This window comes from Siniperca chuatsi, linkage group LG18 (assembly GCF_020085105.1).
Source record: "Siniperca chuatsi isolate FFG_IHB_CAS linkage group LG18, ASM2008510v1, whole genome shotgun sequence".
In the NCBI taxonomy this organism is placed as follows: Eukaryota; Metazoa; Chordata; class Actinopteri; order Centrarchiformes; family Sinipercidae; genus Siniperca; species Siniperca chuatsi.
Window position 1 is genome coordinate 17134549 of NC_058059.1, and position 104173 is coordinate 17238721.

General features: G+C 39.1%; 2 protein-coding genes and 1 long non-coding RNA gene across 12 annotated transcripts; 1 reads left to right on the forward strand and 2 right to left on the reverse strand.

Annotated features, from left to right (window-relative positions):
• Positions 1-201: 201 nt before the first annotated feature.
• On the reverse strand, positions 202-24598 carry LOC122865736 (beta-amyrin 28-monooxygenase-like). 5 transcript variants are annotated; one of them, XM_044174564.1, is made up of 11 exons: positions 24004-24596; positions 22391-22468; positions 22160-22244; positions 21606-21641; positions 21081-21220; positions 20626-20749; positions 19619-19763; positions 19174-19278; positions 15228-15355; positions 6216-6303; positions 202-1510 (listed from the first exon to the last, which is right to left on the reverse strand). In XM_044174564.1, exons 1-11 carry the CDS (start codon positions 24191-24193, stop codon positions 1406-1408), a joined length of 1224 nt encoding a protein of 407 aa, XP_044030499.1. In that variant the 5' UTR covers positions 24194-24596; the 3' UTR covers positions 202-1405. The 5 variants fall into 5 exon arrangements, with proteins under 5 accessions (XP_044030499.1, XP_044030497.1, XP_044030498.1 ...); XM_044174562.1 differs by having other exon boundaries at positions 202-1567; positions 24004-24572; XM_044174566.1 differs by having other exon boundaries at positions 1425-2272.
• On the forward strand, positions 24011-79783 carry si:dkey-247m21.3 (5-hydroxytryptamine receptor 4). Of its 5 annotated transcripts, none has more exons than XM_044174557.1 (8): positions 24011-24130; positions 32711-32783; positions 49746-49827; positions 50108-50278; positions 50696-50896; positions 51319-51472; positions 53188-53846; positions 65497-75202. In XM_044174557.1, the coding sequence occupies exons 3-8, from the start codon at positions 49805-49807 to the stop codon at positions 65669-65671; spliced, it is 1383 nt and encodes a 460-aa protein (XP_044030492.1). In that variant the 5' UTR covers positions 24011-24130; positions 32711-32783; positions 49746-49804; the 3' UTR covers positions 65672-75202. The 5 variants fall into 5 exon arrangements, with proteins under 5 accessions (XP_044030492.1, XP_044030494.1, XP_044030493.1 ...); XM_044174558.1 differs by having other exon boundaries at positions 24058-24180; XM_044174559.1 differs by lacking the exon at positions 32711-32783 and having other exon boundaries at positions 24025-24130; positions 65497-75203.
• An 11002-nt stretch (positions 79784-90785) lies between these two features.
• On the reverse strand, positions 90786-100579 carry LOC122865273. 2 transcript variants are annotated; one of them, XR_006375441.1, is made up of 10 exons: positions 100513-100579; positions 99661-99834; positions 97133-97296; positions 96559-96921; positions 96350-96437; positions 96046-96254; positions 94383-95909; positions 94088-94276; positions 93358-93782; positions 90786-93256 (listed from the first exon to the last, which is right to left on the reverse strand). It is a non-coding gene; the product is annotated as an uncharacterized LOC122865273 (long non-coding RNA). The 2 variants fall into 2 exon arrangements; XR_006375442.1 differs by lacking the exons at positions 99661-99834; positions 100513-100579 and adding an exon at positions 99251-99326.
• Positions 100580-104173: the final 3594 nt, after the last annotated feature.

The following is a 104173-nucleotide window of genomic DNA, read 5'->3' on the forward strand; positions in this document are numbered from 1 at the left end:
CCTTCAGATCATTAATTAATTATTTTGGGAACCCCCAACTCCCAAGTTGGGAACCACTGCACTGTGGCACCAAAATAACAAACCCCAAACTGAAATCGAGGCCGGAACACCTTCAGAAAAGGAATCAGTAGCATTCAAAATGACAGAATATTTGATCTGTAAATTTGACAGGATACAGCAACAGAAGCAACTACAGTGAAATACTTGAAATATAAATTTTTTTTTACTAAAAATATAGCACACAGGCTCACAACATAACAATGTAGCGTGACAGTTGAGATGTCATACAGCCTCAAAAAATGTACATTTGACTTTACATTACATGAAGTTAGACACTGTCCCATAACAACATAAAAAAGACATTTAACAATCACAGCACTTAAATGAAAGACAAATGCAAACATACACAATATGTAATATAATACAAATAATTTGTACTACACTTGAATATTAATAAATAAGAAGTTAAAACTAATTTTTATCAATGTAGCAGACAGAATAAGTCTAGTTTGGTTTATGATTCAGGTGCTACGATTATTTAAAATTTAGGCGTGAGCTCTGAAACGCCTTCAGGCATCATTTACATGAGATGGTGTGCATATCACTGCCAACTGCTTTCAAAAATAAGGTTAGTGTGTGTGTGTGTGTTTGTGAGACTTGCATACTAAAAGGAAGAAAGTCAGTGTCGGTATGACGAACTGTTGCTAAGCAGTGGTGGTTGCTAGGTGGTGGAGGGGGGAGGGGAGACAGGTTTGCAGTCAGTGATGGAATCTGAGGGTTTACCTCCGCGTGTGTGTACGTGTGTGTTTCCTTGGATTTATCTGGTTTAAATATTGATACTGCAGTGTGTGTGTGTGTGTGTGTGTGTGTGTACTATTTCTACCTTATCAAAGCTGCAGTTTTGAAGGTAATTTCAATTTCACAACAAACACCAGCATAAAAAAAGGAAAAAAGAAGGTGTATCTCAATTCAACCTAGAAGCAATGTCTGATGTATAAGACAGGTTCAGTGAGCCAAGGAGTTTCATAGTGAATCTCTTTAAACTGTAATAAATGACTCAATAAATGACTCACCAAAAAATGTCTGTCTAGCAGCATCAGATTCAACAATGGAAGAATAATTATGAGTCATTTATTTTGTCTTCCGTTGCAGATTCATCAAGCAAAGCTGCAGAATAGAGGAAGACAGAGTGAAACCAGCACACTCCTCGGCTTTCCCCAGGATGATTACTGTATTATACGCAGCGGGGGAAAGCCTCACAGTTTGCTGGCTTCCCTCTGTGTGTGTTCACATATTTTCCAGATTTTTCTTCACATTCTAGACAGGCCTCTAGCTAAAGTTTTTAGTGCGCAATATGTTTTTTTTCTCCAACTTATCAGCAGGTACATCAACATACTGTGCATCCCTAGCCGGTGTCACTCCTTTCAGATCCGGTCTGATCCAGTCGGGTGAAGGAGATGGTGGGGGGGTTGGTGGGACGAGACACAGGCAGCCATTTGTACTCAAGGTCCTGCGATATAGGGTCCAAACACCAGTCGTAGTGCTTTAACAGGTACATACACGCTTTCTGGCAGCAAAACACAAGAAAAACTGTTTTCTGAATGTATTGGAACTTCGGTATCTTTGCTACATCGACATAAATGGGAACTTACTTTCTGTCTGACGGATGATATTTAGAGTTAAAAGCAGTACAATTTTATAACTTTTTACAGCAGTGCAAAAACAAAATGTTAAACTAGAAGGCACTTGGCAGAGCGAGAGCCTCCGCCAACGCTGAATAAGTCTCCAACTTGTAAAGCTACAGCCTCCATACCAATTTATGTCTGTTTGTATGTTGTTTTCCAGTTTGAAAATAGCAATGCAACGCAACACCTTCTAGCAGCCAAGCTGAAACGGAACATTAGGTCCATAGAACTTCTGTTGGTGGCAGAAATGACTCAAATCATAAACACATTCTTCATATCTGTGCTCATTTGACCATCTAGCAGAGCTCAATAAGAGCTCATTTTTCACCAAAATGTCACCAAATTACACTCCTTCCATCTCCAGTCTGTTTTGTGTAAAAGCTGAACTATGGTCCCACAAGACAGGAAAAACCTAAATATTCTGTTCTATTTTATTCTACATACTAAGTGCACTCAGAGCTCCACAGCTGGTGATGTCATAGCCAGCATTCCCCACTGGCTGATAGTCAGCCACAAAGCCGACCAATCGCATCCACCAGTAACAGCCAGTTGCCCCGCCTCCCTCCACTTTATGAATGAAGATTTTCCTGATAGAGGGGGAGGAGCAGGATGAATGAACGGGGATGGAAGAAGGGAGGAAAGAAGTGAAGCAATGGAGAAGGGATGATAAGGGTGGGGGTGGTGAATAAGGAGGAAAGAGGAAAGATGAAGCAAGGAGGCGATGAGTCACATCTCTGACCTAGATCCCTGAGGTCTTCTTTTTACTCTGGTCACGCCCTCCTGTGTGTGTGTGTGTGTGTGTGTGTGTGTGTGTGTGTGTGTGTGTGTGTGGTCAGTCTGCTGAGAGCCAATCAGACACACTTTCAACAGCCAAATGGTCTGGTGTTTTAGCCATGACAGAGCAGGTTACAGTGAGAGATGAGGTTCAGCGTGTGCATCATTACTGCAAAATGAACCATAACAAGGTGATGGATAGTGTGTATACTTCTTGTACATTATCACACAGCAGTGTTGGGTCAGTCATTGTATATGCTGCTCAGTGAAACCTAAGGTAAACCGTAGTTCTCCTTTAAGATTAGCCGTCAATACAATTCCCCTTGACATACAGTTTTAAAACATTTGCAGGTTTTTTTTTTAAATCATGTATTTATTTACCAATAAACTTAGCAGTGTTAGCACAGATTATTTGGTACTCTATGAAGCTCTGCTATTTATCTCATGTTGCTTTGGAAAGCCACATATCACAGAGCTTACCAGCTGACAAATGCTATTAAATGGCATTTAACCTAAATAGCACAGACATTTATAGCAGTGTTTTTGCAATTCATTTATAATGAGAATTTAAATCCTTCTCCATGAGGTATTTACATTATTTTACCTACCAGCCTCTGGTTGTTATGACTTATGAGGCAGTATACAATACATATTAAAATTGTTTTAAATACTAAGAGTTTGGTGGATGCTGTTGACCTGAGAATAAAATCCACCAGCTCTTTCTCGCTTATCAACAGAATAACCTGCTGGGTGTTGTCAAAATAATACTTAATATGTGTCAACTATTGAATAAAGTGTGCACATGACTTGCTATCACAGTGGTACAAAAGAAACCCTCAATTACAGCTTTCATATATATATATATATATATATATATATATATATATATATATATATATATATATATATATATATATGAGAGCATGAGTAAGACAGCAATGTTCTGCCGACATTATCCCATTCATGCACACTTGCTTAAGCAATAAAAAAAAGCAGCCTCTAAGTAATCCAATTCTAAATAGAGAGAGCTGAATGAGGAGAGAGCAGATTATTAAACCGCTTTGGACATTTTCACCTGAGCTCCATTCAATCAGGTCCAACATTTACAATGACTCATGAGTCTGTGTGTGTGTGTGTGTGTGTGTGTGTGTGTGTGTGTGTGTGTGTGTGTGTGTATAGAGACTGCTTTTTGAGGGTTAAGACATGGTTTTAGGGTATAGGTTACAATTAGGTTAAGGTTAGGGTAAGGGGCTAGGGAAAGCATTATGTCAATGACTGTCACCCACGGGGATAGTAAAACAAACGTGTGTGTGTGCGTGTGTGTGTGTAGGACTGAGTCATCCCCCACTGTTGCATTTTGGATAGCTTGCAGTAACACCCCCATCCATACTGTGCTGTTATGCATGTGTTGCTGTTTTTGCTCTTTAATAATCTGAGAAGAAAACATAAAGATGCTGTCCTAGTGACTGTAATTTACCAGTGTAGGTTAAATAATGTACTTTAAGTGTGTTAATTAACAGTCTGACTTAACGGATGCGAACTGCTGAGATAAGCCTCTCATTGGTTGACTGGTGCAATCTGCTTCCCTCCCTCTGCTCTCTCGTCTGGTCTTTCTTGCCATGCTCACTGAGAAACAGCAACGATAAGCAGTTGACCTGGCAATGAAAGACGTCATGAAAACAAGACTGTTTAGCGCATTGCCTCGGCGCTACTATATAAGAGTGCCAGAATTAGCAGCTTTGTCCTGCTCTTTTTTGGATTTGGGAAAGTTCCAGCGACCACAGCCAAACTCTTTATCCCCCCAAAAGCTAAGCATATTCGAATGACGGTCAGATCTTACATGTTTCCTTATCATACTTATAACACTAGGACTTACTACCTCTACACTGCAGTACAATGATTAATCTTATTTCCATGTCATCCAAATGGATTATCATCTTGTGAGGATGCTGACTTTTGGCCTTGGACATCCAGCTTTAGCCTTAGTCTTTTAGCATGATATCGTCTATATAGCCATCAAGAACATATTCAAGACCCCTTTCTAGTTTCAAAAGGAGTCACCTGGAAACAGTCAGCCAGACACAACGTTTTCAACCAACTCATGGAGTTAGCTTAATCGACAGCCACTGCCATCGACAAGTCTGCTTTTGTCTACCTCTGTCTGAAATTAGGGTCATATTGTTTCAAAAATTACTAAAAGTTTTGATGGTAAATCTACTCCCGTTCTCACTGTAAACTGCATATGTGCTTGCGAGAACAGAAAGTTTGCAAAACTTACTGAGGACGGTGGGGCGTAGGAGAGAGTCTATTAAGTTTCACTTTGTTGCTTGTGACAAAAAAATTATATATTCAATCCTTTTGTCAGAACTGTTTAACCTACACAAGGTTTGGCTGTGATTACCGAAAATCAGAGGGGATCCTTACAACGTAAGTTGAAACCTTGGAATCCACTGACTCACAGTGGTTGTTTTCAAGTTGGTGTCACCCCCCGACTCCCCACTGAAAAGGCTCACAACACACACTCACAGCTGTTTCCAGAGGGAATATCCTCAGATGGGAAATAAATCTCTCTGTTTCCTGTTGTCACACCTGTGACACACCTGACTTGTTCTGGTGCCTTCCATAGGCTGTGTATGCATGTATGTGTGTGTGTGTGTGTGTCTCCAGAGTAAATAGGCAATGGTGGCTTTGGTGAGTGCTGCCATGGGGACTGGCAGGTGGTTTAAACAGCACAGTCTGTACCTGGGCTCTCTGGTTCTCCATCTGATATCTCTAATAAACACACAGACACACACACACACACACACACACACACACATACACAGCCAAGTATTTCATCATTCCCATGAGCAGTGCTCTTTTTACAAAATGGTTGGGGGATGGTTCACCTCTCTCTCTCGCTCTGTCACTGTTGGTTTCTTACTTATTTCATTAAGTGGGTGTTAAGCTTCAAAACTCTGAACTAATCATACTGACCTTATTCTTTGTTTATATGCCATATTATGTCAGTTACAGTACATCGATAGTTACAGTAGCATTGGCCTTCGTCCAGTAGCAGGTCCTCTACAAATTTCCCAGAAGCTTCCCAATTTTCACTTCCCTATGCTGGTGTCCTCTTGGATTCCCATTTTTCTCCCATTAGTGAACACATTCCCAATTAATTAATCATTAAAAATAGAATATATACAGTGTATATTCTTTCCCATAATAATAATCTCATCCTTAAATCACACAATTTTTAGTTTCCACATACACAGCTAGAGTAAGCAGTCTCAGGAGAGTTTAATCAATCTAACTGGGTCCCTCTATCTCACACCAGTGATATTGTTAGTGCTACAGTACTTCTTCTACAAATTTAGACCGTATTTTACGTCAGCTCTGTTGCATCCTCTCCTCCATCCCTGAAGAGGATAAACACATTGGAAGTAAATTTTCCATCGACCTTTCACTCAGTCCTGTAGACTTCCCCCCAAATGTGACCCAGAAGCTCAAAATGAAAAATGCTATCTCAACATCTCAGCATTTTAACTACTTCTTTGTGTCTTTGTGTTTAAAGAACATTCATTAAATGCAGCAGAAAGTCAGAAAGGTGAAAAAGACAACTTTTGGTCAATTTTTTACCTCCCTCGCTCAAAAAGAAGACAATTTTACAGACTGAATGAGAAATGACACTAATGAGAGAGTGTGTGCATATATGTATTGTGTGTGTATGTGTGTTTGTGCATGGCATTGTTTTGAGCAAAGAAATGGAGTCACCTTAAGGAAGATATCGGTAAGTTTAGCTCCAATGCAGCCTCTGGGCCCGCTGCCGAAGGAGCACAGGAAGTTCTCCTGGACTGTATTCCTGCACATACAAAAATATAATTACATGGTTACACACTAATGCCAAATGTGTGCAAAGAAATCAGAGATGCAGAAATCAATATTCTGACAAAGCTTCAAGTGTTAGAGGAACACAAAACTTTTTTTAAATGATTTTCTACCGATCAGAGTGCTTCAAGCTGGTATTGTTCAACAGGACTGGATTTGAATTCCATTCATAGTCGATTGTTTCTTGCTAATTAGCAACTGTTAGCATGCTAACATGCTAAACTAAGATAGTGAACATGGTATAAACATTATACCTGCTTAACAACAGCATGTTAGCTTTGTCATTGTGAGGATGTTAACATGCTGACGTTAGGATTTAGCTCGAAGCACAGCATTACAGAGCCGCTGGCATGGCTTTACATGTTTATATTTTATACTTGTACTTTTTTTGTGTGTTTTTTACATTTTGTATTTCCTCAAAAATGACTAATCTTCTAAATTTGTTTTTAAAAAGGTTTTATAAACTACTTTTTAAAATTGGTTTTGTGTTTTATGCTGACCTTTAGTAACAGCCCATCAAATTTGTGGCACATGTGAATGTACCTGTCCAACAGAACTCAATCTGATTCTGGTGCAGCCAGAGAATTTAAAGGTGCCCTGTGGAGTCTTTTGTAAACAAACAAAAATTAGGTTTACATTTAGTGTCTCTCACCAAAACCACTGAAGTTATCGAACATGCTGAATGCAATGCCTTCGTCATAAAACATTTGCAAAGTCAATTTTAAAAATATGTTAAACCCTGCATTGTTTACATCCATGTTTTCTAGCTTGCAGTCCTCTTTCATTGCCTTTGCTGGCACATTGCTACTCTTCTTACCTCCGCTAACTGTCGATCAGCAGAATAGCATTAAAACCGACGGAATATGTACCATGCATGATACAAAAAAAACGGGGATCAACATTGCTCCATAGTGCTACTAGTGGTCAAAAGCTCCATAGGGTACCTTTAAGGATCAAAGTTCAAGGACTCAAAATAGTACCCATCTGAAATGGAAATGTGTCCAGACTCCTTGCTTGTTCCAGCTGATCTCTCTGTGACATGAGAGCCATTTAAGTGATAACTTCTCTTTCTGGGATCAAGACAAAATCACCTGGACTCTAGATAGAATGAATGAACAAGTCTGATGGTGCACAGCAACACAACATGGGCCTGAATCATTGTCACAACTTGACACATGCTGTCTGTCTGACTTTCTCTGCCATACCTGCTGTAACTTTCCAATGTAACTTCTCTAAAAATATACTTAAAATAAGAGATGCTGGTTGTTTCCAGCTGACAGGTTTGTCAACAGCCTGCTAATGCAGGCCACCTCTTCCCTCTCACCACTAATGCATCCTGTCTTCCTGAAACCTGAGCTCTGATTAAAGGCAAACAGGAAGCATTAGTGGTGTGTATAGTCTGGGTCCAGTGTGTGTGAGAGGCTTTGTGTGTGAGAGAGTTAGAGACAGAGAGAGAAGGGAGAATATTAGTGTTCTCTGCAGCATCTGTCTAATGATTTAATGTAGTATTAGGCCCATCCTGAAACAGTAAGACGTGTGGCGTACAATGAAGACCTGTAATGCTGAGACACAGAGAGAGAGGAAGTCTTACCAGTCCAGCATAAGACTATATCAAATATGCTGAATGGATGGGAAGTAAATCAGAGAAATATAATCTATTGTACGGTATAATTCATTTTTCTACTATGAAGTGTAATGAGAGAGCAGCCTGAAACGCCATGACACCGCTCTGAGGCCAAGAAGACATTTAATTCATCCAATTAAGTATTAGTTTGAAAAGAAGGGCTTCTGAAATAAGAAAAATAGCACTAAAGATATAATATTTCTGGGTGCACGCTGTTGTTTAGAGGTGTATTTCCTTATATCTTCATATTCCAATGAATAACTTGCTGAACGTGGATGCATCACATTGATATTTATCAAATTTTTACCAGTTCGATAACAGTTTATGTTTCAGTGATCTAAAACATCAATGGTAAATGGAAGTTTGGTGTCACTCAGCAGCACAGCTTCAACTAGTTTCAAACTTACCAATGTTTGAAACCAGGTCTGATGTTGTGCCCATTGATGGCTTTTGCCCCCAGTTAGCGAAACAGTTGAAAAATCAGAGCTTAGTAGGCAGGAGTAAGAATGGGGACATCATATTCCTACATAGCTAGCTAGCTACCTAGCTACATTCATGAAAAATAGCAAAAGAAAAATGCCGACAAGTGTGGATGAAATCAACACAGCTGTTTAAATTGTAAGTCGACTTACAGAAGTAAGAACTCGTAGATCAAAGATATTTCCATATTGCTCTGATCAATGTGAAAAACGTTAACTGCTCGTAGCAACCACAGCTTAGGATGTAAACTGAAAACGACTTGGTGTGATGGACACATCACTTGACAATCACTCCTGATTGGTTAGAGCAAAACAAATCAAAATAGCCTCGTAAATGAATAAAGACAAATGAAATGGCGATTCAGTCGGAATATAAGGAAGGTTTTGAGCAAGTACATGCAGATTATATAAAATACTGTAAGTAAGCGGATTTGAGGGACGATTCTTCTACAGAATGTTTGGAGTAGTATATTTCTAGATATCTTCAAGAATCCACTTCTGAGTAGCTGCCTGCCCAAGCCTTTTTGTGTTACTTTTGTGTCTTAGTGCCTGTATTTGTGCACAAATTTTATTGTATTTGTTCACTTTACCACGAAAATTTTAACTTTTTACCTTTCAGTAATGCTTTATTTTACCGGTCCGTAAATTCCAAATTTTCAAAATAATTTTCGAGGAAGTTTAGGGAGAACCATGTAAAGGCAAAATAGAGCGCAATCAGCAGGTATACTTCCAATTAGATCCAAATGCTAAGCTAGCGTCACCTTGAAAGTTTTACTCAGTGCACAGCAGGTCAGATGAACATGCAAAAATGTGAATTTTTCTACAGCCAAACATACAATTGAGCATATATAAGGAATACAGTTTCTAATTATAAATGAATGACGAACAAATATTTAAATGGAGCAGCTCTTTCAGGTAAATTCATCTGGAAATCAATCAAAAACTTAACAAACTAACTGAACTACCTAAAATAACTGAAGAATGCTATTTATTTATTAGCACTGTACAAAATGGCATCTACTGTAATCTAGCAACTACACTCTAATCTGCAATCTAATACTTCAAATTTGCTGGTAACTTCCACTTCAAATGAAAACAACAGTATTTTTTATAGACAAGAAGGAAACTCCCTGTTCTCAGATTTATCTAAAACTAGCAACACCACACGCTGCAGTAGCTCGGTTTATTATCTGTGTTTGGTAGTGTTTCCGATTCATTTATCTACCGCCGGAGCCTGTGTGGGTGTTTGGCTGATAGGATGTTAACTTGCCAGTTCTGCTATTTGCTTCCAACTGGAAAAGCACATACACAGACACACACACAGGCTGATGATACAGTATGTACTTGGACACACACACAGCGGACATTATACGCAACTATTGCACAGAAACACACACACACACAAACAGACGACGTGGTTAAACTGTCGTTATTGTAGGTAGGCTTGTTATGTAAAAGGACTGCAGTCATTAAATTAAACAGCCAGGTGGCAAGAAAAGGCACCAGGCAACTATCAAGGCGGACAGGAAAATAGTCTCCAGGAAGACTGACAGATGGAGAAGCAGAGAAAGAAGCAGGTAGGAGGAAAGAGAAACAGACTGGAAGATAAATGGAGGGGTGGAAGAGAAGACACAGCAATAGCAATAGACAGGCAGAAGGACAGTTACAGAAAGAAAAACAGCCAATTTATTCATCCTGGGGGAAAATCACTAGTTTGAGCAGCAGTTAACATCACATAACTAGTACACGCATACGTAAATCAAAACATTGAATCTCCTACAGTTACAATTACCTCTCAGCCGAAAGCCAATTGGTTCCTGCGGGTTACAAACACAGTGTATAGTTTCATTTTTAAAAAAGGCTAAATTATTTCCTAAAACAGCCGGACACTGTAGTTTTCAGTACGATAGAACGACACTAGTAAACAGAAGTAAATAGAGCATTTTTTGTGACAAATTTTTAGCTGGTGAATTAGGTGCTAGTGATTATTTATGGCAGCAGAACGGTGTATGTGGGATCAACTCAAAATAAACTACAGTCACTATGATGGATCATGTCATCCTTTGCAAAGGTGTGGCTCATTTTTAAGAGTTTTTGACAATGAAGATCTACTGCATGGCACAGATGAATACAATATATCAGGGTCAACTACACAGACAATATTTATCAGTATTTATCATGGTTGGTTTTAGTCTTTAATGGGTTAGGGTTAGGGTTAGGGTCATATACTTAATGTCTGGATGTCTCAAACCTGATTTTAGGCACGTACATTTCACACATTTTATTGTCTTTTTTTGGTATATTTTTATAATACGTTTGCTAGATTTTACATCATATTGTCTCAAGGAAAATCTCCTCTGACTCATTCCTTAACCCCATCCCATCCTGCAGAGGAGGATGGACACACACACACACACACACACACACACACACAGACACACACACACACACCCACCCACACACACAGGGAATCCCCATTGGTAAAAACGGGGTGTGAGGTGGCCAGTTACCATGGCAGCAGCTACCTGTCTAATTATTCATATATGTCTTTGTAGTGTTCTGTTGTTTTTATGCACTCTTCAGTCAATTTGAAATGGCATCCATTACTTAGTTGACATTGTGTTATGTATAAGCAATTCATCAAAAAACATCTTTAATAACTAATATCTAATCTAATAACTCAATTTTATTTAACTAGAATTTTATTTAACTATAAGAATCTTGTTTGAAAAGAGCAAAAAAAAAGGACAGAAAAAGAGGTCCTTCCTGTGAAACTGCTGTTAAACATGTGTGCTTGCGTGTCTGTGTAATTTATTTATCTTCACTGATTAAAACTGTCTGTTCCACTAAAAGGGGTTTTTATAATGGCAGTTATATTTAACTGATAGAGGAAAGCCCCAAACTAAAACAGGACATTTCATTTTAGAGGAATCACCCTCTTTTTGTTGTGAGACACACGCACACACACACACACACACACACACACACACACACACACACACACACACACAAAAGAGAAGTAGGATAGGATCTTCTCTGACTCATTTTTCTGTATCCCATCCCACTCCACAGGGCATTTTTCTCCCCCACCCTGCACACACACACACACACACACACACACACACACACACACACACACACACACACACACACACACACCCACAAAGGGAATCCCTATTGGTAAAGACGGTAAAGGTGTCACGTGACCGGTTTCCATGGCAGCAGCTACCTACATACATTCATAGATTTTTTTTTCTCCCCCTCTGCTCTGTCCCCTGAATGAACAAACATGAATGAGAATAAACAGGTGAATGGAGGAAGTGAATGAATAGAAAAACAGTTGACAGAGAGAGTGAACTGGTGAAAGAGCCAGATCAGGTTTCATTTTACCAGAGCAGGTAGCAGACAGAGAGCGAGGGATGTGAGTGAGGGATGCCGACCCACAGCTTGTCTTCAACTGTCTCTTTGTGTGTCTCTATTGTGTTCAGAAGCCAAACAAGTCTGTTTTTGTTTGTATTTTTCTGTCTGTCTGTGCTGAACTGTATACGTGAAAGTGATCAGGACAGATGTGTGTACTCAGGCATTGTTAATCTATCTGCATCGGTTGCTATGGTAACAATGTAGGCATATGTATGTGCGGCGCTAACCAGCGTGATTTTCCAAAACAGTATCATAAAGCAAGCTGCAGTCTAGACCCCCAGACAAAGCTGATTACTAGTCTGGTGTGTATGGAAGGATTAATATGACAAAATTAATCTATCTTATTTATTTATTTATTTAGAGAAAACACAACTCTGCTTGGCACAAGGATGTGCATAATGTAAGAGATCATACCCGATTTGGCAGAGGACTTCTTTGCCTGAGCCTTGTCCATTGTTTTTGTAGATCAGAACATCTTAACATGCATTGTCACACTTATACCATGGTCGCTGAACACAGGCAGAAAGAAAAGCTGCGTTCATCATCGTCATCCATTCAAGTCTGTTAATTAGTCAGTAAATCTCATGGTTAGGTCTGTTTCACCACAGCGTGTGAAGTACTTCCTTAGTTCTTAATAACTACTATCTAGCTTTCAAACTATTGATTTACTTATTTGGGTTGCACCATTACAACTTAAGAAATGTCTTAGCTAGCAAAGACTTTAGTAATGTGTAAATTAAGAAACATCTGCAGCACCGTCCAATCAACAGTGTAAACAGGAAGTCACTGCATCACAAGCTTTAACATAACTTCATAAAATAACAGTTTAATGGGGCCAAACAATATATTAAACCTAACTGAGAAATGTAGGTATGACTTTGTTATATTTAAAGGTGCACACATGGACAAATGTTACTGACGTTACTTGGTCATTGGTCCGTAGTTAGTGGCATACTGTTTTGTAAGTTAAGATGTATTGTGTTTTTTTGTGAAATGTAATTAAACTAATTCCTAGTTCCTTGTGTTATGATTACATTAGACTAAGTTTGAAGCTCTTGGTAGCTTAGCACAAAGCAGAAGTACTGTTGCTATGGTTACCTGCAATAAAATACTTTTGACACATGCAAGTCAATTTAGAAACAAGTAGCCTATTTTCTGTGGCTATGGTATAACTGCCGTTTATACCACTCTTAGCTGCAGAGCTACTTTTTTCAGCTGTTACTAGATTAAGGTTTCTCCTTGGTGGAATATTATTAATGTTTATTCAAGTTTCAATTTAAGTAGCGTACTGCACCAAAGGATGAATACAGTAAACAATACTTACATTTTGTAGTTATTCTTTGTGTCTAATTTTGGATAATACTGTACATGTATATTTATTTATTTACATATTTACTAACGTATTTGTTTTGTTTTATCCATCAGATTGACTGATTAATGAGGTCTACACTCTGTTCCCTTTCAATGACCACTTGTTAAATACTTTATTTAAATTGCTAAATTTAAAACAAATGAAAAAAAGAAAGAAAGATTATCCGTGGAAAATATTAAAACCTGCATTCTTTGGCAAGGTTTGGCAATTTCCTTCCTTCTTCATTTCTTCACTACTAACTCCTACACAAATCATCCATCTCACAGAAATCTTCCCATTACCCGAATAGTCATACATCCCTATCTGCATCAACATAAATTCATCTACCATCCATTTGTTCATCCTTCTCTCTGTTTTCTCTTCTCTCAAGTTTAATTTCTTTTCTTTTGAAATATTATCCAGTCCTTTAAAAAAACAAACCTGTAATGGACATTAGTAAAAATGCTTTGTCTTCTTTTTTCTTTCTGTTTTTTATGAAGCAGAAAGGCTTTTCGTGACGCATTTCCTCAACCCTTAATGTGTCATGGCACTGAAAGCTTCCTCCCTCTTACTTCTTCTAATGGTCATTGTTTGTGTGTGTGTGTGTGTCAGTGTGTGATGCCACAGTGGCAGGTAGGGTGTGTAGGTGAAGACAGCAGCATCAATAGTAAGAAAGCAAAACTTTTTCCAGTTTTCAGAAGAACGACTTACTCAAAAATCATAATTTCTTGAATTTCATTCTGGTCCCTTTTCTGCTCCTGTAGTTGCAGAAATGTGTCTCTCTGCCTCCTCTCTGATATTTTTTTCTCATTTTGTGATTGTTGATTATCTATGCAAAAGGCGGCTCTGGGCAGAAGCAATTGCTCATTCTAAAAGGACTGAAACCAAAACCTGAAGTTACCAGTGATGAGTTGAGATTGCTGCAAAGTTTTTGACTTCTTGTGACTCCATGAATGACCAAAAAATAATAGAGTAACTAGTAATATAGTCATTTTCCGATTTACTTGCAGCTGAGGTCAACTGTTAAAGGTCTGGTGACACCAGAAAGTGCATCTACACGTCTTTGTGAAACAGGCGATGCTTGAGGCTTGGTTATATAGGGACTGCTCACAGGGCTAGCTGCTGAACTAGCATGGGTGGCAAGCTAACAACTAACAAGTTAGCAAGCCAGGAAAATGCTAGTGCTAGTCAGTCACAATAGCTCTCAGGGCTTCTTTCTTTTATTCTCAGTACTTGGCCGTTTACTCCCCCCTTGCATTTTGATTTCAGGATTGTACAGCTACGATTTAGGACTCTCCGTTCCCTAAAAGGTCAATGCTGTCAAGATGGCTTGCTACTGGCAACGATGCGAATTTGCGTGCCAAAGTTCTCCGAAGTTGGATTTCGAACAAAGAAAATTGCAAATTTTTACTTTGTCTCTGAAAGCGAATCCACTGAAAGTGGAGATTACATTGAAATTAATTGATTTCACCATGAAATTTCTACGTTTTAAATGCCTTTTTGACCATCATGCACTGAACTTTGACGGCTATGGTTAGCTAACGTTAATCTGGCAGTCATACAGCAAAAATCAATGTCAACAATTTCAGATTGCTATAAAAAGGAGAAGAAAATGATACCTAGATAGCAGTTAATTGATTATGATAAAATAATTTGAGATGACTATGTCTGGACTAGGCGTGGGTCAGAGGGTTCAAAATGGTTAGAAATGGAGCTCATATGTTAAGCCTCATAAAAACCTACTAACATATTAACAAAAACACACATACAAACCCACAAACTACTGTACACATACACATAATACACCTAGTTTTCGTCATTCCTTTTGAATTTCGTCCTTTTCACGTTTTGCTCTTCTTGTCTTTGTAGTAAAACTCACTTTGAGATTACAACTTGTGTATGATCTGCTTCATAATCATTTTCTTCTTCAATAAACTAACTCTGAACATCTTTACTGTAAGGAGGAAGCACATAGGACACTTAAGTCTATTTCTGCAACACGGTCTAAATTTAAAGATCCTTACGTTCCGCTCCATCTCTCCGGCAGGAAGCTGTCCGGCTGCTGGAACATCTCTGGGTCGCGGTGGACAGAGTGGCTGATATAGATCACACCATAACCCTTTGGGACAAGAAACCCTGCGAGGGTGGAGTCCTACACACACACACACACACACACACAGAGGGAGACATTACATTATTATATCTTATTTAAATTAATTGACATTCACTTTTCTTTATCTGTATCTACTCAACAGTTCTGGATTGTAAAGCTAAAGAAAGTGCTACTCATCATAATTTTTGTGATGATCTCCATCAATTTTCCTGCAACTTTCTGGCAACTCCGTTTTTTCATGGATTTAGGACTGTCCTAAATATGTTTTTTGGGGCTTTGAAGCATCAATTTAAATGACTAAAAGCTTAAAGCTTGCAAAATATTATGAAATTAAGTTAAAATTGAAATATGTAACTGTTTGCACTGAGAGCTGAATAAACATCCAAGTGTTGGAAGTTGGTTTTCACCTCTAATTTTCAAACTGGAAAATCATGCAAATCTATTTTAAAAACTGTTGATCAGGAGGTTCCGGATTTTAAAGCAGATTTGTAAGCAGTGTCATAGCACGCAACTGGGAACACTGAAATGACGCAACTTTAATAACATGCATACATACCCTTTTGAACCAACATGAATGGCAGACTTTTTTAACCCTGATGTTTGGCTGCAATGAAAATTGCAATTTCATTTTGAGCTAAATTTCCTGAGTTGGTTTTTCACAAAGCTCTGGTGAAAGGAGCCACCTTGGGGCAAAAAGACCACTTTCCCAATTGTTGCCCTTTTAATTCATCTTTTCACTACATCCATTAGTAGCTGCACTAATGGACTGCCAGAGAACATGATCACTATTTCTCTTTCCCCTACCCTCTTTCTCATTTTTCTCTTTGCCTCGCTCTGCTGGAGTGGAAAATCTTTTACAAATCTCTTTCTTTCTCCCAGTTCTCAATGAGAGATGTCTCTGCCCTTGCCGAGTTCATTCTCTCTCCCTTTTGCGCTCTCTCTCTCTCTCTCTCTCACACACACACACACACACGTTGCTAAAACTATTGCATATCTTAGTTCCACCTGGATGGAGCTTCTACTTTTTCCACCTGATTGTGAATACTAATAATCTCTCTCTTTCTTACACACCCACCTGCACACAAACATCTCATCAACTCTTTTCACTCCAGGTGCAGCACTTCCCTCTTGATTTTCTTTTCATTAGCGGTGTGTTGGAGGTTTTACAAAGATACTGCCAACTGTCACTCTTTCTGGTTGTGTTCCTCGTTAGTTATTCAATATTAAAACATCACTGTGGTGTCATAATTTTTTTTTTCAATAAACCAAAGAAAGGACTGCATAAGAATGTGCCATATGTTTCTACATTGAATTCATTATAACATTCAATTTATAGTATATGAGACTTCAGTATAAAACATAGGAGTTCTGTACTCATTTTGATGTGGTTACAGTCAGGATGCCAGTTGCAATATGTCACTAATTAACCATAAGTACTTAAGTACCTTTCAACACATAATCTGGTCTACTTGACTCAGCTTAGATATTTTATTCTCTTTCCTCCCCCAATAATAACAAATCCATCTTGCATTTTTCTATTTTTTTTGTTAATTTTTGTTTCTTTGTTTTATATCATGACCTTTGTGGACTTTATGGCTTTAAAAAACACACACAATAAATACACTTATTCTTTGAGTTCTTCTTCTCTAAAATTCTCCCACACGGCATGAACCCGTGTCCCACTGAGGCCAACACTAATCGAAATGTGTTGGTGCGTTTCCTAGAAGTGACAAACTGACTTTCCACTCGGCTTCACAGTGTCACCAGCACACATCATTCCCACTGCCAACCCCAGCCCACTCCCTTCCTTCTGGGGGAGCGGAGCCGATCAATCACGAAGAAAGATCAATGCCTCTGATTGGGCAGTTGCATAAGGCTGTTTGATGAGGTCACAATGATCAAAAACAATGTGGGAGGAGGCGGAGACGGGACTTTGATTAAAGGCGGGATTCTATTGACAGTGCTGATGTCAAACCAGAAAGCAATCATTTTGATGAATGAAAATCAATGTTGTGACAAATACAGTTGGCCTACAGGATATAAGATGATTATGTGTATTGCACTGTAACAAGCACACAGGTTAACACAACAATATAGGTTATAGACGAGAATATTTAACAAACCTTCATAGATAGTAAGTCAGTAAAAACAATGTGGAAATGATGGCTGCATGGAACAACTTATAATAAACAAGGGGTGTACAAAATAACATATAATAAAACAGTGCTACGGTAAATGAATGAAAACACATATGCTGCTCAAATATTGATAGTCAGACCTCTGTTGACGCTAACACACAATGCTAGTAGTAATCAGCGTAACAGGACTCACTAGCTGTCTTTGTTTTACTGTAGTTTCAGTCTCACCTGCAACATTGCAAATGTCTTTAATGCTGCAAGAGGAAAAGTCTCAAAAATAAAGAGGTTGGTACAGGACGCCCACCAACAGTAGCTGAAACACTTGATGCAAAATGCTGAGCCTCAAACTGACCATCAACACAAACTGAACATTACAGGATTGACCAAACTGGTATTTAGTGCAGGGCTAGTATAATGCACTGTATGGTGTTGTCTGGTAGTGTACAGTACACACAAGAGAGAGGACCTGACAGTGGAAGAGACTTTCATCTACAGTAATATGACGCCATCTAGAGGAGAGGAGTGCAACACAGAAAACGGCAAATTCAATCGTGGCCTGTGTCACTTTGAAGACTACAGAATATACAGTAAATACCTAACAGTACAGCATCATAAATCCTTCAAAGTGTACATGAATGGGAACCAATTGATACAACTGTGTATATTAGCACAGGAGGGAATGAAGTTACCCTACAATAGTTAAAATTTTTAATTCTTAGTTGTAACAGTTTGTCAATTTAACAGCCATGTTAAAACACCCAAATGAAAAGATTTGCATAAACTAAATAATTCTCAGCTAAAGAAAATTATTATAAAATATAAACAGCTAACAAACTATATTAGATAGGTTGTACTTATGTTATATTTTGTCAGTAACCAGTTCATATGAAGTGCTATATATATATATATATATATATATATATATATATATATATATATAGTTATAATGGCTTCAGAAAACATCCCAAAAGGGACAATGGATCTCTCAATTCAGAACACAGGATGCGAAATACTGAATATTCATTCAGTACTACATGAAACTGTTATAGTTTGAGGTTTTGTTATTTCCTGTTTTATTTTGTAGTGCGTTCCTCTCCTTGTGTGTCTTGTGGTTTTACTTCCTGTCTTTGTTTGCTTTCCCTCCAGTTTTGATTGTTGGTCCCTCCTTGATTGTTTGCACCTGTGTCTCGTTGTCTCACCTCCCTTAGGGTATTTAGTCCAGGTCTTTTCCTTTGTTCAGTGTTGGATCATTGTTGTTCCTGTCTTGTGTGTGTTGCTGTTGGTGCACTTTTCGTTGTACCTTGTTCCCGTGCCCAGTTCCCTGGCATTCTTACTGTGAGTTCTGTTTGGATTCTTTGTCTTCTTTGGACTGTGTCTGGATTCTGGACTTTGAACTTTGCCTGCTCCTTATTGGATTTGTATACCCTCATTGGACTCTCTTCCTTGTTTCCACCACTGCCAGCCGGTAACCCATATTCTTGTACCTGGACCTGTATCTGCCTATTTACCGGTTACCTGTTTGTTGCCTGTCTGCTTACCGGTCTGTCTGCCTGTACCTGTCTGTAAGCCACCTCCTGTTGTTCATCTCAGCTCTGATCTCCATCCGGCTACTCCATCCTCAAACCGCTTCCTGGTTGTCTGCATTTGGGTCCACATACTACACCACATACGACAGAAACTCAATAGGATGCAAACCAGTCCCCAGGTGAACAGTCCTACCTGAACAGCTATTCTGCGTCCACCAATGAAAGGAGGCCACAGTCTCTGCACCTCCAGCAGTACTCTATGCAGGTAATCGGGGTCTTCCATCGCTCGTCGCCGTGTCTTCTCATGAACATGGAGAAAGATTTTTGTTTAATTCTATTTAAAGCAGAAAGAACTGGGCAAGAGAAGTTAAGGTACATGGTTCTTAAAGAGGCCTCATTGTTGCTCAGGAAGAAAAGAAATCCTGGTAATAACTTTCATTTTACATGTAGCACTGTTTTCATCACATGGTTTTTTTTTTTTTTATCAGGATAAGTGTTTGCTCTAAGAATGAGAACTGAAGGATAATGATGGATTGGAGTGGCATGTTTTAATTACATTCAAGGGCATGCCTTCATTTTCTTTTTTAGGTACTTCATCTTATCAAATTTTTACAACAAAAAAAGCCGTGTGTGCGTACCTGTTCATTTCCACTGAGTGCCAGTGTGAAGGAGGTGAGCAGCGACGCCAGAGCTTTGGGGATCAGAGCTGAGATGAACAACAGGAGGTGCTGGGAGGCAGCGCTGGAGTCAGGCAGCGGCAAAGAACCAAGAGAGCCGACAAAACTAAAGAGCCGGCGAGGCAAAGGACAGCGCAACATTCAGATTAAGATGCCAAGTTCAACAAATCATTACTTATTAACAGCATGGTTACTATGCACAAAATAGTGCATGACCACAGATCAACAGCCTCTGATTTACAGCACAGAGGGAGAGAGCTTTATGCATAAGTGTCACTGCAGTGAGCATCATGATTTTCAGTAGGTAATGTTGCTATTTTGTAAAGGGATTTCAAAACCTCTGACATGACCAATAAGATTTGAGAGTAGCAGAAGAAAGGCAAAAGGTCAGTCGTATGTTTCCATGTACCTATATTTAGCGCATTTTCAATTTGCATACAAATAAGAGCAGAAATACACAAAATGCAATGCTTGGCTGAGGTGGAAAAGTTGGCATATTGGAAAAAGATGATGCAACAGAAGCCAGTGGAAACACATTTTAGCACATTGTGATGTTGTAACCATTTCTGCTTCTAGTGGAGACAAAGGGTTTATGACTTGCTCCCACTTATTGTTCCATGCCTCCACTAAATACATATCTGCATAAAGGTAAGTGATGGAGACACGCACTGCTTCACATTTTATTTTGCAGAACTTCCAGAAACGTACTTAAAACTTGTGCAACAATTTAATGGAAACATAACTACTGGCAATCTTCAGCAAGCAGAAACAAGAGAAGCTGAAGAACCAGATGTGTTCCCACTTCTACTGTACTTCCACCAGCAATATCTTTGAGAACTCCTGTAAGCAAGAGGAAGATTATAAAGAAAGGAGGATGCAAGAGAATGAGGGGGAAGAAGAGAAGCAGTGGGGCGTATCCTTCTGTCTCTACTAGGAAGTGTGTGTGTGTGACACACATGCAGCCTCACCCCTGTTTGTCATTCTCCAGTTTGTCTTTGATGATGTCCATCAGTTTGTCTCTGGCGTCCAGAGCGGTGGAGAAACCCGATGACCACAGAGGAACCTTCACGTTCACCGGAGCAGATATCAGACCTGCGGGGGCAGAAGACGAGGTGTTCAGCAAACAGGCAAAGATGGTCAAAACCACACAAAAAGCCATATTTATTAACTTGAAATAAAAGGGGGGAAGTGAGAGATTTTGCAATACCGTATTGCAGAACAACTTAACAGAACAGACTTGCTAAATATGTCTGCAAGAGAGAGACAGATTTTGAGAGTGAGTGTCTTACAATGCCAGTGCTGCATTTCAATGAAAGACACATTTACATGAACCCTTTTTTGGAGCAGTTTCTTGAACTGATAGCTGCAGAAAGAAAGGGCGGCTTCTTAGGAGTGTGTGTGTACAGCATATCTGTGTTCCTACCATGCCAGTGCTGGGTGCAGAGATGCGCGATTTCCTGGAAAAGTTCAGGCTGCTCCTCCGCTCGTACGTTCAGAAAAAGGCCCAACACCAACTCTGTCCCCAGACGCTTACAGGCAGAGTACACACACTCTGGCTGGCCACTACACACACACACACACACACAGATCACACATCGATTAGTTGCATACATTACCTTTACTGTCCCAAAACAACTAGTCTGTACTGTAAATATGAAGTGACTTGAATGCTGCTAACAATCCCATAATGGACTGAAAATAAAAAAAAAACGCGTCATAAAACTGTATGTACATATAACGGTTGTGTGGCTTTTCTTCACACACACAGTGAAACTACCTGTCCAACCTTGTTTTTATGTTACTGCTGTTATTGTTTTTGCAAATGTTTTTTATATTTTAGTTTTACAGCTTGTGAAACAACTTGTAATCCTGCTTTGTACGTTGCTTTGGACGAAAGCGTCGGCCAAGAGAATAAATGAAAATGCTGGAGGTTTATGTTAAGTGTTACCTGAGAGAGAGGTCCTTCAGACAGCGCTCACATACACTGTGGACAGAAAGAGGTAGAGAAACACAAACGGACGCACGCGCACACTTTAGTCTCAAGATGAAGTCATTCAAAAACAGGTCCTGGCAGTGCTTTTTGCTACATTCTGTACATTATAACAACAACATAATCTACGTTCACTTGCTATTCCAGCATTTGAATCACCATATTACACACAGTATAGTTATTGTAGGGATTCGTGGCTCCATAGAACAGACAGGGGGTCAGCGTTTTCTCAAGAAACCTTGGACATGGATGGACGCGTTACAACTGTTGCAGCAATAAAGGCTTTGCAGTTGTGTCACAAATGTCCTTGCCACCATTTTTGGTGTCATCATGGACATCCATTGAACAAGAGGCTTCAAATACACAAGTAAAAAATGAGAATGAGCACCAAACTCAAGTCTGTCTGTGAAGAACCACGTGACTCAACAAACGTCAGTCAAAGGCATCCACAACAACAAAATATAATAGGAATTCATGCTGAAAAACTATTCTAATAACATTACTTTCCCCACCTGGTGATATAATCACTTGATGATTCCAGACAACTTCCTGTGAACAGGCTGGTGAGAGACAGACGGAGGAGACATGCCTCCTCACCTGAAACACACAAATACAAGTTACTCATGTTTATATTTGCAGAACTGTATTTAAACACATTTTTACAATTACGATCTTGTGTTACATAAGTGTAGGGTATATATTGCTGTGAGTGTGTTACTATTGTTTTTTGTGTGTGTGTTTACCATTAGTGGTGACAACGGTGTCACCATACATGTTGGTCATCAGGTCAGTTGGATCCTTCAGAAACAAGTTGGACTTCTCTGAAACACGCAATGTGAACTTTGTTACAAACACACACGCATATATACATACTGTTCACACACACTCAGTACACAATCAAACACACATTGTCCATGTCGGGGTTTGATTCTGCCTGCAAGTGTGTGTGTGTGTGTGTGAGTGCTAAAAACAAAGCAGGCTAGCAGGAGGGAAAGAGATACTGAGGATGTGTAACAGTTATCCAGTCACATGTAACAAGATACCAGGATTCAATAATGCAAATAAATCCTCTTATGAAATCCACAGCATCAACAACACTTCAAAATGGCCGAGGGAAACAAACAATTAAATCAAGGTTGGAAATATGTATGATATGTCTAAATGGACTGCAGTGTATGTTCACACATTTAGAGAAGTAACTTTCCCCATGCCTTACATCTGCTTAAAAAATAAAAATCATAATCTAGTCTAGTTAATGTCTGTTTTGTAATAATGTTCTCTTATATCTCAATTCAGTGTGCTACTATTTCTTTTATTTGGGTATTTCATCAAGTTATATGTGCAGATATTCAATTCTTAAATGAGATTTTCTTGTTCACAAATGTTATATAATAAAATTAAATATATAATGCACTGAGGAGTTTGGCCTATTTTGTGAAAAAGGGGATACAACATGTTTATATTCCTCAGACTATGGTACAGGAACTGAAAAACATTTTTTTTTTTGAATTAGTACTGAAAGTCAGGTATAGTATTGGCACCGATATCTAAAATTTTCAAATAAGCAACATCCTTTAAAGGCTGAGTCCAATGAAAAATCAGTATAATACTCCTATGACCTATAATAAGTTAAACTGTACTTTAAGGTGAGTTTATAGCAACTTTATTTTATTTATTTTTATTTTGCCCCCTTATGTTCCTAGATGCATTTCTATAGTTCTTCTGTAGCCTTTAATATTTATAACTTATGTTGACATCACAATTAGGGAAATAATTAATATGTCATATAGTTATCACATTTCCCAAGTGTTAATAGTGCAACCGTTACCTTGTTTTAAAGGGTAGCAGACTATAATAAGACTACAATAAAACTTAATCAAAGTAACATCTTCCCTTCCCCGTCTCCAGCAACATCACGAGTCTCTCCCATGACAGATCAGACTAATCCCTGATTAGGGGGTGAATTGTCACTCCACACAGAGGACATTTTTCTTTTGTTCCTTTGCCTGACATCAAAATCTGACTCATTATCCTGAGGCAGAGGAGACAAAGTCACTATGAGCTCACTAGAAACTACAGATACACTAGTTTCCCTGTAAGAATAAATGTGTGTAGTGACATATGATTAAAACAAAATGGTATCACATCTAATAAAGTCACCAATAATTCCCTCAAGTATTACTTAACTATACTATGACTATAAAATCTATAAATCACCATAAGAATATTAATGACCTTGTGGAAACAAAACATGTACTTCACGTGTTCACGTGTGGCGTGCGCGTACACACACACACACACACACACACACACACACACACACTCATATATACATGCGCACACGTGCACAACATACCACACAGCAGCTCTCTCGCTCCCTGCACGGAGCAGATGAAGGCGGTCGGTCTGTTCAGCAGGCGGCACTGAAACACTCTGCTCTGGTGTTTCTCGATCCTCTGCCGGCAGAAGCTCACCGGGTCCCGGTAAAACTCCAGCGACTTGTCCCCGAGCACCGACACACCTGCATTTCCTGGTAGTTTGGACATGGCAGACGCAATTTTGCCCAGTTTTTTTTTTTAAGTTGGAAGGTGAATTCAATCAGGATGTTAAAGACTCTGCTCACAAAACAGTGACTCTAAACTTTATTAAGACGGTCCAGGTTCAGAGTAAATCCTGCTGTCACCGACTGTTAATTAATTTAATCCGCGTGGCTCTGCAGGAACGACCTGTGTGTCAAATTACTGCTATCTCACTGTTGGTACTGTTTTCTCTGAGGTAACCGAAAGTATCCAGCTGCAGAGTGACGCGTTCAGGTGCTGTCCGTAATTTAGGTCTACCTATTACTGATGCGTTACTGTGTCTGTTCGTTTTCATTACTACTAATTGCTTCTGCTGCTACTTCTGGTACCGTAGCTACAACAGCTATATGCTACTATCACTATCATGGTTGGATCGCATCTTTAATGTGTCCCTAGGTATTTTGGCTAATCTTAAAGTGCCCGGACAGTTTGGTTGTTGGGTGTCTGACCGCTTTTTTCTGAACATTGAGTTGTGTTTCCTCAGCCCATAAAGCCTCAATGCGCCAGTAAGCAATTGATCAAGTATGACAAATTTTATTCAGAGATTTTGTTTTTAAATTAAATTAATGATGAATTAATTAATTTTTCATTGGAAACTATTCTCTATACAGTTGAATTGTATGCTTGCCGGTAGCCAAATTGCACATATTTGCATGTTCAGCTGACTAAAAAACTATAGCAATTAATTGGAATGAATTAATTGAACGTGTATCACTTTAACACTCTGTATTTTCCCTACAATTAGAAACACATTACATGATTTTTTCCAAGTACCTTCCTAAGAATTTACAACTACATACAGTATAAGTTCCCTTCTAGGAAATTATAGAAAATATATATAAATGGGACCAAAAAACCCCCCCAAAACTAGATAACACGACACAAAGATGCACCATGATTCTAACTTTGATCTATACATTTTATTACTTAAGATGCTTCAAATGCTAAACAATGAAGAATTGAGAATTACATTTGTTTGTTAATTACATGTAAAGAGTAGCTTCCCCAACACTTGTACCTGTTGCTACAACAACTTCGACTACATTACTACTGCTGCTTTTACTGCAACTATTACTTCTACTGTGCTGTTAATGCTGCTGCTAACACTGCTCCTATTGTAACTATACTGCTGCCAAGGCTACTAGCACTGCTATGACTAACTGTACTGCTGCTGCTGCCTCTATTACTCCTGCTGGTCCATGTTTTTGTCCTTTGGCTGAGTTCCATTTAAACTTTTCATCTCATTCCAATGGCTCAGTGTCAGAAGGAAAGTCTCTGAATTAGGACAGTATATTGTGCCCTTGTTCTGTGCCCTGTGGATGCTGTTCTGAACTGCCCACACTGACTACAAGTGCTTGCCTCCGCCTTTGTTTTATCAAACCTGGCCTTGGAGGGATGCTATTGTGGCACAGGTATGGTTGATGGGGCAGTTGGAGCAGAGGATGTAGTCGGGGTCTGGGAGGGAGCGAGCACCACCTAAATGGAGAGAGTTGCAGTGCTGGGAACTGTTGAACAGCTGTTGAGACAGAGGAAGGGGCTTGGGGGAGAAATGAATGATGGATCTGTTGGGATGAGATTTGACGGATGAGGGCGGACAAAGTCCTGCAGCTTGAGTCTTTGGGTCCAGGTGTCTCTGGTGAGGCAACTTCTGAAGCACAGCTGATGGGGTACTAGAAACCTCAGTGATTGCTCTCTTTTTTGTCTTTGCCAGTGCCTTGCCTACTGTGCTCTGTGGCAGGAGATAAACATGCTGAATGCCACAGGCAAGACCAATGCAAGATCCTGCTTATTGACCTGCTTCCTGTACCACTGCATAAGTGTAATTTAGTTCTTGGGATGCTTATGAATCCTACAGGGCCCGACAAAACTAGCCTCTATCAAACGACAGCAGTCTGACCATTAGGCAGGGCAGGCAGAGGAACCTAGGACACAGTGCTTCAGGCTCTCCATACCAGGGAGCAACTCTTTTTTTCTTTTAATATTAAAATGCTTAAAAAGTAAAGACTAATCATTTGCAAATTTCAAATATTTAATATATATTAATATAATATTTACAGTAAATAGAAGCCCATGTCAATAATAAACAGCAATCTAATAAGTCGTGGCTAATGGGTATTCAAACAGCAATTAAAAACTACAAGAAAGTTCAAATGAAACAATGCCATTACAAAGGTAAAAATTTATTTGACAATTTTGATATTGAACGAACATTTAGGCTTTAAACATTTAAACATAATTGAATAAATAACAATAAAATAAATACTACTAATAAATTTACATTAACAAATTGAACAAGGTGGATTGGTGTAATTTCACATTTTATACCGATACTCAAGAACTCTTAAACTTTAGTATAACAACACATTTATTTCCACACCGCCGTCCCGTTGGCCAAAAATTGACTTACCTCGACCACCTCCGCATCCATCATAAGGCTTTGGGCATCCCTGCAGCTTCTGAGGGGGTCAGCGGAGGGCCCGGGTTTGAGGAGGGCCTCTGCCTCCTCTCTTAGCCCCTCTGAAATTGCCAGAGGAGCACTTCTAAAAAACATTGTGTCCTTAACAACATTAAGAGTACAAGGGGTAGACTGCCCCCTCAACATGTGGCCCTCGCTTTAACCTCCGTCTTTCTGTCGAAAATGGTGGCAACTTTATTATTATTTGTGGTGGCTGGCCTTGCACCATTATTTATAAACTCCCAGGACACCACCCTGGGCTGCTCCACCACAGCCACCACACATAATGTGGAGTGGTGGGGGCTTGAAATAGGGAGTTTCAGGCTTCGTCCAGATCTCCTTAGGGCCATTCTGAAAAGATAAAATAAACACAAAATTCTACAGATAAGCTACTATTAGACATGTATTTATTTTTGTAACATTTATTATTCAATATGTATTTACTGATATTATACTATATTTTTTCTATTAAAGTGTGCTTTCAGTTAAACTAAGACGGGAGAGTGATGACTGCTGCACCCCGCCGCTCTTTGCCTTCTCACCCTCAAAGTGCCTGTGGTGTCCCAAACTCCTCTCTGTGTGTATTAGTTCTAATACAATTTAGTGTTGTGCCAAAAACTTAAAGCTGTTATAGTCTATGACAAATACACATAACTCTATGTCCATGGTAAAGGCACGTCTTTGTGAAACTTTAACGTTTCTTGTAACCGAATAATCACAATTGTGGCCAAAGAAGTGTTTGCAGTTTATAGCTATGCAGGCATGACATTTATGTAATTATAGGCAATAGACCAACTATAATATTGTTTCCGATGTTGCATTGAAATACGTTAGGTGAAAAACATTTGTACAGTCTAAGAAGCTGTGGAATTTAAATGATAATACGTCATGGCCTGAATAATGCTTTGCTGGCATTCTTGATATAATAACTTGTCTTCTGTCTGCCTCTTCTTGTGTAGTCTTGAGTAAAACTTTTCCATAAAACTAAGCGCCAAATATTACAGAAGCAACAGTAAATACAACTAATTTTATGTCAGAGGTGTATAAATAATGGAATATTTACTCAAGAAACAATGAATAAAGGTGCGAAAAATTAGAAATGTATTTCAAACATTTAAATGGTAGGCTAAATATAAACAATTCAACAAGTAAAAAGTTTTAGAAAGTCAAAAAACAAAACTATGCAAACCTTGACAAAAGGCAGTTTTTTAAATGCTTTTTCAATTGGAAGCTAAAGGGCCTCCTCAATTTCGAAGACCTTGTCACACTCCACCAGCAGTTTGAGGATTCTCCATTGCTCCCAGAGCACCAGCAATGTCAGCTGTGACTGTGTCCTGTAGGGAGAAAATCAACATTAGTTCTAACACAAGGGCCCCAGCATCTTTTAAGCCTGAGGCATTAAACAGTTTGTGGTCCAGCATTTATAGATTTTTTTAATCACACATTTTTATTGGCACAATCTTAAAAATACAAACCCACCCTAAGACTCCCTCTTATTATTTTCTTTATTAATTTCTTTATACCTTTGCCTGAAAATTAATCTAAAAAGGTTAACTCGTATTACAAATATAGTCCACAAGAAAGCGAATTAATTCCTACCCTGCTTTGTTAAATCAACATTACAAAGCCAGATGAATTAAGCACAAGCTTCAATCAAATCATGGATTATTTGCCTTTTTTATGAAATAAATTAGGTGCTGATTTCCCCAGCCCCATTTTTCTGCTTCTTCTTTTTCATTTCTTTTTTCATTTATTTCATTTAATATATTCGTTTATTTGGTTTTATTTATTTAAATCTAAATAAACCTTTTATTTAAAAATTTCCCCCAAAAATTTTGACTTTTCGATTTTTTCTTGGTCTTGGTTGGTCTTTCACGGCGACCACACGCAGGGAGTGGTGGGGGCCAAGAGTAGGGTGTCTCCGGTTTACTTCCTAGTATTTTTCGTAGAGCCATTCTAAAATACATAAACTATCTGCAAACTAAATTAAGTAAAAATATAAAACCAAAAGAAATGTATTGCATGGATTAGCGCTTTACTGAATTGGTTAATTCTTAAATTATTTAATTATAATTATTTTAGTTGTATATTTTTATTTGAATTCATTTGAATTTGTAGAGAATGTCTTAGATATTTTAGGTGTATATTCTTCTTAGATTTTTTTGTTAAGAAGATGTTAAGAAGACAAAATAAAATAAAAAACCTACCTCCTGCGCTGTGAAATTGGTGGACTGAAGGCTGTACCCGTAGGTGGAAGTGCCGCCTTTTAAGTGTGTCTTGGGCTCCTATTTGGAAGGAAAACTGCCTCCCCCCAAAGGTTTAAAGAAACCCGTGTTTTGTCCTTTAAAAAAATGAGAAAACTATATTATATTTATGCTCCCATACCCCATATTTCCTTCAAATGAAAACCTACCAAACTAGTGCATTTAAACATTGCATTATATACAGCATTGGCCGCCCGATAACTGAGTGGTTAGGACGCATACCACATGGCCTGAAATGCCCTGAGCAGTGAGTCCTCGGTTTGATTCAGCTGGACCGTTTGCTGCATGTCATTCCCCTACTCTCTTACATACACACAGCATATTTAATGCTTGCCTAAGAAATAACTTCACTTGAGTGTGTAATTATTGTATTTCGATTTTGTGCTAGATTAGATCTGTGATCCTCAATGATTGTGCTGCAACCGGGTATCTCACCCATATGAAATAGATTGTTTAACACTCTCCTGTCATAGATCTCCATCATTCCAGCTTTGACAGATTAGTTACTCTTTCTTTTAATGCTATTTGGCAGTGGTGGAATGTAACTAAGTACATTTTCTCAGTATTGTACTTAGGTACACTTTTGAGGTACTTTACTGGAGTATTTTCATTTTCAGCTACTGTATATTTCTACTTTTTCACAGGGAAAACACTGATATTTCACAGGAAAATGTTGTTGAAAATTGTACTTTTTACTGCATCACATGTATCTGACAGCTGTAGTTAATAATAACTTCTCAGATTAAGATTTTACAAACAAAACATGTGATGATCTTATAAAATATGATGCAGTGCTTTACCATTAAACAAACCAGTAGTGTATAAAGTACCTAAAATTGGCAACCCATTGACAAATTACAAAAAGTAATAATATTCAAAAATACAATGGATTATTAATAAAATAACACACACTGAAAGAAGTGTATTTGGTTAATGAAAAATTTTACTTGTAATACTTTTAGTACATTTTGCTGATAATACTTGTACTGTGCTTGTACTTTTACTCAAGTAACATTTTGAATGCAGGACTTTTACTTATAATGGAGTATGGTATTTCTACTTTTACTTAAGTAAATGATCTGAATACTTCTTCCACCACTGACATTTAGTAGCATTATTAGTATTAGTAATCAAGTCTATCTTTCTCTCTCTCTTCCCTCCTGAAGCTGTCCATGGTTCTGAAACACTCAAAATACACTGATGTGCCCAAGGCACAAGCTGACTTTAATCTTAATGCAATTTATCGCCTACCTGCTGTAATGTCACAGCTTTCAGGGGCACCGCCTCTTTCCCCCCTTGGACTTTTTTTTTATGGTGAAGAGCTCAACAACAAGGATAAGGTATTGGTGTTATTTACACATTTTATACTCACATACAAGACCACAATATGAACATTATCTTTTTGAAATGAATTAAAAGGACTTGATTGGTCTTTCACGGTGACCACACACAGAGAGTGGTGGGGGCCACGGTTTACTCCCGTGTATTTTTCATAGAGCCATTAAATAAACAAACACAGAAAAAGTTATGTCAATACAGATAGGCTACTTTTTCTACTGCAACTAGTTTGACAGCTCAGCTTCATATTTGAAAGAAAGAACATCATTGAGTGCGTTTACATGCGCACAAGTATCCTGGTTATGATGGGTTTTCAGAGTATCCCCATTATGTCTTAAGCATGTAAACATCATATATATGGCTCTGTTGTTGTACCAAATGTTTTCTGTAGCGCCATTCAGAAAACACAGACAGAAAAAATACAGTTTTAAGATACAAGGTAACATTTATTTAGTAAAATAATAAACACACCATAACATGTTCCGGATCCGGTATAACTACATAAGGAGAGGTAGGCGGCATGATACAGCTGTGTGCAAGTACCAAAGATGTTGAAGTTATAAACAAACATGAGGGTGCAGGTAAGATGTTCAAGTGATGTTACACTTTCTACAGTTAACTGTCGATTACTGTTGGAGTAGGATAAGGTGCATTGATGTTTACATAGCTGTTTAGTGTAGTTAGCCTCAATGATAAGACTGCTCTAAATGTATAAAAGTCAATTTACTGACATTTCTGTGAAACTACTGCCACATGTATCTCACAGCAGCTTTAAGACAGACCGACAGAGGTGTTAGTGGTAACAGTAACACACAGATAGCTACATGGTCATAAACACACACAAACATTTCGGCTCACTGCAGTGCTTATAGTTCAGTTCTTAGACCTCAGCTGATGTTTTATCTTAAACTCCTTTTCAGTACACTTAAGCTCATTTAAGTCTTTATTGTAAAACTTCCATTTAAACTCCTTTCACTATATTTTGCAGCTGCCTCTTCATACAATCAGCTTTTCAACATCCAGCATTTATACCACAACTTCTTCAGAAATTGCCTTCTCTAGTTTAGTGTGCTTGATGTGCACATTTTTGCTAATTTAGCTAGTTTTACTCTGAGTACTTCCTCCACCACTGCATGTGCCTGTACATGCAAGAGAGGCTGTCAGAATATAGAAACAAGAAGCACAGAGAGCCATACTTCAACAATGTTAAACATCTGCAAGCCATCGGCCTACATTAGACATCAGTGGTGAAAAGTAACTAAGTATATTTAGTCAAGTACTGTTCTTCAGTACAAGTTTGAGGTACTTGTACTTTACAGTAAGTCTATCCATTTTTACTCCACTACATTTATTTGACAGCTATAGTTACTGGTTACTTTTCTGATTAAGATTTTACGTTTAAAAAAAAGTAAAAACATTTGTGATATATAAATGCATTTTAAAGATTAACACACAACAACCGTCTTGGCTTGTGTCTCCTTACAAGAAAGTAGTGTTGCGTTGGGGGCTTTTATCATGTTTCAGATGCCTATGAGTTGTTAGCAGTTCCGATATGAAGCTTCCCCTCTAAACTTCTCACTTGTTTTCATGGTTTCAACAAAAAAGAAAACAATTATCTCACAACCCCTCAGATTTATCTTGTGACCCATTGGAGAGGGCCGACCCTAGGTTGGGAACCACTGGACTAAAGTAGCTAACAATAAAGTAGATAAAACTAGCTGTCCCGGCTTCAAAGCTTCAGTGAAAATTACCCGCGAATATTAGAAGCTAATTTCTGAACCGACAGAGGAGGCGTTGAATAAAAAGGCTTTAAACCACTTAGGTTTTGCAGCATCAAGTTACTTTTGTCTTCTTTTTTATTTGTTGGCAATTATACTAATTTACACTAAAATCTTACACTAAATCTTAACACTAAATTCATGAATTTGAACTTCCGCCTCCCAACAGCTAGCGCTAATGTTAGCTAATTTCTGGATTAGCTCATTTCTGAACCGATTTTCATTTCGTTAACTCACATTTTTATTTGAATATAAAAAAAAACCGTTTTGCAATAATGCTTCACTATTAGGCCTATTAAATACTTAACATACTTTATTGTGCGTACATACTCTATTTTCCTGCTTTTTGTCTCCATAATTTAGTTAAATTAGTTATATTTTAGTTTAACGATTTAGTTTTGATTTTATTTATTGTCTACAACTTTCTGGGCAGCCGTCAAACTGTGACTATCTCCTCTGTCTCATTGCATTATATGGCCACACGATGGCAGCATCGATCACCTCTCTCTACCTCTACCTCTCTTTCTCTCTGTCTTCCTCCATCTCAATGGCACGAGGCGGACTGTCGCCCAGTGTCATTCATCTGCGGCTCGTGCAGATCGGACTCTCTGTGCACGCGGCTTTTTTTGTATTCTTTTCTTCATTTCAGCCGGAGCATGAAAGCCAGGAGTACGCACTGCGGCGTCAGGGTCGGAGGAACGGTGGCGAGGAGCCCGGCACAGGTGAGCATGTTACATGAAATGTGTTTTGAAAAGTTTGACAGACAGGAGGAAGAGAGGTAGAAGAAATGTTTGTAAGAGAATTTCAATTTTTAGCATGTCACAGTCATGTTTAAGCTGTGTCGAGTTCAACTTCAAACACACCGCTACTCTCCAGATAATAATGACAGTTTAATTAAGTAAAATTTAAAGAACTGAAAACTCGAATTACACTATTTTCTCGGAATATTTGCTTGCAAGAAACAGTTTACTGTGTTTTGTCTCCAACCAGGAGTTCGGCATTTTTCTAATTGTCATTGTCACATTTATGTATTGACACTGAAATGGCAGCAGGATATTTGAGTGGTGAATTCATCTTGTCTCCATCCTCCTCCTTGCCTAATCTGCAGTCATCAAATCAAATGCAATGCACTTCATTTTGACTGTTTATAATTTTAAAATTATCATTCACTACTTGACTCATTCATAGCCCCAATTACTACAATGTGTCATATTCATAATTTATGTTAATCAACCCACTTGTAAACAAAAAAGAATGATATTTGAACTACATTTGATGGTCATTATAAGTACTGTTTTTCCCTCTAAGAGGACACTTACTGCACATCAGTTTTATTCTATTAGTCTGTAAACTATGAATTTACCTCTTAAAATTAGCTGATGTCCCTGATTTCACCACTTGTAGTGCTTCTATTTGTTATTTTCTTTAAACTACAACAAATGTAAAGGTACATGTGCAGAGACTTTTATATAGACAGGAATATAGTCTGCAGATATATTCTAGAAATATTATACATGTAGATAGAGGAGCAGAAGTTAATGGGCTACAACTTTCCATTACAACAGATAGGGTTTTGTTTAATATTTAGTACATATTCAAATAAACTTCAGAATAAGTGCTTAAACTTTAGTTGAACTTTAGCTCTTATCACTTGTTTTATGAGAGGTGTATCTACAGTAGATGTGCGTAATAGTTGAAAAAAGGGTTTCAACAGGAGGAGAATTCAGGGGTATCTGCCCAGTCATTCCTGGGTCTGTTGGTCTGCTGAGACAGCCGCGGAAAGATTTGTAAGACTTTGTTTCACGTCATCGTCTCCAAAAATGTTTGGAGACACGAAAAGGTCTGCTGTTGTTCAATTATGCCGAACACAGTGAACTGACTGCTGACATTTCAGCGCAGACGTGCTGCAATTTCTCCGTCCTTGTTATTTTACTACAGTATAGTTTGTCTATTAGGAACATGGACCACACACAGACACACGCATTTATTACTGTATCCACACAGAAGCTCATGTACACACACACACACACACACACACACACACACACACACACACATCTATTGATGGATGCACTTCAGAAGGTGTTGGTGGCTGCTGCTGTATATTTGGCTGCTTTTCAATTGATTGAGCCTTTAATTGAGTGTAAACATTGTAATAGTACTGTACAACAGTAAGATAACTGCTCTGATACACTGTAGATTGTACTGTTTACACTATGTGAGCATGTGTGTGAGTTTGTGTGAGAGAGAAAGAGAGGGATCAAAAAAGAGAAAGGCAAAAGGTTTTTGAAAAGTTGTGAAAAGAGCATAATGTCCTAAGTAGAAGTAGATTGACATTTAAATATTTGAGTATTCTAGTAAGTAAAGGAGTAGATATCAGGTGGCAAAAGCAGGAAACATTTACCTCCAAGTCCGATGATGTGTTTTCAAGCTTTTTAAAATTTTTCAAACCATAGATAACCTACCCTAAGCCTGCCTAACACTAATTTACTGAAACCAAGTTTTCCAGTCTCAGTGAGGTATACCTCTTTACCTTGTTTTGTGAGAACGCAGCTGCATTAAGTTATCCATTAGCTAACCATTCTATTCAACAAACCTAAACATTTTGGCTCCAAGAGCAAGGAAAATCAGACTATGTGTTGCGAATAATATTAATACTCAGCCCAGTATCCCTAGGAATTATGTCCATATTGGACGGTTCTGCACCTCACTATTAACGTTCAATGCCAACGCAGAAAGTAGTGTGTAGTGTGCGACTTTCATGCAGGAGACCAGAGTTCACTTCCCATTACAGACCTGCAGTTAGCATTTGCTTTTGTACTAACCATAACCACAACCTTTCAGTAACGTTAACCAACTGCTTTAGTTGCCTTTCCCTAACCATACTATAACCATATTTTATTTGACATAACCATGATCTTTCCGTAACCTTAAACATACCGTAGTTGCCATGGGCAACGTTACTGTAGAAAGTGAAACGTTTTAAAATGTTGCCATTGAATCTGGGGTTTTAGAGAATTGTCCAATATTGATGTTCTTGTCTGGCGATAGGGTTGGAAGACAAAGCATTTCTACAAAATGACAGCAGCATGAATTAGACATGATATTTTCACCTTTTAATGTCAAAACAGTTGGTAACTATTGGGTTTAGGTAACTTTAAGTTAGGCAAAGGCACACTCGTACTATACATCGACTTGTCGATTTGCTCTGTTTTCTCACTTTCTTTTCTCCATTCTCTAAATAACTGTAACTACTGTTTTGAAGTGCTATATACATAAAACTAACCTACTTACTTATTTGCTGTAATAGGTCAGTGTCAAACTACTGTTTTACTAACATATATTGTTTGTATATTGTTTTTGTACCTTTTTTATGGTAGGAAATGTATTTCTTCTTGTCAATGGAGAATATTAATTGCATATTAGGAAATCATTTCATGAGATTTCATCCAGCATGGTGTTTAAATGAAGGTTGAGAGGCAAGTTATAATATATAGTAGGTATTTGGCTAGTGAAATGGCAGAAGTGGTCAGTGGATTTAGGGTGTCATTCATTGATCTCACTTGACATATTTCCCATTTCAGTGATGTAATCAAACATAATCAAAATTAAATGGCAGCTCAACAAGACAACCATGATAGCCCACAGCCCACTCGTACTGTTCTGATTGTTTGCCTGCAGTCTTCGCTAAAGCATAAAGTATTACAGATATTAAGAAGGGGTGACTTATATTTAGTTAGACTGAAACACACATGATGCAGCTTTTTCAAACAAGGCTGATGCAGTGGTTTTATCCAATAGTAATTCCCTAGGCCATTGTTTAAATCTCCTCTATGGTAATAAAATCACTTTCATTGCTTTCCCTTGACATGGCTCCTTTTCTCAGTAAGTCCAAACCAGCATTAGCTTGCCAACATCTTTTGGCTTGTCTACATGTACAAAACATAGTACATGGAGGCCACACTGTGTAACCCTTTAAACACACAGCATTGGTCCTATTCAGCAGTGAGAATAAGAACCAATAGATCCTCATCACTCATCTTCCCTTAAATTGTTTCCCAGGAATAAACAGGCTCAATTGTGTAACCTCTGGCAGCATCTGGGAAGAAGACAAAATAAATAAAAGGCAATTTGTGAAAACAAGCCATCATGGTGATTCACCATTTTTAGACAGTTTATTGTATCAAAAGTTGAATCTGGATAAAATTCAGATATGATTTTGATGACCTGTGAAGAAAATAAGCACTCCTGCTTCATCCAAAAATTTAAACCCAAAGCAAGGCACAACTCCACCACTGGCTAGCAGCCATAAGCAGACTGATAGCCCTGTCCAGTTTTTAGGTATGAGCATCTGTAAATTAATCAGGCAGGTAAAACAAACTGGTGTTGAGAGACAGTGAATGTACTCAAGTAACCTGCCCCTTAAATGAAGATAAAACAGTGTATTAGTCACAGAAAAAGATTTTGGGGATCTGCCCTGGTCTCTGCCTTTACCAAAAACAGTTAATTTCTTGTCCCTGCTATTGCCTACTGTGCTGTCCTTATTAGCCACTCCCCTGTGGACAGTAGGAGAGAGCCACCACCTTCAGGCTAATTTTAGGCCGTCTGTACCAACGCCAACTCATTAGCCTGATTCCCAGGGCTAGCCAGGCCTTATTCATTATCAGTGTCACATCACCCAAAGCAACATATCCGTCTATACTTTTTGCCTCTTGGTTATCAATAGAGATAAGTTATGGTATGAGCAGTAGTAAATTCAACACAGTGTTGTCAACATTAACGTAAGCTCTTTGTTTTGGTCCTATTGCGGATACAGTATGGAAATACTTTTTCCTTGAAGATATTTACCCAGTTTTTCTTCACTCATCTAGACTCTTCTCTCCTTTCTGTTCTTCGCGGTTTGTTAGGAAGCCTTTTGCAGCTGTTTATTTTGTCCAGTATGAAAAAACAACTAGTGACTGACTTGCATTCCACCCACTGAGATACACAGAACTACACCTATACCTGAACAAGTGTGCTAGTGCTCTGCAGGTCTAGGTGTGGAGAGGAGGAATGTGAGATTGTTTTAGCAAAATCTTGCAAGCCAGAATTGTTTAATTGGTTAAATTTGGTTTGACTGACATATGACAGAAAACTACTTTTACATCACTTTTACACTCCAAAAAGTGATACAAGGTAGTGCTGACAGTATTAACTGATTAATCGATTTGTAGATCAACATAGAATTAACTGACAACAATTTTAATAATCAATTAATCATTTAAGTCATACAGTAAGCAAAAATTCACCGTGCTTCTCAAATATGAAGATTTGCAGTTTCTCTATGTTTTATATCATTGTGGAATATCTTTGGATTTTGGACCGTTGGTAGAACAAAACAATCAATTTCAAGACATTGCCTTGGGCATTTTAACTATTTCCTAACATTTTATAGACTAAGTAATTAAAAAAAGTGAATCACCATTAGTTGCAGCCTTAGTGCAAGGAATGTGAAATAAAAGATTAGTGAACTTAGTGAACAGGGGTTTCCCACTGGACTAATAAATAAAAACACAGTGCACTTGTGTTGTCAAGAAGTGAGTAGACATTTCTGCGATTGACAATGCAGCCAGTGAGTGGAGCCTTCAAATTCTCATGGTGAACAACTGCTTAATGCACACAGCAAGTAATGTTACTAACGTTAGCTAGGTTGTGGGTTAGCAAACTGTCCCTACAGTTGCTTCTGCGAAGCTAACAGCCAGAGAGGACGAGGCGGTTTCCCAGAGCCAGCAAACCAACTCCAGACAGCGATACTCACAACTCTTCTGCTACTATAGAAAACATCACAACAGCAGCATATCTTGGCAAACTAGAAAGTAGGCTGAATGTCCGCAGGCAAAGTTTGTTGCACGTCCATCTATTCACTGGTGCTGGACAAAACTTGTAGATAACAATTTTCAGTTAAATATTATCACTGTAAAATAATTTTATTTGTTTTATTTGAATAATTGTACTTATGTATGTTTGCATGGAGGCCATGCAAAACATCAAGTTAACCATTATACATCTGTGGATAAATGAATGAAGAGGGACTGACAACATTTTAAATAGTTGTTGCTTTTAGTATGTATATAGTTTGATTTGAAGTAAAATCTTTATGAGAAGAAGCTGTTTGTTGTTATTTTTTTCTTTTTAATGGTTGGGGTATAATTGTTTCCTTGAACTTATTTTAAGCATGATTTCCCGGCAGCACGTGTGCTGTAGGAGATATTGATGTGGACAGTGGTGCTATGAGAAAGTGGAAAACTGATCACTCCTAACTAAATCCATGGGGAGGCATAGTGGGTGATGGCCCTGGGTAGATTATTTATTTCCACAGCCTGCCTGTCTTTTGCATTTGTGCACATGTAGCTTTGAGTGTGTGTGTGTGTGTGTGTGTGTGTGTGTGTGTACTTCCATGCACATGTTTGTGTGATATTCACTTCATTCTGTAGTCATTCTCCGTTTACCCCCTTCATCCAGTGAGCTGGCACCCTTATTGTGACGAGCCCAGCACGCTCAATTACCTGCTCACAACCCATTACCCTCACCCACACAGCTTTATTCAGAAGACATGCTCCATCCACTCAGAGTTGCATCTTGCTCCAGTCATGCGTGCAACAGGCTACTGTGTGATTTAGTGCATCCCTGTGAGCACATGGAAAAGTCAGCGCCTCTTCACCAAGGGAGAAAATCTGAAAAAACTAAAGGTTATTGAATATTCAGTAATTGTTGGATATGTTTTGTTCAACCTTTTTGGAGCAGCAGATTAATTTTGCTGCACAGCGGGTGTACAGACAATTTCTGGATATAAAATATTGACTCATGGCTTTAGGAGAATATTGTTTATTGTTTATTTGGATCCCCTTTAGTTGTTACATTGGCAACAACTACTTTTCCGGGGGTCCATATTAAGAAAATACTGCATAATCACATGCAGTCATGTTCACACACACAAAAAGATTGTAGATAGAAAATACAAAACAACAAATACAAATAACCAACACAAAATGTAGCCAGCGCAAAATTGATGTGACACAACAGATAAACATCAGCCACTGCCATCTGTGAATGTCATCCTATTTGCCGATAGGCCGATAGCAGTCAACAAGGTGAATATTGGCCGCTACCAATGTTCGGCTGACATATCGGTGCATCCCATCTTTTTCTCATGTGTCCATTTTTAGTGACTAACAACAGTAATTTAACAGTTCAGAGGAGTTTTTCCACCTGCAGTCTGGTAGGTTTTTTTCTGGAGAGAATTTATGTTGAGGAAGAATTGGGCAGTAACGCATTACTTAGAGACATGTTACAGTAATGTGATTACTTTTTCAGTAACGAGCAGGGTGAGGGATTACAATTTAAAATTCAGTAAAACACTACAGTTACTACTTTTACTACCAGAAAAGCTCCATTAATTTTGGGAGCCGGCTTGTTCGCTGTCTTACCAGGAGTTTGATGGACGGATGATATCAGTTTGGTCTCTGTGTTCAGTGGAGAGACTGGTCCAGGACATGTTAGCCTGGCTCAGGGTCTGGAGGTGAGGGGAAGCAGCTACCCTCTACCAAAAGATTGGAAATGCAACTCTTAGTACCTCCAAGTTGTATATACAGTATATGTTGTGTGTTCTTAGCTGGCTTGCTAACGTTAGCCAGTAGTAACCTAACAGTCAGGAATTCAGTCAGAGTTGGAGGGTGTGTGAACCCCACAACTTCACTGTGAGGATGGAATTTCTGGAGTGCTGTGTACAGCACCTGGGTTAATGTAATGCTAGCTGTTGAAGGTCCTGATCATTAAACCATATGTCTTGTTTATATTTCTACACATGCTAAATACAGAAGATTTGAGGTGTAAGTGTGAGTTTAAAAGCACCTTTGACGGAGCTAACGGCTGTGTAACAAAAGTAATGTAAAGAGCCTAATGTAAGTACTTTCTTAGTTACTAAGTACTGTAATTAATTAGTAACTTTTTTCAATGAGTATTTGATTACATTTTTCAAGTAACTTTCCCAACACTGGACCTGGGTTGCTTGCATGAGCAGTGTTAGCCATGGCTTCTATATACAGACAGTGAAATGAGCATCATCTATAGAAACTTTATCAACAGAGAATCCAAAGGCAGAAAACATTTATTTGATTGACAGGTGATCCCTGGGCATTGTAGTGAAGAAAACACAGCAACATGAACAAGTTGGAGACATAAAATCAAGGATCCGAGAGATTACCACTTAAAATTGTTTTAGTGACATTCTGTACACTCTAAATGCTCTTTCCACTGCAGATTTAAGAATTTAAAGTTTAGTGTTACATGGTTCTACTGAAAACCCAACTAGAGAAAGTGTGTGTGTGTGTTGTATGTTGGTGTGCTGGCTGCTGCTGGTGGTGGGGAGTTATTTCATGGTTTTGATTGGCATCCCAAACCAATTGGTTCTCGAGCAAGCTTAACACGTTTGTCATTTTTCCAGTTCCTCTGTTTCCTGCTGCTGGTTTCAGTTAACATAATACTGTAAAATCAAAACTCCCTGACTCTGTGTGTGTGTGTGTGTGTGTGTGTGTGTGTGTGTGTGTGAGGGAGAGAGACCGGATGGTGTTTTTTTTTTTTTTTTTGCTTTTGGCTGATCATTGCTGAGTTAAACTGACAGGGGTTCTGCTATCTGTGTTTTGTACTCTTTAAGTTCTGCAGCTGTAAAAAATAGTGGCAAAACATATTCATCATCTTTCCACAAGCTCCAAGTCAATCGAGGTGAAGAGCCTCTGAACTCGGAGTGTGTAATGTATCTGTCTGTATTCATAACGCAATATGACTGATATCAGTTTTAAAAAGATCAGATTGTGTTGTCGCTGAAGTGTAGAAGAGAAGAAGTGGTGATGTTTTGATCCCAGTGAGCATTAACGGGGAGCTGGGAGGAAATGTTAGGCTTTAGGGACACTTTGTGTTATGTTTACTTTGGTTTCCCATTACATTTCTTTTTTCATCTTTTTCTCTAATGTTGTAAACACTGTACATGTTTTGAAAGTTGAAACATTTTAGGTTAGGGGATGAATAGGTGGCAGGATCTGTGGCAAATATATGGCCCTGGTTGATTTGGTGACACCTGTGGTTTCTCCTTTGACTTTCCTCACAGTTGGGGACCAAGCAGCAACCTGATGAGCTAAATTTGAACTTGTGCAGGGTGTGTGGATGGGTCTTTTGAAGACAAACATAATTCATATGCACAAACACACTGGGCTTCTGTGTGAGGCTCCAACTGGAAAAAGAAGCTTGGTGTTGAGTGATGTTTGCAGGTCTTAACATATGAGTAAACAACACCTCCACCAGTGAGTCCTAATCATACCACCCAATAACATTTGGAAAATGTTTGAAGACACACTCCAGACCTAAAACAAAAAGAGCAAGGGCTTTTTTTTGTGCCATCATTTCAGCGCAAGATTCATTGTATAAAAATTATACACTCACAATAGCAGCAAAGTAGACCAGAATGCAATGCAGCTCTGCAGAACAGCTTGAGGAGTGCTTACACTATTTTCTTGACTGTCTTGCTCTTCCTGCGCTATTGCTATCACTCTCTCCACCTGCACAAACTGCATGCATGCAATATACATTAGGACATGTAGGAATCACCAAATGAAGCAGAAGTGTACAGATTCTGGGAAAGTGGACCCGAGTACATTTAAAAAAAATAGTAGTAATATATTGAATACTGTTTGTGTGTTTTCCCTTAAAGGATAATGCCGGGGAAATCATTCTTGTTATTGTCAAAAAATCTTGTGAGAAGACGAAAACCAACACTGCATTACTCAGCCCAAATTCCTACTGAAGAAGTAAATCTGTAAAAACTTGTCATGAATATATACTTTCATTTTCATTTTTTTTTTATTCCTAAAACAGCTGGGCACTGTAGTTTTTAGCAACTGTTACTCAAGCAAATGTAAATTGTGCATTTGTTGGGGACTACTTTCAGTGGCGGATTAATACACATTTGGTGTTCTAGCGAGTATTTAGTGAGAATTTGGGATTGACTCAAAATAAACTACTGTGCCCATGTTCATGGTAATGAAGGAACATGTCACTTAGTGTAACAGTGTGGCTCATTGATGTGTTTTTAAATATTTTTTGACAACAGTGGAGGTATATGGCACAGAGGAATAAGATCAGGCTTTGGCTACAGAGGCACGTAGGATCAATTCACTTGTGATTTTGATCTTTTCATGGGGTTTGTTGATAATAAGACATATACAAAACCAGATTTATCTTTTAATCTCGCCTTCTAATGTATATCAACACTGATCAGCAGCTACTTCTCAGACACTACACACACATGGTGAGAGCATCTGCCCCGGCAGTAGTTTGTTTAAGAGCCAGCCTTCCTTACTCAAACATTTAAAATTACAGGAGGATAGTCTGCAGAGCATGATACCTCAGTGATACCTCTCAGTCTCCTTAGCAACAGGACCAAAGACTCCTCCTCCACATACAAACAAACAAATGTTCATATGGCACACACACACACACACACACACACACACACACACACACACACACACACACACACACACACACACACACGTTCAACCCTCTCACAATCTGAGGTGTGAGATTATGTGAGAAGTATTTACTTCCCACCTGACAAGAAAACAAGTGAGTGGAGAGTTAAAGAGCATTTAATTTGCTGCATGTGTTGTGTTAACAGTGATACAATGGTCACAACACACTACTGTTTAATCAAATTAACATGATTTGCAACTTTTAGACTTTTGTTAAATTACACATGATCTTAGCACACACTCATGGGCACATTGTCAAGAGTCAGCACATAGCAAATTGTTCTTGTTTAGATTTTGGTACACTTGCTGGAAAATCATTGTTTATGTAGTGTGGAATTTTTCTTGTGTGTGGTGCAATAACCATTTTTTTTGTAAGTCACATTTAACAGTCAGTGCTAAATGCAGTGCCAGAAAATGAAATGAAACAGGGTTACAGAGCAATAATAAAATGGGGGAAACCAGTTAAAATTATATAACGAAATACAATTTCAGAGAGGAGTATCCTGTGCCCACAGGAGGAGGAAATACTCAAGTCCTAATGTAAAAGTAAAAATAGCTTTATAGAGTGATTCTAAGTGAAAGTATCCAAATGGTAGCAAAGAAAGAAATGTACTTGTCTAACATCCCAGTGTCTCCTCACTGACCTCATGGCACACGTCTTGAGAGTTGGAGGCTGAAATGTTGTACTGTATATAAAATAGTCCTTTGACAAACATAATTTCAAAGATACAATGAATAACTTCTGAATTCATTTTGTCCATCTTCTCCTCTTAAAGATTGTCACAATTCTTTTCTGCAACATCTTTGATGCACCCACATCCCATTGTTTGAGCCACTATAAAGTGTGACTATTATTATTTTAAGGTGTGCATTTTCAATTACACACTCTTACACCTTTTAACAGCACCTGTGGTCACTCACTGTCAATGGAAACTGAGTGATGTGGTAGCTGTTGAAGGCAAAGCTAATGTTATAGCATCAAGAGAAAACGTCTTTCCAGAGACGTCTTTGACAGAGACATAAACTTTGTCTTGAATCAATTAGAGTCAGGTTTTCAGACATGCATCAGGTAGGCAGTTTGTGCAGCTCAGCACTGTAGATCAGGAAGTTTCCCAGATGGTGAGTGAGCATCTTCTAATTACAGCTCACATCAGATGAGTCAGTCAGTCCTCCTACATCGTCTGTCTGCCTGTTTGTTTTTGTTTATCAGTCAATCTCAGTCCACATCTATCTATCTATCTATCTATCTATCTATCTATCTATCTATCTATCTATCTATCTATCTATCTATCTATCTATCTATCTATCTATCTATCTATCTATCTATCTATCTATCTATCTATCTATCTATCTATCTATCTATCTATCTATCTATCTTTACTTTTCAATAGTATGTTATAAACAAATATACATATAGACAAACATAGATGTGTTAATGTCTTGACTTGAACTGATCTCCTTTGTTGTTAGCCTTTGTTACTCCTGACCTGATATTGCTTCATATTGCTGGTTTGATGTGAAACATTTGCGGAAATCTAATGAGCAAGTTGATTTTCATATGCTACAAAGCCACAGCGGCTTTTGGCTCTGCCCACTGGGATTTTCAGCCAACGAAATTATTTCCTCTTCCAGAGCAGCACTACCTACAAGAAACTTAAGGCTCTTTCAGACACAACACGATTTGTGCTCGCCGCTGGGATCAGTGATCTGCTAGGTTTTTGGGGAAGTTGCGGAGGACAGTGCAAACCACCAGCCACCAGCTCTAGGTTTATCATATAGCCTAGACATATTGCCTACGTACAAGTTACCTGTTTAAAAACACTTGATATACCCACTTTGTTGGAAACATGTTCCCAAGATACGGCTTTCTTCCCGAGGTCTGAATACAACTGCAAACTTGTGTTGTACAATTCTGGGAAATCAGACACATACACAATATCAGCTTTTCCTGCATTTTGCCTTCACTTCCGTGCCTGCCTGGCTGGCTGCCTCGCTTCTATTGGCCACGCGAGTATTCATCAACTTCAACTAGGTTCAACAAGGCAAGATTGGCACAGCGCAAAACCGTTGTGGCGTGGCACAAGCCATTTTGTCTGAAAGGGCCTTTAATCTGTATGTTTCTTTTTTAGGTTGTTCTACCACTTTAGTCCAGATTTAAATATCTCAGCAACTTTTGGAGGGATTGCCTGAAATTGTTGTGCCCAGATCCTAATGTAGTGATCCCGTGACATGTCATATAGCAACACCAGCAGCAAGTTTTATCCAGTGATATATCTCATCACAACTTTGATGGGTTGGCACTACATTTTGTACAGACATTCATGGTGCCCAAAGGATGAATCCCACTGACTTTGGTGATTCCATGACTTTTAAAACTAAAGGATTTGTGGTTTTAGGTAAAATATCTCACCAACATTTGGATAGATTGCCATGATTGCCATCATCACAGAATGAATAGTAAAAACTGCTGATCCCTTGGCTTTTCACCTCGTGCCATCATCAGGTCAGAATTTACAATACTTTGGTTTATGACCAAATACCTATAAAACTGACATTCCCATCAGCTTCAGCTTTATGTTTAGTGCTAATTCACAAATGTTAGCATGCTAACATGCGAAACTAAGATGATGAACATAGTAAACATCTGCTAAACATCAACATGTACGCATGAGTTTTGCTACATTTACACCTAGCGTCCACACTATTGCAGAGTTTTCGAGCCCTGAAAACGGATACGTTTGGAAACGCTGCTGGCCCTGTTTTTGTTTGAAAACTCCATGTTGCATTCTAATTTGGACATACAAAAACAGAGGCTTTTGGAAATGATGACGCAGACACTCAGGTTCACTTCTTGATTGGGTCTTGTCAGTCACTACGTGTCCTTCCATGATTCGCCATGCCCATATCATGTATCCCTTTTCCGGAAGAAAACAAACATCAAGCCTCGACTACCATTTGCTCATTCAACATGGATAACGAATTACAGGCGTTGCTGACCTTGTTGTCTATGCCTCGTTGTCAGTCCAAGCAAAGAAATATCTGGTCTTACTTTTTGCAATTGTTGTTCTTTGTTTGCAGTATTTACTATAACTGAACATCCACCTGCAGAGTAGACAGTCTGGTTCCTGTTTACAACCGGCCCGCACATACCCAGTGAAATGCATTTTAAGGCGTGTTAATATGGACAGAGATTATTTCTGAAACAGGGCTGAAACGCTCATCTGGACAGAGATCGTTTTCATTTTAAAACGTAGTTTTAAAACGAAAACGTAGTAATGGGGATGTAGCCTAAGTAGTCTCACAGAGCTGCTAGCATGGCTAGAGACTCTTAGTATTTCAATTGCTATTCAATTAGCTTCACTGACATGATGCACAATTTAGTTTTAGCATATATTCTAGAGCTTTGATCATAGTCAATAATGATGACAGTAAGGATGATGATAAAAAAATGAATAAAATCAAAAGAAACTTTTTTTGAATAATGACAATAATAACAACTGTGGGCTATACAGGATATAGAAAATAGACAAAAAACAACCTAGTCTCTTCCAGCCCCCTGCTCTCCAGAGTTCATTCTGTTCAGTTCAAGCCTGTGTCAGTCAGATGTGAAATGGACACGGTGAGCTGTGAAAACACGCCTCCCTGGACACACATCACACAGGAGAACCGTAGCAACATGTCAGAAATACAGCTTCTCTCCCTTCTCACTCTGTCTTTCTCTCTTCTTTTTTTTTCTATCGTTGCAATTCAGATTGAGCAAATATTTTCTCATTCTTTAGATTCCGATGTGTGAGTAACTAAGTGAGCAACGGGTACGGTAGTGGGTAGTGTTAGCTTTGTTGTCCAGTAAAGATTTCTGTGTGTGAGTGTGTGTGTGAGAGATAGAGAAAGAACAAAAGGATAATGCTTATTACAGTTTCCTCTACGGATCATTTGAGATGCAAACAGTAATCAGTCATTTTTCAGTGTGCTATTGAAAACTGGGTGGCTGAACACATCCAATCTGTGCACCATTGTTGAGCTGAATTATTCATTCAGCAGCTTGACAGTTAATTATATTTACTCTGTGTATAATCAGTGATTTTGCGTCCTAATCATGGATGCGGGTACAGGCCCAAGTGCCCAAGGGGTCAGGGGCCTCTAATGCTTCAAATTAGATGCTTGTTAGGTCTTATATCATTTGTTTATTGGCCAGGTGTGTGGAGGTGTGAAATTAAGCAGGATTTGATCTACTTTCTCAGGCTCTCTTTGTTCATCGTTCACAAAAAGTACTTCAGTCACTTTTCACATATATCATCAAGTGCAAGTGAATGCCTTAAAGTAGAGACTGTCCAAAATTGTGCGCTGTTCTCCCTGTTTGTATGTCAGAGCCTCTGCGTCAAGTGACTTTTATGTATGACAGTGGTACCCAACCTTTTTTGTTTCGGTGGATGTTATTTAGCTATATTAATGATATAAAACTGCATATTGTTACAAAATGTTTCCCTACAAGACATAGTGATCCTGGAATTGTTGATGTTTAGGCTTGGCCTATTTATTTATTTTTTTTTCAGTAGATTTGGTCTTGCTTGCTAACTAGTTTTCACAAACTTTCAACCATAACATGTTGTGTTCAGGTGTTACAGCTGACTGGTTGGTGGGGGGCGTGTCCTGTGCAGTCGGCCCGTTGAAGATGGTAGTTTAGTGGTTATTATGACAATAAATATAAAATTTTCTTCAGATACTCCACAATCGTTGCACGTTTCCCCTGGAGACTCCAGAAGTACCTGGTTGGGAATCACTGGATTAAGAAAATCTTAAAACATTTGTGTGGGTACTTGACCACCACCAAAGATGGTGGTGGCGCGTGGTGGCATTTTATAATCTGTCCATGGTCCTGATGTGTTCAGAAAAAGAACATAGTGTCTTACTGGCCCTTGTTAGTACAGATGGTATGTATGCTCTTCAGCCAAGTACAATAAGGCTTTGGTGTAATCTGTCAGGTTTGTGTTAGCCTATCTCTCTGCTTTCCTCAAGGAAGTGGAGCCGTTAATAGAAATCACCCTGAACTTTTCTTGTGACCTCTGTTTTGATTTCAATTTCAGCTCAATTTCAAGACATTTGAAAGAAAAACCCATATATTTTCACAACCCAGTGAATGTTATGTGTATGTCTAAAACACAAAGACTGGACAAGTCCGAACTGGAAAAGCCTTTGACTAGATCAGGGGTCCTCTGGCTTTTTGTCTCTGGGGACCAGCGAGCAAATCAAGACCAGTCTCGCCGACCCATACTGCAATGGTCTTTATTCGGAATTGAGACAAGTCGAATGATTTGATGCCAAGATTCAGTCTAGTGAATGATGGATGCTTACATAGAAACATGGACAGAATCAAAGTGTCAAGATGAAATAAAGCGATAAGTTAAACTTGCATCAAAGCCTTACAGCCAACACTGCACTGACACCAGGGAATTGAGAATTACTGGAATACATGATACCCAGCCATGACAAACTGTAAATGGTGATCTGCCTCAGGAAGTAGGTGTTGTTGACAGGATTGCCGGCTGTCACAGTGTGATGATATTGACCCTCGGTGCGATAAGACCTGACAGCCGTCATAAAAAGACAGAGACGCAGCAGATGTTGTAATAGGTGCTTAAAGCTGATAAGGCATCCCCAACTGTACCAATGAAAGCCTCTCTGCTGTTCTTCAAGAACAGATACTTACTGTAAAATGACTCTGAGCGTGACTCCAGCCATGTTCATTTCCTGTCACACTGGTGGATTTTGACATAATCTTCTCAGTTATTGTAAATATAGAGAGAAACAGTATGTACTTGTGTCTTGCCTTGGTGCAATACATTTCTGTATCCTATCTGTATATATTTTATAATAAAACTATTTTTAACCATGCTATTAGCATGGCTCTAGGGATGGCAATGTTTGTTCTGTAGGTCAGTATGTCTGTCCACCACTTTGGTCCAGACTAAAATAGCTCAACAACTATCAGATGGATTGCCATTAACGTTGGAACAGAAAAAGCGTCTAAAATAAGATGGTAAACTTGGTAAACGTTATACCTGCTTCTACTGTAAGCATCAACATGCTTATATTCTCATTGTGAGCATGTTAGCATGCTGAAGTTAGCATTTAGCTCAAAGCATTGCTGTGCCTAAGTACAGCCTCACAGAGCTGCTAGCATGGCTGTAGACTCTTAGTCTTGTATATTTTTGAATGAAATATCACTACACATCATGTTACCAGTACACTTTACAAACAGAGAAGATCTACAGACAGGTCAAAAAAGTGGTGGTAAAGCACGACAAGACTACTATAACATCAAAATTGCTGGAGAAACGTAAATTATAATAATAATATTCATATGCACCTTTTTACCCACATGTCCCACAAGATGTGGCTTGGTTCTCTTAGGGTTCATTTCTGGAGCGTCCACTGATGTTCTTGGACTCAATTAGAGAGCTGTAATTAGCCAAGAAAAAAAACGAGAAGCTGTATACTGATCTGAATCTGAAGTTGATTGATTTGACAGAAACAAAGAAAGTACAACAGGGTCCGTCATCTGTTTGTAAACTAATTGTCCTCTCGTTGCCTCTGGCTGTCGTTGGTAAAATCAATATGTTTACCTTATTTGGCAGGTTAAATAAGGGCTACAAGGTCAGACAAACTGTCCTTCAACAGGGAGAACAAGGATCTGCTGAATCTCTTCCACCCCATCGCTACCTGCTGTTCAGGAGCTGATATCTGACCTTTGACCTCCCTTGACAGGGAAATAAAAAGGAGATTTTCCCTTGTGGTACTCACTAAAGCATGGTATTATTATTGCATTACAAAGACAAACTAACATGCTGATGGAATCTGGCAGAGACAGCTGCTGCCTGTTGCAGCTTATTTGTCTTATAAATATCACACGCTTTCAAGCTGTGATCCAGTTACTTATTTGAGGTACAAATATCACATTTCTGGTGCCTTAATGCTTCCACAAGATGGACAAACAAGAAGAAATCCAGCCCTTTTGTACACGCAAGCTGGTTACTATTTTCGGAAAAATGCAGACTTATTGCAGGAGCCAGCACAATTACATCATGCGTGTGTGTGTGTGTGTGTGTCTGTGTGTGTCAACAGGGCCAGAGCATGGGGGGATGAGGACTATCCTCTGCTGACCTTAATGCAGATGACCAGTGATGGCCACAGCATCACCTCGACAGTAAGTCATGAATTCAAACTCTGTTACATTTAAAAAAACTAACCAACCTAAATTACTAACCAGTTTACAAATTACAATAATAAGCTAGTTTTGTTAAATCTTTGCTTTTTAAAACCAGGTTAATGCAACATCCCTGGCATGAAGTTCCCTCGTCTCTCTCTACCTTGTTTCCTCTCTATCTATACAATACTAATCTTCTATCAATATTATCTAACCCCAATAATCTTATATGAGGAGTTTCAAAATATTAACTGACAAAGTTGTGTTTTTTGTCTCACAGTTTGTTGGATGACGTAATAAATGCAGGACAAGAACAACATGAACAAAAGCAGGAATTCCTCAGTTCGCTGGAGAAGATCGTTCTCACCATCTTTCTTTCCATCATTATCATCATGACAGTGCTTGGAAACCTGCTGGTTATGGTGGCCCTCTGCAAGGACAGGCATCTACGGTAAGCCTGTTGTCTTTTTCAATGCTGGAAGCAGTAACAGTGGTCCAATCTGGCTTTAAAGTCCAAGTGAAATGAGAAGGGTCTATCTGCAGCCAGCAGAATCTGTACAAAACTCACCCAGCCTCAAGGTACCCCCTTTAAGTTAAACATTTGATCTATACATGAAAAGTTGTTTAAAGGTACTTAATAGCTGTCATTTTAATCATTATATTTCCTCAAATCCTTCAAACAAACAGACATGAGACAGTCTTTATTTTTATATGCAAAACCTTTAAAGGTCAGAGATGCAAGCTTATTATAGTCATGTGAGACATGATGGTACAGTACAACATATAGTACACCATGAACTTTTACTGATGACTTTTGTGGATAATGTTTTGATGCTAGCTTGTTTCTTGTTGTCTCCTCTACTCTTAGAAAGAAGAAGACTAACTACTTCATTGTGTCGCTGGCATTTGCTGACTTGCTGGTTGCGCTGGTGGTGATGCCCTTCGCTGCGATCGAGCTGACCACCGGCCAGTGGCGGTACGGAGAGATCTTCTGCCTGGTCCGAACGTCTCTGGACGTCCTGTTGACGACAGCATCCATCCTGCACCTCTGCTGCATTGCACTGGACAGGTTTGTATATTTGTGTGTGTGTGAGAGAGATGATGGGGGAGATTTGAACTTCATTCATAGGCTTTGACAAATTACATTCCTTTCAGATGTACTCTGAGATGTATACTTGAAACCTAAAAACACTGTCATTTAATACACAAATCCAAGAAATAGCAACATAATGAAAACACAATCTTGTACAAACATTGAGAGCCACTGATAAAAGGAGAAGCACTTCAAAGAGAGTCTCCCTCAAAGTCCAATAAAAAGTCAAAATAAATCAAAATAATAATGATAAATTAATAATAATAAACAATAAATTCTGCTGTGTTATTGTGAAATAAATGTAATCTTGGGTGGGAGCACTTATTTGGGTGGGTCATCCAAATACATTCTGTATAAGATATTTCGTGTTTACAGTTCACTTGTGTTTATTATTCCAGGTATTACGCTATCTGCTGCCAGCCGCTGGTCTACAGACACAAGATGACCCCGGTCCGAGTGGCAGTGATGCTCAGCGGCTGCTGGCTCATCCCCACATTCATCTCCTTCCTACCCATCATGCAAAGCTGGAACGCCATTGGCATCGAGGATATTGTGAGTCCTCAATAGCTATGATCAAAAATCAAGAAGGGGGTGAGAGGTGACACAGTAATGAGCTCTAAAACAACTGCTGGTTACATTATTATTATCATTATTATTATTAAAAATTGTATTACAATCCTGCATCAACAAAACATACTGTATATTTTAACAAAGTATCACACTGAAGAGTTTATATACCTCCCTCAAACGCCTAAAGAGAAAGATGTTCTTTCTGTGAGGAGAAATGCAGCATAAACCTTTCCAACCTAATATTCTCTGTTTCTAATAACATTTCCAATCCCTTGAACAATGACAAGGTAATGCAGTGATCACAAAACAATTCCAGTCCCAGTGGAGGCTCTCTTGCTGCGAGCAAAAACAGCACTTCAACAAGCATTTTCTGCTGGTTTGGATATGTTTTGGCGTGAGGTTTTTTCAGAGCTGCCTTGAATTGAACTGCAGGACTCCCAGAGGCAGACGGGGATAGATGAATTTATTCAGCCAGAGTTAATGAAATACGCGGCTCTTTTCTTTCAGTCAGGCAGCATCCAAACAACAATCTTCTGTTTTTAAAAGCTGGCTGGGTGTCTTGAAGTCATATGCCACAGACAAAATTGCATAGGACTTGAAATGACTTATGTTTGCACATTTAGGCCAGGTTTTAGTTTATTTTTTTACATGTTGTGTGTACGTTTGTCTCTTCTTTGGTCACTCGTCTTTGTCTCAAAAATTCAGAACATTTCCATTGCACTCCTGTTCTGCCCCAAAAAGGAATTGTTTGAAACTGAAACTTCTTCTCACTCCAGCTGTCACAAAGCCATAAGAACTGATTGAATAATTGTGACACAAGTAAGTGGTTTGAACTGTCTTGGCACGATTTTCACAAAAGAAGGAATGAGGCTCTACACTCCTGGTGGCATGATTATTTGAAAGTCTTTGCTCTCTCTTAGCTTTGAAACCAGATGTACTTTATGTGTTTTATGTGATACCTTTTAAATGCTTGTAGGTTAGGATCTTACTGCCCCATTACACAAAATGGCCAAATTATGACCATGCAGCTCTCAGAGGGTAGTTCATCAGCCCAACTACTACACAGGGGGATGAGATAAAATTCACTTTTCAGCTTGAGGCACTTCTCTACCTGCAGGATTTTCAATTTACTCTGACCTCCTCATATTTTCAATTGAGGACAAAGATATGGGCAGATGGCCAAATAGGCCAAACCTATTTTTTGTATAGAAGGAAATTACAAAGCACAATTATATATACAGTATATTATTACGGTATTTAGCACTTTACATCTTTCTTTAGCCTAGCTTAAAACACTTCTACTAACACCTCTAAAGCTTACTAATTAACACATATCTTGTTTGTTTAATACATACACAAACAGAAAAGTTTGAACTTTTTGAGCTGGGCTAGCTGTTTCACCTTGCTTCCAGGCTTTATGGTAGGCTAATCGCCTCCTGGCTCCAGCCCTCCAACGCACAGGCATGACTTACTTTCTGGGACAGAAAACGTATTTCCCAAAGTGATTCATAGTGATGAAATTCAGTTGCACACAAGTTGCATTGAAAAGCTTTATGTCTAATTCTGACCTTGGTGTGTTTTTTGATACCTATAAAGTTCCCACTGATCACCAGTGTAGGTCAATTGATGTCACAGATTATGTACTGCTTCTTCTGCATGTTTGTTATTTTTGTGTCTGTGTCTCCTCTCCTTTCCAGATTGAGGAGAGGCGAGCCTTGGCAGGAGGCTCCAACGACACAAGCTGTGTGTTTCTGGTTAACCGGCCGTACGCCCTGATCTGCTCTGCGGTGGCCTTCTACGTCCCGTTAGCCCTCATGGTCCTGGCCTACCAGCGCATCTACGTCACGGCCATGACCCACGTGCGGCAGATCGAGACACTACAGCGGGCCGGCTCCGCTCCCGTCACCGGGACGACTCCGGTGATCACTGTGAGGTCCTCTACTTCCTCAGATCCATCGGAGCACTACCGCCTTAGGTCAACAACGGGCTCCTCAGAGCAGGCTCCCATAGCGAATAGCCGCATGCGCGTTGAGACTAAGGCAGCAAAGACGCTGGCGGTTATAATGGGTTGTTTCTGTCTATGCTGGGCGCCGTTCTTCATCACCAATGTGGTGGACCCCTTCATCGATTACTCAGTGCCCTGGCAGCTATGGACAGCCTGGCTGTGGCTTGGGTACATTAACTCAGGGTTGAACCCCTTCCTGTACGCATTTCTGAACCGGGCGTTTCGGAGGGCGTTTCTGGTGATTCTCTGCTGTGGGGATGAGCGGTACGCACGGCAGGGGAGCTTCACCTGTGGACACACCCACAGAGCGTGCTCGGCTGCTTCAGTCAACGGGACGTCTATGGCACTGAGGTAAACACATGGTAAAGGCACAGTCACATTTGCACCAGTTTCTGTGAAACTTTTCTTTTCTCAGTCTTTTATTCAATACAATCAAGCAAATGTTACTGACGAATTACAGTTGGATTTGGCAGACTCATACGTCAAATTAATCTTTTTTAAACTTTGACCAGGGAATTTGCATGGTTGGCCGGTAGAAACAGTGTTGTGCCATATTACACTCCAACCACAAAATGTGTATTATCTACAGCTGATATTTGATCACGTCCTTTTTCACCATGAGTGCATGGCAATTTTGTTGGACTGATGACGAATGTGACTACCTTAATTCTGTTGTGAAGGACAGTAAATATATGTGTGAGTAAAGGGGTGTAAATGGGTCTAAGAGAGTGTGTATGTGTGTGTGTTGTCCTGCTGTCCTCTGTTAAAAGTCCATCAAAGAAGATATCAAGGCCTCAAGCAGGAAACCAGGTTCATTTGTCTCTTCTTGCAAAGAGAGACGGATATGCGTCACTTTCCTAACAGTGTCGACTGAGTGCCAGTGGGCTATCTGTTTTCTTTGTATTCGTATGTCTTGGGTGCACTTCACTGTAAAATTGAGAAAAGGATGATAGATTGGACTCTTATTTGTTCCTTTGTCTATTTGACCTGCTGCATTGCACCGTTGCTCTGTTGAACAGCAAAAGTCTAATGGACGACGTAACAAAGACACTGCATTTAAAGATCAGCACAAGGTCACATACTGTGTAAATTACTGATTGACTGCATAGATTAGGTTAGATTAGATTACTGTCTTTTTTAAGAGATAATAATAAAAATAAAAAAATAGTTTCAGTCATCCTTAGATCCTGTAGATCATAGATTGACGGTACATCAACACCAGCAGCAAGACAAAATATCACGTGCAACCATTATCTTATTTGAATTAAGACATCATTTTTCATTTAATTTCATGTCATACCCTAATGTGTAAATAACAGATGTGAACATGCTGTGACTTCTCTAGAAATAAATGTTCTTGGTCAAAGCAGCTGTGTTGTTCTGCAGATAGAACATTTCACCAGAAAAAAAGAAAGCTGTCCTGGAGTCAGACTCAGGTAAAATGAATTTAATAGTTGAATCAGTCAGTTTTGGAGCAGAGTGTGTACTTGTATTGTGGCTATGAAGTCTTGTGGATATATGCTTTTCTTTCTATCATCTCCCATCAGGAAATATGATCTAAACTACACTTTAAAGATAAAATTCAGGCTTTAGTCCTGATTTCGGTACACATGCAGTATGTTTTGTGTACATAGATGTACTTAATTTTTGAACTTCCTTCAACGTATAAGCCATGTACAGTAATAAGGGACTGGAACAGTAGAAGCTGGGGATGTGGATGAAGAAAAAAGCCAACACAGACCGTAACAACAGCATGTAGCAGGTATGATTAACAAACCAGCAGCAGCAACGTTACGATCCGAGGGACTGAGAGTGAGAGCTGGTCAGATTATGAAGATTGTCTTGTTTGAATGAGGTATTTAATTTGGTGTGCAATTTAGCTAACTTAATTCTACAATCTTAATCATATTTTATTAAGGCTTTTGTTGTGTTGATAAATATTCAAATATATATTTAGGTGGTAGTATGCATTTGCAATGTCAATGCAGGTATCACGCTAGCAGTGTAGCTCTAGCAATAGCAATGTCTGTAATACTGTCGGTCCACCACTTTGGTCCTGACTGAAATATCTCAACAAATACAGAATGAACTGCCATGAAATTTTGTACGTACATTAATTGTGTTCCCTTTGGTGGTCCCCTGACTTTTCTCCTAGCACCATCATCATCTATTTATCCAATACTTTGGTTTATCACTTGCAAAAATATTGGCATTCCCATTAGCCTCACAGTAGCTGTACTCTGTGTTCAGTGCTAATTAGCAAATGCTAGCATGATAACATGCTAAGCTAACATGGTGAACATGGTAAACATTACCTGGTAAACATTAGCAGGTTCACATTGACGTTAAATGTAGTATTCCATTTGGTCTAAATGCTGACACAAAAGCTGTTTTTAATGACTGAACCTTTTTTTACACTATAAAGTACTTTCCCCTGTATTATCACTGACTTTAAACTTTATTGCCTTTGTATTTATTGCCTTTATAAAGCCCTCAGTAAAAAACTGACACCTACTCTTACAAAATGCTTTGCTTGAAAGTAAACCTCATTTTACTGTTAAAGATATGAGTCATTTGTTCATGGAGCATGGAGCTTCGAGTCATCTGGGGTGTTGAAACAGTAATGGACTTCAGGAGGGATGGATTGAATTTTTCCAAATTTGTCTTTTTTTACAGATCGGAATCTTTAATTGAATGATTATGTATGATATCACAATAATAGTCCAACAGTGTTTTTTTTTACAGCAGGGTTTCTGTTGACGCTAATGGTGGTGATTTAGTTGACGTCTGTGTTTGTGCTCTCAGCTCCTTCGAGTGGGGATGATGGAGGAGGTGACCTGCTTGTGTCTGCACTGTTTAACTTTAACATAAGTACTTCACCGCCACAGAGAAACAGAGGCTATCACATACGCATACACACAGACAGCTGACAAATTACTTTATACCAAATATGTACAAGCACAGGCATGTGAGTGAGACCCTCTGATATTGTCTTAAAATCATATGCTCGTGCACACGACATTGCTCAGTGGCCAGCAGATCAGACTGTGGTTGTACTGGGCAGCTTCCAGGTGTGAATTTGATCAGGGCGTTCCAGCAAAAGAGAGGCTTCCTCTCAGTGAAACTTCCCTGAATAAAGGTTAAAAAAACAAAACAAAACACACATACAGTACATACACACATAGTATACATGCAAACACACACTTTAATTCTAAATATGCATCATTCTGTTCTTTTGTATTGCCTGTTAATTAGCACAAAGTAATTTCTTGTAAGCAATTAGTTATCTCGTCATTCTATGTTGCTATATGTATGCAAGTGCGTGTGTGTCTGTAGTTTGTAGAACAGAAACATGCTGACCTTATACTGTATCTCCGCTCTAGTGTGTTTCCATGGTGTCTGTGTGCATTTTTTGGGCTTTCTGTCTTTGTGTGTAGGAAACAGAAAGGCAAACAGTGTTAACTCCAATCTGATGCCCGCTCTTAAAATCTGTCTTGGACAGAAAACAGACTCAGACAATCAGGTTACAGCCGGCAGGATACTGGAAACTGAAATTACTTGAGGAATCCTCTCGATTATTTTGTCTAGGCATTTAGGCACAGTCTGTGGGCGGATGGTGCATGTGTTCATGTGGGTGTTTCTCTGTAGTGTAGTTTTTAAAATCACAGAAAAGTGTCTTCTGTCTTTTATTCATTTCTGTGTATGTGCTTGTGTGCACGCATGCAGCAAATCGGTCAGGTTGTAAAACTTGGACCTGATAAAAGCCAGACTTGTTTTGTATGTTTTAGGCCTATAAGTACATTTTATACTTGTACATTGCTGTGGGCCGTTCTTAAAAGTTTGTTTTTAGAATGATTTCCTCGCTTTTAATCAGCCATTGATTTATTTCTTCACCAGAAATCTGTGGTGGTTAGACCACAGTTTTTCGTCTTCCAAAGACAGCCTTCAGCTTGCTGCACCTTATAAAACAGTCGTCCACTTTATTCTGCGGTCAGCAATAGTCTTCCAGTTTCTGCTGAAACCTGGCCACAGATAAATAACATAGTTTCTTGGTCATTTTCAGGCAGTATTGTGGCAGAGGAGGATTTTCACTTGGAGTTTGCCATATTTTTGGAATACATGGATTAAAAGGGGATCTTGCTTCAACCAATAATTTGTGCATTAGTTATAAGATAATATTGTAGCGTTGGTCATGTTTTTAATTCAAACAGTTACTGCCTACAGTGAAGAATCAGCTGTAATGTTGAGTGTACAGGATTTGAATCAATGAGAAAAAAATGCAAAACCACCAGTATGGTCCTAAAAGATGACAGCTCCTTCAGCTGCTTCCTCTCCAGTTCCCCCCAGTTTTAGGCCAGTTTTAATTTGTAGCAGTAAAATTCTTGAATCAAAAAATTAATCTTTGACGTCTTCTCATTGATAAATAAGTACATTATTTGCAGGTTTTTCAATAAAAAATGTATTGTGTTTTGGCTTATGGTTCAATACACATTCCTGCTCTGCTAACAAAATGTGTTCATGGAAGAAACAAAAAAATTGTGTGATCTTTTTCCACTATGAACATCCTGAGGCCGTTTTCCTGAGTGGTCCTAACAACAGATAGACAAACACACACACACACACTGTAGACACTCAAAGCCCCAGCAGTGGATAGTAGGCACTTGTTTGTTATAAAAAAGACCTTGTGTTGTGCCCACTAGTAGAGAAAGTAGAAAGATATCTAGACCATCTGAAACAGGTTAAAGCTGTTGAGTAAATACAGTCGCTCCGTCCATTGGGTCCTTGTGTTGCTCCAGTCAGAAGATACTTTACAACTTAACAGTATTTTAGTCTTTGTTCACTGTTTGTCCACATTTACACAAAGCTGACAAGTGGACAAACTGGTGGTCAAGGGTTGTTTTTTCACTCAATAGCAAACTTGGCTACTGTTATGTGCAGGAGGTGGTATTATGTCGTATTAATGTTTAGCTTTAGTTGATTCAACTAGACGATTCTTTTTGAGGTGAAACACTCCAGACTGTAAAGATGTGATACCCCTGTATTAAAAACAGAACACCTAATTGCACCTTTAATTATATCATTAGAGACAAGTGCATTGCATATTTGCCACAAATTACATTTGACAGAAATTAGCATTAGTTATTTTTGTTAGCCTGGTGGCGCGGTGCAGATCGCCGTCAAGTGTATGCTATCCAGTGCGTTGGGGCCATGCCAAATGCACTTTTGGTAATCGTGACCACAACCTGGCGCACCTGTGGTGCACTTGGATATGTGGTGGGATTTGTGCTTTCATCCTGTTTAAACACAGGGCTCTCTGACAGTTTGGGAATCCTGTCGGGAGTTTTCTTCAGAGGAAACTTATTGTTGTTGGACATGCTTATGTTAAATTACGATTTTTTAAATCTTTTGTTTCTGGAAACACCACTGTAAAATTGAACCCCCAAAGTCTCTGTCACATCATGTTAGTGATCACAGCCACACATCTGCCTCTATTGTAATTAAAAATGCGGATCACTTTGACCAGACTTGTTAAAATGAAGATGATGCGCGCAGCTATTGCCCCAGTTACCCAGTGTTCTGGATGGAGACACCGGGTGAAGAAACAGGAACGGACAGTCTTGAGGGGGTTATTAGTGGACAAAAATGTTTTTAATTTTACTTCCTGGACTCTAGGATAATGTTTTGATAAGGTTAAAAGGTGTTTCATGCTAAGTAATGTAGCTGTCCTTTAAGCTAATATTGACATTGACCAGACTCAAGACAAAAACTTTAGTATTAGACAAAAAACGCAGCAGCACAATGTAGGAGGTTAAAAGTCAAGACTCTAAATGCTTTGCGTTTGCTTTTTCTACAGTAGTAACCAAATCATCTGAAACAATGAATTTTTAGTTTAATCTCACTTCTCCTCTGGTCCTCTGTAGTTTCTCTGTGATTCTCTCAGCTCTGACATCTTACCTCCTTCAGAGCAGCTGACATCAGTACCTAAAACAGTGTGGGCTGAATGTCTGAGCTTGACCAAAAAAAATAGTATGGGAGTGAGTCAAACAAGAGTGAAAGGTGTAATATAAGAGGTTGATACGGTCTTAATGTGCACAAATCAGACCCCAGATGACAAGTTAGCTGTCTAGCTTTTACAGGCAAACCTGTACAGGTAAACAGGTACATTTCAGTGCTTATTAAAAAAAATGTCTATATAATAAAGTAGCGTGTAGTTAAACATCTCAGGGAAAAGTGCTATTATGAAAACTTGTTCTCCTGTAAGTATCAAGTGTCCGGTGAGAAAAATAACAAGCTACAACTCAGAATGTCCAACTCTTCCTGTAACAGTTAATCAGGTTCAGTGTGATCCATCCTGAGTTCACCTTCAGCTTTGCATGGAAATCACAAGTCCTGTTGAATGTTAAATACAGCCAAGCAACAGCCACTGTTATCAGCTGTGTACAATCAGTGTGATTCAACTATCTGGCAGTCACTGCCAGAGTAAAGAACAGCTGTTTAGTGATTTGAAAACATCAGAATTTGAAATCTCTCTGGAATGAGGGTCATGTGGAAGACGAGTAAGATGACTCTTTGGCTCAAGGCCCTGCCGCCATGCTCAATCAGTGCTGTTTTTCCATCCTGAATGTTTCTGTGTTTTGATTATTAAGATAAGATAAAACATTCAGCTCCATGTAGGGAAATTAGGTCTATGCAGAAGGATTCAGCACGGAAGAAGACAAATGATGTATTAGTTCAAAAATGCAACGTGAAATAGCTGCTGAAACACTAAAATAATGAAACCAGAAAGGTATCAGACACAATGTGAACGATTAGTAGGTTATATTAAAGGGGCACACACAGGATCAATTTACTAGTTAGGAGGAGTACTATGCAGTTTGTCAATACAAATGATTATGAATGATCACCTGTCGCTCTCACATGGTTTATATTTCACATCATCACGAGAGTGCGACCTTGTTTGGCCAGAGCCAAGCAATGTCAAGATTATTAAAAAAACAGCATTAACCTTGATTATTAACACCTCTCCTGCTCAGACTGGGGCTTTCTGTAACTAGTGCGCATGCGCCAATGTGCATGTTGCCTGTTGCCGTAGCTTATTCTGGAAAAAAATAAAAATAAAAAAGAGTTTCCCCTCAGGGATCAATAACGTATTTCTGATTCTGATTCTGCAGGTGTGAAGGTATGTACCTGTATGAATGAGAAGCAGGTAACTGGTGAAAAGGAGCATGTTTTGTTGACCACAGACACTGAATTTAGACAGACAGGCCGGAGAAGTGTAAACACCCCAGTCTGTTATTTATTATGAGACTTGCATGATTTATTATTGTTTGATTGAAACCTAAAATCCTCCAGCTGCTCCTCTCTGCATCTCACTGTTCTCTCTGTCTTTTTCTTACCCAGAAGAGTTTAGCTTCAGTTTCTTTTTTCTTGAACATTGGCGTGAAATGTTGTACTTGCCATCTTTTTCTTTCTCTCTCTTTTTACCAAGTTGATTTTTATGATTATCTTAAAAACAATTCTGATTGAAAGATTTTTTCAAAAGATTTCTCTGGCATTTAGCCTTAAAATGAGAGTAAAGAGTGAACAGAGAAAGATAGAGATTATGTGTCTGGCCACTGGCTCACCAGGGCATCCCAGCCTTTCTTAATGTTGTTTGTTTGTTTACTAGAATAAGAAGATAAAGAAAGGAAAGAAAGTAGGACAGAAAAACATGAAAAACTCACATCTAAATAATAAAAAATAAGCAACATAATAAAAACACCAAACCCCATATGACCGATTGCTTCCTGTTCCTCTCTGGGTTGAGGACTTCAGCTGCTGTCGCATCTCTTCAGTCTCCTCAGTCTCCTCAGTTTTAGATTCGGTTTGGACATCTGAACTCATGTGATTCTAAATGAAACTCTTCTTAATGAACAGTCTCTCCATCTGTCTCTGGAACTGCTCTCCTCTGTAATAGAAACGTAGTTTCCTTGGTGACAAGTTGGACCATAGTATGGACCCACCTGGGCAAATCAGCTCTTTGAAATTAATTTAAGGTAGTCTGTGAGAGACAAAAGACTTGCTTTGTTTTCTTTCTTTAAAAATGAATTTGGGCACGGAAGAACTTCTGGGTGTTGTTTCACTGACTGAAAACTCAGACTCAGCTGCACATTTAGTCAGCCTTTAAACAAGAGTTTAAAATAATATTATCCCGCTCAAAGGTCTAGTTACATTGTGTGCCAGCTATTAATGTCCTGGCAATTCTGTAAATACAGAATGTCAGTAAAATAAAGAAAAAAGTGTTTGTTCAACTACTAACTGTTTGGGCTATCAAAAACTTGGTAGCATAGTACAGTAAAGGATTACACACACATTTACAATATGCCTTTTTCACAGAAGACAATCTGACTAGGAAAAGTACATGTGTAAGTGATAATATTAATGATGGCTGAATTCCATTTAGCTGCTTGAGTTTCAGGGTCCTGGTATGCTGGATGTAGCAGTCGTTAAACTTACCAAATCCTGTTGGAAGTACAGCAAACACGTCTTTCTTATCAACAAAAGCTTTAAGTGCAATTGTTTGTTCTTCTTTTAGAGGAAATATACCATCCAGTTTGTTTAATACTGACATGATTCAACAGAAATAGTTCCATATCAGCGGCAGCCTTCTTGGTTGTTTACGAAAATGTCAAACGGCCAATAAGGTCACACTCCTCTGTACAGTCATCATATCAAACCCACATTAGATAAATGGTTGTGATTGGCCCGACCAGATCCAGGTCAGCTGGAAATCTGTCTGAATGAGAGGGGTACCAGACACATCTGCCAGAGCAAATAAAGCATGAGCTTGCAGATTTGTCTGGTTCCCAGGCTGGCTACATTTGCTGTGTTTGACTGTAGTGATATAAATCTATTGTGCTTCCTAAATTCTCATTTAGATCCATCGAGATGCGTTAGATAGCGAAGTTAGTCTGTCAATTTGTTGGTCATTCAGCCATCTAACTTTTTGATTGGCCAGTTTGCTTGAAAATTCTTTAGGCTAAAATCTTCATTTGTGCACAAAAAATGTAAAATATCTAGCAGGCAGAATGCCAAGAAATTTCTAGTACACGTTCATGCATTGATGAAAAACAATTAAGAAATATGAAAAATAAGAAACACATGGAAGTTGATAAGGAAGCAAACATGAAGATGTGCAACACTCTGTCACAAGCAGATTACTTTGAATTGATTTCACAGAATCCTACAGGACTTCACTTCAGCTTACTGTCAGAGAGATACTGCTAAAAACAACACTGAGCAGGAAAATAAATCCTAACTTCATTTCAGTATGTGGAAACATTGTGATTGAACTCTCTTTGTTAACTTGTCGTCCTGCAAGGCTGGACATTTTAGCTACGAATGGGACGAAACAAATCTGATGATTCATTTTATTTCTGCTTAACTTTCCAAGCATGAGCACCTGCTGCTAATCACATGTTAGCATCGATCTTCTGCTGCCCATAATCCCTTGTGTTTTGGGATTTTCCTGTAGTGGGTGTGAATCACATGTTCATTCCTGTTGTTTTTGTTGCTGATGTTGTGAACCTTGGGGTCAGAAAGCTGCTGGAAACAGAATAGCTGATGTTCAAAGAGTTGCAGAGATAAACTGTGTGTATTTGAGGTGTTTGTGTGTGTGTGTGTGTGTGTGTGTGTGTGTGTGTGTGTGTGTGTGTGTGTGCATATATAGAAGGAAACAGTAGACTTGTGTCAGACTCCCATATGTCATTATATAGTGTATGTTCAACTTTACAACAGAACAAATGAGTTTCAGTGGTGTTGCAATGCCAGAAGACTCTGTCAATCTTTACCTACTGACCTTATTTTAGCTTCAGGTGAATCACATACTTTACATTTCTCCGTCTGCTCAAAAGAGAGAAAACTAATGGACACATGTCTCATACAGACAATATAACGGCTCAGTCTAAATCTGCCGCTGGCAGACTGTGCATTGTGCAGAGCTGATATTAAATTTGGGGATGAGGTTCAGGCATTCTTAGGATTTGTTTGTTCATTTCATTGTTCTGATCATATGTTTTTACTTTAAACTCTGTCTGCAGAGTAAATTTCCCCCAAAGGTGCAATGAAGATATAATTTAGTCCAATTCAGTTCAGTTGTTTTATAGGAACCTGTTTGAACATTGTGTTCTTAGTTAGAGCTTCAGAAGCCTCTCCCTGCATGCCAAACATTAAATATGACTTTACTGCCCCTCATTGCTTGATCAACTGTAATCTGTCTGTGTGTATGTGTGTGTGTTGGAGAGATCTGGTAGCCTGTTGCTGTAAGTGTTTTATGGGTTGTAAAATGTACAGTTAGATAAATGGCAGGGAAGAAATTGTTCTGAAAAAGAGTGATAGAAACTCAATCTGAGGGGCCACAGCGGTAATAAAAATCCTGACATAAGGACACATAGTTAGGAAAACAAGGATTTAAGAAAGACAGGAAGAGAGGATGAGGATGATTTCTGAGAGGGTCATTAGCAGGCTGACATTAGCATTTAGCTCAAAGCGCCACTAAAATACAGCCTCACAGAGCTGCTAGCATGGCTGTAGACTCTTAGTCTTGTTCTCACGAAAAGGGAGTTAATTTAATGTAGTTAGACTGCAGCTGAGGCCAAACAGGGTCACCTCTCCTCACAAATCTGATTAGCAAGTGTCATACATCCTTCATTACGCTGCCTCAACATCAGCATACACTCACTGTGTAGCTGATATTCTCCTGTTTTTTGTGTGTACTGTATTTATTCAGGAAAATTTGATGGTGTGTTTTAGCAACAGCCAGCTTTTCACTCCTTCACACATATTCACACAGCTCAGTTTAGCCTCAGCCCTCTGCTGTTGGTCACTGAGCTGCTCCACTCTGTGATCATGCACAAAGCCACTGAGGAGAGAAAGAGCACTTATTTACTTTCCTTTCCAGATTCTCTCCTGCCTTTCTACGATTTTCTGTCTGCTGTAAGCTCTTCAATGAGCCAGACATTTAAAGAGTTTTTGAAATGTCTTGAGTGTTTTTCTACTATTTGTTTCCTTAGCAACAACAAGCCAATAGGAGAAAATGATTCAAGGGTTAGTCATCCAATTGGGTCACAAACAGATTTCACTCTTAATGTACTTGATAGATAAGACAGAATTACACATGTCCACATGTTTAAATCAAAAATGAAAACAGTGACTATTACAACATCTGAAATGTAAAGAGCAAATTGCCTCATCCATCATTCTTCAGCCTTTTTTTTCCAGAATAGACGGTGGTGTTTCCAGATGATGGTTAACTCAATATATAGCATAATGAAATCTCATTTATTAAGTTATGGCTGTTGAGATTTGAAAGTATTCACAGACTCAGTTTTAAAAACTGGCTGCTTTCTAAATTTAGATTTTGCAGATTTGGAGCCTTTAATATCCCTGTGTTTAAAAGGGGAAGTCAGATTTACAGCATCTGTAAATGTTTTTTTTATTTATTAGCTTTTATTCTATCATGCTCCACTCAGCTAAAAGAGTGTGTACTATGTACCTGGCGTTTTCCAATACGTGACAAATGGCTTTTTTCCTTCCGTTTTTTTTTTTCCTCACCTGTGGAAAAGTTTCTGTAATTGGGGGCAAAATTGAAAATACATTGTAAGGTGGAAAAATTGCACAGGATAAGTGCAGTACATCTGAAAGCTGTGGTGCATGCCTGGAAATTTTGACAGGACGAAGATATTTTTCCTTAGTGACATTGCTCTGCATTGACATTTGATTGGCAACAATTAGTACATGATCTGGCTGCAAAATTCAGACTTTTTTAAGAAGCACATGCACCAAGAAATTATGCAATGAAGAAATACTACAGCAAAAACATTTACTAAATGAGTTAAAAAACGAACAAACCAAATAAAAATTAATTTAGGAATATTATAAGCGGATCTTATAAATCATTAGATCATTATAAATGACACAAATAAATGTTAACTTCCTTCCTCTTTCGATTCTTTATTTATAGGAAAATGAGGACTGTCAGAAGAAGCAAAATCCAAAGTTCATGTGACAAACTCTTTCTTCGCTGTGGCCACGAGAATTTTTCAGAAACACTGACCTGCAGAAACTTGGATAAATATGGATGCCATCAGAAATTAGTGGCAGGCAACCCGTCTGTAGAGAGTGTGGATGCATCCTAAGACGGCACAATGGAAGATGACGGGCAGCTTGAAACGAGGCGTCTCATCCGCTGTCAGATCTGCCATAATCCATCAGTACTGATGTTCTTCTGCTGCTTTCCAGATGGATTTGGGCTGCAGACAGCTTCTAACTGTTTCTGCTTTTGCCAAAAGATTGAACCTGAATAGTCGTGTTTTTCATACTTAAGTTATAGTGACTGACAAGGCTGTGTGAGTGTGATTGTGTTTGTTTGATTGACAGAAAGATAGATAGCATGTTTTTTGTCTGAGGTGCACAATAGTGATCAGCCAGTAGGCCTAGTTCTGCAGTGCTTAGAGCTCGGGCCAGCACTACTGGTGCAGCCAGATAAAACTCCAGGCTAGGCTGCATGTTGATCACTTTATTTTATGTTAATTGAGTTTTATTAAATACAAACAACTTTCACTCTCAGGTATAGATTGATATAGCGATGGGATTTCTGAATCAATGGGCAAGACTGACTGACTGAATCTCAGCTGGAGAAGCTTCATGGTGAAGACACAATGGCTATACACACACACACGTCTAGACTTCCATTTAAACCTTCAAAAAAAAAATACGTTTCTGCCCATTAACTATAAATGATGTAAACTTAACAATTGCTGTCCATTTTCTAAGGGTTTTTCTTTTTTTCTTGCAGCCAGCGGTTTCTGTTCATATCATTAATGAATGAACATAAGGGAACATTTGTAGCAACATTTTTTTGTTATCAAGTAAGCAAGGACTGGTTTAAAAACTGCAGATGTCTGCAAGAACGCTTCAACATCAGATATTTGGATTTGTACCGATCGGACACCAGTGCTTTTTCCCCCTCAAATTTAAAGTCTGTATGATGCTCCCTCGCTGCATAGAACTCACTGGGATCATCATTCACCTGCTAAACTAACACTAGCTCCTCCGTAGCACTGTTTTTTACTCCAGCTGCTCAAACATTAACATTAACAGCTCTCCTTTATCGTGCATTGCTTCAAAACTAGTTCCTGACAAAAAATATGCAGAATATGTAATTTTATAAAAACTAAATTGATTAAGTTCTTGGTTTCACAGTAAAGGTCTACCACTGTCTTCCCATTCCAATGAATTTATTGTGAAGCACATACAGGAAGTGATAAGTAACAGCAGCAGCTTAATGCATCCAATTTAGCTCACCACAGCAAATGAATGGAGCAGAACAGAAAAATACAGTAGCCACCTCTGAAACTTTCGGGGAAAATCTGGGCATCCTTGAATGCACCAATAGTCGTGACAAACAAATAAAGCCCACATGATGTTCAATGACATAGGTTAATCAAGCAAGTTTCTTCAAATCAAGTTTATTTTCTAGTAGAAAATCAGTCTTACCATCAATGGTAAACTTTGGAAAATAGTCCAGGTGATGAAATATACACATACACTTGCTTTATTTCAATAAAATTATAGTAAGCAGGTTTGAAATATATAATAATTTTCTTTAGAGCTGTACTCAAATTTACACAATAACTTGACAACTCTCTAATTGCTGGGATCACAAAAACATGGGTCGCTAAAAGAAAAGGCCAGAAGAGGTTGAGAAATGCTGCTGCATTATATTCACTGTATCATTTTCATTAATAATTTACTATGAGTCACAAGATAAAGTTAGGCTTAATGATTGGGCAGGATTGCATCCAACAAAAAGGATGTAATGTTAAAAAATGCAAATAAGAGGCAAGTGAAATCATCTTTGATACACACACACACACACACACACACACATACAGAGTCTAAAATAGAAGCAGCGCCTCTCTATCAGGTCGTCCATCTATGAGCAGGAAGTAGCTTGGTTTAACTTCAATGGGGTGGGAGAGATAAGGTCCAAAACTCAGTCTTATGAAATAATTTTCATTCTTCTCTAATAAAACAAGCTCTGTTTGGAGAAAGGAAGGGATTTTCTTTGTTTTCTTAAAGCCAGTGCACAGACGCAGAGAGACGGCACTGAAGCTGCGTGATATGGGTAAAATGACCACATTAAATAAACTGATCTCATTCCAGTGAACTGCATAGCCCTGTAGAGTAGGATTTAAACACTTTAAAATAATATTCCCATTTTTGTTCTCATTTTGTAAGATTCTAATTAGTATTTTCTTTTGATTTAAACATACCAGTCTTTCAGCATAGTATGACATAACTGAAAGATTGTCTCTAGACACTCATACATGGATTTCCAATAAATTACGGAGGTCCAGATTTAGAGGAAATAACACTCTATTTACCCAGACTGATCAAATCAGAACATCAAACACTTGCCAGTATGATGCTAATAAAAATGACACGTTATATATTAATCAAGACTGTGCTGAATGTATTTCTTTTAAGATCTGTTGGGAGATGGTGTCAGGTCATTGCATGAATAGATTTCTTCGTTCAGAATGGCTGCTGCTGTATCATCCACAGCAAAATAGCAGAAAACCAAACATAAAACGCAGACGACTTTCTGTCCTAGAAACCCAGATCATGCTCAAAAAGGGGGCTGCAGGACACCAGTGCGGATTGATGCTAAAGTATGCAGTTTGTGGTTCAGTTGGTCAGTGTTGAAGTTTCTTTTCAAAGACACATTTGTGCTACAACTTCTGAATGCAGTAGTAAGTGATCCTCGAGCATAGACTTCAACATATGTGTACGTTCGTCACTGTGTGGTCAATATTCGTAATCTTCTGAGAAGCAGAGACACTCCAGTTGAGCGTCTCGGGTGTCTCAGAACATGTTTGATGTTAGAGGAGGAATGAATTTGGACTCCAGACCCTCATCATCTTCTATCACTTTCTGTCCTCTCGATGTTTTCATTCGGTTTGGTCTCAAGCAAGAGAGAAGAGAGACTCTTCCATTTTGGAATGACTTGAGGTTTTTTGGAAAGAAACGTCTGCCTCCGAAATGAGGTGGATGAGAGCAGCAGGTATCTTATGAGTTTACCAGCAGCAAAAGAAATTTCAGGGAGGAATGTTTAATTGTTTAAAGACATTGTTTATAGCAGTGTGTAGAAAGAAGTAGAAGCAAAATATCTGGCTCTCTAAAAGCCTGTAATGTATTAGTAATAAGGAGTGTCCTGTGTGACATCCACAATCTCACATGTCAAAACAAAAACAAATCAAGCTACTGTGATATATGGCAGGGTGATACCTGGTAAAAATGTCTTTTTGTTTACCATGGGAAGAGCTCATATATCATAGAAGAGTGGTTGCACTTCTGCTTCCTGTTTCTGTGTTTAGGGCATTTTTAGGATTGCGTGTCAACACAGTTCAGGTGCTCCTAAATTATAATTAACTAGATCCCAAGTCGCATCCTTCGACTCCCAGTTGATCTGCCCAACATATTTGTCGTTCTGGAAACACTGAAGCCTTACTGGCCCAGATACCAGGGTATCACAATGAATCCACAATGCATTTCCCTCGAGTGCTGGAGATGTCCAAGTAATGCTTCATTCTGTTCTATTTATGTGTGTGTGTGGACACAAGTATAGGCCTGTTTGCTTTGGTAAACGGTCATAGTAATGTTAAGTATTCACAGTTTGTAATTAATGGGCTAACACATGTGAAACCTGCAGTATGGTCTCACAGGTGGAAATCAGTACTTTGTTAGCAAAGCTAGCTCCTCCAGTAACATCGGCCCTGCTCCTCAGTGTTCATGTGAGAAAACATGCCTTATCTTCCCTCTTCATCAGCGCTCCCTCCTCAGTACTTCTGCTCCCAAAGCGAGGAGATAAGAATGAAATTTGATTATTTAATGTTCCCGAAAGATATCAGCACAAAATTAAAGGAACACAAACCTCTCTTCTATCTTGTGTCAATCTCTCTTAAGGTCACGTTACAGATCAGATGATGTTTTTACACAAGTGACTCTGTGTCTGTTGTACGGGACAGCAATGTTGTTTTGTAACTGAGAAGGAGACAGGGAATTTCTGCAACTTGAGTGGTGTGCCGAGTGGAAATATGAAAGGGTGCAAAGTATGACTTGTCACGGTTTTTGACAGCAACAACAGGATTGTACCTGAGATATTTACTCTCACAAAAGACATGCAAGCAAAGATTGATGAGATAAAGCTGCTGCATCCCTATGTACAATATGTACATAGGGATTATTTCTTGGCATGATCATTTCAGCTTCTATATTTAAATATACTTGAATCCTAAACAAGGACCGGTACTGAATGCAGCTTTAATACAATTATAACACATTTGGTCCTCATTAAAAAACAAATATATGCATCAGTCATGACTGCAGTGTTTACCTTTTATAATGGTCTTATAAAGACATTTTAGGGTCAGGGTTTTAATGAGGCCTTGGGGGAAAAGCATCCTTAAAGTTTTATAAGTTTTGTTTGTCAAATATCCACATATCATAGCAAGAGCTGTAAATTTACAGGGAAAAAGGGGAGTTTGACCATCAGAAAACAATCAGCAGCCTGAAGCAGTAGAAACTGTTGACACCACACAGCCGGGAGTAGAGGAAACAGCCAACACACACAAATAACTGCCTAAACAATAAATAAAACCATAAATATAGTTTCAAAAACCTCATCTGAAATGCCTGCTGTCAGTTAAATTCCCTCTTTCCCCAAAAGACCTAAAATCCCTCTAAGAATCAGATCAAGGAGTCCAACTTTCTTCCTTTCTCACGATCTTTTCCTGAGCATGTAGCTTTTTGATGTGTGTTTTGATCTACGGTTTCAATTTGTCGGACTGGAATTCAGCCATAGATCAAACTAACTGACAGATAACAGCAAATTTGGCAGCATACAGGCGCCAGATGCAGTTATGAACAGTAAGTTGAAAACATGACCTGTGCTGGGCTGTTTTTAACTTACCTTTTTTTCTGAGAGCTGCTTCTCAGGAACTCAGGCACGTTTCCACTGAAAGATCTCGAGTTAGTGGATTGAAATTGATTAATTAATTAATGCTTTAAACGTATTTAATAGTTATTGGATGGCATTGAAAGTACAGTTAATTTGAATAGCTTACTTCTCTGTTTTCGGATGTGTGACATCCTGATGATGGAGGTTTGTGTTGATCCAGCCACAGTTTTTTTTCCCAGGGGAATCAAATGGATATTGTTTTAGGAATATATTATTCCAAAATTGTCAGATAAAATAATTTGTTACTTCAAAGTCATTTCATTTCTTTGATTCATTTGCACAATCAGAACAAAAAAATTAAGCCTTTGTTATGTCTTATTTAAATCAGTGTCATATCTTTATATCTCTCCATTTGCTGTTTTTTAAATTGCAGTCTTTAAGATTTCAGTCCTGGTTGATTTGGCGACACCTGTGGTTACCGTGGTAACCACAAGTGAGTATTAATACAACAGCAAACAGTCCCTGAGCAGCTACTTTGTCAAAAGTACAACAGAAGAGCAGCTGGCTTATCTGTTTACAGCACAGCCAAACAAACTCTCATTGTATTAATAAGGAAGTCAGTCAATAAAAATTGCAACTGAGATCTGATTTCATGCTGCACACGGAGTAATTTTCCACACAACAGCAGACAGTAAACTTGGTTACCTTTCTGAGGGGATGGAAGTGTGCAGATGTGCTTTCTTGTCTCCTTCTTGTTGTATTATTCCCTCCATTATTTAAAAATGATCTACTGTCAAATAATGATCAAAATGACCATGTCCTGTTTTGTAACTACATTTTTATTGTGTGCAGCAATAGGATATGTTGGATTTGCATTAGCAGTAACTTAATACAATCAATGAGAGTAAGGCTGGATTACATGCTGCATCATTTCCTGTGAATCCCATGTGTGAGTGAAGGTAATTTAAATCCAGTGCAGGAATGGCGGACTCTGCCACTCAGTCACAATGAAAACTAGGAAAAGAGGTAATGCAAAAAAAGGCAGGCTATAAATAGTGTCAAAAATGGGGTTTCATGTCTTCTTAAACAAACAGAGCTTAAAATTTCAGTGTACATCAGCTCTGCTGTTGCCACCCCTGCAGTTCAGTTCAGGTTTAGTTGCTGCTTATAGTCTCAGAATAAAAACAAACATATTTGAAGATTCCCATGAGAAATTAGTAAAATACCACGAGTCGTTTCCTTCTGATCGTGCAGGAGGCTTCACTGTTCCCTACAAGTTTTTATTTTGATCATAAATGACAAGGCTAACACAGCCTCACAAAACGTTTAACTGCCCTCAGACAAAACAAAATGATGGAAAATTACCAAAGTGCACATGAGAAATCCCTCTCACCTTTTCCTTTTTTTCTCTCTTGGACAGTGAAAAAGCAGAAAGCAAGACAAATTAGAGGAGACACAGGAGGGAAAGCTCTGGTGTGAGTTAACCACTAAACTATCTCTGGACAAAGCGTTAGCCCTGCAGTTTCTTCATGAAACTGATGTTATAAAATTTGATTTAACTTGTGGGGAAAGCTCCCTTTTTTTAAATCTGGGAATGTTCCGTTATAGAGGGAAAAAATAGCTTTTGAGGAAAGATGTGGGCTGTGCATTACACTAATATATTTAATGTGTGTATGTCATATATCATCTGATATGTGTCGTCAAAACATCTGCTTCGGCCTCACAGATAAGATTTAACATGCTTATGAACACTACCAAATATGTAAGTCCAGCAAAGTGACCTGTATCTCAACTGAATGGGAATTAATTTGCGGTGATAAGAAGTATAAACAACATCATTACTCAGCGGTATATTAGTGTTTTGGTCAAACTGTACATGTGAATTTAAAAGTGAATCAGTCTTAAACTGCAGGATGAAACTGAATCCCAAAACACTCCCAGATGTTGAAGAAAGTATTTATTTAATGATGCTAAATGTAAGCATACATTTGTTTATAACTGAGTTAATGTGGTTTTGACCTTCATCCCTATAAAGACGTTGCATGTAGTTCTCACATAATGCTGTCCAGGGTGAGATCCCCTGGGATAAGCAGGGTTTTGTTTCATCTCGTAAAGAGCAATAGATGACAAAAAAAATCATTTTGCATGAGGGTCTATTTAAGGATTTCTGCATGACAATTCAATTAAACTCAATAAACGTCTAATCTTCCTCGAGGCAGTAGGGACTGCTGTTGCTGGCAGAGGTTTGTTGTTGTGGTTCCAAAGAGAAACTGCCGCTATCCTTTTTCAGACTACTTAGTTACTCAAGTTGAAGAATGCTTATGTAGAGACTATGTAGTACAAACCCAGGATACTATCGATACTAGAGGTGTAGACAGATACAAATACGGTATGCACAGAGAATGTGCTCTGAACAGAAATTGACACAATTTACTGACAAACAATTTTCCACAAACGTAACACCACGTCTTCCCTGAGTCATAACTCAGTCAAATCTAAACACACATGCATCATACACACCTTGTTACAATCAGCAAATTTATGTACTGTATGTTTAGTAGGAAAAGTAGTGCTGCCCAAGATTGCTTTGTTTAATGGTTATAGGGTTATATTTTTATTATTCCATGTTAATTTGTAATCCAGATCCCTGTTTCCCTGAATTTCTACCTCAGTATTTCAGGGTGGTGTTGTCTAATACTGATCCCTCCCCTGGTGGCTGTTGGGAATCTCATCCACAACTGTGTGACAGACAGACAGTGAGACAGAGCTGTGTTTGGACAATAAACACACTCACCGTACAGAAAACACACAAGACAGAGGAGCAGAAGTTACAGAACATTTATGTTTATACTTCTCATGTCGCCTCCTCACCCTGGACATACCTCCATGTGGGACTGTGTGTGTGTGCGTGTGTGTGGTCATTGTAGTGAATGGTCTGATAACAACTAGCTAATCACGGGGACTTACCAGAAGGAATCCACCCGGACTTCCATTCAAGTGTGTGTTTGCTTGTGTGTGTGTGTTTTCTAGTAGTCCCTTGCTCATGAGGTCCTACAGCCTTCACACACAAGGACAGATTACTAAATTCCTCCACAGTAAAGACTTTCTGCCACTTCATGCTAGATTAGGGTTTCCATTTGTACTGGGATTGAGGGCAAATTTGAGTTAATTTACGGTTTGACCAAAGACACACTGGTGGAAAGACACATTACTCTCATTCTCTCAGTGGAACGCTAAACTGGTTAACACTGAAAAACATGTTGGAGTGAATGGGGAATTTAAACCGCAGTATTTCGTTTTTTTCTCTCAAAATGACTCTGGTCACTGTGGTATTCTTTTCTTTTCTTCCACACTCATCAACACTGAAGGTCCAAATGGAAGTAACATTTCGTCGCTGTCAAGTGAAAACCATGTATCTCCAAATGTCAACTTTTCAAGAGCTAAGAAAAACAGCCCTGTTTTCAGCTTTGACAAAATGTACTGTACTTTTTCAGACATCGCACTGGGTTTTTAGAGGTTTTATTTACCTTAAAAAGCAGGAGAATCTTCTTAACCCATAAAGGAACACTTAATACTTAGGTTTTACTAAAAAATACAAAATCGTTTGGAAGAGGAAACAATTAATAGTTTAAAAGTGAACATCCCCACTGTGTCTATGATAATTATCCACTGCATTGTAACTATGTTTTCACAGCTACCATAAGGTTGGTTAAAACTGAAGCTCCAAATAGGGTCTTCAAAAAGAAAGAGATGTAGCTCTTATTTCCCCTGCAGAGGGCAGAAAAGCACAGAATGAATTATGGTTAATGGTAGATTTTCACAAAATCGTTGTCTAAGACTATTTGTTAAAAATTTTGACTAATTTAAAAGTTACTATATGCAGGTATTGTATGTGATTATAGCATATTTCAAATTATGCTGATGGCATAAATTTATTATTTGTCGAAAAATGTGAGAAAGGTGAGAACTTCAGCAACTGGAGGCCAGAAAAAACACGATTTTCAGCTGGTGTCAAGTTGGTCTTTAAGTAGATCTATAGAGACTATAGAGCGTATTTACAGTAACATGATAATGTGTGTGCTAAACTAACTGGCAACGTACTTTTGTAGCTTGCTTTTGTGTTATCTATGCAATGCTGACAAACAGTCAATGTCTTATCTTTAGTAAAAGGCCAGTATTAGCCTGATATATGTCTAACTTTAGTGTCTACAAAGTGACATGTAATTACTGAATTTTTATTGTCACAATATCTAGTACCTGTGTAGTGTATAGTACTTGGGAACACTAAAACTGTCATGGCTGTAAAACTACCAGAACATATTGGACAAACATCCATTTGGATTATAAACAAATAAATTTTGCTGCTGTTTTTTTGAGCTTACTTGGTAGTAAACAGAGCAGTGAAAACACACAGTACACACTAAATATTTTCCTTTTTGCTATGTTAAGCATTTTTATATTTAAAAGTCGAACTTTAAATAAACTGTCACTGCAAAAACAAATGCTAAAATGTCCTTTTGCCATTTTAAATTATTATTATCTGCTTGTAAGCTTCAGAAACAGCCGTCCTCTTCCTCCCTCTTCACAGAGTACTTTGCTGTCTGCTTTGAGAAGAATGTCGACGATGGTTCCCAGTCGTTCTTTAATCATTTCCCATGCCTCTTTTCTCTCCTATTCCCACTGACGCCACAGAAACTCTTCTCTGCCAGCAGACCTATTAGATAACTGTTGACCTTAACCTTTCCGCCTAACCTTTTCTTACAATACCAATCAAATATTATTCTTTCACACTTTTTATTATTAGATATTATTTTGTTTTAATTTGTTTTTATTTAATTTATTTTATTCTTAATGTCTTTGTGATGATAGATGACATTACAGTTTAAAATCAGCAGGAAAACCTACAAGATGGCCTGGTTTATGTGTGACACATGTGTCCACTGTGAGAGAAAACAAAATCACCACAATCCAATATGCATAAATCAACATGTTTAAAAAAAGTCAATAAGGCTTTTAAAAGACTTAGACATTTCCATTTTCTCTGTCTGCCTATGTCTGCTACAGGGAAGATATATAAAATACATGACTAACATGACTGAGGTGGTCTGGGATAATATTGTGCCAGCATGTGGATGTATAAACGCACACTTACAAATTGTTTGGTTTAAAGTTGTAATCCTTAAGATTTCAGTCCTGGTTGATTTGGCGACACCTGTGGTTACCTTGGTAACAGCAAGTGTGGTTTAATACAGCAAACACTTGTTGACCAGCTATTTTCAGAAATACAACAAAAGAATATATCTATCTGATATATGTATCTGATTACTGTGTGGCCAGACCAACTCGTGGTGTTTTAACAAAGAAGTCAGTCAAAAAGAATTGCACCTTGGACCTGATTTCATGCTGCGAGCGTTAACAAAAGTTGGTTATCTTGCTTCAAAGTTGGAGATGTGCAGCCTGTCGTCTGCAGCTCCTCACCTGACAGCTCACTGTGGCTGCTTCTTCTTGTTCCATTACTCTCTTGCAATATTTTAATAACTGATCTGCTGTCAAAACAGGCCCATAATGACTGTTGTCTTGTTTTGTAGATGCATTTTTGATGGAGAAACGCGGTCAGCGCTAACCTCTGTGACTTATTTGCGTTTTCTGTGGCTGCTTCACAATAAAAGCCACCCGGTGTGAGTGTGAAGGCAACAATAGGAAATGTTCAGTTAGCCTTAGCACTAACTTAATACAGCTCTGATGGAGAGTGAAGAGTAAACACTGAGGCTGATATCAATGAGATAAAATTACAACAGTAAGGCTGGAGTACATGCTGCATCATTTCCTGTGAATCACTTGTGTGTAGGTAGCCAATTTGAATCCTGATGGGAATGGAGGACTCCACCATTAACATTTAAAACCTCTATATAGAGAGGAAATTAAGAGGGTAGATACATTGAATGACTTAATTCTCTCTTATTCAAGTTTACTAAAGAAGTCTCTGTCTCTTTTTCAGATTGTCTTTCCTGCCAAACCGGAGCTACAGCGACAACGGACGGACGATACTTGCCAACGAGCAGGAGTCCCAGGACTCTCTCGGACCACTATGAGGATGACTTTACAGAGCTGTGACATCATCAGCTGGTGTGGGGGACCTTTGAATTGGTTTAGAGACAAAGACTTCTTGGCCTCTGTGATCTCAACAGTCTACTGTGAACTGACCTGACCTGTTCATAAGAATATTGCCTCACCTGGATATTCAGTCTATGATCCAGCATCATCATTGACATCATATGACTCTTTTTTTTTTTTTACACGTATCGATGCTGTCCAGGGAAATCTAAAGGTTAGAGGCACTATTTCTGGGCATCAGACAGTCAAATCTGATTCTTGGTGACTCTAAATGGGCCAAAATGAAGCATATTTGTGCAGAATTCAAGTCTTGGTTGTAGAGTATACTTGGGTTCTCAGAAAACTACAGCAGACTACAAGCTAAACTCTGGCTAACATGATGGTGGAATCAAGAGGCTCCTACTGCTTTTTAACCACTATGCTGACATTCCATTATAGCTTAAAACTGGCATCCTTTGGTGCCATGTTGCGAAGGAGAAACAAGTTAAAATAGAGCTAACTGCACAGGGGTGACTGCAGGTCTTATTAGAATAAAGTACAGCAGTTTGTATCCTTGCTTTTTACCAGCATCGACGACACTGAATGTCAAAACTGCTGGATGTCATGTCAAAAGTGGGCGTTTTTTATTTCATATTCAGTTTTGACATACCAAAGTCTGAGGATGTGATGAAATACAGCATCATAAAAACTGTTCTATCATTCATTATTGTGATGAAACACTTGCCTAAACTTTTCATGGCACATAAAATATTGTTACCTTACATTTACCTCCGTGGGTTGAAAGTTTCTGTTGCATCTCTGTCCACACCCAGCAGGGATGTCGTGTTGGTTTTGTAGAGCAGGAAACTTTAATTGCCAGTGTTAAAATCACTCTTTATGGACATTATAATCATCCTGCAAGAAGCAACAGTGACATATGTAGGAATTTACTCTTTACCTTTTTGTAAATTAATAAGACATGGTTGCAAAGCACTGACAGTACATACATTTACAGCGTTGAAACAGAGTCACTGCCATACGTGTATCTCAAAAAGTAAATGTTTCAAGAATCTGATGGGAAAAAACTGTCTGGTCTGATTAAAAGGTTGTACAATGAGCCCAATTTCTTTAAATGCAGATAATGTGTACTGTGCATATGATTGTATTATATTCCCACCATGAAAGAATTATATGAAGGAGACACCTTGAAATAGGAAGTATAGTTTTACACATAATACATGGATTGGATTTCACTGACTAACAGCTACTCTTGTTTTCCAAATGTATATTTAAGCTCAGTAGCTGCAGATCAAATGTTTCTTTCTCTTGTTGGTCCCTCACTATGGAAACCAAACCTGCTGCTGGATGGAAGCAGCTGGAAACCACCATGACAAGGCTGAAGCGATGATCTGTGCAGGGAATGATCCTGCAGATGGATGCCTGTGATCCTCTGTCATAGATTGATATTAGCCCCTGAAAACTTGGCTTCAAAGTTAAAGTTTGGGAAAGTACCTAAACTATATATATATATATATATATATATATATATATATATTGCTAATATTGCTAAAATCTGATTGGTGCGTGGATGTATGTGACATCACGTTTTTTTTTCCAATTGAGCCCCGCCCACTTCAAACCAGTAAGAAGAGCACAGATTTCTGTATTTGTGTTTTTGTCTCTTAAGTTAAATAACCAAAACTGTTCTAACTTAGTGTGTTCTAAATAGTGCGTTCGGGTAGGATCCCATCACTCATATTAAGAAGCTGACTGACATAATCCTGAGACTAAATTTGTCCAAACTGACTGAATTAAATGTTACCATGTTGTCATTATGAAATGTGACATGATTAACGAGGTTAAAAATTGTGGGTTACAATTATCTCATTTAGCTATTTGGACAAATATTTCTTTTAAAATTTTGAAATCAGTAAAAAAAAAATTTCCTAAAAACTCATCACATTTTTGTGGATTATTTCCTTTTTCAACATCATGAATCTCTAAACAACCATAAAGGATAAGGCTGGCGATATTCTATTTTTCTTATTGGTAACAAATCCCGTTAAAAAACTGGAACCAAGAATCTGTCTGCCTCTCAACACTTTCTGATTTCACTGCTCTGCCTGTTGCCTCAGTGGTTCCCGCTCACGAATGTATACAGTAGTTTCATTTTCAAAAAAGGCTCAATAATGCCCACTAAAAGAGGTGATCACTGTAGTTTTTAGCAAATGTTACAAAAACAGGAGTAAATTGTGAATTTGTTGGGGACTATTTTCAGCAGATTTGGTGCTCAAGTGAATATTTACAGCAGCAGGATGTTGTACGTGAAATTAACTCAAAATAAACTACAGTGGTCTAGGCACCAAGGAATATATATATATATATATATATATATATATACACACACAAAATGAATAAGAGACTAAGAAAGAAGTATCTGCGTTTGGCTCATGGTTGAACTGTGTTTTAAAGCTGTGTTAAGTGACCTGATGAAGAAAAGTCAAATATTCACTCTCCTTTTAGCTTTGATTTGGTCTTATTTTTCTGTACCTGCCACTCGTTTTGGCTCTCTGCCATTTTGTGTTGGGCACGTAGCATATTTTCAGCATGTTTGAGCTAGTTTGCTTACAACAGCCTCCTACATGGGGGCATGTGAGAGCAATGGTTTGGAAAAAACTAAAATAATGAGTAAAAAGTGGCCAAAAGCAGCTAAATATAACTAAAATCACCAGAGCTGCAGAGTTGGCTGTTTTTCTCAGTGGGTTTGGCAGCACTAGTGACCCATTCACATTACTCAGAGTCATTTGATTCAAAGGTAAATTCAAGAATGTCTCTGTAACACAGGTTTAACTTTCCTCCAGTGTTTGATGCTCAGTTTACATATCTGAACTCCATCTGTCTCACTCTCTCTGTTTATCACAACACATTTAGGAGATCGACACACGGAGGTGTGAAACCAACTCTGCCGCCTACTTTCTGTCATCACTGATTTCTGCATTTTCATTTCAATTTCTTTCTGCATCTCTGCCTCAGAAAACAACACTCGTCATCTTTACTTTTTACTTTCAGTGCAAAACCTCAGTCCAGCTTCAAAGATGACGAGGTAAATGAATGTCTTGTTACAATGTGACAAGTCCACTGTGCACTGTATTTTATCTTTATTGTGGCTGATGGAGATGATGAATAAACAGAGAATTTGGTGTAAACTGGTTCATTTTTATTTTTTTACATCAGAGTCAGTAGAGTAGTGTAGTTATGGCTCCTTAAACCTGCATACATTTATTTATTTAATTATTTGGCAATATCTGGCTCTATAGCTGCTAAATGCTAAACTATGTTCACTAGATAATCAGATCTTTTCCACTAAAAACAGCTGCCTGCTGTGGCCGATGTGCTGATGAGAGCGGTGAGAGTGAACCAAAACGGAAAAGTTGCTGGCCAGAAAACCAACACAGTGATGCCTAAAACGATTCAAAGAGCTGAGGCGAACTGCAGAGTCGGGTGATATTTCTCTGTGGGTTCATAATACGAGTGACCCCTCTCACATTTATAAGAGCAACTTTAAGGTTTGTTTTTATTTTAAAGGGACAGTTCACACAAAAACACAATAAAACTTGAAGGTTCATTCTTCTTGAAAAGCAGTTTGACAATTAATTGTTATTACAAGGTTCACTTACTTTGTTTTGCAGAGCTTTCAGCCCCATCTTGTGGCCTTCAACAGTCAATGAAGATGGTTTAAACCATCTCCATGGTAACTAAAACCAAAACTATAACCAGTTAAAGAATGTGGTAAGATTTTTTTTATCAGACACAACTTGAGCAGATATCAGTTGTACTTTGAAGGTATACAGTGGAGCTCTACAGCATTTTTTAATTTGATGACGTTTAAAGCAGCAGCATCTTTTCCCAAATCCAATCACTGAATTAAAATACTACTACCAATGTCTTTGTGAACAGCCCAAATATGACTTTGTGATCACCTGGAGGGGCCCCATCTCTATTTTGAGAACCCCTGTGATGTGCTCCTGTCTTCAGTAAGACAACACGAGCATCAAGCACAGACTATTATTATTCTGTGTGGGCCACAAACACATTTTTAACAAGCCTTTATTACTGTTGGCGGTGGCAGGCGGCAATTACACACAAAGCTCCTCGTCAGGAAACCTATTTGGTAACAGCAAATATGATTATCCCCAATCATTCCCTCCGCCACTGAAAACAATCTTTGAGCTGATTTGCTGAGTTGATTGGTGCTGACCCCCGAGCCTGCTGGCCATTAACCAATCAGGGAAAATCCAGAGGAGGAATTCATTATTCTGTGAGCCCTCTCAAAATGCACTGACTCCAGCTCAATCTCTCTGGGCTTACATACTGTATAAAGCATGAAGATCTCAAGGCTTTGTCTCATAGCACAGCAGTGCCAGACCTGGACCTGGGTTTTCTAAAAGTATCTTGGCTCTAAGATTAGTCTGAAGTTAACACAGGAACACAAAATTATTTTTAACCCCATCAGACACAGATCCAGCATTTTATCCTTCTATGGGCCACTAGAAATTAGTCATGTTAGTTTTTCTTCCAGTGTGAATCCAGCCTAATCTGCTTTTCTAACAGATATATTCATTGAAAAAACAGTTTGCTCTAAGATTTAAAATGTGATTTTTTTAATAAAGCCTTCCAGGGGATTTATTACTTATCTCCTTCCATGTGGAGGTAAGAGGTCAGCCTCAACATCAAAGCAGTTACCCTGAGCCTAGTCCGTTCGGAATGGTTCCCACAGAAAATCTCAGGGAAGTGGCTGTGAGTGCTCTTTAATGGAGGTAGGGAAATTCACATTTTCCAGACCAACCAGTCAGTCTTGAAAATAGTCTGAAAAATACTTTTTTGAAACACTTCTGATAAAACATAAATCTGTCCTTGGTGGAGCTTGTGGTGTGCCAAGCTATAATGGGCTCATTACTGTCCCCCGAGGCCAAACACCCACTGTACTTGACAGTAGACGAGAACTGCAGTTGTAGGGGGAGTGCTAAGTGGAACACAATTTAAAGACTAAGGCCAAATGTAAAAAAGAATATGTACCTTTTTATGTCGCCTCTTTACTCCACTTTTCTTCCCACTTCAAAAACAAACACACTCTCGTCTGGTCTCTCAACCCCATACAACAATGGAAACATTCACGTAGCGCAAAGTCTACATTGACCTTAGACAATTACACGTTCTTATTGGTCTAGAGTCTACAGTCTGACTGTAGACTCCCAATTGGATTGTAGGATTCGACTGAAGACTACCAATCAGACGTTAATATGCGTAGCAGCAACAGCAAGGACCTGTCACCGGAGAGAATGACCCGCCGCCGCAGTAACCTACAGTGTTTTTGATAAGACTGAAATAATTAATTCTTTGTAACATTCAATGTTTATACTGCCCAGTTGTCTTTTGGTCGTTCGGTAAGGCTGAATGTTGTATTAATGTTGGTAAGATGAGATAAACTTTATTGATCCCCACCAGCTAAATCCGCTGGCGTTAAGGTTAGCAGCTCAAGAGTCAAAAGAAGAGGGAAAAGAGTGATAAATAAGAAATAATAAAAAACTATATACACTATACACCTTTCATTTATACAGATATGACCATGATTGGATAGTTGCACATTAATGTTAGAGTTCTGTTGACAGGTAACGTTAGGCTAACTTTACCGCTAAGGTAACTGTTAGCGTCTCAGTAAAATCGAAGGACCTGCTGTTGGTGAGAACGTACAGTAGAATCTCCTCTGCCTACTCGAGTTCTTTTGTCATATCCATTCTATCTTGTGCTACCCATACTGTTCACTCAACAGTATGGACCGGGTCTAAGACTGCACCCGACATGAACGTATTTACTGTACATTAAACATGCTGCCCTGATGATGGTAAAGCATCTTACTAATAATTTATTATAATAAATGTAAATTATACCACTCAGAATTATTATCATTATATATGTATATATATTTATATATAAAACAAAAGTTTGTCATCATCAGCCTTTGCAATCCCGAGTTTGGGGGGGGGGGTCATATACTCCCAAAATATGTTCTGTAAGTTATTTTGAGTGGAATAATTTAAACTTAAGAAATGATGCCATATAATCAGGGCAGCATGTTTAATGTAGCCTACAGTAACATTAACTTGTGTTCAGTGTTTCAGAGGTCAGGGAAACTGTATTTTTGAGGTTTTGCACCATTAATGTTTTATCATTTTTTCTCTGCTGTCAAAATACACCCACTAGCCCAAAATACCATGGCCTATATTACCCAAGACAGGAGAATATAACAACTACAGTGGTTTCTCCCAGTATGTTTTTTGCCTCCAATGTTATCTGTAAGGCAGCACTGCCTCCCAGGTTATGGTTATGGCAGGGGTATATAGAATATGGTATAGGGGTATATGGAATATGAAATAATAAATATCCATGATCCATAATAATAGTTCATATTCCTGATGTTTTACTGGTAACTTTTGGGGCAAAAGATTTCATCTAATTTTGAGTGTAAAGATGGCATGCACCCTCAAGGGCTTTTGCCATAAGCAAAAACCTAAAACTTAGCCAAAGGGAAGAAAAGCTTCATCTGAGGAGCTGAAAGGGTTTAGTAGTTGTGACCCTGCTCTGACACAGCAATGTCTTTTTCTGTTAGTTCTGGTAGTTGTTCAATGGTGACAGACATCTGTCTTGGTGTGTACCCTCCTGCCTTCTTGGCCGCAGAGTCGGCAGCATAATTTCCTTCTGCTATGCTGGTATCTAGTTTCTGGTGTCCTTTGCATTTAATCACGGCCACAGTATGGAGTGTTGGCTGTAGTGTGTATCCATGAGATGTTGGAAGACATCTAGACTCCTGTGGCGTCAAGGTGGACTCGAGGGGAGTCAGGTGTCCTTCAAATTAACCTGTAAGCACTCCTGCCACTCTCTGGATTGGAGTCTCCACCCATCCAACAGGATCATGACCCATGGTCCAGAGGAGTTGATTATTCACTTCCCTTCTCTCCTTGTCTTGTTCATCATCGCTGTCAGGGTCCCGTTCCCTGAGTCCTTCTCTCTCCAACTCCTCCAAGTAATGCTGATAGTTTAGTCTCATTGATTCTTCCTTTGTTAGTCCTCTTTCCCCTCTCTTTCCATAGGGCACTTGCAGTTCATCCATCAGGGGAGGGGTTCTGGTGTCCCTGAGCGGGTGGAGGCTGCACTCCCTTTCCCTGGAACCTGAGTTCTTATTGATGTTCCTCTGGAGGCTGCAGGCGATGGTGAAGCTGAAGCAGGTACAGTGAGGCTTGCTCCTGGAGGCAAAGAGGTAGAGCGGGTTTAGAGAGAATTCTGCCACAGCAGATGTCAAGTCTTCCATCTGGTTCAAGGAGTGTTCCATAAGTGATCCTATGGCTCCGGCTGCTTCCTTGTGGAAGGCGGCATTCATTGCATCTTCTGGTGTCTCCAGTTCCAATTGACCTCCCTTCACAAGCACCACTGGAGCTTGCACTGATGTGGGGGAGGGTCCCTCGGGGGAAGGAGGAGTGTGGTATGGAGGGGGAGGTCCTATTTCCTTGAGGCAGGGGTACAGTTGGCTGGGCCGACCCCCCTTCTCTGGAGGAGTAGTTGGTGAAACGGACAGCATGGTTGCTGTTGCTGTTGTTGATGCAGCAGCTGACCTCTCCTTTTTCTCCTTTTTTCGCTTTCCATTTGCCTTGCCTACTGCTGTCATTATTTCGCAAATGGCTGTGGTGGTCCCATCTCTGTCTCTGGCCTTCTCCAGTCTCCTATATGCCAATCCCCATTTATGGCTTCCTGCCATCTCTCAATCACAAAAGGCTTCTCCATGACTTGCAGCTGCGGCAGTCACCATGCACATGATAACTTCAGGGGTGGGCAGCTCGGCTTCCTGGTTGCTGGTGAGGAGACCTTGTCTCTCCATTTCTCCCACAACTTTTCCACTGCTTTCTTTGTCTGTCCCTTGTCTTTTTTACCTACTTTTCCCTCTAGCTTTTGTTTCACATGTGCCTTTAACTGGCCCAAATTCATAGGCTGATCTCCCATTATGCTTGTACACATACACCTTCAGGTGTCCTTTTAATATTTTTCAAATAGATCATACAACCCAAACCAATGAAGCTCAAGATTTAATACCATAAACCACACAATCCACAACTTTCCTAACCCTGTTAGTGTCCTCTCACACGCAGCTACACGTTCTTCTAATGTCAGACAGGAGGAGGCCGAGGCATGATTGGTTCTTCACTTATTAATGTTAGCGAGATGTCTTCATAAGACACAGTTGGCAATCTACCCAGGGAGCGTGGTATGCCTCCCCAGTCACTCAAGTCCATGAGACCATCCCACCATTGTTGCTCATGCAACCCAAAATTTACCTCATAGGGCAAATTCAACCCAACATAAAACAACCCCAATGTGAATACCAGTACACAAAAGCAAATTACCTATGGTGCAACATTTAACACATTAGAAAATCAGTTTGTTTCACTTCACTCCCACTCATGTCTTTTCCTTTTGCTTCTAAAAATACTTTCACTTTTTTCAAGTGCAGCTTTAAATTAAAATTAAAATTATTATAATTTTTTTAACAGCCAGTCAGTTTGTATGGACTTCACTTAAGTAACTGACCCAATCAGTAAGGCTCTGTTTGTGTTAATACCGCTAAGTTTCCACAGACAAACAGCTTTGTTAACACTGCTAGGTATCCACTGTTTGCTTGCCTTACTGAAACACTGTTACTAGCCAATTCCCACTAATCAGTAAGACTCTGCTTGCGTTAACACCGTTAGGTTCCCACTGTTTGTTGTCTTACATAACTTAACATTTCATTCCCACATATGCTCTTTGACACACAGTATTTCTTTTCTCTTTTAGGGATTCTACTCTTAGGGACTTTAATCCTTATATATATTTCTTAGTTTTGATTCTACAATTTCAGTACACATATAACATATAACATGTATTTTCACTTGTTTATCTTAAACAATTTAGTCTGTAATTTCCTTACCTCCTCCTCACTCACTTTTAATTTGGTATTAGTCAATGCACAGAATTTGGTTGTTAACAACAGGTTTCTGCTTACCTTTTCTTTAAAAGTCCTGGTCCTCCAGAGTCCAGAAACACAGAGACGGTCCCGCCGGAAAAAAACTCAGCAGGGACGGCGTCGAATTTTCTCCTTTTCTTCCTCAGCAAATCACGTTGGGGTAACCGATTTGTCAGAGCGTTCGTTTATTTGCAAAAGAAAAGACTGGAGAGAAGCTATTCCTTAATTTGGCATTTATCAAAACATTGGAGGATCAAAACATATCTTGTACAAGGATCTTTTATATTCAGAAAACCACAGTCAGCAAGCTGTTAATCTGTAGTCAACATCCTAGGAAAGAGTGCTCTTCTTAACATTACACAGTTTTAAATGAGAATGTGCAACTATCTGATGGGTTTCTACAGAGGTGGGGAGGAGCTGTGGTTTAGACTTAGCTCTCCCTTCGTTGGTGTACAGGCTGGTCCCAGTCTCTTGGCACACGATTCCAGCCTTCGTGAGGAGACAGCGCACTAGTGGAGGAATCCTACACTTCCTCTGTTTGTAAGTTGCTGAAGTCTCTGCTTCGTTCCCCACAACTGATACTTCACCTCTCATGGTCATTACAATACATACTGTCCTCACTACATGATTTTCTTTCTGATATCCCTGTTTCTTTGCAACAGCTAATCAACTTTTCCCTGCACACTTTGAATTGTTAAGCCTCATGCCCTGCGTGTGTGTATGTGTGTACAAAAGTTTCAACATGGTATTAATATAATAGGCAAGCAATCTTCGTTTAGGTTTTTGATTCTCACAACACCAGTGACCCACATCACAAGTGTGCAGATGAAGAGGTTCAAGAAATATATTGATGACAAGGAGCAAGTAAGTGTTCATTTGATTATGTATTTGTTATGGAACAGGAAGAACAGAATAGCATAATAAATGAAAATCAGAATCAGAATCAGAAATACTTTATTGATCCCGAGAGGAAACTCTTTTGTTACAGCTGCTCACTATCACGTCAGTGCACACAGGAATAGAAGTACTAAGCAAATCAAAATATAATACTCCATAATACAGGATAAAACAGTAATTGTTAAAATTACTGATATTTTGAGCACTTTGGCTAAATGTGTTTGTTTGCTTTTGGTAATTTAAAAGCGCTACGTCATAAAATCCAGATAGTTACATTACATTTGTTGTCCAGCAACCACAGGCAAGCACCTCCAAGTGTGGTCCTTCATCATGGGCAGGCGTTGATGCTGAACTGATAGCTGCAAGCCAGGCTGTGGAAGGTAAGTGAGATACAGAGTTAATAGACATCAAACGTTTTTTTTTGTTTTTGTTTTTTTAAATAATGTATAATACAGAACTACTTTTATTTGGTAAATTCTCAGACTTGCTCAAGTCCCAAGAGTCCAGCAGTCAGACTAGCAGTCAGTCTCTGGATTCCCAGTGCAGGGGTTCCCGACCCACAGACAAGACCAAGCAGCCTGAGCCCGCTGTCCGCCCCAAGCAGGCTGCGTCCACTAGCCAGCCCACAGAGTCCCCGTCCACAACCAAGGGTCATGATTATCCCATGGAAGAACCTCTGACTGACTCCCCTGTAAGTGACATTCACATTATATGCAAATAATGTAAATGAGAGTAATTCGGTATACATATTTTTTAAATTGGTGTTCTGTCCCAACATTATGTATATAATAACGAAATGTTTTATGTGTGTGTTGCAGGTGGAGCTAGAGGGTTGGGTGCGTCTGTGAGAAAACCCCAATTACAAAAATAATCCGAATACAAAAGTAATCCGAATACAAAACTAATCTGATTACAAAAGTAATCCCATTACCAAAGTAATCAGATTACAAAAGTAATCAAAATACAAAAGTAATCAAATTACAAAAGTAATCTGATTACAAAAGTAATCCCATTTCCAAAGTAATCAGATTACAAAAGTAATCCCATTTCTAAAGTAATCAAATTACAAAAGTAATCCAAATACAAAATTAATCCGATTACAAAAGTAATCTGATTACAAAAGTAATCTCATCTCCAAAGTAATCTTATTACAAAAGTAATCAGATTACAAAAGTAATTGCAAAAGTAATCAGATTACAAAAGAAATCCGAATACTAAAGTAATCAAAGTCCGTGTTGGGATGAGGTGAGGGTGGATGGATGAGTCAAACAAACACAGGATGTTTGCCCAGGAGACCGCTATTCGTTTCCAGGGCTATTCCAGGGCTCTCTTGGTGCTTTGAGGCAAATATTTAAAAACTGTAAGTCCTAATGCTTAAATACTGGCATTGTGCAAAAGAGGACACCTTTGTGTACATTTTGATGTATAATTTGAAAGCTGTGGAAGTTACAAGGGTTGACGTCAGACATTTTGGAAAAGCAGAACAGCAGAAGAGGATCAGTGGGTGACATCACAGGTCATGAGACACACTCTAAGCAGCGCCATTAGAAACCATTAGAAACTCAGAAACTGAGGTAATTCAAAAACTCTAAATGATGTAAACTGTAAAAAGCTGACTACAAGTTTAGTAGTTCAAAGTCTTGTGCCGTGTTTAAAGTTTGTAGCTGAAAGTATGCAGTAGTAGAACTTATTAGAAGTCATTACAAATGACAAAAGTTATCCAATTATAAAGGTAATAAGATTACATTACAGTAGTTAGATTAAGTAACAGTAATTAGACTACATTACAAAAATGTGATTACATTAAAGAAATTAAAGCAATAACTACAAATGTGGAGTGTGTCAGTCAGTAACATCAGTGATGTAGATGGGAATGGGTGAGCATGATGGAGTGTAAGGTGCTGCTGCAAGCGGGTTCCTCTGGTACCTTCAAGTACACATAGGAAGACACAGTAAGTAGTACACCACACCCGCATATCAGCAGGTAAATCAAGAGGCCAACTTTGTTGGTGCACGATGTTTATGATGTTTATTATGTGGAGGGGATCCCTGTTTCATGTCATCAGGAGACTGAAGAGCCATTCAGAAAGCTGCTGAGAGCAACTTTTACTAAGGACCTGAGAGAACTCCTGAGCTAAAGGAAGTGGTGGGGTTTACCCTGTTGCTATCATGTTGCTATCATGTTTCATAATTAATGTGTTGACATCATCACTGAGTATAACTCACTTCACCTGTGTTAGCGTTATTACATCACAGTTGAATATTTACTACTATGTACGTAAACATGCAAGAAAAAAAGAGCACAGAAAGTCACATGCTGCTATTGGTCTTTATTTGCTTAGATTTTTTTCCCATGTGTACTTGAGGTACGTCACATCTGTGATGTGTCCAGCTGGTACACAGTGCTCACTGAGGTCCTGTGCTGCGGACCATGTACAAAGGCAGCCAGGAGCGGAGAACGTGGCACAGTGGGTCGGTGGCTTGCGGAGGCCAGCAATGTGCAGGATTACCAGAGCCCACATCTGTTTTAATCTATACATAATAATTATTACTGGTAAGTAAATCCCCCCCCCCCCGAGGACGGTTAGGCATATTGAATAAATCTGGCACAGTTCACCTGTTTCGCCAAACTCACTTCTCTCATGTCATGTGTTCCATTGCACCATACACACCGATTTGGCGTCGCAGCTGATGTGGTCCCATTGCAAGATGGTCTGTAGTGTAATATTACATTACAAATATTTGATGACAAACATTTCAATTAAAAAAAAAAATTAAATGGAAATTAAAAAATATATAATTATTTCAAAAGTAATCCTGTTACAAAAGTAATCCGATTACAAAAGTAATTTGACTACCAAAGTAATCCATTTCCAAAGTAATCAGATTACAAAAGTAATCAGTTTACAAAAGTAATTGCAAAAGTAATCTGATTACAAAAGTAATCCCATTTCCAAAGTAATCGATTACAAAAGTAATCCTATTACAAAGTAATCTGATTACAAAAGTAATCAGATTACAATAGTATTTGCAAAAGTAATCCGATTACCAAAGTAATCCGATTACCAAAGTAGTTCCAATATAGATTCCTTTAGAAAAAATGTGATTATAAAAGCATTCATATTACAAAGATTGCAGTTTTTTTTTATACTTGTCAAGAAGTATGGTTTTCTACTTGGTTACACCAGTGGTGGAAGAAGTACTCAGATCATTTACTTGAGAAAAAGGAGCAATAGCACAATGTAAAAATACTCAAATATAAGTAGTCCTGCACTCAAAAATTGACTGAAGTAGTATTATAAGCAAAATGTAGTTAAAGTATCAAAAGTAAAAGTATTCAAAATGCAGACTGGTCCCTTTCAGAAGTTTATATTATTATACATATGACTATTGGCATTTATGCATTAACTTGTAAGTAGTATTGTTGCAGCTGGTTCTACCTACTTTATATAGTGTTGGGCATTTTCATCTTAAACAATGCTTATAAGATGACTTTATGTTCTGTATGTATACAAATATACATTTTTGTATGATCAGCTTCAATCTGTGAAGTTACTATAGCTGCCAAATCAATGTAGTGAAGTAAAAACTACAGTATTTCCACTGAAATGTAGTGGAGTAGAAGTATGCAGTGGTGGAGAAAGTACGCAGATCTTTTACCTAAGTAAAAGTAGCAATACCGCTCTGTAAAAATACAAGCAGACGTCCTACATTCAAGATTTTGTTTAAATAAAAGTACAAAAGTAACTAGAAGAGTGCACTCAGTAGAGTGCAGATCTCCGGTATCACCAAATGGCGTATGAATAACATGCCAATGTCTTAAGTAATTTCGTGTGTTTCGTGTGCGCCAAACGCACTTCTCTCATGTCATGTGTTCCATTGCACCATACACACCGATTTGGCGTCGCAGCTGATGTGGTCCCATTGCAAGATGGTCTGTAGTGTAATATTACATTACAAATATTTGATGACAAACATTTCAATTAAAAATAAAAATTTAATGTAAATTAAAAAATATAATTATTTCAAAAGTAATCCTGTTTCAAAAGTAATCCGATTACAAAAGTAATTTGACTACCTAAGTAATCTGATTACAAAAGTAATCAATAACAAAGTAATCAGATTACAAAAGCATCCGAATACAAAAGTAATCGATTACCAAAGTAATCGATTACAAAAGTAATCCAATTACAAAAAATCTGATTACAAAAGTAATCCAATTACAAAAGCAATCCGATTACCAAAGTAGTTCAAATATTGATTCCTTTATAAAAAATAAGTATTCAGATTACAAAGATTACAGTTTTTTTATACTTGTCAAGAAGTATGGTTTCTCTACTTGGTTACACCAGTGGTGGAAGAAGTACTCAGATCATTATTACTTGAGAAAAGTAAGTACAGATGGCTTGTAAATTTGTTTAGGACATAAAGTTTACTGAAAGGTACTTTCAATTGAAGTGTAAGCTCTGAAAGGAGGAAAATAAAGAAATCAAATAAATAAATAAAACTAGATAAAACTAGACTTCTTCTGCAGGGTTGAGCTGTATCGTAGTGCATTCGTCCTGAATGTGATTGGTCCAAAGTGTTTGGGGTGACAGTAGCACCCCACGTGGTCAAAGGCGTCAGAGCACGACAGTGTGGTGTGTGGCTCTCCCAAGTGGGCAAACTGTATTGTGACTACCAGAATGTTGTTATTAAAGTAATCAGTATAGATGGTATAGATTTATAAATAAAGTTTATTCACCACATATATGAAATATTGAGCACACTTACTCTTCATTTAGTACCCTGATGAGGTGAATCCAGAAGAAAGACAAGATCCCTTTTCTGGTTATTGAATGTGTCATTTTGTGTATCACAATGACTTCCTCAATTTTAGTGATGTGTGGTGTCCCCCTACTAAAGGGGAAGATGATAAAGTTAGATTAAACTATGATTTAATTTGAGCATTAACATTTGAGACTTGTGTTAATATATATTTCTTTAATGATACTAAGTACCTCCTCAAAACTCACCTACTCACTCAGGCCTATGGTCTTTTACATTATCTCTTTTTGTGTAAAGCGTCATTGGGTCCCTTGAAAGGTGCTTTATAAATCTAAGTTGTTAATTCAAGACACTGCAAGTATAGAAAGGACAGAGCCTTCCAGCAGAGGCATACATACACCATAATGCATCAGATCTGAAATCCTAAAAATGCACATTGGTCACCAGCTGCAATACATCTTCCTCTATGCCTGTAGATCTTTAAGATTGTCTTTGTATATGATTACAGGTGAGAGTGCGAATGCAGTCCCCCTCTACCAGAAATGATGCAGTCGAGATTTGCAGGAGACTACAGGAGTCTACAGTATGGCTCACCCCCATTCAAAGCAAATGTTGCAGTGTTGACATCATCTGTATGATCATCTATTTATTGTGCTCTTGAAGCCATTGAAGAATGAAAATGAAAATGAAAAGGATTTACAATTTTTACAAAGTTTAAACAATTTAACATGGACATCGAACATGATTAAGAATGAAATGTAATAAAAATGAAGACTATTTACAATATGTACAATGCAACCCTACCATATTTACAGATGTATGACATATTTAAAGCTCATTCCTCCAACTTATCAACACAAGAGGTGAACTGTTCGTAGCTGACGTACTCTCTGTTGTCCAGACCTTTAGCTGTGGACATCAAGTTTACAGGGCAGAAAGTGTTTTTCTGGTGTTTTTTATGTACCTGGGTTGACAGTTTGCATCCTACTTCTGAGGAGTGTTCCTTCACCTTACACTTATATTGTGTAGATGTAGCCCAGAATGAAGGACTGCCAGTACTGTGCGATAGTAGTGGGCATTGTAGGCAGAGCCTGACTGGCAGGCATAATGGGCTGTGTGGAGGGGCCAGCAATCCTAGGGGTTGCTGTAGATGCAGAGAGGGAGGGCACAGGTCTGGTGATGATAGAGGTGGGTTGGGTTTTATCACTGGCAGAAGCACAGGTGGCAGTGGTGGTCGAGGCCAGGAGAGTGGCATGATTATGTCTGTCCTTCCCTTTAACACCTTTGTCCCTGCCATATTCCATCAGGGGGTAGTCCGGTGGAGGGAGGACTGCTGGCTGGTGTGGTGCTGGAGGTAGGTCTGCAGATGAGATGAAGGTGGTCTTTGTGATGGTGGATGGCTGTTTTGTGGTGTGCAGGTTGAGGAGCCTCTCTTGGCAACGGATGAAGTCCTGCACAGTCTTGATCTTAATCTTTGGGAGAGGAATGCCTGCTTTGCACAGGACTGGATCCTCCACCAAAATCTGACACTGGATTCGCTCGTATGCTTTAAGGATGGTGCTCTTCTCAGGACTGCTGCGAGACCCTTGAGGTGAGCGCAACCACAACAGTTTCACCAGTGTGTACATCAGCCTGTTGTGCTGATCACTGATGCCCTGTTGTGCTGGTGCATAGCGCTTGGCCATCTTTACCCTATGTATCACAGCAGCATCGACAAGATCATCCCTTTTTGTGCGGCAGTAGAGGATGTTACCCCAGTGTGTACAGCTGGTTGAAATGCTGCAGCTGCTTGTCGTGGTCCTCCACTGCATTCCAGACTTCGAGGACCTTGTTCCTCTGCTCAGTGGTAAGTGACAGCTTGTCCTCTGTCAGGCCAATCTCCACCAGCACAGAGCAAAACATTTCCAACTTTTGAAAGCCAGGAAGAGGGTTTGGACTGCAGGCATCCTCCTGTTAAAAAAATTGCCATACGAATGCAGTAAGTTCATATGTGTACATTGTCAAGCAAACAGTGCACTGTTTTTCATTCTATCAGACACACAGTTACTCACAAAGGCCGGAGGGTGAACAGTGGAGGTTTTGTCACTGGTGAGCGTAATGTGGGGCAGGACGGCATCCAGCACATCGTCATGTGCCTCCACGTCACTCTGGTACGCCTCGTCTGCCTCCAGGCTGAACCACCTCCTCCTCTGGACCAGGTCCATCGTTGACAATGTCCTCAAGAGAGAAGGGTCCGGATTCACTGGTGCTCTGGCTGAACAGGTACTCCAGCCCAAGCAACTCGTTGGCAGGGGAAGGGAAATTCCCCTTCACAGTCTGTCCAAACAGCTGCTGACAGTGGGTGTTGAGGGGGTCAATCAGCGGTGCCGAGTAGGTCCTGTGGTGCTGTCCTTTGCCACCAAACACCTGTCTGAGGTCCACCGTGCAATGCCACTTATCAGGTAAACATGATAGGGACGTGCCGCACAGTGGGGACCTGAGTAGAGTAGAGTGGAGTAGAGTGGAGTAAAGCTTTAATGTCCCCGAGGGGCAATTTGGCATGCAAACAGCAGTAAAAATTGCATACATACAGTACACAATTAAGCCACCAGCCAAATGCAATGGTAGATTTCAGACACAAAATAATGATTTACTTTTGACTAGTTGGTGAATTTTAACATTTATCTGTCAGCGACTGGTAGATGTTCACATTTGAAAGTTTTAAAGTTAATTTCCCACCCTGGAATAATTACAGGGTCACATGTTTAATTTGTCACAAATATAGAGACTACACTTGTGTACCTGGAATCATGTGCAACAGAGTTTTGTGGAATCCTTCCAGGCTGTTGCTTCCACGCAGACATTTGTAGTAGGACACGTCCACATGGTTGATGGTTGTGGTACGCGCCACCCTATACATGTTCATGTCTGGTGGATCCTGAATGCACTCCAGGTGTCACTGCTGGCCTGCCCACATCCCATCAATGGCCTCTGTAAATACACATACATACATACGTACAGTGTGTTATGTTCACTTTGTATGCTACACTATCCGTATCAGCGTTATAATAACTTTTTGGAATGAGGTCTTTTATACCAGGTGTTTTGAAGAGGCTCACTCGCACATGGTGTTTGAGCTGCTCCCTAGAAATGTAGTGGCGAACAACATCCTCATCTGAGACAGACTTCAGCGTTGCCATGTCCTTGGCTCTAACGGCCTTGATAAGCAGCTCCAGGTCTGCGTGGTTATAGGCCAGCACTGCCCCAGCTAGAGCAGACTTGAACACAGAGTACTTGGAGTGAGACTCTGTGCGTATGGCTGCGTCAAACCGATGGATCCAGTGGAAGATGCCCAGACGCACAACCATCCCATTGTCCACCCAAGGCTGGAACAAAGTATCCACCGCTGTTGGGCCCCGCGCTCGACAACACCCACTGTCCATGTACAAGATTTTGGGGACAGGTTGATTGGCCAGCCGGAATCTTTCCATGACTTCACGGCACATCGGTTCCAGCTTTGCAGTGGACTCCTCACAGGTCAGCACAAATGAAACTATTTGGGACTGCTCGTTTCCGATGCTGGTGAATCACTCAGGAGTCGTGCGGAGGGAAGCTCTCTATGAGGAGGCGGAGCCTGGAATGTGTGTCTAAATGCAGAGACAATCCCTCCGGGTATCGCTACAGTCATGAGGAGTGTGGTGTACAGGTCCTTAAATTAAAGGTAGTCCTCAACGTGATTCTCCTGTATCTGCCGCCACACCTTGACCATAGTGTTCCATTCGGTCTGGTCCCTTAGAAGCCGCACAACATTCCTATCGACACCACACCTGTCGGGAGAGTCACAATCAATATGTTGAGGTTGATTTGAGTGACTATTTTCAAGTTGGTTAAATGCACACATTATGTTCAGAATGCTCATTTGCTGGTGAGGATGGCAGGGAACATAGCTTGATGAGCCTCGCTAAGTTGGGATAAAATAGCGGGATCCCATGCAAGCCACCGACCCACTGTGCCACGTTCTCCGCTCCTGGCTGCCTTTGTACATGGTCCGCAGCACAAGACCTCAGTGAGCACTGTGTACCAGCTGGACACATCACAGATGTGACATACCTAAAGTACACATGGGAAAAAAATCTAAGCAAATAAAGACCAATAGCAGCATGTGACTTTCTGTGCTCTTTTTTTCTTGCATGTTTACGTACATAGTAGTAAATATTCACCTGTGATGTAATAACGCTAACACAGGTGAAGTGGGTTATACCCAGTGATGGTAGCCAGACTTGTAAAGGTGCACATTCCGTCTTCTACCCACACACTCATCACCTCGAAGACACTTCAGGGAGTACCTCCACAATCCAACAGAGCGCTACACAAAGACTTAGCTCAGAAAAAAGAGCTGTGGAGTTGGCAGAGCACCACTGACATAGCCAGGAGGTTCTGGTGGGTAAAACCACATGCGGTCTGATTTCATCACCCGTCGCCTCTTATACAGACCAGTGTTGTCCTTGTAGATTTGAACGGGGGTGAACAGCCCTCTTTCTGTGTCCTCTTTGAGCCATGAAATGTCAGCAGATGGGATGCCACTGGGGTTTTACCACAGACGCACCCAACCCTCTAGCTCCACCTGCAACACACATAACACACACACAAAATATTTCGTTATTATATACATAATGTTAAGACAGAACACCAATTTAAAAAATATGTATACCAAATTGTTCTCATTTACATTGTTTGCATATAATGTGAATATTACTTACAGGGGAGTCAGTCAGAGGTTCTTCCATGGGATAATCATGACCCTTGGTTGTGGACGGGGTCTCTGTGGGCTGGCTAGTGGACGCAGCCTGCTTGGGGCGGTCAGCGGGCTTAGGCTGCTTGGTCTTGTCTGTGGGTCGGGAACCTCTGCGCTGGGAATCCAGAGACTGACTGCTAGTCTGACTGCTGGACTCTTGGGACTTGAGCAAGTCTGAGAATTTACCAAATAAAAGTTTTGTATAATACATTATATAAAAAAACAAAAACAAAATGGTTTGATGTCTATTAACTCTGTATCTCACTTACCTTCCACAGCCTGGCTTGCAGCTATCAGTTCAGCGTCAACGCCTGCCCATGACGAAGGACCACACTTGGAGGTGCTTGCCTGTGGTTGCTGGACAACAAATGTAATGTAACTATCTGGATTTTATGATTTTCATTTAATATGATATCATTTACTATGCTATTCTGCTCTTCCTCTTCCATAACAAATACATAATCAAATGAACACTTACTTGCTCCTTGTCATTAATATATTTCTTGAACCTCTTCATCTGCACACTTGTGATGTGGGTCATTGGTGTGTGCAACCACCTCCTCACAGAACTGTATGCCTTCTGGATTATCACCCTCTGCTCATCACTGAATTGGTCTGGCCTGTCCTTTTGGGTGTGGTACTGGCTGCCCACATCTCCTGAAAGGTGTAAACTGCAAACCCTCTCTGACCGTAGATACACCTGTCATTGTTGGCCTCAAGGAGACTGGAGACTTGTAGGAAGCTCTCTGCATATTCTGTGAGGTAGTCTTTCACCCACTGGTCCATCATCTCTCCCTTTCTCTGTGGGTTTGTCACCTCTGATCTGTGCTTGTCAAGTACGCTGGAATCATGTACATCAACTTAGTACTGTCATCATTAATATCACTGCAGTTGTGATAATGAATAAAGAAACTTTACAAAGACGAATAATAAACATAGATAATAGCTATAGTTTTGTGCAAACGGATATACAGGTTATATATTTTAAGCATGACATCAAAATGATATTTAAAACGCATAGCCTACAATGGTATTAAATATAATATGCTTACTACTTCATGTAGCCCATACCATTTGCCACAAGCCAGTGGAATGGTGCATTCTCATACTGGCCAAATGGCACCACCAGCTTTCCCAGGCACAGCTGACGGACCTGAGGGTGCGGGGATACCCTCTGCTCGAAGGAGCTTCTCTGCGTGGGCCAGGTGAGCAGCTCCTGTGAACATCAACATAATATAGCAATCAACGTTAGTGTACAACAGGTCATTGATACCCTTTTAGCACACAGTGAGGGAAAAAAAAGGAAAAAAGTGTCAGAGCAGGGTCACAACTACTAAGGTTTTTTGCTTATGGCAAAAGTCCTTGAGGGTGCATGCCATCTTTACACTCAAAATCAGATGAAATCTTTTGCCCCAAAAGTTACCAGTAAAACATCAGGAATATGAACTATTATTATGGATCATGGATATTTATTATTTCATATTCCATATACCCCTATACCATATTCTATATACCCCTGCCATAACCATAACCTGGGAGGCAGCGCTGCCTTACATATAACATTGGAGGCAAAAAACATACTGGGAGAAACCACTGTAGTTGTTATATTCTCCTGTCTTGGGTAATATAGGCCATGGTATTTTGGGCTAGTGGGTGTATTTTGACAGCAGGGAAAAATGATAAAATATTAATGGTGCAAAACCTCAAAAATACAGTTTCCCTGACCTCTGAAACACTGAACACGAGTTAATTACTTTTTTATTAATGAGTGATGGGTTGTTTTTGGAACGAATAGGTCAAGGTAAACTTTATTATCCCAGATAACAGGGGTGGTCAAGGTGCAGAAGTAGGCATAACGTTACAGTATAGAGAGTAATAACATGGCAATATTGTCTTCCGAAAAAGGACTGCCTATCAAAATTTGACTGCACCCGACATGAACGTATTTACTGTAGGCTACATTAAACATGCTGCCCTGATTATATGGCATAATTTCTTAAGTGTAAATTATTCCACTCAAAATAACTTACAGGACATATTTTGGGAGTATATGACTATGTGTAGTATGGGCAGCATGTTTAATGTAACTCGTAAATATGTTCATGTCAAGTGCAGTCTTATTTCTGCAGCATGTTTAATGTACAGTAAATACGTTCATGTCAGGTGCAGTCTTATTTCTGCAGCATGTTTAATGTACAGTAAATATATCCATGTCGGGTGCAGTCTTAGACCCGGTCCATACTGTTGAGTGAACAGTATGGGTAGCACAAGATAGAATGGATATGACAAAAGAACTCGAGTAGGCAGAGGAGATTCTACTGTACGTTCTCACCAACAGCAGGTCCTTCGATTTTACTGAGACGCTAACAGTTACCTTAGCGGTAAAGTTAGCCTAATGTTACCTGTCAACAGAACTCTTAGCTAGCTAACGTTAATGTGCAACTATTCAGTCATGGTCATATCTGTATAAATGAAAGGTGTATAGAGTATACTGTATAATTTTTATTATTTCTTATTTATCACTGGTGACAGGTCCTTGCTGTTGCTGCTACGCATATTGTCGTCTGATTGGTAGTCTTCAATCGAATCCTATGATCCAATCCGGAGTCAACTGTCAGACTGTAGACTCTAGACCAATAAGAACGTTGTATTTGTTTTGGATTTTCGTATGTGTTTTTGAATTGGCATTGTTTCTGAAGCTGCAGCATGTTTCTCCTAATGGAAAAGTTTTGGGCTGTTGTAGTGAGTTTACCCTTGTCAGCCACTATACATACCGACAAACAGAGCAAGAGTTTCTCCAGTTGAGAAAAAGGGAAAGTTACAGCACTTTCTAAAAATGCAGCATGTCTACTGCATTGCATTGTGGTCCACTGAGGCCAATCTCATGTGTATCTCTTTGTCTTCCATAATGGATTCTTCCATGTGTGATTGGTGTAAGCCTGCATGCATATAAAATGTTGAGTCTATAAGAAAAGCAACTGCTCTTTGATTATGAGAGATTGATAGCAAACATTAGGATTACTGCTGATGTAGCTGCACACCACTCAATCATGAAAATATGAAAATACGACAAAATGTGCACAGACGTGTAATGTATAGCACAAACAGCTGTTTGTAACAACAAAGGATTTCTGGGTGAACTTCACCTTCAACTCATAGTTGCCTTTTACCTCAAAGGAAGTGCGTGATTATTAGTCAGCTGGTCGCTTGGTTGCTCCTGCTGTGACTCATTATTATATTAATGGATAAGACGGTGTAGTCCCTCATTCGTCCAGGAGTGTTCTATCGTAGAAAAGGTTTCAGTCGTAGTCATCTGGACACTGTTTTCAGAATCAAGACATTTCGGCTCCCATCCGGAAGTCATTCTCAATTGTGAAAAAATGGAACGGGAACTCAGAAATTTAAGCTACTCTGTGTTACATAAGCCCTGCCCTCAGGAAGGAGTCTACCTGAGTATCTGTTCAATAGATACTCAGGTAGACTCCTTCCTGAGGGCAGGGTCTACCTGATTCTACCTGAGATCTACTTGAGTGTAGACTACTGGTTCTGAGAGAGCGAGCGGGTCTGGAACACAGCTCACCATCAGCTGCAACGAGCTCTTCACAGACGCAGAATGACGGCTGACCCTAAGATGCTCCACTGGGACCCGGGACATCAGAATGCGTCTACCCTGCAAGAAGCTCAGTCCCAGGTTCATTGGTCCCTTCACATACACACTGAGTGTATATGTGTAACTGTGCGTTCAGTTATCAGACTGCAGAGAGAAAGAAAGCAGCATCAGTTGCTGTAATGTAAGCTTTAACATCCCACCTGCTGTTTTTATTTTAAAGTTTTTATTATCAAAAACTTAAAAGATTATCCACACAAAAATTAGAAACAGGCAAAGAGCCTTAAAAAAAGAGTCAAATATTTTTCAATGCAGCTTCATTGCATAGTGCAAAGAGTGCATTTTTAGTGCAACTAACTAGCTGAATTCCATTTAGCTGCTTCAGTTTAAGGGTCCATGTATTGTTCATGATGACTTACTGGGACACTTGAACAGAACAGAGCCATTGTTAATGTTATTAGTAACACCTGTGCTTTTCCTGCTATGATAAGTCAAAATGCCTGCTGTGAAAAAAGGAGCGATAAATAACTTATTTATTGTTTTGCTCTTGTTGTAGCATTGTTTTAGCATTTCTGTAGGTTTTATCGCTGATTTTACACGCTGGGTGCCTGCCCTTCTCCCCACTAAAACATTTTATTGTCAAAAACTTAAAAGATTATCCACACAAAAATTAGAAACAGGCAAACAGCCTTAAAAAAGAGTAAAATATTTTTCAATGCAGCTTCATTGCATAGTGCAAAGAGTGCATTTTTAGTGCAACCAAGCACATATATCCATGGCAAACATTGGGTCTTACATTCCTGGTTTCAGGTCACTTAAATATACCTGGCACAGATGCAATCAATGAGCCATCAAGTCGACTGAGTAGAACTTCTACAACAGCACACCTGCTGAAAATGGAAAAAAGAAATTTTTCATTTGGTGTTTTAATTAAGGATTCAGATTTTCTTTTCTTACACCCTTTACAGCTGTCAGCGACTGGTCATTGCTGATAAGCTGATTAAAAGATCTGTTAAATGTTAAATGCAAGGTACATACTGTACAATATGCTTTAGCCAAACAGCAAAAGTTACCTTTTTTAATGCTGCTGGTAACTTTTTAACTAAAAGAGTATTACTCCATGTCCTTAAGGGAGATGTTGTGAAATAACTGCACTACTTCTTCCTGGAATACCACACAGGAAAACGCTGCACAGACATTAATCAAACTTTTGCACACTCATCACTAAATTCAAACTTGGTACAAGTCACCACATGGGTGATACGGCAAGCCGTTTTAAAGAGCCTGTGAGTTTCAGGGTGTGAATCATCGGCTCTGTCACTTCACTGATTTGTTCTGCTGAGTCGACATGATGCCTTTTTATACATGACCTTACTCAAACACTTAAACCACGTTTTTTTCTCAGAGGTGATTAAAAGGTGAGCAACGACTTAACAGCAGGCATTTTGTGTGCATGACTTTATCTGTTACAGCTAATCTTCCTTAAACATGTATGTTCCTGACAGGCAAGTGGTTTACTCTCAACTCAAGGAGTTAATAAGTAGAATTAATAAACTCTTGCGCTCTGTGTCGGCTGCAGGACCCTTGTAACCCTTACGAAATGTTGGTGGAGAAGAGGAGGTTAAGTGGTGGCATGTCATGGGGTTATCAGGACGTAACTTTGGATCTCAGATATGTCCTATCTGTGTTCGGAGAAGGTCTGACAAATTCAGCTTGTAAGTTTTCACAACATATGACAGGTTTCACAGGTTGTTTTTTTAAATAGCTCAACACCTGCTACATCCACAGATAGGCCTACTTGATATGTACAATATCTCTCTACAAACTTAATTCATAGAAATCTGTTGGAATTACAGTGTAATTACAGCTACCTCGAGGAACCCTTTTCATTTTTACCAGAAAAGGCCACTTTCATAATTGATGTAACTGATTTGAATGCATAAATGTATGTTCATAAAAGTAGTACTGAACATAGAGTAGTGCCTCCCAAGTAACACACGAGAACATGGACGTCTCTTGTTTCTTGGTTGGATGGTAATCCAGAAAAATGTCTACTTTGTGCAACAGACAAATTTTAAATCTAAAGATCCAAAGAGGATTTGAAACCACCACCTCTCAGTTACCAAAACTGCTTCTTAATTAACCAACTATCAGAGCGTTCTAAGCTACATCAGCTCTCACACAGAAAATAGTTACGTATGGAGTTCAGACAACATATGCTGGATCATAATGTTCATCAGTGTTCATCAAGTCTGACTCTCTACATCAATATCATTATCTAGATTATTTTAGAGAGGATGCTGGTAATTGGATGAAAGTTGAGGTCTGCAATGTGCAGTGGTGGCCTAACGGTTAGTGATGCAGGCCTGTTCCCACAAGGTCGCTGTTTCAAGATAAAGCTGCATGGGGAAAGTGAAAGAGCAGTGTTTGCCCTTCCCTCCGTACCACCACTGAGGTGCTTTTGAGCCCTAAACCTGCAGGTGCTCCACTGGAGCTGCTTAGTGCCCTAAGAGAAGACTGTGGTTGTAATGGACAGAGTCAGGGATACATATATTCATTTTTAAAACAGGCTAAATAATTTTCTGAAACAGCAGGGCATTGTAGTTTTTAGCAAACATCACTCAAACAGGAGGAAAAGTAGATTTATTGGGGACTATTTTCAGTAGAGGAGTTATACATATTAGGTGTTCTAGTGAGTATTTCTGGCAGCAGGACGGTGTATGTGGGATTGACTTAAAATAAACTACAGTGCCCATGGTCATCATTATGGAGGAACATGTCACCCAGTGCAACAGTGGGGCTCATTGATGTGTTTTTAATAGTTTTTGGATGATAATGGAGCTTGATAGCACAGATATGCTACATCATGCTTTGGATACACAGACAGTAGTTGATGTTCTTGGTTATTTCATGAGATTTGTTGATAATTAGAACAATATAGAATATCACTAGACTTATCCTTTAAAAGAAATGCGAGATAATGAAGTGTGATACTACTGAACTTATGCTGTTGATTTGATGCAGAAACATATAAATGTGTAGTAGGAATTGTCATTTCCAGTGCACTTGTGCTCTTTTAAATTGCCTTTAAAGGCATCATCAACTAAGGCAGCTCAAGACTGCAGAGAGAAAGAATGCAGCATCAGTTGCTGTAATGTCAGCTCTAACATCCCACCTGCTTCTCTCCTTACTACCACTAGATGTAGCTAAAATACTAGCAACTACAGTTGGCTTTTGCAGTTGAGCTCCACAGGTGTGTTCAGGTTGACTGTGACTACATGGAGACAAAGTTTCAGCAGTAGGTCTTTTGCAGAGAACACATTTTGACATGTCACAGTAGGAAAAGCACAGGTGGCTGAATTCCATTTAGCTGCTTCAGTTTAAGGGTCCATGTATTGTTCATGATGACTTACTGGGACACTTGAACAGAACAGAGCCATTGTTAATGTTATTAGTAACACCTGTGCTTTTCCTGCTATGATAAGTCAAAATGCCTGCTGTGAAAAAAGGAGCGATAAATAACTTATTTATTGTTTTGCTCTTGTTGTAGCATTGTTTTAGCATTTCTGTAGGTTTTATCGCTGATTTTACACGCTGGGTGCCTGCCCTTCTCCCCACTAAAACATTTTATTGTCAAAAACTTAAAAGATTATCCACACAAAAATTAGAAACAGGCAAACAGCCTTAAAAAAAGAGTAAAATATTTTTCAATGCAGCTTCATTGCATAGTGCAAAGAGTGCATTTTTAGTGCAACCAAGCACATATATCCATGGCAAACATTGGGTCTTACACATTCCTGGTTTCAGGTCACTTAAATATACCTGGCACAGATGCAATCAATGAGCCATCAAGTCGACTGAGTAGAACTTCTACAACAGCACACCTGCTGAAAATGGAAAAAAAGAAATTTTTCATTTGGTGTTTTAATTAAGGATTCAGATTTTCTTTTCTTACACCCTTTACAGCTGTCAGCGACTGGTCATTGCTGATAAGCTGATTAAAAGATCTGTTAAATGTTAAATGCAAGGTACATACTGTACAATATGCTTTAGCCAAACAGCAAAAGTTACCTTTTTTAATGCTGCTGGTAACTTTTTAACTAAAAGAGTATTACTCCATGTCCTTAAGGGAGATGTTGTGAAATAACTGCACTACTTCTTCCTGGAATACCACACAGGAAAACGCTGCACAGACATTAATCAAACTTTTGCACACTCATCACTAAATTCAAACTTGGTACAAGTCACCACATGGGTGATACGGCAAGCCGTTTTAAAGAGCCTGTGAGTTTCAGGGTGTGAATCATCGGCTCTGTCACTTCACTGATTTGTTCTGCTGAGTCGACATGATGCCTTTTATACATGACCTTACTCAAACACTTAAACCACGTTTTTTCTCAGAGGTGATTAAAAGGTGAGCAACGACTTAACAGCAGGCATTTTGTGTGCATGACTTTATCTGTTACAGCTAATCTTCCTTAAACAT

Excerpts from the sequence above, each read along its gene's own strand:
- si:dkey-247m21.3 (XM_044174557.1), top strand. The coding sequence starts at position 49,805 with ATGGCCACAGCATCACCTCGACA. Across the intron at positions 49,828-50,107 it reads GCCACAGCATCACCTCGACA|TTTGTTGGATGACGTAATAA; the intron begins GTAAGTCATGAA and ends TTTGTCTCACAG. Across the intron at positions 50,897-51,318 it reads TGCTGCATTGCACTGGACAG|GTATTACGCTATCTGCTGCC; the intron begins GTTTGTATATTT and ends TTATTATTCCAG.
- LOC122865736 (XM_044174562.1), bottom strand. The coding sequence starts at position 24,193 with ATGTCCAAACTACCAGGAAATGCAGGTGTGTCGGTGCTCGGGGACAAG. Across the intron at positions 15,356-19,173 it reads GACGCAGAATAGCTGTTCAG|GACTCCACCCTCGCAGGGTT; the intron begins GTAGGACTGTTC and ends GTGTGTGTGTAG. Across the intron at positions 6,304-15,227 it reads CCGGAGAGATGGAGCGGAAC|GAATACAGTCCAGGAGAACT; the intron begins GTAAGGATCTTT and ends TTGTATGTGCAG.